This window comes from Salvia miltiorrhiza, chromosome 2, assembly GCF_028751815.1.
Source record: "Salvia miltiorrhiza cultivar Shanhuang (shh) chromosome 2, IMPLAD_Smil_shh, whole genome shotgun sequence".
Lineage (NCBI taxonomy): Eukaryota > Viridiplantae > Streptophyta > Magnoliopsida > Lamiales > Lamiaceae > Salvia > Salvia miltiorrhiza.
In genome coordinates this window covers 43,378,695-43,481,397 of record NC_080388.1, presented here as the reverse complement: position 1 = coordinate 43,481,397, position 102,703 = coordinate 43,378,695, and the positions used below count along the sequence as shown (strand labels likewise).

At 38.3% G+C, this 102,703-nt stretch overlaps 5 protein-coding genes, 2 long non-coding RNA genes and 1 pseudogene across 8 annotated transcripts; 6 read left to right on the top strand and 2 right to left on the bottom strand.

Annotated features, from left to right (window-relative positions):
- Positions 1–2,123: 2,123 nt before the first annotated feature.
- Positions 2,124–11,014, top strand: LOC131013594 (tobamovirus multiplication protein 1-like; annotated as a pseudogene).
- An 8,268-nt stretch (positions 11,015–19,282) lies between these two features.
- LOC131008507 (uncharacterized) lies at positions 19,283–20,926 on the top strand. The gene has a single exon (XM_057935377.1). The coding sequence runs from the start codon at positions 19,283–19,285 to the stop codon at positions 20,924–20,926; it is 1,644 nt and encodes a 547-aa protein (XP_057791360.1).
- A 9,797-nt stretch (positions 20,927–30,723) lies between these two features.
- Positions 30,724–31,780, top strand: LOC131013593 (disease resistance protein Pik-1-like). Its single transcript, XM_057941719.1, has one exon. The coding sequence runs from the start codon at positions 31,197–31,199 to the stop codon at positions 31,536–31,538; it is 342 nt and encodes a 113-aa protein (XP_057797702.1). The 5' UTR covers positions 30,724–31,196; the 3' UTR covers positions 31,539–31,780.
- Positions 31,781–53,413: 21,633 nt separating this feature from the next.
- Positions 53,414–54,217, top strand: LOC131013592 (uncharacterized). The gene is made up of 2 exons (XR_009097739.1): positions 53,414–53,476; positions 53,981–54,217. It is a non-coding gene; the product is annotated as an uncharacterized LOC131013592 (long non-coding RNA).
- A 9,899-nt stretch (positions 54,218–64,116) lies between these two features.
- LOC131013591 (uncharacterized) lies at positions 64,117–64,920 on the top strand. Its single transcript, XR_009097738.1, has 2 exons — positions 64,117–64,179; positions 64,684–64,920. It is a non-coding gene; the product is annotated as an uncharacterized LOC131013591 (long non-coding RNA).
- Positions 64,921–69,582: 4,662 nt separating this feature from the next.
- On the top strand, positions 69,583–73,612 carry LOC131013590 (transcription factor bHLH144). 2 transcript variants are annotated; one of them, XM_057941718.1, is made up of 4 exons: positions 69,583–69,969; positions 70,699–70,843; positions 71,455–71,637; positions 72,301–73,612. In XM_057941718.1, the coding sequence occupies exon 4, from the start codon at positions 72,591–72,593 to the stop codon at positions 73,296–73,298; it is 708 nt and encodes a 235-aa protein (XP_057797701.1). In that variant the 5' UTR covers positions 69,583–69,969; positions 70,699–70,843; positions 71,455–71,637; positions 72,301–72,590; the 3' UTR covers positions 73,299–73,612. The 2 variants fall into 2 exon arrangements, with proteins under 2 accessions (XP_057797701.1, XP_057797700.1); XM_057941717.1 differs by having other exon boundaries at positions 69,626–69,938.
- A 15,003-nt stretch (positions 73,613–88,615) lies between these two features.
- On the bottom strand, positions 88,616–89,434 carry LOC131008506 (uncharacterized). Its single transcript, XM_057935376.1, has one exon. It carries the CDS (start codon positions 89,432–89,434, stop codon positions 88,616–88,618), a length of 819 nt encoding a protein of 272 aa, XP_057791359.1.
- Positions 89,435–89,643: 209 nt separating this feature from the next.
- LOC131008504 (uncharacterized) lies at positions 89,644–91,081 on the bottom strand. Its single transcript, XM_057935375.1, has 3 exons — positions 90,728–91,081; positions 90,389–90,626; positions 89,644–90,203 (listed from the first exon to the last, which is right to left on the bottom strand). Exons 1-3 carry the CDS (start codon positions 91,079–91,081, stop codon positions 89,644–89,646), a joined length of 1,152 nt encoding a protein of 383 aa, XP_057791358.1.
- Between the last annotated feature and the right edge of the window lie 11,622 nt (positions 91,082–102,703).

The window sequence follows — 102,703 nt, the reverse complement described above, 5'->3', positions numbered from 1 at the left end:
ATAATTTACTTGTTTTAATTATATTCATAATTATTTTAACATCGATTAAATATTTTATCATGATCTTTAATTTAATATGCATATTGAATAGTTTTTCATTAGTAAAAAATATACAATATCTATTTCATATATGGGCCAAATAATATTATCAATGTTGCTTCACCATTTATTTTCTAAAAAGAGTCAAATTTATTTTATATTAATTTAATTTAATTTTTTTATATTTTTATTGGATATCAACTTTTGTGTTTTTATTCATGTATTTTTGTGATTTTGCAATATAAATAAGAAAAAAAAAGACAAAAAAATATTTTTTGAGAGATTGTTTTTTTTTTTTATCAATATAATAAACTCATATTACATACTTTTTTGCAACATGTCATGTTATGTTTTTGTTATAATTATTTTTGTTATAAAGGGTATTTTATTTGTCATGCATTGTATGGCAAATTTGATGTATATAAATTTGTTTAAGTTTAATAAATTTAATTTCAGTAATATTATTGACTTCGGCTGATCATAAATGTAATATTATTCAAATTTAATCTCTTATGCAACAATGTCGAATAAAAGTCAAGGATAATTAATTTCGTATCTTGAATCTTTGGCTTCAAAATCAATTAACACATTACCAATTGCATGTTTTTATATTAAATTATATTAAATGACATCACAATTGACTAAAATTTTTAAATTTTTATGAATGATAGAAATGATAGTAATATTAAAAATTATTGGTATTGTATCAAATGAGATTGCCAAATGTCGTAAATAATAAAAAATATAGTATATAATATTATGTATTGTTTTTGTTTTTTGGTTCAGTTAGCAATTTTTACTTATAAATTATATTCCCTCCTTCCCACTAAAAGTTACTTGTATTCTATTTTGGATCGTCCCATTATAAGTGGTCTATTTTCCTAAATGAAAAAATTTAACCCTAAAAAAGGGGTAGGCCTCACAACTTTTAATCAATTTACACATTCTTCTTAATTCCCGTGCCAAAAGGTTTTGAGCCACTTATACTGAGACGGAGGGAGTAACATTTATATTTATTTATTAAAAATATTATTAAATTTTTTTATGGTTGTCGTGCATGTGCATCACACGAGAAGGCGTACTTGTTATATATTGCTCTCTCCATCCACGAAATGAGTACCCATATTTCATTTTTTGTCTAACCACCAAATGCGTACTCATTTCATTTTTTGGTAAGTGTATCCCACATAACTCACTCACAATAAAAGTGGGTCCCTTATTCCACTCACACACACTTAATCAATTTCTTAAAATCTGTGTCACCCCCAAATGGATACTCATTTCATGGACAGATGAAGTAATAATCAAATAACGAAAAAAAAAAAATCAAGGAGGATGGTGGCTACAATTAGGGATATCAATCGGACAATCCATCGGGTTTCGGACTAACCCTATCGGGTTATTCGGGTGCAGACTAATTGGATTTAAACAAATTTGGGTTAGTAAATTTCAACCCTATCCCCAAACATTCGTGTTTCGGGCTAGCCCATCGGATCTATCGGATCAAAGGCTTAAAATGTAAATTAACTATTGTATTTTATTTTATTTTTAATGATCTTATAATATAAGATCAAACATTTGGCGCAGGGTTGGAAGTTGGAAATTAGCTCTCAAAGCCATTTTACATAATCACTTGGAGTTGGAGATGCCCTTATAGTTTAGGATATTAATCAGTATGTTATTAGTAAAACTACACTTTTTACTATAAGTAAGAAAATATTGCAAATTTGAAAAATATTTCAACTCGTTCCACTCCAGTTTAGGAATAATGAAGTTATTTCAATTAGATAGTCCATAAGCCAACATGTAGCATGGATTGAACCGGGGTTTGGGGCTTGGGTTTCATAAATTTCCCCATTTGGATCAACAATAAATATTCTGATTTCATCATAAAAATAAAAACTAACAAAAATAACCTAATCAAGACACGTGTCACACCATAGAGCTTAAACGACTACTTCCATTTAACAACGACTCTTTTTTTAGCTAAGTCAAGCTATAGTCTAATTTAATGCCAACACTTGCCGAGCTTGATTTGATTATATATACTATATATACATGAATATCCAGATTCGTAGTAAATAGAGAGAGAGAGAGAGAGAGAGAGAGAGAGAGAGAGAGACATATAAAGGGATCAGGTGGGAGTTGAGGGATCTCAATCAGAGCTGTAGACCAGAGGAATTCAAAGATACCATCGAAAAAGTTGTGAAACAAAAGATACACTCCTCTATACTCGCCGTTGTATTATTCATTATACTATATGTACGTGTGTCGGCACGCTGCAAAATCTTGTCTTTTGCGGTGGCGAATTCTTAATAATAAGTGCTTGTATCACACACACTTGACGGTGAGGGTGCGTGTTTGTGCAGATTGTGAGAGAGGGGGGGAACAGGGTTGGATTGTTTGAGCGGAAAAGTAAAATGTTGGAGCTGAGAGATAGGAATTGCTATCCGGAGGCGGTGGTGGGAGTCAATGTGGGACTTGCTTGTGTTGATGGTGTTATTGCGTTTATTGCTTTTTATCAGGTAATTTCTTGTTTTGCTTTCTAGTTATTTTTTTGTAGTTGATGGTTTATGCATAGTGGAATATTACGTTTTTGGTGAGCTTATTTTTGGTTGAGAAAATTGATTCAATTTGAAGAGGGTATTAGAGAGAGTATGCTATATTACACTTTTTATATTTCCTAGGCAAGAATCTTGAAGTTGTCTGTGTCTTTTTTGTGTGATTTGTTTTGGATTCTTTGGGTTGAGGAGTGATGTTGAGTGTTGTATTGAGATTTAGATCATTGCAATTGGTTCTTTAGTGAGCTTTAGTTTGGTTGTAATGAATGTGGATTTGCACCAACAGATAAGGAAACATTGTATACTATGTGAGAATTGGTTTTGGCTATTTTTGGTTGAGAAATTTGATTCAATTGGAAAAAGGGTTAATAGAGAGTATGCTATGTTGCGTTCTTGAGATTTCCTATGCAACAATCTTGAAGTTTTCTTTGTATTTGTTGTTTTGTTTGTTTATTATTTGGGTATAGGAGTGATGTTGAATGTCATATTGAATTTTAGATCGCTGCATTGGTTCTTTGGTGAGTTTTAGTTTGGTTGTAATGGATGAGGATTTGCACCAAGAGATAAGCAGTGGTTAAGAAAATGGAGAGTGATTGAGGCATTTATTGGTTTGTATTGGGTGATTATTTTCTCTCTTTCTGGTTGCTGTATGTAGTGGTTGATGAATGCATTGAGGCGACATTACATTCTTGATGGGAATTGGTTGATTTATCTTGGTTTTGGTTGTTTTTCTGTGATAAATTTGGATCAATTGTAAGAGGGTTCGTAGAGAATGCTATGCCACATTCTTGAGGTTTCTTATGCAATGATCTTGAAGTTTTCTTTATGTTCGTCATTTTTTTGGGGGGGGTTATCCGGGTAGAGGATTGACGTTTTAGTGTTGTATTGAATTTTAGCTTTAGTTTGGTTGTAATTATTATAATAGAAGACAAGTAAACGAAGAACAAGATGAACACACAGAGGTTTATGTGGAAACCCAAGACGGGGAAAAACCACGGGCAAAGGAGATAATTTGACTATCAGTTGAAAAGGGGTGCAAATCATCTGCATAACCCTAAACCTAGATGGAATCCGTCTTTGTATACAGGTCCATACCACGGGGGCGGTAGTTGTGGCTACCAATCCCTCAAGCCCTAACCATGTAGTAAAAAAATCAAAGTCGCACCATGAGCCTCTCGGACTCGGCCCAAACAGTTTGGATCACTCTCATCAACAGTGATTTGCACCAAGAGATAAGCAATGGTTAAGAAATTTGAGAATGATTGAGGCATAAGTAGACAATATAAGTGAAAGAATGGAGATGGGGTTGTCGGCTGCTGCAAAAAGTGAACTTTGTTAAATGTGATTTTAAACATGGCTATGGAGTTTCTATCAATTGTAGTTTGAAATTTCAGTCTTAAGAATTGTTTGTACCTCATTGAAGTTCGACTTAGGAATGCAGTATTAAAAATTGGGCTGATATAGTGATACTGGTTTGGTTAGTTTAGACGACTGGATTATAATTTGGATGAAGAGTTTCCCTGAAACTTATCTGCTAGGTGGAACTGATGGCATAATATGTGATAGCTGTCGGAAATAGATGAGTGGAAGTAGCTGCCAAATTACTTGGGAATGCAATAATGGTTTTTCTTGTTAGAATGCAAACCAAACATTGTTGAATTTTGGCCAATTCTTTCAAATTGATAATGTAACCATATTTCTAACGATGGAGTAATTTTATGCCAATTTGTTGTCTTGGTAAAAAAATTATGTGACACAAGAATCAAATGGATCTACCTGAATTATGAATATTAAGTTTAATTTTGTCTTGCTCTGACTTAACTTGGAAGTTGGAACCAATTTGGATCATTGATTTTTGTATGATTTACAATTCATAAAAGGAAGCATTATTGTATATATAAAGAAGCATCATTCATAGTTTCTACGGCTGAAAAGTTTCTAGTATAACTCATCCATGTATGTATACATGCACTGATTTTCTTTTGCATCATATGTGTGCATTAATATTTCCTCAATTTTCCACACATTAATATGTGAAAAGCGAAAACCATTGCAAATTTCCATCTTTTCTCTTTAACTAATATGCCCATCAACCACTTCTCCCTCAAACACGCCCTAGAGACATCCTAATTACTTAATCCTTACCCATAAACCTATCACGTTTAAGATTCCATAAATTTGCATAAAGTATATTGGCTAAATATGTAGGCGATTAAATCAATGGTCTTTGTTTGCATTAAATAAATTCTGAAAAGCAACAAAAAACAATATATATACGCACATGTATATGCTGAAAAATAAATAAATTTAAAAAATACAGTTGAAGTAGATCCGAGTGTTTTTTTTTTGCTTTTGCTAGTAGCCCAAATAAAAATGGTTTTAGCTTAGAAATTTTGTAAACCTTGAGCATTTGACTCGTTTCTACTTTATTTCTTTTACCAGTCTTTAAGCAGTTTTTTGTACCTTATTTGATTTCTCTTCATGTATCAGTTAATGAGGATTCATTCAAGGAATCCACTACTTGGCTGGAACCGTCAAAAGGTAATTTTATGACTTATTGGCCCTAATGGAAAATAATGAGTGGTCAACAGTCTTGTTTCATTGTTGAGATTTTCGAAATTGGATCTTGAACGTGCTCTCATTTTTGTTTGAATTGTTCAGACCTTTCATCTGATGATCGGGTCTTCAAATTTGGGTGAGAATATTACGGCTTTTGAGTAATGTCATCAAACAAAGCCTGTGAGTCGATGCAAGTTGTGCTACGTACACGACAACATGCACACAGGCTTCTAGATTATCAAGAAGCTCACTCTTTATTCTCCGTTATTGATTCTTAGAATATAAAAATATCTGTGGCAGGTTATTTCCTATATTTTGTGTTGACTCTTGTTGCTGCCTGTAAGCGTTGGACTTGCTGGTCGCAATCCTGTGGATTCGTTGTCATGGGTATGCCGAGCTCAAGCATGTTGTGATTATTGAAATTGAATGTTGATAATCGTAGTACAACAGTTGCTCACCGCAGAGATATGATTTTTCCACAGCTTTCCCCAAAATTCTGTTTGTTGCAGCATTTCTTCTACTTTTGTCGTTTTGGTAAGTCTTCTTTTTAGCGAATTAAACTTTAAAATTTTATTTTTCCGTTTTTTTCCGGCCTGTAAGTTTCATGGTCCCACTCCAGAAACTACAGTAATAACATCAATAATATTTGCAATCTAATATTTCCCATCACATATTTGGTTTGAGCAGTGCAAAATAAATATAGAATTATACCTGTAAATTCTCTCGATGTTTATCTCTATTTGCTGTGTATTAGAATATTATTCATACGATTTGCTAAGCATTGTTTGTTTGAAATGGTTCCTTGTACAGTAATTTACTGGCATAGTCTTTTTGTGCTACGCAAAAACAGAATTTGGGCAAAGTTCAATAGTTTACCTGCTGTTATTATCCCAAATATAAAACCCCTTTCTCGGATTTTAGGATAGTACACTTTTTTTATTAGTTTGTGCCTTTGTGGACCCTATTTTCTTAAGTTATATCTGTAATATTCACTGGTAATATGTTTTTGAGTTTCTAATTTGTGTTGGAATTGGATGCTACCTCAAAATAATACTATCATGATTTAAAGCTTAAAGGACCGATATGATGGCTTGCAGGGTTGACCTTTGCCATAACTCAAACGATGACGATGAAGACGAAGAAGGATGGAGCCCCCAAGATGCCCTACTGGAGAAAACAAACACTACTGACTCTAACACCAGTAGTCGACGTAGATGTTTCTCCTTCATGTCAATTCATATAGGAAGTTGTCAGAAAGTCGTGGTTTTGGTATAAAATCAACTTCTAATCCTTCTGCAACAGTCATTGTCTTAAAAATGTTATCTTCTGTTTTTTTTTTTTCTCTTATCTAATAACAATCATTTGGGCAGGTCTCTATCTTAATCTTTGTAATAATGGTAGCAGCTTCTGTGCTTATATGGATAGGAATGGGGAAGAATCCTATTGACTCAGCAGTCGTCGCTCAGGCACGAATACTTGCCTCTTTGGTTGAACCGATTCTAGTGTGTTTCGTGTAGACTCCAATGATTTACTTCTCAATTACAGATCTAATTACTTCTCGAGTCTCCTCTACTTTTCTTCTTCACCGTTTTACCAACGTAAATGACACATAGAGTGAGAGGCTCCGCTCTTAGCCTTTAATATTTTGAAATTTTTAAAATTATGGTTATTTTGAATACAAGAATTTTGCAAATGGAAATTCTACGCTGTTGAGAGTTGAAAAATGCATATATTTTAGACTATGCTAATCCCTATGTACTGATTAGCAAGCAAAAAAATCTTGTTACCTTTTTGCAGGTATACGTAGATCTGATGGCCGTAGCAGTTCTTTTGCTCGGAGGAGCCTTGGCTTGCTACGGTGAGTACCCGTATCCCTTCAGTATTTGTTTGCATCTTCCTTCAGTAATTTTAGTACCATGATAAGATTGTTGAATTTCATGTGGTATTATGCTTGTATGAGTTACCTTCTTAGGGTCCTAGTTATTAAAGCAAGGCTCACTGTGCTCATGTGTCCAGCGCCTTGAGCCTTGGAGTCACACGACTTCGACAAGGGAACTATTTAGACGTGTGCCTAGTCTCGTAGGCTCTAGGATAATTTGTTCCATAAGCATTCCTTCATTTTAAAATAGCGTTAATAGTAGTTTATGACCTCAACTTTGGTGTTTTTTTTATGACCTCAACTATAATTTGTTTTTTAAATATCTTGAACGCTGCAAATTTGTTTTATTTTGTCTCACATAAAAAAATTCAATATTGGGTGTCTTACTAGGCTCACTTGTAGAACATGTTTTTCGATCTGAGATGTCGCATGATAAACATTTTTTTTAGGTGAGCCTATTTGACACGACTTTTATACGAGACAAAAGTACGTGTGAGCCTAGTCAAATTTGCAAGTTCTGTAAAATAGATTAAAGGGAAAAGGTGCAGATCCACTCCTATAGTAGAGGCCCCTGTGCGTATTGCTCCCCATAGTCGACATGGAATCAAATAGGCCCCCGAAGTCTGAAAAATCGATCAATTAAGCCCGTTTGACTAACCGCTGTTAGTCAAACGTTAGTCAATTTTTTTTTACCCCCAATTTCTTTCTTCTTCCAATTTCTACCCCAAATTTCTACCCCCAATTCCAATTGAGCCACCGCCGACATCTCCCTCGGCCTCTTCCGGCCGCGACGAGGCCGCCGGTCACCTCTCCCTCAATCCAACGCCGACATCTCCCTAAGCCTCTCTCTTCTTTTCCGGCGGCGACGAGACCGCCGGTCACCTCTCTTTCTCGTCTCATTCTCTCTCGCTTGTTTCTTTCTGTCGCGCAAAAGTAGTTCAGATTCCAGACAAAGGGAGACACAACGGCGATCGGTGTGTGTCTAGGGTTGTTCAGGCCCGATTCAGGGGGCTGTTGGGCGACTGGTGGTCGGAGGCGGCGCCCCTTGCCGGATGATCGAAGGGGAAGAAGTTGGGTCGGATTTGTGTTTGTTCAAGAGAGATCTGAGCGAGAGAGAAGAGGAGAGCTTCGTGCCGGACTCGGGAAGGAAGAGAGACAGAGGGAGGTGGCGGTTCCTCGAATCAGAGAAGATGGTGTCGTTCAGTTCTTCACCGGAAGAAGGGCCGTAGCCGTGGCGCACGTGGTCGTGGGGTCGAAGAGGGAAGAGCGGGTGGAGGAGCCGCTGCGGTGAGATCTTAGACCAGAAAATTGGCTCGCGAGATCTTAGACCAGAAAATTGAGCTTTAGAAATAGAGAGAGGGGGATATCTCTCACTCCCGTCTCACTCCTTCAGTCGAAAATTACAGCAGCCACTGTAGTCCGCCGGCACCGTTCTAGCTTCACTGGAAAATGGAAGCTTCTGCTTTGAAGAAGGAAGGTCGGCGTTGATTTGGACGGCTCATTTCAGACTTTCAGCCGAGAGAGAGAGTGAGAGTTGGATTGAAGGAGAGGCCGAGGGAGATGGCGGTGGCTGAATTGGAATTGGGGGTAGAAATTGGAAGAAAAAAGAAATTGGGGGTAAAAAAAAATTGACTAACGTTTGACTAACAACGGTTAGTCAAACGGGCTTATTGATCAATTTTTCGGACTTCGGGGGCCTATTTGATCCAATGTCGACTATGGGGAGCAATACGATATAGGGGCCTCTAATATAGGGGTGGATCTGCACCTTTTCCCTAGATTAAAAATAAAGTTGAGGTCATAAATAAAAAAACACCAAAATTATTCTTTATACTACCAACACTTCAAAATACCATGAGCATGAATTATTCTTTAGACCACTTCGATTATTAAATATACGACCATGGAAGAACAACTTATAGTTAGTACTTGGGTTACTCCGTATATCTTAATGTTTCTTTTCCAATCATCTTTGTTTCAGGACTTATATTGTTCTTGAAAATGAGAAAAGTTAGATCCGAGCAAGCTTCAACTGAAATGTGGAAGGTAACTACTGAGTACTATTATGTGTCATCATTTAATGCTGGCCCAAATACTCAAATATGTCCCAAATCATCACCATTTTTTTCAATTCTATCCCGAAATATGAAGTTTGGCCAATTAATATCCAAACTAATGGAACTTATCAAATCTAGCGTTGGACAAATTTTTGGATGCCTAAAAGCTTAGTAGGATTGTAACGATTTGATGTGGAAATACATGCGCAAAAATGACTTTTGTAATGCCATGTAAGCTCAATATTTCATTTTTTTTATATTCCTCCTTAAAATGACATCGTTTTGAACTTACATGGCATTAATAAAAGTTCATCTTTAGATATGTATTTCCACATAAAATTTGCAGCTATTCTACTCAGGTTCTAAGTACTGAATTTTTTTGTATAGGATAGATTTGCATAGTTCGGGACTGAAATGAAAATTGGTGATAGTTTAGGATATATTAGAGTATTTAGCCTTTATTTTTATTTTTATTTATCCTATGTTTTTTGAGTTGAGTTGCAAAAGTTTCTCTAACTCCTACATTTGAAAACTTGAACTATTCCCTCTTCGTGCTACCAATTTTTCTTCTTCATTCATTTCTTGATAAAGATAAAGTAAACGGCTAATTCTTGATTTTTGTCGTTTAACCTATGTCTATCGTGCTTTGCATCTATGTACAGGTTGCTGGCTTGGCCATTGTGTCTGTTATATGTTTCACATCAAGTGCCGTTGTCGCTATGGCTACAAATATACCTGTAAGTTCCCATTGTTCTTCATTACACATTCTCTCCTATTCTGATTCCAGCAGAGAAAGCATATCAAAGCGAATTAAATCTTGCTGCAGCTATTTTATCACTGGCACTGAGCAACAGATAGACGATGTTTATACATCTCTTCTACTGGTTTTATATTATTTTATAGGTACCCTTTCCAACTTCCCTGTTCCGTTATAAGTCCATACGCTATGATCTTATATCGAAACTTCTCGATTCAAAAGTGTCGTCGAATTTTCTTGATGCGCTATTTGTCTTACATCCAGGTTCGTCAATCCCTTCGGCCTTTGTCTTATTCGTGATGAGAGAATTACCCCCTCTAGCCATGATCAATACGCAACGAGAATCAACCACAATAGCCTTTATTAGTGACAGATCTGTGGCTGTCCATCCACAGCGCCGGACAAATGAAACCAGTGCGTGGAGTCAGGTTCGACTCTCCCCTCTCAAAACTTTATGTTCCTTAAGCTTCAGATGCTTCATATGATAGCTTCGAAAGCATCATTCCTCATAAGATTTGGCAATATATTGATAATTTTTGTCGTGTTAGGTATGTCGATTTTAGGGGTTAGCCACGTATTTGTAATTTTGATAGCAACTTTTTCTGTTGTGTTCACTTGTTTGATTATTCTTTTTCAACCTCCCGAATGAACTAAATTTGTAGCCCCATTTCTGCCCTCAGCCGGTTTGAGGTTTCGCGATTGCAGGTCTCTCGAGTAAGCCCCATATGAATCGCGCAGTGCGCGTTCACCGCCCTCCCAATCATGCCTGAAGAGCCCTCAGTTGTGGAATTATGGAAAGACGATGCTGTAAATTAAGGGGGCTGGTAGACATAGAACGTTGACTGTGTGTGATGAAGCTCGATTTTAAGCTCTAGAAGGCGATTGGGGCTACGATGCTCGCCCGTCTTCCGTGCCCTAAATTTGAAACCAGCTTTGGATGTTGTACATAGTAGCAACTACACATGGAAGAGGTTGATGAAAAAAGTTCCTTATATATTAAAGACCATTCAGGTGTTTGATCTGGCAGTTATTTTCTTCTTTTTTCCTTCTTTAGGTCAGTTTATATTTCCTGCCTGTGTTTGATGGATTAGGGTTTCTTATTTATGCAATAGATGTTCCACAATCAAACCATGATGCATAATAGAGCTTGGTTTTTTCTATACATCTGTGGACTTCTTTTTTTCTTTCTTTGAAGAGAAGAAATGTATAGTTTCCAATATTTAAGATTTAAAGTATTCAGAGCTTAAGATGTACACTAGTTCGGTAGGAATTTAAATTGACGACTATTAATTGTATATTTATTAACATTTATTTGTATTTTATTTTATCAGTAATATCAGGTAGAAGAAATTGTTGGTTCGTTATTATCTTGTAAATTTAAATTAAGAAAAATATTAATTTATACTTTAATGTTTGATCATTTTCACAAATATACTCCAAATATATTGAAAATTCAATTAAATACATAGTTTTTTTAATATAGTGAATTGAATGTCAGTATAAGTTATACTCCATTTCATCCTTCAGGTTCTTCGATACTATGAACTTGAATTTCAATTAAATACATATCTTTCGATATTATGAACTGGAATTTCATCCTTCAGGTTCTTCATGCCAACTGATTTCATGAAACTTTCATTCACTGGATATTATTTTCAGTTCGGCTCGAATATCCATTCTTTATAGTGGTCGTCTCAGTGGATATTTTGCCTGCTCTAGAGGAGTTCGGCAAGGTAATCATCTTTCACCGATTCTTTTTGGTATTGCTGAATACGTGTTGAGCCATCTTATTGCGAATTGCATTTTTAGTTGTGCTCATTACTTCCCACCTCATCTACTCTATGCAGACGTATCATCATATTTTGCAAAGCCTCTGTTAGAAACGCACGCAAAATCAAGGAGATGCTCAGCTATTATGGCTCGATTTCTAGACAATTTTGCAGCCAAGAGAAATCTAGTGTTTTCTTTGCCTATGGTGTCACCACTTCGATGAGTCGTGCTATTCATCGTGTCTTGGATTTTTCCTCAGGAGCTTTCATGTCACTTATTTGGGACTGAGTCCCTCTCTTCGTGGGCCATCCCAGGGCGAGTTATTTCTTGGCAACCAAGGACCGCATTATTAAAAAATTTGCCATATAGAAAGGCCTCCAATTTTCTATGGCAGGCAAGGTATGCTTGGAAGGGCCTCCAGCTTTTTATCTGGACAGGTAGCATCTACAAACGACCGGCTTGTTACTTGTGCCATTAAAGAGGAAAGGGCTTGGGCATAATAAGATTTTTATTTTCTTGATGAACAAGTGTTACCTTATGAAGATGCTTGGAAGATAGTGAAAGGGCAAGACTTTGCATTTCGGATCCTTCGTTCGATTTGGTTGAGTTTGGCTACTCTAAGCACTTTGTGGCTAATTCCTCGGTTTGGCTCGACATCAAGCATGAGATTGATGGGCTAGTGGATGACTCTTACTCATACGTGGGTACTGGCCACTGCACTTATTTCTGGAAAGACGACTGGCGTGGCTACAAACTAATTGATAGACTGACTATTCTGCACTATATTCATGGCTATCTTAATCAATTGGTTGATGATTATTTCTTTGATGAGCTATGGCATTTCTTGGAGGACTTTATCGCTCTTCACTCGAGCATTGTTTGCGACATATTGCTCCTGCCTATGGGTAGAGACCAAAACACGCGTTTTTGGAAGCCGACTGTTCGAGGGGACGTCACTGCTGTCTTGGCTTTTTCAAATAATTGTCATCGTTTCCCGAAAGTCACTTGGGGCCTCTGGATTTTGGAGGCGTTTATCCCTGTGAGACAATCTTTGATTTGTTGGCCCATTCTTCATAACAAGCTCCCTACATTGGATAGCATGAGACATCGTGGTTTGATTATGCCGAATTATTGTTATCTTTGCTCTAATTCTGAGGAATAGATCGACCACATATTCTGGCATTGTTCTGGCATTGTGCGTCCGTGCAAGCTATATGGTTTGTGTTTCTAGCTTGGTTTGACCGCCTAAATCTTTTGGATTGTGCAGATATCCATAGCTTCTAGGTTATGTCTTGGAATGTTAATTTCAGCTCGCAGATCATGAGCTTTTGGAAGGCTGGCATCATTAACTTACTTTGGGGGATTTGGCATGCAACCAAGCGGCTCTTGATAATGTTCACTTCCGACAAAAAGGCGTGCTACAGTTTATAAAGGTGGCTTTTAAAGATATGGACTCTCAATTCTCGAAGCTTGGCATGTCTAATTCTTGGAACGATTATGTCATTATTCACAATATTGGCGTCTCTTCGCGAGCCACGTCTCCACTGGCTTTCATCAATGTCCACTGGTAGCCCCCTATAAATCAATGGATCAAAGTCAACACCGATGGCTCAACCTCTGGCGCCCTGGGGAAAATCGCAGCTGGCGCAGTTTTCAGAGATAAATAGTGTTGCATTGGAGGTTGTTTCCATATTAAGGGTGGTACTGGCTTTTACTTTCGAGGCTGAGCTTCTTGTGTTGATCACGGCTTCCATTGCTCATTCAAGAGGATGGTTGCATCTTTGGATTGGAGCGGATTCAAGCTATGTTGTCTGGTTGGTGGACACGCGCTCATGCGACGTCCCCTGGCATTTCATGGCTCTTTGGAAACACACCATTGCTCTCCTTCGTGATTTTCATACTCAAGTTTCGCACATCTATACAGAGGGAAACAAGACTGCGAACATTATGTCCACACACAGCTATATCCGTATGGTGCGATGATTTGGGCTTGGTCTTCCTCTCAAGTAGTTGGCTCGTGTCTTCATCACAGGACTGGGGTCTCGACCTTCCTTGTTGCCGCAACTAGCGCTTGGGGATACGACATCATTTATTCAGTTCTTGTTCTTGTTCCGTTGCCAGGGGGATGCTTTTACTATGCGGCATTATGCTGAATAGGTGGAGCACATGCCGTTTTGCTTGGGTTTTTGGCACCTCAGGCGGTATTCCCAGTATGGTTCTTTTGCTTTTGATATTTATTTTGGTTACATCAGGTTTCGTCATGGATTTTGCAAGGATCGTGAGTTTGGTGGCTGCAGTTTGTGGTCTAGTCTGGAGCTCGCTTTTCTCTCCATGAATGGTTCGTTCGGTTGGGATCACGGTGGTTGGTGTTGGGGTGTCTCCCGAATTTTTTTTCAGCTCTCTGGTGCGTTAGAAGCTTAGATCTGGGAGGTCGGGCTCTGTTGGTGGCTCCACGGTTGGAGAGGGTACACCGCCCTCGCCAGTTGGCGTCGGGATTCTATTGATGTGGCCATCAGCTCGTTATGGGCAACTGTGGTCTTCTCTCTTGCTCAACCTTTTCATCAAACATTTGGTGTGCCAGATTTCTATGCTTGGATTTTGCTCCAGTACTGATTTAGTTACTCTCCTCGTGCAGATAGCGTGCAACCCACCAGATTTTGCGATTCGGGCCCTGGAAGATACATTGTGGTTCTCAGGCTTTTGAGAATTCTTCACAGTACGAACTCGGTTCTGGGTTCCTTTTATTTTGGCGCAATTCGCTGGTAGGCCCTGATAGCGCTAGCGCCGCTGCCAGTTGGTTCTTCTAGCTCGCGTGCATGGGAAAGACTTGGGTCACTTTAGAGAGATGGTCAGGCTAGAGCTCTACAAGTGATCCTGTTTTTCTTGTGGTAGATTCTTTTTTCGTTCAAGGCGACATAGCGTGGGTGATGATTAGTCTGAAGCTCACGTCTATGTTGTCTCCTTTTATGTCCTGTTGTGACTTCTCCTGTTAGATGAGCACTATTTTTCCTCTTTAAGGGTTTTCCCACTGAGTTTTTTTCTTAAAGAGGTTTTAATGAGGCTCGACCCTTAGTCTGCTTCTTTGTGCTTTCAAGAGTGTGTCCTAAGGTTTTTTTTTTATCTCTCTCTTTTTATATATAATTTCATTTTAATAATAAGTTATACTATTTGTCTCCGAAAGATAGCCCTAAAAATGGATGGTATGAATTTAACAAAAGTGATTGACTGTGAGTGGAAAAATGATATTTCATCCGTCCATCAAAGATGGGGCATATTCTTTGGGCACGAGTTTTAATAAAATGAGTGGCTAATGGAGAAAGAGTCCTACCATTGTATGAAATGAGTAGTTGATATTTAATTAAGGGTTAAGTATCAAATTCTCCCCTAACGTGGAGGCCCTTGGAACGTTTAGCACCCTATGGGCAGGGGTGTGTCAACTAAGCCCATGAAGTACTTAATTTCCGCCAATTAACCCCTCCGACTTAACGGACGGTTAACACCGTTAACTTTTTTAATTTTTAATTTTTATTTTATTTTATTAGTGGTGGGACCCACACCATCTTCTTCACCAAGCTCGCTAGAAACACGTCGGAAACCTAATCCACCCCTTCCCCGAAACTCCGGTGTCGCAGCGGCGACAAGCCGCCGTCGCCTCCAACTGTGAGCCCATTTCTCGACTCAGAGTAGGCGCGGACACGAAGACATATTTGAATTCTTGTTAATATCTGTATCTTTTCTCAAAATCTAGGAGGCAACATTGTTGGAGCGATTATACTAAATTTTGTATTTGGGTATTTCATTCATTCATTAATTGTTCAATTCTTAAATGTAAATGAGATTCCTCAAGGAGGGGCTGAAGTCCCACGCGCACGCCGTCAAATTCGGTTTTCTCCCAAGAATCGTCACCGCCAATCAACTCATCGATTTCTACTTCAAACACGGTCTTACCAGAGACTCCCACAAACTGTTTGATGAAATGCCTGACCGAAACGTGTTCTCTTGGAACACCATAATAAGCGCTTATATCAGAAGCAGAAATCTCATCAAAGCAAAGCAAAGTAGTGATGGTTGTGAAAGTAACGCGATCACTCTTGTTCATTCAGATGTAACTAGATGGAGACGGAGCTCGGATTGATGAGTTCACATATACTACAATGCTTAATTTAGTGGCCAAGTTACGGGTTCTGCGGTATGGCGTGCAGGTGCATGCATTCATGGTGAAGAGCGGGAATGATCCGAGTGCTTGTCACCGCTACGACGTCGGAGTTTCGGGGAAGGGGTGGATTATGTTTCCGGCAAGCTTGGTGAAGAAGATGGTATGGGTCCCACCACCAATAAGATAAAAAAAATTAAAATTAAAAAAGTTAACTGTGTTAACCATCCATTAAGTCGGAGGGGTTAATTAGCGAAAATTAGGTACTTTAGGGGCTTAGTTGACACACCCCTGCCCATAGAGTGCTAAACGTTCCGAAGGTCTCCATGTTAGGGGCGGATTTGATACTTAACCCTTTAATTAAATGTAATTTTTTTTGTAAAGATAAAATATAAGGAAAAGAGGTGGGCCCATGTACTAAAAGGGAAAGTGCCCTATTTTTTGTAGACGTCAAATATAGTAATTGTGCCCCATTTTTGGTGGACGGATGGAGTATTATCTAAAGGTTAGTGTTAATAATAATGATTAATTATATTATAAATAGAAAATGAGGTTTACCATGTTATGGGGTATGAACTATTTTTTGTGGACGTACCAAATAATAAAAATTAACTATTTTTTTAGGGATGGAGAAAGTATTTGTTAATATTTATAATTCGATCTAAAAGATTTTCATGAAGCCTAAGTTTTAATTTAAACTTAGGAATAATCCTAAAAGTTGGCCAAAAAAAAAAAAGAAATATCTCATTGATGGCCTCAATTGTGTGAGTATGTGACACGCACCCATCGCGCGGTGCGATCAAAATACTTGTGTATGCTCCAGACGGACAGTACACGCTTCTATGCTTACAACCGGACTGATTAGTCTTAGTGGTAAGCTAGGGTCGATCCCACGGAGAGTGAGGAACTACTTTACTCTTCGGGTGCACAGATTGAGTTATCAAGGTCTCAACCTGTTTATCTGCATAAGTAAACTTAAACGGAGATCAAATATAAAAGGGGATAAGATTTGAGGTAGATCTTGACTATTGTCGATATTGGTTTAGGTCATGGGCATACTAAAGATTCGTCCATGCTCCGTATAATCTCAAGGAGTAGCCCAAAGACTTTGGGACTTTTCAAGATATTACACTTCACACTTGGGATGGTTGAGTCCCTTGTAGTCACTTGATCTGAAGGTCACACATTCCCCGGTCACAAGGCAGTGTGCTTCACTTCTCCTTAGCTAGTAGTCATACATGTTATCCACCAAGTATGATCCTCACCAACCTTCTCTCCTAAGGTCCCCGGCTCTGTATGTTTAGCAAAAACATCTCCCGGGATATACATTTTCGGCTGAGAACCGACCGGTCATTGATATGCTTACGGCACAGTAGGCGCTTTCCTTGTTTGATAATCATGGCTTTATGTCTCGACACAGTTGATGGGTAGTTTCTAGAGAAGCCCAAAACCGAGGAAGAACAATGTATCCTATAAATTCTTTCCTCACATTTCGGATCTTTTTTTTTTATCAGAAAAAAGGTTTCATTAAACATGCAAGGCATCAGGGATGCCCCAAGTTACATACACAGAGTGCTCGAAAGATTTCCGGAGCACCAAGAAGAGAAGGAATCATTCCAATCAAGTAACTCAAAGATAGACATCTAACTCCACATTCTAGTTTTAATTTCAAGGCTTAAACCGTTGATATCCCAAGCCCTTCCTTCGAACCGACCTTCATTCCTTCGTCTCCACAAAACCCAGATCGTACAACTCCAAAGAGCCTTCAAGAAATGTCTGCTTTTCTTACCTTTTCCCAGATAGGTGAAGGCTGTGAAGTGATCTTCAATAGTTGCCGGTCGGGCCGAATAAAAGCCAATCCACCGCTGTAGAGAGTCCCAAACTGCTTCCGACTTCGGGCAACGGAGGAAAAGGTGATTCACCGTCTCGGTAGCATGGAAGCAAGCAGCGCAGCTTCTCTCAATGAAATCCAGATCGACGTTCCTCTTGACCAGGTTATCGCAGGTTGGGAGTCTATTTTTAAGAGCTCTCCAAGCCGTCATCCTAGCTTTCTGCGTAGCAGGAGCTTTCCAAACATTTTGGAAAACACTGGGATCTTTTGTTGTCGTCGGGTGCCTCTGGTTTTGAAGCTTGATTGCAAGATAAGCTGATTTTGTAGAGTACGTTCCATTCTTATCTGCAATCCACTCCCACTCTCACATTTCGGATCTACAATGCATTTTATTGACGCTGCTCAGCTACTCGGTCGTGGGTATACCAGTTGTCACGCCCTGGTATACCCTGGCCTTTACTTGACATGGACGGCCTTTTATCGAACGGAGATCACTCGTTAGGCCCCTACTATCCATGATTTGGCACAAATCCTTTCGGAACCACTGGACTCAACCGAAGGCACACATATCGACAATAATCATTTCCACTCCTCAAATCTCACCAAGAGGACTACTCACACATAATGGAAAACATAAATACGAAATAGAATGAACACATAAATGAAATGAAATACGAAATACTTGATATCAAAAGTACCTAAGGCAACAACCTTGGATTTGTTCTTCACAACGGAATTGAAATACGAAAAGCAAATAAATTGTTTGGTGCGGAAAATGTAAAAGAACTGAAAGTAAATTGTTTTCTTGGTGAACTAGCTAAAGTCTAAGTCTAGAGGAACACTAAAAACTAATGTGTAAGTGTAAAATTTTGTAGGTCTCTCAATGTGTTCTCATGTGAAAACTTATCTCTGCCAGCCACAAATGCTGGACTTTAAATAGCAGTTCGGTAGCAGTCAAAGTCTAGCTGGCAGATGATTTCTTTCCATATTTAGCTTGATCCTTGATTGATCCGATTGATAATGGATCTGCAACTGATTTGGGGTTGATTCCATCTTCTTCTACATCCTTCCCTTGTTAGAATTCGCCATAATCTTACGGGTAATCTCCTCCACGCTCTATATATAGAAAATCGGCGGTTCACGGGCTTGTCCTTTTTAATTTTTTTTTTTGTATTCTTTTTTATGAAATTAAATGATTTGTGATGAAATTTCAAAAATTTTTACTTTACAAGTGTTGAAAATTTTCAAAATTATTAAAGTTAAGTATTATATTATTAAAATTACTAAAATTATTCAAAAATTTCAAAAATTATTAAAATTTCAAAATTTGTAGGTTATTATATTATTTAAGATTTTTAAGTTGAGTAATTTCAAAATTATTAAAGTTAAGTATATATATACGCAAAATTTAAAAAATACAACATATATTTATAAGTTATTATATAAGTTATATATTTATAAGTTTTTTTTTGAGAGATGCGAAACCCTAACCCTACCCCCGCAAAACTTTTCATCGTCTTCTTTTGATCGTCCGTCCGATGATCGCCGCAGGAAGTCCTCTCCGCGTTCCTGGTGGTGGTCTCAACCTTCCGCAAGTCTCTTCGAACTTCACCTTGCCCGCACAGTTGTCAAAACATGGACATGAAAGTATGAAACTTAAATCATCAAGCGCAGTGATGGAGGCTGCGCTGGTTCTTTCTGTGGCTGCTACTGAAGCAGAATCGGATTCTGCAACTCTTCCTGGTGGAGGAGCGACTACAATTGATCGCGACTCGCCGCGTGGGAAGGCTAATATTGTTCCGGCTGGGGACAATCATGTTCGATCATATGCCGACATGGCGACCAACCGCGCACCTAAACGACCTGATATCCCGGCTCACCGGTTCCAAGCTTTGCGACCCACGAAGGAAGGCCAGTCTTTCACCTTTAAACCCCCTAAGGAACTGCTTCTTAAGGAAAGGGCTGACTTTGCTAATGCCCTTACGGGACGCATTCTTCTCAAACAAGGGGAAAAGCCTAGGACGGCCCTGGCGGTAAAGAATGAACTGCAGAGTATTGGGGCCCCATGGAAGTTAATTCCGATTGGCAAAGGATATTACACTATGGTTTTCTCTTCGGCTGACGACAAAGCTCGTGCTAAACATAAACTTGTCTGGGAAGTTTTTGGTGGATTGCTTCGTCTGAGAGAATGGAGCAAAAACTTTGACCCGTTTAAGGAACACTCATCGCTTGCTAACGTGTGGGTTAGGATTCATTATCTTCCGATAGAATATTGGCATGCAGAAATTCTGACGGGCATTGCCAGATTTGTGGGACACCCCTTGAAAATTGATGGGGCAACTGCGCAAAGGGATTTTGGCCAATACGCAAGATTATTGGTGGAACTAGATATGTCAAAAACTCTTCCCAATTCGCTTCTCATTGATGGGGGAGAAGTGTCTTTTCATGTGGAGTTTTCTTATGAATACTTGCCTTTTTATTGCTCCAGGTGTAAACAAACGGGGCATGCTCTGGAGAAGTGTCGTAAGGGAAAGCAGAGGGAAGAAGCTGTGATAGATAAAGACAAGCAACCTGTCGCTGCCAAGGCCTGGCAGCCAATTGTCGCGACTGAGCAGATGGACGAGGAATTGGATCAGAGTCATCAAAATAAGGATGAAGCTGAGAATGGAGATAAGGCGAGTCCTACAGCTGGGAAGATATTGCCACCTGCCCCCGATAACGCTAAGCAAAACACTGGAAACAGATTTGAGGTTTTACAGAGCAGGGATGAGCAGATGGAAACGGAAGCTTCTAAGCAGCATGTTAATTTATCTGACCAAGAGAATGGTTCTTCAGAGAACGAGGAAGAAGTTGATGCTGAAATAATTATGGAATCAGATGGGAAATTCCTCGATGAGGATACTGAGGTCCCTGGCTTGAGAACTGAGAGCAAGTTTATGGAAGCGACAGGTCCCGAGGCTGTGGCCATTGAGAATGCGATGAAAGCTAAGCGTCTGGAGCAAATATTAGCTATCGCCAAAGCCCCTATGAAAATGGAGTCACCGCCGAAGAAAAGGGGTAGACCCTCGAAGCAAGCGTTAGCAGCCAAGGCTGCCAAGAATAACGTTAATAAGGATGCTGAACTCAACACAGCGACTCGTGACAGTATCAAGAGCCGTCTGCGACACTCAACGGATACGGGGTATAAAGCGCGAGATTTCATTATTGAGAATAGTTCGAGAGCTAGCATTGTGGCTATGGATAATGTTGCTACTGAAAGTTGGGCCTCCGAAGTGGAAAGAAGCGATGCTTCTTCCACTCACTCACAACACTCTACATGAATGTTATTGCATGGAACATCCGCGGGGTGACGGATGAATCCAAGCGACTGCTTAAAGAACATTGCAGTTCTTTCTCCCCCATTATTTTAGGCTTACTCGAGCCTAAAACTGCTTTTCATAGAGTTCGGCACTCTTTCTGGAATTCTTTAAACCTCATTCCGGTGCATCAAAACTGCCGGACTCCGAGATGCTCATAAATTTGGGTTCTTTCTCACCCGTCTGTGATTTCCACGGTGATTTTTTCTTCTGATCAGATTGTGGTGGTGGACTGTAGTTGGCAATCTTTTCACTTTAGAATTGGGATTGTTCACGGCTCCAATGATCAGGTTACTCGCCGTGAACTCTGGTCTGATATTCTTCGCCTCATCACTACTAACACTATTATCATTGGAGATTTCAATGCCATCAAAGGGGCTCACGAACGCATCAGCAATGTTATGCCTCACCGCGGTTCGTGCTGGGATTTCTGTAATTTTATCAATGACTCTCAACTTATTGAATCTCCCACGGAGGGCCTACGTTATACTTGGTCGGGGCGCAGATTCTTGCCACGCCATGTTGAATCGGTGCTTGATAGAGCTTTATTTTCCCAAGGGTTTGCTTCCTTATGGGACTCTATCGTCACCTCCATTCTCCCGCGTCTTACGTCGGATCATTCTCCCTTAGTGTTGCAATGTAAAAACTTTCTTCCCCCGGCGAGAAGACAGTTTCGGTTTCTTAATATGTGGATTCTTCATCCTTCCTTCATGAGCATGGTGCAGACTTCGTGGACGGTACCAATTGATTCTTTCTGCCCCATCGTTTGTATTATGAAAAAGCTTAAAAGGCTTCGCGCTGATCTTCGGGTCTGGAATAAGGATGTTTTTGGTCTCGTTGATAGAGCTTTGGCGGAGTGGCAACAGCATCTGTTAGAAGTGCAAACTAGAATCTCGGAGTTGGGTTACAATGACGAGTTATTTGAGGAAGAAGTTCAGATTCAAGCGGAAATCAACGTTGCTCTTTCCAGGAAAAATAAACTCCTTCAGCAGAAAAGTAGAGCTTCCTGGCTCGTGGATGGGGACAGAAATACGACGTTTTTTCATAGACTTGCTAAGTTTAGAAAACGGAATGCCTCGATCTCTAGACTGAATATTAACGGGGAAGATGAGTACAGCCAGAATGTGATTGAGCAGCATATCGTCAATCATTTTTCGACCCTTTTCTCTGATGATGGCAGCCCGGCAGCTGATCAGATAGAGATTGACGCCTTGATTCAACCGAGAGTCTCTGAGGATCAAAATAGGCTTCTTACTACGATTCCGGATGAGGGGGAAGTTGCTGCGGCGGTCTTTGACATGGATGCCAATAGCGCCCCGGGGCCCGATGGGTTTTCTGGCATGTTTTTCCAAAAATGTTGGCAGATTATTAAAGTTGATGTTATTCATGCTGTTCAACGTTTTTTCAGTCATGCTTATCTGCCTAGTGGATGCAATGCAAGCACTATGATTCTTATCCCGAAAAAGGAGACTGTTTCTGTGGTGGGGGATCTTCGGCCAATTGTCCTTTCGAATTTTTTCTTCAAAATCATCTCAAAGATTTTGGCTTCCCGTCTTAGCTCTGTTGCTGCTTCGCATGTCTCGCCTAATCAATTTGGCTTCATAAAAGGCAGAAATATCCATGATTGTATTATGCTCAGCTCTGAGGGATTTAACTGTATGGAGCGTACGAACAATGGCATCAACATGGCTTGTAAAGTTGACATTACGAAAGCCTTTGATACTATTCGCTGGGAGTTCATTTTTCAAGTGCTTAGAGCTAATGGCTATCACAAGAGTTTTATTAAATGGGTGGCGATTATTTTCAGTTCAGCGAGACTCTCTATCCTGTACAACGGCCATCTCACGGGCTATTTCCCTTGCTCTAGGGGTGTTAGACAAGGGGATCCTCTATCCCCTATTTTATTTGGGATTGCTGAAGATGTTTTGAGTTTCTTAATTTGCAGCTGTGTGGAGTCGGGACATTTGAAGCCTATGAGTTTTAGTCGGTCGACTCTCTTTCCGACTCATCTCTTTTACGCGGACGATGTCATCTTATTCTGTCGTGCGACTGTTCGTAATGCAAGGAAGATTCAGGAAATCTTTGATTACTATGGGAGCCTCTCGGGACAGAGCTGCAATCAAGAAAAGTCGAATCTCTTCTTTTCCCGTCGTGTATCCACTGATAGGCGTCGTCAGATACATCGCGCCCTTGGTTTTTCGGTTGGTAATCTCCCGATGACTTACTTGGGAGTTCCTATCTTTGTTGGTCGTCCTTGAGCATCTTATTTTATGACCATCTTCGATAGGATTGTCCAGAAGTTTGCTCGCTGGAAAGGAATTCAGCTTTCCATTGCTGGCCGTCTTTGTCTTATTAAATCGGTGATTCAAAGTTCGATCGTCCACTCTATGATGACTTACAAGTGGCCCAAATCTCTTCTTCATTCTTTGGACAGGAAGTGCAGGAATTTTATGTGGACTGGTAATACTGAGCAACGTCTGAGCTGCCCGGTCAGCTGGGGAAGAACGTGTTCTCCTTGGGAAGAGGGAGGATTGGGAGTTCGTTCTTTCACGTTGATGAACCAATCTTATCTCATGAAACTTGCCTGGAAGATGATTAAGGGGGTGGATTGGGCTCATCAGGTTATGCGAACTCGATATCTCACGAGCTTTGGGTACGCAAAAAATAATATTGCCAATTCCTCCGTTTGGCTTGGCATAAAGGATGAAGTTAATCAGCTGGTGGATGAATCTTATTCTTGTGCTGAGTGATTGCACTTATTTCTGGAAAGATGACTGGCTGGGTTACACGTTGATCGACAAATTGCATATCCCGCACTACATGCATGGTTTTCTGAACTTCTCCATTAAAGATTACTTCTTTGACGGTGTCTGGCACTTTTCTGCTGCTTTTGTGAATCGCTTCCCTGAGGTTGTTGCTGATATTTTGTGCCTTCCTATGAATGGGGACGCGGATGTCAGGTTTTGGAAGCATTCCATTTCAGGTGAGGTTTCCGCTAAATTAGCTTTTTCTAGTCGCTGCCATCGTTTCCCTGAGGTTAACTGGGGAAAGTGGATTTGGGAGTCTTACATTCCGATGCGACGTTCTATTCTTTGCTGGAGGGTGATACATGGTAGGCTCCCCACGATGGATATTCTTATCAGACAAGGGTTGGTTGCACCTAATGGTTGCTATCTTTGCTTGGGCAGTGCTGAATCTATCTCGCATATTTTCTGGAGCTGTCCAAAGGTGACTTTGATTTGGAGGGAATTTCTTGGTTGGTTTGATAAAGAGGATCTTATTGATTGCTTGGACATTCATTCCTTTCTGGTGTTGGCTTGGTCGACTAATTTCAGTTCCCAACTTCGTACTTTCTGGAAAGCTGGCGTTATCTCTTTGATTTGGAAGATTTGGGACACTCAGAATTCTAAAATTTTCGAGAATATCAACTTTGATGCTCAACGTGTGCTGATTTTTGTTAAATCGTTCTTCAAGGAGATCGAGATCAACTTCCACAACTTTGGCTCCTCTGACGGTACCTGGTCGGACTATCTGATTACTAGGAAGCTTGGGATTAAGCAGAGAGCCAGACTGCCGCCTCGCATGATTGAGGTGCATTGGTGGCCTCCGACTAATCATTGGATGAAAGTTAACACGGATGGTTCTGCTTTGGGCGCGCCGGGTTTGATTGCTGCTGGAGGTGTTTTTCGGGATAAATGGGCAGTGGTTCGTGGCTGTTTTCACATCAAAGGTGGTGTTGGGTTCGCCTTCGAAGCTGAGCTTCTGGCCGTCATTACTGCAATCAATCTGGCCCATGATCGAAATTGGATGAACTTATGGATTGAGTCTGATTCTATGTATGTGGTGAGACTCCTGGAATCTCGCTCTTCTGATGTTCCCTGGCGTTTTATGAATTTTTGGAAGAACATGTTGAGGCTTTTACAGGATTTTCAGCTTATTATTACTCATATATACCGGGAAGGAAATCAACCTGCTGACATCATGGCTCACAACGATCGTACGGAAGGATGGTGGCCGTTCGCTATCAATGACATTAAATTGGCTGTGGCCAAAGACATGTCCACGCATAGTCATGTGCGTACTGTTCTGGGATAGTAGGAGGGGTTCGGTTTTATCGGACTGGCTGTTCCATGCAGACTGCCAGCTTACGCTGCCCCGGCGCAGTTCGAGCCTGGTTGAAAGGAGCTGTTCGGGCCGCCGCGCTGGTTTGTCTCGATAGCCTGTTCTTCTGACGCCAAGTTCGGACAATTCTTTGCTGCTCGGAGCTGCTTTTTCTCGGATGAATAGGGCAGCTAACATGGACATTTGCTCGACGTGGTTCTACTCTGGTGTGAATTGCATGTTGGAGGCTCACCAGAGGAATGGGCTCTCTTTTTTAGCTGTGGGCGAAAGCTTTATGGGCCTTGAGCTAACGATCTCTAGGCTGTTCTGTCTCTGGCGATGGAGTCTAGCCGGCCCGAATCTCCAGCCTAGGCTCGTTTGTGGGGAACTAACGGCAACGGCGTATAACCGGCCGGGTAGTTCCAACCGTGGAATTCTTGGGTTTGGGTGCTTTAGAAAGCTACCGGCGACGGCGTATAATCGGCCGTGTAGCTTTGCTTTCATTAATTGGCACTGTGGCGACGGCATCTTACCGGCCCTTTGCCTTTGTTCTGCTTGGGTTTTGCGAGAACCACCGGCGACGGAGTCTAACCGGCCGTGTAGTTCGACTTTTGTTGTTTGGCAATTTGGCGACGGCGTCTCACCGGCCTTTTGTCTTTGCTTTGATGGTTTTCTTTGGAGGAGAGCCGGGATTGTTTGGGGACGATGGTTAGGCCGGAGTTCCGGAAACTTTCCCTTCCGCTCTTCTCCTCTTTTGCTTTCGTCTTTTAGACGGGTACTCTTTTTCCTTTTCTCGGTTTTTCCCACTGGGTTTTCCGTGAAAAGGTTTTAATGAGGCTCGGCCCTTAGTCTGCTCTCTTGTGCTTTCAAGGGTTTTTAGGGTTTTTTTTTCTTTTCTTTTTTTAATAAAATCGCATTTTAATAATATTTATAAGTTTTTTTTTGACATTTGGGTGAGGGGAGCAATGAGGTTTGATCCCTAGATAAGTTATATGTTTATAAGTTAAGTTGAATCCCGCATTGAAAAATGTAGGATATTAATTTGATTTAAAAAAAAATTAAAAATTCGGCTGGAACCGGCGGTTCAGGGTCGAACCGCCAGTTCGGACCGTCGGTTCAGGGTCGAAATATATGTGAACCTAAACCGACCCTTAACGTTTGGCGGTTCGGCCCTGAACCGGCCCGGTGGTCAACGATCTGGGCCAGAACCGTTGACCACCGAGCCGATTCAGGGTCGAACCGCCGGTTCTGGTTGGCCCTTGGCACCACTAGTTTTCTCCCCTAGACAACTCATACAAACATAAGAGAAAAGAAAAATAAGGTCAAATGGCTCAAAATTCGAAGACATATCAGTATGTTTGCACTAGAGGTGATAAAACGACATCGAGTATTCAATTAATTCATAGATACATAGGAATGAAATTAGATGGAAATGGAATGGATTTAGAAATGAAATAGAATAAAATATATGATTTTTATGGTTGGTATCTGCAAAGAATGAATGGATAATAATAATAATAATAATAATAATAATAATAATAATAATAATAATAAATATTATTATTATATTTAATCAAATTAAATTGAAGAAATAATTTATTTAATCAAATTAAATTGCCAGTATAATTCAAATGATTTTAATTTCAATCACTCCATCAGTTTAAAATAAATTTTTATTTAGGACTTGAAGAATATGAATATCCTTTTATATAAGTTCTTGGGTCGATGATTATCACTAATTTTTTTTTTAAGTGAGATTCAAATTTTTTAAAAAATATATCCATTGTCTCACGTCTATTAGGATATAACAATAACTATTATTAAAAATAAAATATAAAATTAAAAGATATAAATGAAGAATTTAGATAAATAAAAATGAATGATTGTAAAATGCCATGTATTACCTAGAATTAAGGGGAAAGTTTCAATCATTAATAGTTTTTTATAGGGTAAATATCATATTAAACCTTGAACTATTCCCGCTTTATCAAAAATATCTTGGAAGTATCGAAATGCTCTCTAAACCCTCAAAGTATCATAGTTTTATCAAATATATCCCACATCTATTTTCCAGTCACCAGAAATGTGACGTGACTCGTCGGATGCCACAGTGCAATTTATATTTTATTTTTTTTAATCCATGTCATTTTATATTCTATTTTTTTTAATCCATATTATTTTAAAAATAAAAATCCACCATTAAATCTATTCCATAGGTGGTTCCAATTAGGAACCCATCTCTGCTTATCTCCGCCTCACAACAGAGGCATGCTCTGCCTCACCAATGGCCATCAACCCCTCAAGCAGCCGCAGCCTCACCCTTAGATACAGTATAAACCCTCTCTCACTCATCGCCACCACAAACCGCTTCTCATCCAAGCACCCCTCCAGCGCCGCCTCATACGCCTCAAACCCCACCCCAACCCCCTCCGCCTCCAGATTCTCCACCACCTCCATCGCCCGCCGCGCCCCCTATTTGCACTATCTCCGCTATCACCTCCGCCGCCGCATCCACCATCCTCGCCTCGCTCAGTTCAGATCAAACGGCTGAAGCTGTCGGAATCGGAAGCGCAGCCAGCTCTCCCTATCCCTCGCAAAACCTCAATCGCTTCCGCGAATTGATCGATTTTGCAGAGCGAGAGAATGAGATAGTTGCAGGCGGGGGGAATAGCTATCAATTTCATCTCCGATAAAAAAAATTCGCACCGCCAGCAGCTAGCGGCGCCGATCGAGCTTATTACTGGGAAGGGTGGATTTTTAATGGGAAGGGTGAGATTTTTATTTTTTAAATGACATGGATTAGAAAGTAGAATATAAAATGACATGGATTATAAAAATATATATATAAATTACACTGTGGCATCCGACGAGCCACGTCACATTTCTGGTGACCGGATAATAAATGTGGGATATATTTGATAAAATCTTGATACTTTGAGGGTTTAGAAAGCATTTCGATACTTCCAGAGTATTTTTGATAAAGCGGGAATAGTTCAAGGTTTAATATGATATTTACCCTTTTTTATATATATATAAGATGATATGATGCCAATTTGATGTTTTAAGAATTTACAGCATTTTATTAAACTAAAAGCAACTATCAGATTAAAGTTAAGAGGAAGTAATTATTCCTGCAAAAAGTGAAATTAATTTTTAATCTTGCTTACACGTGAAAGAATAAAAAGAAGAAAAAGAAAAGTAACATAAATGTTTAAAAATAAAATAAAATGATCCTTAAAAGAGGAGAAGGTCATTTCACTTTGGGTTGGCGCTGCCGCTGTCACCACAGACGCGTGCATTTAGCATGCGCGTCAACTCATATCACTCCAAATTTCCCCATTTTTCAACAAAAACTACTTTTTAGGGCTATTAAGGTTCGTTAATTAAATTAAATTAGCACAAAATTCAGATGGACTGTCTCATTATAAGCCAAATTAAGATTTAAATTGGTTAAATTTATTTGTTATTCAAAATTATTTCAAATCTTGATTTTGAATTATTTTATAGTGAGACAAGTTTACATATGATTTCTTATTAATACAAAAATTTGCACGAGAGATTGGAATTTAAATTTATATTTAAATAATATATTTATAATTTTATTAATAATGCAAATATAAATATAAATTATGACATGTGAATTTGAATTCTAATCCTTGAGTTGTATGATGGTGAAAGAATATCACATGCACATATTTATTTGTGTTTTAAGTCCTAAACTTAATTAAGCATAATGGGACCAATATATCATTGTTTTTTTTTTTTTTTATCTGGATAAGTATATAAATGGTCGTTATTAGACAGTGATGTCTCAAAATTCTAGAAAAATGTGAATGTGAAATATTTGTTTATTTATTTATTTTGCTTTAGGTATGAAATATCACTATGTCTCAATATTGATTGCAGTAGATTAACTATATATATATATATATATATATATTCTATCTCAAGATATGTATGCTAACTTCTTTTTTTTTTTTATCGGGCAAAGTCATGTTAGATGTTAGTAGTTAGTTCTCATCCACTCCAAGAACCACCTTATCTCTCCATTCACCAAAATCCACCTTATATCTCCAATCTCCAATTCGCTCCCAAGATATGTATGCTAACTTAATTAATAGTTATGGACAATTCTCGATATGAGTATATATTAATAATTTTTTGTTCAGTCTTAAGCACTATCTCGAGCTAATATATTTATATATATATTAATTTATTTAAGCATCGGATAATTATAATTGTAGACAATAACCTCGTTTTGACTCATCTCGTTTGGAAATTTTTAGATATTTTAATGTGATTTTATTCGATTTTCATTTTAAAATTGTCGAGTATACAATTCGAAATCTTGTATTTAGAAGAACTATAGTCCAACTTTATCACAGCAAATACGAGTCGAACTTATAGAATATGTTCCGTTTGACTTATCTAATTAGTCGAGTTTGAGATATATAGGCATAATATTAATTGAAAGCTCGTGTTAACGTCACTATTTTCTAGGTCAAAATCATTATGTATGTATAAGTACAATTTACTTGAAGCATGTATATAGATATATATGATTGTGAATATGTTTTCACCACAATTAAAAACGAAAAAAGACAAAGACAAAGTTATAAACTATTACTCTATGCTTTAGAAAGGATTAGATTTAATTTCCACCAAGTTTGGTTGAAATTCGTGGATGACTAGGTATAGATGAATGAAATAGTAGTAGTATATATTTATTTTTCCAATACAAAAAATAGGGGTTTCTTTAACTGGATTTGACAGTGACGAGTTTGATTGGTGATTGACTTTTTTAGCAACCATAAATAATGAAGTGGTAGAATGTTGGAACCGCGTGATTCATTGGTTTTGCAATTTTCAACATTTCACCAGTCGCCAAATCATTCACACTTCATATCAAAGCATGCTTCTCTTCTTTTTTTTGCTTATTCAAATATTATGATATAATTATTTCATGGACTTTCTTACCAAACATAACAAATATTTACCTGAATTTATAATTTTCACACTACTTTTGATAAGGGTGAATTGCAAATAATGAACTTTTAAATGATAAGATCTTCCTAAATTCAACACTAATCGCCTATAATATTATGGAGAGCATCAACTTTTGTTAGTGAAAATGGTTAAAGTCACACTATTCATCATTTTCTTGTGTTTTTTTTTTTATGAGTTCACATCCCCTCGTTTGTATGCATGTAAATCTTTAATTTTTTTATCAAATTCTGATTTTGCATACAAACCTTAAAAATGGCATGATAATTGTTGAACTTTCACCACATTCTGATTTTGCATACAAAACTTAAAATATAGCGTGATAATTATTGAATTATTGATCTACCAATCGGGATTTTGGTCAAATTTAATACTAACATGGCTAGCTGAATAATTGACGTGGCATAATCGACGAGGTAATAAAATAAGAGTTAATATATAAAACTATCCACTTTCGTATTGTAAAGATAAAAATTGTCCACTAAGATAAAAATAATAAAAACTGTCCACTTTTTGATTGAAAAGACCGAAATACCCCTTACTTTAAAATTTGAAAAAATGGCCACTCATTTCTATCTTTCTCTCCCCTCTCTCTCTCTCTCTCTCTCTCTCCCTCCCTCTTCCTCTCCTTCTCGTCCTCGCCGCCGCTCCACCACCGCTACACTGCTGTTCTGAGACGGAGGGAGCCGCGCACGCAGCAGCGTTGCTCCGCCACTGCTGACTCGCCCCACCCCTGAATTCCAATTCGCCTCGCCGGAGTCGTTGCAGCGGCTGGGCAGATCTGGCGTGGGCAATAGAGGATGGGGTCGGACGGCGGTGGGTGGCGCGGAGGCTGGTGAGGATCTGGTGGTTCTGGCGGTGGAGCTAGGGGGTTTTGCTGCGGAAACCCTAGATCTGAAGCGGTGTTCTCGGATTCGACGGAAACCCTTGCAAGGGACGAATCAACTCACACTACTCACAGAATCTTCATCTCCTCGCAAAATATTTCACTCCTTTCGTCGGCATCACATTCATCAATTGACAAAATGAAGGTAATTTACTACAAAAGCTGGAGAATTCCCTTTTCCTTACTCCTATTTTGGTTTAATTGATTAAATCGCTTCAATTCAGCTTAATTAATTTCGATTTGATGCAAATTAAGATTGTGGTGAGGGTGTCGATGAACGACGAGAAATCCCGATCCAAAGCCCTAAAAATTTCGGTGGGGATATCGGGCGTGGAATCGGCGGTGCTGGCGGGGGCGTCGAAGGATCAGGTGGTGGTGGCGGGAGAGAGCATCGACGCCGTGGAGCTCACGCGGCAGCTGAGGAAGGGCGTGGGTCACGCGGAGCTTGTGAGCGTGGGCGAGGACAAGAAGAAAGAGAAGCCCGCCGCTAAGATGGAGGCACCGGCGCCGTCGGTGCCCCTCTGGTCCAACAGCTACCACCCGATTTACGAAACGAGGCCCAACGACACCTGCACGATTATGTGAATTGAGGGGTGGATGATGATGATGAATATCTGGGGAATTTGAGTTCCATTTTTTTAAGAGGAAGAAGAAGAAGTGGTAATATGTTGTGGTAAAGGGAGCTCATAATTTTGGGTTTGTAAATTAGGTGTTTAATTAGCCTCTAAAATATAATATTTGGGTTTGTAAGTAGGTGTTGAAATCTCTAAATATAATATATGATGAATCAATAATCATGAACGAATGAATCTAGAAACAATAATCATGTTTCTAATCATATATGAATGGTGTATATGTAGATGATGGTCAATGCTCAAGACCTAAGTTTGAGTTCATTTCTTGGAGGCTCGAGGGGTTTCTCAATGCCCATTTGTGCAAGCCTCTTATCTTCTCTTGCTGCTTCCTGAATCTTCTTTAAAGGAATGGGAAAGGGCTTCTTTTTCTTCTTTGGCAATACTGGTGGTAGATCCACATTTTGGGGTAATATCTCATGCTTCCTCACGCCACGACGATAGTTAGTCCTTCTATATCAGCAACAAAATATTTCTGGTCTCAATCTGGAATTAGTATTGGTATACACAAGGCGAACCTGAAACTACAAAAGCAACTGTCAACCTTTCATTTGCTATTCACGAATTAATTCTTATCAATATTAAAGCTAAAAGATCTCAACAGGTCACTGGGAGTGGCAAACTAACAAAGTGTGCTTGTGAAATAAACTAAACGGGGCACAGAGCAGAAGGCAGGGGCACACAGTTTACATCATCAAAGGGCTAATCTTCTTTGATATTAATGAGATGCAAAATAAATTATCAAATCAAGATGTAGGTGATGAATCTTTAATACAGGCAACTTCTATGTGATCTACTTTGATGAGACCGAACATGTTTAAAGTCACAGCCATAAACAAGACAAGAAATGACAAACATGCTTAACAGAAACAAGAGAAATATGCAATTGCAGAAGGAGAACCTTTTGTCCATGGAAAATTGATCTTGGAACTGGAGTATCATACGTCTTAATTTCCACCCGACCTAGTGAAGCTTTTAGTTTTATTTTTTTGTGAATAATAATTCACATTTGTTTATGTTTTAAATATCTGATTTCTCTCTCTTTAAGTTTTGAAATAGATTTCAATTGCTCTCTCTCATCTAGTGATTCTTTTAGGATTAGAAGTTCATTTTCAATACTTCGAGAAATAAAAAATTGATTAATGTTCTTGAATTCACAGCCACATATATGAATTCACAACTTAATATTCTTGAATTCACGACCACATCTATGAATTCACAACTTCATATTCTTGATTTCACAACTAAAACTCGAATTCACAACTTCATATTCTTGAATTCACAACTAAAACTCAAATTCACAACTACTTGAATTCACAACTAAAATAAATTGTGGTTGTGAATTACATTTTAGTTGTGAATTCACAACCAAAAAATTCTTGCTATGTATTAAATTTTGGTTGTAAATACACAACCAAAAAATTCTGATTGTGAATTAAATTTTGGTTGTGAATTTGACTAGTTGTGAATTCACAATCAAAAAATTCTTATTGTGAATTAAATTTAGGTTGTGAATTCACAACCAAAAAAATCTGGCTGTGAATTAAATTTTCGTTGTGAATTCGACTAGTTTTGAATTCACAACCAAAAAATTCTTATTGTGAATTAAATTTAGGTTGTGAATTCACAACCAAAAAAATCTGGTTGTGAATTAAATTTTGATTGTGAATTCGACTGGTTGTGAATTCACAAACAAAAAATTCTGGTTGTGAACAATTCACAACCAGTGTGAACTGGTTGTGAATTGCGGGATTTTTTAAAGGGGTGATGTAAAGTGGACATTTTTTAAATTTTTAATGTGAAGGGTATTTTGGTAACAGTGGACATTTTTTAAGTTTTTTATTTTAGTGGACATTTTTTATCTTTACAATATGAAAGTGGCCATTTTAAAAATCCACTCATAAAATAATGTATGCAATGAAACATCGCAACCACTATTTAAAATTATGCAAAATCAGATTATTCAGCTAGTCATGTTAGTAGTAAATTTGGTTGGAATCTCGATTGGTAGCTAAATCAGATTAAATCAATAGTTCGATAATTACGACGGTACTTTTTAAAATTTGTATGTAAAATTAAAATTTGTTGAAATTTCAGTAATTACCACGCAACCTTTTAAAATTTGAATACAAAATCAAAATTTGGTGAAAGTTCAATATTTTAGTGACAACTAATCCTTTCTGTAAGTATAACGTCATTTTCGACTAGTAATATGCAACGTTTTAGTAGTATATAGCATATAAATTTGAGAAAAATTGTTGTTTGTTGTAACTATAAAATATTTAAAATATAATTTTATAATTATAATATTTTAACAATTACGTGAAATTACAAATTCAAATATATTTATAATTTTTCTGCATTTTATTATATTTATATTCTTAAGAGTGGTGCATGCTAAATGAATTGGGTTGATACGGATAAAAAACACTACCTCATAAAAATCCAAACTAAAATGATAATTTTGTCATTCACCATTGCTAAACTATTTTTTCATTTTTCACTTCCAACTCTTAATCTTAATATAATAAATACATATACATAAGGAGTAAGAATGTATAAATGCATTATGAAAAAAAAAAAAAAAAAAGTTCGATGTTTTGTTCCAAAACACAATATTTAAATGAAGAAGTCAGAGCCGATTGGCCAGTGTGACAGTGTCCCCCGACGAAAATAAAACCCCTATATATATGTTTATATATCTTACGTATAAATATTACTCCTATTTAGTTATTTATTCGAATAACAAATTGAAGTAGCATAGTGTAAGGTGCATTTTTTTATATTTGAGAGGTCAGCAGTTTGAATCCTCTCAAGCACTAATTGAATTTTTTTTTATTTTTTTAAATCTGCTTTACAAATTACGCGACTCCAAAAATTGTCCACACTCACACTGCTCGAAAATTGCTTCAGATTAATTCCACATTAACATTAAAAAAACCAGTATATAATATTAACAGAAAATAAAATTAGTATATAACAAACAATAAAACCAGTATATAACGTTAAAAAATAATAACATATCAATAAAAGATCATTAAAATTAATACTCCATTAGATTGAATGGATTACCAGATACGCCATTAGAGTGAATGGATTAAGCACATTATCTATTGAAAGTGATTTGTTGTAACATCTTGATTCTAAAAATTTAATAAGTATCTTTTTTTCCTTTGCCATGTCTCGGCTGAGATATGGTATGACATTCTTCTTTGGATTGGGAAGCAATCGACCCTTCACCATTCGGCGTCTGATCACTTTCGTGCGTTCAGAAACCTTGGAGAAAGGAAGGATATCCCATTACTTTCTGGTATTTGGCTTTGTGTTATCTGGTCGATGTGCAAGGGGAGGAATGAATGCAAATTCAGCCAGGCCAAGTGGAACAAAGATAAACTGATGTTGGACATTAAAGCGAGAGTGTGGAGTTGGAAGACGGTTTACAAGGTGGCAACTCTTTCTGAGGACTACAGGAGCTGGTTCTCGAACGTAGGTCTCCACCCCTAGAGCCTACGCTCATGAGGTTCTCTGCCTCTTGCTTCCTTTGGTCTGAAGCCTTGCTGTTGAACGAATGCATACCTTTCCTGGAAGCAGCAGCTTGTTGATCTTTTGACCGTGAGTTTGGTTTGCTGCTGGGGCGGAAGTCTGTTTTCAGATGTTACCCATCTCTCCTGAACCTGATCTGTGGCTCTTTGGGGAAGTGGCTTTCGCCTGCTGTCATTTTTTGCTGCAAGCTTTTCTCTTCCTTTGGTGACTTTTTTTCGTTTGCTGTTATGCCCTTCTTGGCCTTGTTTCTTTCTTGGTTCCTAAAGGCACTTCTGGTGCCGTCTTTCTCAATAAAATGATACCTTTCCTTATAAAAAAAAATAAGTATTTTTACAATAAATAAAGCAAGAAAGATGAAATGAATGATTTTTCCTTCGCCTAATGTCCCCCAATTCTCTTTATCCGGCCCTGAATATAATATATACTCCCTCCGGCCACCAAAAATATGTCACTTTACTTTCGGCATGGGTTTTAATAAAATGTGAGTGAAGTTGGTAGTGGAGTAAGGGTCCCACTTTAAATGTGAGTGGAATGGTGTGGACCCTACTACTAAAAATGGATGTGGCATATTTTTTGTGGACGGACGAAAAAGGAAATTGTGGCATATTTTTGGTGGACGGAGGGAGTAGTTTATAATTTGATATGTTCAGTTTGATCCGCTCATTTTTCTTTTTTTTGATTTGGGGAAGTTGGGAAGGGGGAGCAGTGGGGTTTGAACCCGGGACCTCACTGTTCACACACAGGAGGTTGCACCCATTTGTGTCCTCATGGGGACGTCCGCTCATTTTTCTTGTATTTTAAAAGTAAGTTGTTTCTGAATTAATGAAATAAACATAGTACATCAATAAAGCCCTATCACGATGAATACTAAATTAATCAAATAAAATAAAACTTGATTTATTTAAAAAAATGATTTCAAAATAAAAAATAATTTAGTTAATTTTACCATTTTATCTACATTGTAGCTACTATTATTTTTCTATTTTTTGTAAATCTTCTATTAAAATAGTTTCTGAGAGTTCAAATTTTAAGTTATCTAGAAGCTCGGATTTTAAAATAATCACGCATGGTCATATTGGCATTGGACGGGGCACAATTTTGAGGGATAATGTGTGTTGACATTTTGGATTATTTAATTTTTGGTATCTTAATTGATTATACAAGGAAGAATTTTGAGGGATAATGTGTGTTGACATTTTGGATTATTTAATTTTTGGTATCTTAATTGATTATACAAGGAATTAATCATCCTCAAATGCATATGTTCCCCCCTAGTTTTTTTTTTTTTTTTGAAAAAACACTCGAACACTTATATTAAATCACGGCGAACAATATTTGTAAGCCAAGGAGAAAAACCTTGCTTCCAGATTATTACATCATCAAACCAAACAGCTACATTAGCTAAATAATGGGCAGCCCTATTCGCCTCATGGCGAACATGCCGAAAATCAATAACAATACGTTCCTTAGCAAGCACGAAAGCCTTGAATAGATCATCACTAAGCGAATTCATTTTTTTATAATCTTCATGAACAACGTGCACAACCAGGATGGAATAAGAGTAAACCACGATCGGACCAAGATCATTCTCCATACAAAACTCAATGCCTAAGAGCATCACATGCAACTCATCCATCAAAATAGTTTCCGTTCGTCCCAGGCGGTGAGCCGCCGCAAGCCACTATCCAGCCCTTCCAGTCCTTGATCAAGTAACTGACTCCTGCTGCACCACTAATATCGTGAACCGATACGTCTACATCCAAATGAAAAACCCCCTGCCGTGGAGGGATCCAACGTTGATCACCCTCCTTGGCCAGCAGCCTGTAATGTGACACCACTCAAGCTCGCGCTTCCTGGAAGGCAGCAAGTTAGATTTCGCCACCCAACACCACTTCTTCACGTTGAGGAAATATAGTACTAATAATTTTAAGTATTAATTGCATGTAAATACATAAAACTTTTATTATTTTCATAAATTTAGCATTTTTTTTTATGTTCACGAATACATAAATGTAGCGTTTTTTTCTTATTTTTGACACTGGCGAATTAATCTCCATCTACTCACCTGCAGTGACATATAAATTATTGCTTACATGTCAATTTATTTTGCTGAGATTAGAGATGTCCAAAAAATCAGAATCGGGAATCGAACCGGCGTCAACGATTCCGAACCGGAATCGTATTTGTGGCTCCACGATTTGATTTCGGTTCCAATTATTCCAAACCGACGGTTCATGGTTCCGAACCGTGGAACCTTCCATTTTTTATTATTAATTTCTTTTTACTATATTTTTAAGTATTGTATAAAATGTAAACAATGTTAAATCATTTATTTATGTTATAACTGGTTGAAATTTAGTACTCCCTCCGTCCCATATATATAGGCTGATTGAGATTTTCACAAGGATTAAGAAAAATCATTAAAAATAAAAATATATAAGTAAATTTCTTAATAAACCGATATTTATTATTTAATGATGTATTAAAGTTGAAGTAAATTAGAGAATTAAATAGGGATATAATGGTAAATGAGTGAAAAGACATTACTTTTATGGAAATAAGCTTATATAAATGAGACATCTGAAAAATGAAAACAAGCCGAAGGGAGTATGAATTAGATGTGAGAATGAGGAATGAGGATTGATCATTTTATTTAGGTTGTAAATGGTTGAAGTTTAGTATAGATTCAACGTGAGAAGCATGTGCATTTTTTTATATCATTTACTTTATCTATCTCAAATTCTTATTCCCACATCAAATTATAGTAAACTTCAACCCTTTACAATCTGAATAAAATGGTCAACTCTCATTCTAACATTGATGAGGAGTAAAGTACGTATTAGCTAGGATCGTTACACGTGTGTATCTACGATCGGGAAGAACCTCGGGGTGAAGCAACATTACTAGGGTTGTAACTATAAATAAGTAGATGGATACAAATTTCAGGGTTGTAGTAATAAAACTCTTAGAATATCACTTACAGGGCTGTTAAGTACTTGAAAAGAGGTACTTTTCCAGAGGTGTACGGGTTTCATTGTATCAAGGGAATGTCTAGTGTGTCAACAGAGCATCCTTGTAACTTATCGCCCGTGTCAGAAAAATACAAATTCCCCAACAAAGTCTGACAAGCTGTCGTTCTCTGGTGCAATATCTGTTATTTATGCATGGGGGTACGCGATGTATCTAGGAAAAGATTGAAATACCCCTCTCCCCCTTTGTATCCTATAAATAGCACCTCTTTGTAACTTGTAAAGGGTCGCTTCTGAGAAATAGAAACCATACTTATTACTCTCAAGTTTCCTTCTCTCTGGTAAACTCTTACATGTAATTAATCAAATGGTAAAATATTTCAACCATTTACAACCTAAAGAAATAGTTCAAAATTGTGTACATTTTATAAATTTCAAACCAACACTTTAGAACATAATAATTAAAAAAATGATTACATGGTTCAGAATCGGAACCGCCGATTCACGGTTCGAATCGGAACCGTGAAAGATCGTGAGGGAGCTTTCACGATTCGGTTCTGGTTCCGAATTCCAAAACCGATGACTACCAGTTCGATTTCGGTTGGAACCGGAACTGAAACCATGGCACCTCTAGTTGAGTTGACTTTTTTTAGACTATATTATCGTACATTATACATGTTACACACCATTTATAACCAGGGGGCTTAGCCCACTGGCCACCGGGTCCTCACTTAAGTGAAGTGACCCGGGTTCGATCCCTCTTGGGAGCGAATTGGAGATTGGAGATATAAGGTGGATTTTGGTGAATGGAGAGATAAGGTGGTTCTTGGAGTGGATGAGGAACTAACTACTAACATCTAACATGACTTTGTCCGATCAAAAAAAAAAAAAAAAAAAAAAAAAAAAAAAAAAAAAAAACACACCATTTATGACTATATTATCGTACATTATGCATTTGACTTTTTTGTTGTTATACCTTTGCCATTTTTTCATTACCCTCAACCTTTATAATTTTCGAGATACTGGCAGACTATATATACGTATGTGTTCACAAATTATGGGTGTTATGTCGGTTTGCTCTACCTTTCTGCATCCAATATGTACTGAAATTATACGCAACTGCTACCATATGTATACTTTCGAGAGCTTGATTTACAAAATGTTAACTAAATAAGACCGCCTACTCTCCTAACTAAACTATCATTAGAAATTTAATGTTCAATTTAATGTCCCGGACATGTCCTCTATGAGCAATGGTAAATCTATAAATTATGTTCCATCCGTCCACAATATCGTTTCCACTTTCATTTATAGCAGTAGGGTCCACAAATTTCTACTCACAATAATAGTGGGACTCATACTCTACTCACAACGATATCACTATTATCAACTACCATCCACAATTTTCTTAAAACTCATGCCATCCACAAAGTGGAAATGATATCACGAACGGAGGGAGTATGAAATAAGAGTTTTAATGGTAATATTTTACCGCCATTTTCTTCTGCATAATTTAAATAAAAGTGATTAACTTAGATATAATCATGGCCAAAATCAGTTTTTATTTCTAACAAAGTCTGACTAATTAATAATGTTATCAAATAATCCATTCTCTCACAAGTTTTGGGTAACTGCCGCTTCTTACCCATTATCTCTTTTCTCAAAATGCAACCGCTTCTCATTCAGCGAGCAGAACCACTGTCATCTTTCACTAGCCACTCTCCCGTTGTCCGTCATCTACAGAAGAAACGTCGCCTCCGTTAGAGCCACTTTTCCATTTGATTTCATCTCCCACAATGTCGAGTCGTGCAACTAGCCAACGACCACCGCCTTGCAACGCTTTATAGAACAACCACCAATTTTCCCCCTTTCTTAGCCAATCGGTACAGAAACCGCCATCTCCATCTCATATTTATTTTATATTCAAGAATTTTCCTTCCAATCCAATCCATCTATTTTTTTCGATCAATCTCTTGAAGGCAAGTAATATAATCCAATGCCGATAAAATACACTACTTAAATAATTTCTATGCATTTTTTTGTAGTAGATCTCAAATGTCTCATTTCCTAAAGTAAAGCTCTTGGAGAAAAAAATTGGAAGAGCTAGATGAGGATGGAAATTGGAAGAACACAAGTTCAACTTTATTTATCGAAGATATTCACTTCTCTCATTATGCCTACTTCACTCTTTTCATCATTGAATGCCATAGATATGTAATTTGATTTCTTAAATTCTTTAACTTGGTTTCTGAATCTTAATATTGACGTGTTCATTCTAACTGAAATATGTTAGGTAGGTGTGGGCACTAGGGTTGTATACGAATCAAATAATTTTGTTCGATTCGGTATTCGTGTTCGAATTTTGATATTCGTATTCGAAAATTTACGAATCGAATCCAAATACAAATAATATTTTTGATTCGATTAGTTACCAAATACAAATTGAAAATTTTGATATTCGATTCGATATTTGTAAGTATTCGATTCGATTAAATATTTATAATATATATATATATATATATAATATGTTATTTATAATTATCTAATCTAATTATAATTGAATAGAGATAACTAATGAAAGAAACGTATAACATCAACCAACCTAAACCTTATGTATAAGTAAATAGATAAGCTAATAAATTATACTCCATCCGTCCCACTAAACGTGACTTGTATTCCATTTTGGGCCGTCCCACTATAAGTGGCTTGTTTCCATAAATGGAAAATTTTAACTATTTAAAAAGTGTAGATCCACCACTTTTAACCAATTTACACATTTTCCTTAATTCTCATGACGAAAAGTTTTGAGTCACTTATTATTATTAAACTGCGATTTATTAAACAGAAGAAAAAACCTAAAGAATTGAAAGCACAAGAAAAGCAGACTAAGGGTCGAGCCTCATTAAAACCTTTTTACGGAAAACCCAAAGGGAAAAACCGTAAAAAGGAAAAAGAGTACTCGTCTACAAGATGAAAAGCAAGAGGGAAAGAGCGAAAGAGAGAGTTTCCGGAACTCTGGCCTAACCATCGTCCCCAAACAATCTCGGCTCTAACCCAACGAAGAACAAAACCCAAAAAAACACGAAAGGCAGAAGGCCGGTTAGACGCCGTTGCCTAACTGCCAACCTCAAACGAACTCAGAACCAAAAAAGGAACGCTCCACGGCCGGTTATACGCCGTCGCCGTAAGCATCCCACAACCAACAACCCCATAGTCCCCAAAAAGAACGCAGAAACGATAGCTACCCGGCCGGTGATACGCCATAGCCGGAAGCACCGTACTGCCGGGATTACCCCGAAGGGAAAAACAAAAGACAAAGTTTCGGCCGGAGAGACGCCGTCGCCAGAAACTAACAACCTCAAAAACACACACTGAAGAAAGAAAAGCCAAAGGAAGAAGCAAAGGTATTTAACGGCCGATAATACGCCGTCGCCGCAAACACCTTACCATCTTCGCTGTGGCGAAAGAAGCCTGCACTAAGACAAGGAAACAACTTTGCTCTGGGGCCAGCTCTACTCTGGACGTTGCTAAAAGTCAGCTCTGCTCTGGTCAACAGAGCTCACTCCCGCTCTGCTCAGGCAAACTCCCAGCTCTAGATCCAGGTCAGTTCTGGTAGCTGAAAGAGGTGACATACTCTGAAGCCCTGAAAGCAAGTCAGCTCTGAGGACAACACTACTCTGTAACTAGCTCTGCTCTGCCGCATGAAGACTGCTCTGCTCTGGTCTCTGCTTGAAGACAACTCTGCTCTAGTCTCCAGAGCACCAACCCTGCTCTGCTCTGCAAACCACTCTGCTTTGGTCGCCGCATGAAGAGTGTTCTGCTCTGGTGTCTGCTAGTGTATAGCTCTGCTCTGGCCTCTAAATCACGAACCTGCTCTGCTCTGCCAACCACTCTGCTCAGGCACCAGCTCTGCTCTAGTCGCCGCATGAAGACTGCTCTGCTCTGGTTCTGCTTATGGATAGCTCTGCTCTGGCCTCCAGAACACGAACCCGGCTCTGCTCTGCAAATGTAATGACCCGCATTTTTATTTTTATTTAATATGGTATCGCGATAGTTAATATCGCATCTTTCAGTAAATGAAACCCAGCTGCCAGTTATATATATGAATCCAGTTTATGGTCCTGATTTTTTTTATCAGAAACGAAGTTATTATTTTAGCCTTATACTTTTATAACGTATGAGAAAAACGCGATGAGGATTATTGAGCAATCAATAATTATTATTTCAGATTATAACTGACTTAGCAAAGTCATGTTATTTATTAAGTGCAATAGAAATATTATTTCTATTATTTACTTGAAGTCGTGATTAATTTTCGACTTATAAAACGAGTTATATAATATGTAATTCGTAGAGAGTTATAACGAAGCTTCGTTATATGGGAACCCGAAATTAGTATTACAAATACAGAATGAGGATTTTATAATAATTACATCACAACTTTACAACTTATTATTCCCTACATCCCTATTTCATACCTACTTCATCAAGAAGGCAAACCAAACGTGTACTAGGTGTGTGCAGAATAGCTTTACAGCAATTTTACCACCTAGAGAGTTTTTTTTTTAAGCCACCCTACGACAGCACCATCCACTCCACCAAACTTCCCACCACTCTTTGCTCCCCACCATCTTCAATTCTTTAAGACTACTAGTTCCTTCAACCACCAAAGGGAGGAGAATTCAATTACTGCTGCCAAACTTCGAACAGGTAAGGTTTGGTTTAAGTTTTTCCACCAGTCCATTCTTGATTCCTCTGCATATGTCAATAAGCATCTGAAAATTTCAGCTATCTCCTCATTAAATTCAATAGCAACAAACAGCCACCAACAACAAGCAATTACAGGTATATACTAAGCTCCCTTCATTCGAATTCCATTTGCAATTCATCCACCAAGCATGATTAAGTAGAAATATTGAATGTATAAATGAGTATAGGTTATGGACTTAGCAAAGTCACAAGCACAGAAATCAGTTCATATGTAATTACATTTCTTCACATGAGTCAGACGATGAGAATTCTTATAACATTAGCAAACCACAGTTCCTAGTTAATCTCTAACTTTATCAAAATAGGAACACAGAACAGACCCCTTTAACTTCAAACCACAAACCATTGTTTATATAAAGATTTATACAAAGAAGAAGAGGAAGATAGAACAAAGACTTAGCTTTAAGATGTAGTGCCGGCTGCCGGTTCGGACGAACCAAGGAAACGGCGAACCCCTGCTGCCGTGACGAACACCGATAACAAAAACGGCGAACTCTCGATTATCTCGTCTGCATCAGAGCAACGGCAGCAGGTGAGACCGGTGGCCGACGGCGTCTGACTCGCCGGAGATGGAGGAAGGCAGAGGCGGGCTGAAGTTTCAGAACAGGAAGCTTGAGAATCTTTCCCCTTAACAACTAGAAACTAGAGAAGAAGAGGAAAGTGGAACTTAGCTTTTAAAAGGAGGAGGGCCGATTGCCTCGTTCGGTAGAGACTTAGACGGCGATAACTGTGACAGGGACGAACACACACGACCTCTTTGAGACCCAGGAATGACAGCTACGGCGTTACCGAACCGGAGGGGACGAAGTCCGACCGGTACCAGGGCCGGAGCGGCGGTCGCTTCACCGTGGCGATTTTCCCTTCTCTGAAATCTAGGGCTCGACGTCAGAGAGGGATTTATGAGGATGGGAGACGAACGGCGCTGCTTCCAGGAGGCGACCGCTCGCCGGATTCCGATGAAGATGCAGCGGCGACCTGGTAATTAAAGACTTGGGCTCGCCTATTTTTTTCCCCTTGGGCGTATTCAGCAGAAGTACAGGGAAGAAGGCCGACGCCGGGGTAAGACTCGTCGCCGGTCGAAGCTGACTGGAGCAGTGATGGCTGAACGGCTGAGGAAGAAGAAGCCGGCCGATTTTTGGGAGGGCCGATCGAACGCAGAGTTCGAAAAGGGGCGAGCAGCTCCTTGAGAGAGAGAAAAGAGAGAGAAAGGCGTGAATTGTTTTGAGAGAGAGAGAGTCCGATAGTTTGTGAGAGAAAGAGAGAGAGTTGGGCTTTAAAATTTTAATTGTTTGGGCTTTCCTCTACTTTTATGTGGGCCGAATTTTGGGCTTGTTTTTTTTTAATTGGGCTTCCAATTTTAATTATTTTGGGCCTCACAATTTTAAGTATTGCAAGCCAAGATTTGGGCTTCCCTATGTTAAATTCGAACTGGGCCAGTCTTTTTATTTATTTGGGCCTTTTTCCTTTAATTACTGATTGGGCTCGAATTATTTTAAAGTTTTGGGCCGATTTATTTAACTATTGGGCTGAGATATAGTTGTTGATGGACTTCTATTTCCAAATCCTATACATATATTGTTGGGCCGAGTTCATTTCAGGAATTGGGCTTTGTCTTTTAATCCTTTGGGCTGCTGTACCATATCAGCTGGGCCGAGTTTTATTTAATTTTAAGCTCAGAATAATTCATTCTATTCTTGGGCTAATTTTAAATTATGGACTGAAATTTTATTTAGTTGGGCCTTACATGATTTATTTATTTGAGCCCAATTATTTATTAGTGGGTGAGCCGATTCTTATTCAACAAATGAGCCGCCTAGTTTATTAAATATTGTTTTTGGACTTCAGAATTTAAAGCAAGCCATTACTGTTTATTTCATTAGCCACTGTTTTATTTAATTAATTGGCTACTCTCTTTTGAGCCTATTAATTATTTGAGGCTACATTAGTAATGATATTTCTATCGAAAAGCCCGATAATTTCTACAAGGTCACACCTCGATTGAAGCCGAGTTAGTTCTTTTATTTTGATCAAATACAAGGCGGGATTTATTTTACAATGAGAATTTTCCGATGGGAAAAGAAGGATCACAACTTTATTCGAACACGCTAGACGAGAATTAGCTAAATCTATTAACGAGGATTAATAGTAGAATTTCCGACTATCGCTCAGAAGATTAGTTCATGCATACAAGATTCATGCATAGTTACAATTACGCTTTCCCATTAATTAAGAATTTTCCTCGAGGCAATGTCTTATTTTATATTCTCGTGATTAAGGTCAAGCACGAGAGTAAGAACTATTCAAGGAGTCACAGTACCTTAGCAAAACTTTGCTATCAGGTGGGCAATTTCTTACGCGTAAATAAAATGCTATGCATGTGTTATGCTTTATAATGCAAATTGGATCTTCAAGTATGGTATGCTTTATTATGCTTTACGCTAAATGATTTACGCTTGATTACGCTTATTTACGCTTGAATGCTTTACGCTGATAAGTTTATGCCTGTGATTGATGCTTGCGTCTGTTGGGGGAGGCCTCCCTCAACAGTACGATGCCGTGTCCACTGAGGAGGGCCTTCCTCACGGCGCGATGCCCGTGTCCGCTGAGAGAGGCCTCTCTCGCGGCGCGATGCCAATATGCCAGTATGCCAGTGTTACAGCGTCTATTGGGGGAGGCCTCCCTCAATAGTACGATGCCGTGACCGCTGAGGGAGGCCCCCTCTCACGGCGCGATGCCCGTGTTCGTTGGGGAAGGCCTTCTCCACGACACGATGCGTGTTTATGATTGTTAATGATGAAGAATGCGCTCATGCTGTTTATGAATATGGAAATGTTTAATGAGCAAAGGATTTGAAAGAAACTTATGCCTCTTATGCGAAGTTGTGTTTTGTTGTTGATGTTATGTTATATGCTTGGCAACTGCCCACTAAGTACTTTTGTACTTAGCCCTTCGATGTTTATGATTGTGCAGGTTGAGCTGTGATGGGCGATGAAGTGTTGCTGAGTGGAGTTTTTGTCGAACTTAAAGTAGGCTCAGAAAGGATACATGTCTTCATACATGTATCACAGTTATGCTTTCCGCTGTAAACACTGATTATTTCAGTTACGCCTTCCGTTGCAAACTCTGATAATGTTTTAGCCAAGCCCCTAATGATGCCTTTTTCCTTTTAAGGAATATAACGCGTATACAAGTTCTTTGAGTACCCTTTTTATGCGAACTATGCCTTTTTCCTTTTTAAGGAATATTTCACGCGTATTCAAGCTCTTTGAGTATTCTTTTATGCACCCCTTTCTAAACCCGCTTCTTAATTTCCCTTCCCCAGTCATGGTTTTCCCGGATTAATTATCCTTAATTAAGGCCGGTCGTGACAGCAAACCTCTCTGCTCAGGAACCAGCTCTGCTCTGGTCGCCTCATGAAGACTGCTCTGCTCTGACTCTGCTTGCGAACAGCTCTGCTCTGGCCTCCAGAGCACGAACCCACTCCGCTCTGCAAACCCCAACTCTGCTCTGATCGCCGCATGAAGATTGCTCTACTCTGTTCTCCAGCGCAAGAACCCGTGCAACTCTGGGAACTCCGCGAATAACTCCGCCCAGACCAAGCTCAGTTCAGGTCTCATAACTTAATTCGAAGTGAGCTATGCGTTGCCATATCAAGTGACACCGCAAGTTTAATCTTATCCAGAGCGTAAGGCCACCAACCTTCGTTACGCTCCAAGTTGGCCATCAAATCCGCCGGCTTGTTTCCTTCCCGATAAATATGAGAGACTTGAAAACGGAAGTCATCAAGAAGCCTTAAAGAATTTTTCCAAGCCGCCAGAAAGCGCCAAGGCACTTCCACCGACCGAGTCTGAAGAAGACGAACAACATAAGTCGAGTCAGCTTCAAGCCAAAGTTGCCGCCAGCCACGAAGGTGCGCTATGTCAATAGCATGAATAACAGCAAGGAGTTCAGCTTCAAAAGCAAATCCTTTGCCCCTTTTAAAGTGGAAACAACCTCTCACCCAACCCCAATTATCTCTAAACACCCCGCCCGCAGCGATAATGCCCGGGGCACCCGTCGCCGAGCCATCCGTGTTAACTTTAATCCAGCTGCTCACCGGTGGCCACCAATGAACTTCAATCATCGTCGGAGGAGGCCGAGCCCGAGTCGCCACACCAATGCGACGAAGAATAATGTAGTCATTCCAAGAGTTATTGGAATGACCGAGTTTAGTGAACTGAGTATCCATTTCCTTGAAGGCAACTTTAAGGAAACTCAAAATCATCTTCGGATGAAAATAATTTTTTTAGTGGGACGAAGGGAGTAATTAAATAAATTAAACAAAAAACAAAAATGATTAGAATATTATTTTAAATATATTTTTTAAAATTTTGAATTGAATCGAATATTCGAATCAAATGCGAATAATTCGAATACGAATCAAATTTATTATTCGAAAAGTATTCGAATCGTGAATAATTTCATGAATACAAATCGAATATAATGATATTCGCTTCTATTCGATTCGTTTACAACCCTATGCCGAAGGCAGAGGATTGTCGTCATCAGCGGTGCCGGTTTAGTCGGGAGTCATTTGGTGGATAGGGATGTCAATCTAGCAAAAAATTCGTGGGTTGGCCCGATTAAGCCGCCAATCCGAGAGGGTTAGAGGTGAAAATTTTCAACCTGATAAAAATTACAACCCGATTAGCCCGACACCCGATAGGGTCGGCCCGAAATTAACTCGAAACTCTATAGGGCTGACCCGAAAATAATGTGTTCGCTTGATTTTATGAAAATTTATCTCGTTATTTGATTTTCAACTTCATTTTCTTATGAAAATTAGTATAATAAGATATTTTTCCAAAAATTTGTGAAATGTATTTTGATTCAATATTAGAAGTTATGAATTGCTCCTTTGGATCGGCAAGCAGTCGGCACTTCCATCCAATGCGAAAGACCATCTTTTAATCTTCACAAATCTCGGATGCAAGAAGGAGGTTAAATTCCTCTCCGGTGTATTTGGAAAGGAATGAATGTAAGCATATTTAACCAAGATAGCTGGGTAAAAGAAAAGTTAGTTGCAGAGATTAAATCAAGGCTTTGGGGATGACAACAGGCTTACAATCCGATCTCATTCTCTCCTGACTTTCGATCCTGGCTTGTAGTTGTTTTTCATCGTTTCTTTTTCTTTCTCTGCTGGTGTTTTCTTTCCCCTTTTTGTTGACTTGCCTTGTTTTTTGGCACCTCTGGTGCCTTCGGTTATTTATATGATTTCTCCATTTCCTGATAAAAAAGAAAAGAAAAAGTTATACTTATCATTTCACTTCTCTGTACTTTTAATTAATCTAATGCTTAATATAAAATATTAGATGTAAAAATTAAAAAATGATACTTATTTAATCATCAGAGTCGATATTGATAGACTTGCCACGGTTACCACAAAATCCATACATGATAACAAATAAACAAGTAGAGAGTATAGCGATAATAGAGAGTTAGAATCGAGCAATAAAGTAAATCAATCAGATACCTCTTATAATTTCAAAAAAGAAAAAAGAAAAAAGTAAAGTAAGAGTGTGTGTAGTGCTATTGTAATTTAAATATGATGATAATAAGGCTTGTATTAAAGGAAAAGAAAAAGAGTACAAAACATCCAAGAAAGCGCAAAAGAGAGCAAACAAAAAACCGAGCCTCATTAAAACCTTCTAAGAGGAAGAGACCTTAGAAGGAAAAAGAGTACTCGTGAAAGACTCACATCCGGTTCAGGAGCGGGAAGAGACAACTTCAGGAGTTCCGGCCTAACCATCACCCCTAAGAAGCTCGGCTCAAGAAAACCGGAAGAAGAAGAACCAAGAAAGAAAACAGGAGACCAACAACAAAAGAAAACAACCCAACCAAAGCCCAAGGGAACCAACGAACCTGCTTATATAACCATACGGATATGACTATGCGTCGACATATCCCTTGCAACCGCAATCCGAATCTCCTCAATCGCAAAAGGCCACCAGCCTTCCTGCCGATCATCATTGGCCATAATATCTGCCGGTTGATTACCCTCACGGTAAATATGCGAGACCATCAAAGAAAAATCCCGAAGCAGGCGAAGAGTATGATGCCAAAACGCCCTAAATCTCCAAGGAACATCACTCGAGCGAGAGTACAAAAGGTGAACCACATACATAGAGTCAGCCTCAACCCACAAATGCCGCCAGCCTCGGGTATGAGCAATGTGAATAGCATAGATCACAGCCAACAATTCCGCCTCGAAAGCAAATCCTTTGCCGCCTTTAAAATGAAAACAACCTCGGACATGAGACCACTTGTCTCGAAAAACCCCACCCGCAGCAATAACTCCAGGAGCTCCCGCCGCCGAGCCATCTGTATTAACTTTAATCCATTGACCAACGGGAGGCCACCAGTGAACCTCCACCATAGAGGGGGGAGGAGCAGCACGGCTCCTCACCCCAATCGCACGAGTGATCGAATAGTCAGCCCAAGAATTAGAAATATTACCCAACTTCCGGAAAACCCCATCAATCTCCATAAAGTAAGCCTTGACAAAGGCCAAAACCGCACGTCTATCAAAGCACAAATCCTCAAAAATAAGCGCATTGCGTCCCGACCAGATACGCCACATCAGAGTGATAATTCCCGCCTTCCAAAAAGAACCAATTTGGGAACTCCAAGAGAGATTCCAAGCCAGAACTAAGAAGGAATGAATATCCATGCACCCCAAGAGATTCTCTTTACCAAACCAACCTAAAAAATCAGTCCAAAGAGGGCGAACACACGAGCACTCCCAAAGCACATGCGAAATCGTCTCACTATCTCGGAGACACAAAGAACAAGCATTGGGCGCAATTAAACCTTGCCGGATCAGAACATCAATAGTAGGCAAGCGCCCATGGAGGACACGCCAACAGAGTATAGATCTTCTCATCGGAATAAAGTCCTCCCAGATCCATTTGCCCCAGCTAACAGCAGGAAAACGATGGCAAATATTAGAAAAGGCCAAAGAGGCCGAAACCTCACCCTTAACCGACTGTTTCCAATATCTCGTATCCCTCTGGCCGCCCATCGGAATACGCAGAATATCATCCACAATATCAGGATAACGAGAAACAAAGGATGTAGTGAAATGCCAAACACCATCATAAAAATAATCACTAACCGAGAAGCTCAGAAAATCATGCATATATATCGGAATTTTAAGTTTATCCACAAGCTTGTACCCAAGCCAATCATCCCGCCAAAAGTAAGTATGCTCACCACGGTCAATACAAACATAAGAATCATCTACCAACTGATTGACTTCTTCTTTCATCCCGCTATTGTAATTTAAATATATACTAATAGATAGTAATAATATATAAAGAAATGGAGTAACAATAGAGCAATAAAGTAAAGCAAAAGTGTGTGTAGTGCTAGTGTAATTTAATTATATACTACTCCATCCGTTCACCAATTCGTGTCATAGGGGATGGGGCACAGATTTAAAAAAAATGTATTATTTATTTCTTGAGTAGAGAATGAGGCCCACAATTAGTAAGTTGTAGTGACCCGCTCTTTTATAAATATTAAATCCAGTAATGAGTGTTTATTTATGTTCATCAGTAAATGAAACCAGATATTATTCTGATATGAATTCAGCTTATGATCCTGAATTTATATTGTTTAAGCAGTCAATGATATTATTTCAGAGTTATAACTGACTTAGCAAAGTCACGTTATTATTTTTAAGCGAGATGGAATTAGATTTTATTTTTATTCAAGTCGTGGATTATTTCTGACTCGTGAGTTAATTAAATCTGCGGATTTAATTTAAATATTAGAAAAACAAACGAATTAAATCTACGGATTTAATTTAGATTCATTTTATAACTTATCGATTTTAGCGAGATATCACATGTCGAAATCGAGAATTATTTAAATAAATAGTACAAGTAGATACGAGCACGTGATCCATCTTACAGTTACCGAATCACCGAGACAGAGAAAATACATCAATAATTCTCCTCTACATTTTTTTTATCCTTTCTTTTTCTTCTCTTTTTCTTTCCATTAATTTTGTTTCCCACCACTTTCACCACTTTTCTACACCACTATGCTTTGTTTTCCATTACCATCATTGCCACAATAATTCTTCCACTTACTCCCTCCATGTCCTTTAACATTTCAGTCAGTAAACTCCCTTCACCCATTTCCTTTGACACCAGAAACCAGAAAATTTGAAGGAAAGAAATAGAATTGTAAAACTGCTGCCAACTTCAAAGGAGGTAAGTTTTGGCTAAATTTTTCCCCATTCCTCCTTTATTCACCTGCATTTATTAAAACAACAGCACCTTCAAATTCATTTCAGTTATTTCACACTTCATTCGATTCAACAACAAGCAATCAATTCGATCACATTCGAGGTATTTACTGAGCTCAATATGCTATGTCCTATAATGCATATTATCCATCCAAGTATGATCAATATACACATGAAAATAGGCTCCACAGTTTAATAAGAAAGGATACACCCTAGCTCGTGATCGGACAATTTTAGCTATGACATCCTCACACTGTTAAATGTTAGCACTAACTTTTCTCACTCAACTGAATCAATATGCATACTCCTCGACACCAATCGCGTAAACGAAAACAAACGAGACTAGAGAACTTAGCTTTAGATTGAGTGGTAGTGGACTGTCGGAGCTCTGCGACTCACGGCGACGGCGGCTCCGGGAAAGGAGGCTGCCGGACTCTTGCTGCTAACAGCAGCGGCTGGCGGCGGCACTCCCAAGCGGCGACGTCCGGCGATAGAACTCCAGGCCGCGACCCGGTGAAACAGCAGCTGTAGTTGGTGGCGTGGCTCGAACCTTCGACTCCGGAGATAGTAGCAACAGCGGACCCCTGCTCGGCGGAAATTGAGTACAGCGGCGGGTGCTCGCGGATCTCCAGAGATGTCGCGACGGCGGCAAGTTTGCTTCGCCGGAGAAGAAGTGATAGCTGCAGCGGCGTCGGGGCTCAGAAAATCAACGGAGGCGGCGTAAATCTAGAAGGTAGCCGACGACGCAGCAATAGGCAACCGTGAGCAGGCCTCTGCTTTGCCACAGATGAAAGGACGACTGAATCGGGACCGGAACGACTCGGAGAAGGCGGCCGAGACCAGAACGCGGCGACGATTTCCAGAAGTCTAGGGCACGATTGTGGGCTCTGTCGGAGGAGAGAAGGAGACGACGCTGCCAGCCATTCGCCGGTTGCTCAGTGACGGTCGCCGGATTCCAGAGCGGCCGACGACGGCGCTCCCCAGCAGGCCGCGACTCCGGCATATCAGCAGCAGTCGGCGGCGACACCAGGAGACGCAGCAGCCCCTCCAAACGGCAGCGCCTGGTTCGAGTTTTGAGAGAGGAAAAGGATCGTGAAGCTGAGAACGGCGGCCGATCGTCGGATTCACAGCAGGAGCGGCGGTGGAGCTCACGAGGCAGCCATGAATTGAGAGAGAGAGAGAGCTCGATTGGATCTTGAGCAAGAGAGAGAGAGATGTGCGTCTATATGTGTGTGTGCGTGAATTGTGAGGAAATAGGGAGAGAGAACCGAGAGTTGTTGGGAGAGAAAGAGAGTTGGGCTCTCAAATTTTACATGGTTGGGCCTTGTTTTTTTTTTTTTTTCAGTTGGGCCGGAAATATTTAGTTTTGGACCTCTTCATTTATTTTACATGGGCTTTTAATTATTTTGGGCACATATTTTGGGCCGAATTAAATCATCTGGGCCGTGTTATTTCTTTATTTTGGGCCGAGTCTTGGGCCGATTTTAATTATTGTAATTGGGCCTCTGATTTATTTATATGGGCCGATTTTAATTATTTTAATTGGGCCTCTGAGTTTATTTATATGGGCTGATTTTAATTGATTTGGGCTAAATTATTTTTGGGTCCTTATTTATTTGTTGGGCCTTATTTATTTTACTTAGATGGGCCTTTATTAAATTATTTCATTGGGCCGAATTTATTTAAATTGAAGCCCATCTATTTTATTGGGCTGTTATATTATCTTCGTTGGGCCTCGTTTGATTTATTTACTTGAGCCCAGCTAATCAAATTATTTATTGGGCCAAGATTTATTTAATTAATTGAGCCGATAAGTTATTTCAATTAGGCCTCTCATGTTAATTATTCAAGCCCATATTTGTTTAATTAATTATTAGGCTGCCTTATGTTGAGCCTTTTAATTATTTAATCTTATAACATTTCTATTCCTATTTATTAAGCCGAGAGATTTTATGAGATTATTCAGCGAATAAGCCGAATTAGTTATATCTTAGTAACGACCACGAAGGATGGATTTATTTAATTGGCGAATTAGAACACCCTAAGAGAACGGATTAATTTTTATTAATTATCCGGCTTCATGAGACGAGACTTAGCTTTTGTTTAAATCCAATAGCTTGGATTAACACTAGAAATTCCCTGATTATTATTTCAGAATAATAATTCATGCATAAAGATCATGCATAATTAATTCTGTATTCTCATTATTTGAGGATTTTACTCGAGCAATATCTTATTTATATTCTCGTAATAAAGGTCAAGCACGAGATTAATAATCAGTCAAGGAGCTACTGTACTACAAAAAGTTTCTAACAGGTGGGCATTACTTTCATATATATCAAATGAGTTTAAATATTACGTTCAAGCAAGTTATTTCATGACTAAATTAATTGAAGTTATTTCAAATATTGTCTTGCCATAAAATATTTAAATTTCAGTATGATATCTATCTGATGTGACTTTTATCATGCAATCGAATTCGGGTCCTGAGCAGTTGATAGCTATCCTGCCAGGGCTAGTGTACACCAGTGACCGTGAGTCATCTAGCGGGTTGGCCGGTCAAGTGACCGTGAGAGGTGGCCACCTCTCCGGCACAAAGTTCCAGATATGATAGATTACAAGAGAACTTAGACTGCAGTCGAACTTTAAGAATCACAAATGAATTTAGTAAGCTTGGGCCTTTTAGCGAAAAACTCCCTTGCTGTACTGTTTATTATGGCATGACAATTTACAGTTTTGAAGCATGTATTTTATACTTAGGCATACGTGCCCACTGAGTACTTTTGTACTCAAGCCCTGCATATATTTCTAAATGTGCAGGTTGAGCAGCTGCCGATGGTGATGAAGTGACGAGCGGGATTCTTTTGTCTTATTATGTAGTAATGAACTCTAGGGTTACATGTCATCATACATGTAATCAGAACCTTATTCCGCTGCGTACTCAGAAGTTTTATGTTTATTTGGCTAAGTCAGAGATATCTGAACTTACTAGTTATTTGAGTCTATACGACTAAACTTCTGTTATATTATAAATATTCCTTTTGTTAAATTATGAAATGTGATTCTTCTTTGTTTAATTATCCCCTTTCTACCCCGTTTCTAATCTCCCTCCATTAGTCACGGTTTCCCCGGCTTAATTATCCTTAATTAGGACCGGTCGTGACAGAGTGGTATCAGAGCAGTTCATTTGCTCTGAACCCTAGAGTTAATAATTTTTTCTAGTATGATCACTAGTATGAAAGAGTCAGTCGGCAAAAGCTCAGCACTTCATCACATCGCTATGCTCAACAGAAAGGAATGCAACAGAAAGTTTTGAATGTTGAAGTTTATATTTCGCTTTGATGCAAATGTTGATTTTACTTATGCCTTTTTATGGGGATGTTACTCAATGAACTTAGATGCGCTAAGGATGCATGATCACTGTTATGAACACAACAATAGAAGGAATTTAGCAAGAACATTTTTGCTTTTCTCTGTAAATTGAGGCGATGAGTAAGTTACAAAGTTAGTGAACCAGACGAGAAATCAACAAACAAAATACAATGGGGAGTAAAGAAAAGTGTTACACACGAGATAGTGACACGGGCATAGATCTTCGTTCGGATTATTCACGCGAGGCGGATACCGAATCAACTATCGCTTTAATCAGAGTATAGTGGGAACACTTTTCATAGTAATAAGAATACCCTACATAGTTTGGAAACTGCAACATAGCGGAGTTATCTCTTTTCAAAAACCTAGTTAGTACTAGTTGCAGCATATTTAAGACTTCACGAATTATATTCGAGTCTAGTGTTAAGCTATTATGATTATAATACCGTGGTTTGAATTTCGAGACCTCAAGTAGAATTATTACCTTACTATTATAGATATGTTTGAACCCTATTGTTTTTGCCACCTATTTTGATATTCGTGAGTTTGATTATGCGACCTTCATGTATAGATGGCAAGGATGCGCTTTACCAGACGACGGCCGTTGCGTCGAGATGCTAGTCCGGATACTATCAGGAACTCATATTTTACTTATCGCCGATGCCACGGTGATGACTTAGGCCAATTCTTGGCCGGCTTCCATCGACACTGGGTCGCTGCAAGAGACCATGGGATATCGGACTATGACGGAATGGAGCGGCTAATGGATTTGCTGCCATCAGAATGGCAGGGATGGGCGAGGATGATTTCCGCTCACTACATCACTCGTTCTGGCAGGTCCTATGATTTGCATTATGACTTCTCTGGATTTACTGCTGAGATCCAGGCACAATTCACTCGTTGGGGAAATGCTCCTCGAGGACCGTATACACGTCCGGGAGACCTTGCTCGAGTCGGAGTACCTTCGCCCGACGAACTACTGGACCCACTTCCGGAGCCGACTCCACCAGCAGCCCCTATCTTAGGGCAACCCAGGAGGCACGACGCTGAGGCAGGCCCCTCTAGGCCTCAAGCCTACAGAGATTTTCCACCTGGCACGGGTTCAATGCCATTAGTCTGTGAGCCACCATTGTCATCGAGGCAGTTGAGCAAGGCAGAGATAGCAGCCGCTATGGTCGACGTTGACAGAGTCTTAGCCGATACCATGGATTTCCTCAATAGGGGAAAAGCCCCGGCCATGGACGACCGCCCAACTCTTCGAGTCACCTTGAAGATGATTCGCTCAGCCATCATTGGCCAGGCAGCAGGTGAAGGAAGGGGTGAGTCGCACCCATCTGGCGGAGAAACAGATGAGGACCCAGAGGAAGATCCGGAAGAGGATCCAGAGGAAGATCCGGAAGAGGATCCAGAGGAAGACAGCCATGCCCCGACCCAGGGATCTTGTACCCGATCTTCTTAGACCGGTTTATATATATATATATATATATCTAATAGGATGATATTTAAATATTCCAGAAACATAGGTTGTTTTAATGCTCTTTGTATGCCATATGCCGGCATAGTCTTTTGACTAGTATTAGTACGGATACGCGAAACCTTGGGGCGTTCTGTGATTGAGTACTTTTTGTAATGGCTTCGCTGGATAGCCAGTTCATCATGTGTGATACTTACATAGATCTTTGAACCTAGATTTTTATGATGATGTAAAGTCCTCATTGAGGCAATTTTCCCTATGTTATATATGGTGACCTTATTGGTCTTTCGTGGCAAGTCATTCCGCTATGTTTTATTTATATGTTCGCTTAAGTTTTAACAGGAGCAAAACTCGATGAGTTAAAGAGTAACTATAGAAATGATAGTATGTCCTTATTACATTTTAATGCGTTGACAACTTATGTTTTGACCTAATAGAATGCCGCCAAAACGAGGACGACCAAGAGGAGGGGGCAGGATTCCCCGAAATGAAAGAAGAGACCCAGAAACAGTGCCAGAACCAGAACCCGAAATAGTTCAACCACCTGTTCAGCCAGAACGACGGATTGAAGATTTATTTTTGCGACAGAACCCACCTACTTTCAACGGGACAGGAGACCCGGCAGAAGCTGAAACTTGGGTTCGCGCTATTGAACGCATTTTCAACTTCCTGCGTTGCACCGACCAAGAACGCCTGACTTGTATGTCCTTTCAGTTGACTGGGTCAGCTGATTTCTGGTGGGAAGCAAGGATGAAAACAATGACAGCAGAGCAGTTAGAAAATCTGACCTGGGAACAATTCAAAGCCGGTATATATGACAAGTATATACCCAAGAGCTACCGCAAGAAAAAGGAAGCTGAATTTTACAATCTGAAACAAGGGAAGATGTCGGTAACTCAATACGACAGGATGTTCTGCGATATGTCTAGATATGCACCGGAACAAGTTGACACAGATGAGAAGATGGCTGAAAAGTTTTGTGCCGGTCTGAGGCACGAAATTAGGATGGCTTTGGCAAGCCACGGAGGATTGTCTTACACTGAGTCGCTCAGCCGAGCATTAGACATTGAAGCAGCCATGCCAGGAGAAAGACCTGCAACTGTACCTACGCCAGCACCTTCACATGATCAGAATCATAATCAAAATTTTAGAGGAAAGAGGAGATGGGACAACAGTAACCCGAACCAAAGCGAGAAGAGGCCATGGCAGGGACGGGTCTTCCAGTCACAGGGCTATGGAGGTCAGAGTGCACCGAAACAGATGGAAAATAACCAACAGAGGGCCCCACATTGCCCCAAATGTAACAAAAATCATGTGGGAATCTGTAAGGCCGGCAGTGATAGTTGCTATATCTGTAACCAGAAGGGGCACTATGCAAACCGGTGCCCGAATAAGCAACATGGAACGAGTTCAAGGCCAAACCCACCTATCCAGGCTCCGCATCTTCGAGCAATTCAAGCTTTGCCCCAACCATACCCAAGGCAACAACCACAGTATCAGCAGCCACAGCAGCACCAACAGCTACAGTACCAACCACAACCTCAACAACAGTATCAGCAACAGGCCCGCCAACAACAGCAGCGACAACAGAAACAACATGAAAAACCTCGTCATGCTAGAGCCTATGCTATGAGGCAGAAGCAGCCCGAGAACAACCAGGGAAACCTGGCAGGTATGGGCATGCTACTCGATACTCCTGTTGTACTTCTATTTGATACGGGCGCATCGCATACTTTCATTTCAAGTACATGTGTTGATACATTAAAACTTAAAATGGAAAGAGCTGACCAGGAGTTGAGTATATCATCACCTATAGGAGGAATGACGACAGTAGATCATGTGTGCTTGAACCTAGAACTGAACATAGGGTCACACAAGATTGTAGTAAACAACTCCTATGTTATACCGATGGGAGATGTGGACATAATCCTAGGAATGGACTGGCTAGCTGAGAACTATGCCACCATCCTTTGTAACGAAAGACGGATATCGTTTCGACCCCCAGGAAGGGAGCCGTCACATTTCCACGGAATTAGTATGGGAAGAAGAAAGATGATCATCTCTGCCCTACAAGCAACGAAAATGATGAAGAAGGGATACCCAGCTTACCTCGTATACTTGCACGGAGAACTGGGTACTGAAAAGAGTATAGAAGATGTAGCAATTGTACGGGACTTTTCAGATGTATTTCCAGAGATTCTGCCAGGGCCACCACCGGACAGACCAATTGAGTTTACCATTGATTTGGAGCCCGGGGCAGCTCCCATTTCGAAGGCACCATACCGGATGGCTCCTAAAGAGTTGGAAGAACTCAAGATACAACTGCAAGAACTTTTGGAACTTGGATTCATTAGGCCAAGTGTATCACCTTGGGGTGCACCTGTACTTTTTGTGAAGAAAAAGGATGGCACATTGAGAATGTGCATAGACTATAGGGAACTGAACAAAGTGACACTGAAGAACAAATATCCTTTACCAAGGATAGATGACCTCTTCGACCAGCTCAAGGGAGCAAGCGTGTTCTCGAAGATTGATTTGCGGTCTGGTTATCACCAGCTGAAGATTCGACCAGAAGACGTACCTAAGACGGCATTTCGAACTAGGTATGGCCACTACGAATTTGTAGTTGTGCCATTCGGGCTAACTAATGCGCCAGCCGTGTTCATGGACCTCATGAATCGAGTGTTCCATCCGTATTTAGACAAATTTGTCTTGGTATTCATAGATGACATCCTGATTTACTCGAAGAACGATAAAGACCATGAGGAACATCTGAGAATTGTTCTAGAAACGTTGAGGACAGAGCGCCTTTATGCCAAATTCAGCAAGTGCGAGTTTTGGCTCAGCGAAGTCACATTTTTAGGACATATTGTGTCATCAGAAGGGATTAAAGTGGACCCTGAAAAAGTGCAAGCGGTGCGCGAATGGAAATCGCCTACTAACCCTAATGAAATAAGAAGTTTCTTAGGATTGGCAGGTTACTATCGGAGGTTTATGGAAGGATTTTCCAAAATTGCAAGGCCAATGACGCAACTACTCAGGAAGGGAATAAAATTTTCTTGGACAGAGGAGTGCGAGAAGAGCTTCCAAGAACTTAAGAAGAAGTTAACTACAGCACCAGTGTTAGCCGTCCCAACAGCTGATAAGGAATACATGATCTACACAGACGCGTCCAAAAATGGACTTGGTTGCGTGCTGATGCAAGAAGGAAGAGTGATAGCATATGCGTCACGACAGCTTAGGCCACATGAACTGAATTACCCGACTCATGATCTGGAGTTAGCTGCAGTAGTGCATGCGCTGAAGATTTGGAGGCACCACCTATATGGAGTTAGGTGTGAAATATTCACAGATCATAAAAGCCTGAAATACTTTTTCGAGCAAAAGGACCTCAACATGAGACAGAGGAGATGGCTCGAACTAGTGAAAGACTATGACTGCGGTATTAACTACCACCCAGGCAAGGCCAACGTAGTGGCTGATGCATTGAGTCGTAAGACCCAAACTAAATTGGGAGCTCTCATCACTCGAGAGACGGTGCTCATAAGGGAATTTAGCAAAATGAGCATAGAAGTGGTTAAACCACCAGGGACGATAGCAAGCGTTGTGGCAACAGTACCTAACTTGAGGAAGATGATCGTAGAAGCACAAAGAAAAGACGGGAAGATGGAAAAACTACGGGAAGCAGTAAGGAAAGGAGGCGTCAAGAATTATCAAGAAGCATCAGATAATGTTATTCTCTTTGAAGGAAGAATATGCATCCCCCACGATGATGAGCTTAAGGATAAAATCATGAGTGAGGCTCACGATACCCCTTATACTGCCCACCCAGGCAGTACTAAGATGTATCAGGACCTAAAGAAACACTTTTGGTGGGAAGGAATGAAGAGAGACATAGCGTCATTTGTGGAAAAATGCCTAGCATGCCAACAGGTGAAGGCCTTACATCAAAGGCCATATGGAAAATTACAACCGTTGGAAATTCCAGAATGGAAGTGGGAGCACATAGCAATGGATTTTGTGACCAGTTTGCCCAAAACAAAGAAAGGAAACACTGCCATTTGGGTAATAGTGGATCGACTCACAAAATGTGCTCATTTTATACCAATACCGATCACACATGGATCAGACAAGCTAGCTCAGTTGTATGTTCGAGAGATTGTACGCTTACACGGTGTACCAGTGTCGATCACTTCAGACCGAGACTCAAAATTTACTTCTAGATTTTGGATGAGCTTACAAAAGGAGTTAGGCACGAGGTTAAATTTCAGCACCGCCTTCCACCCGCAGACAGATGGGCAGTCTGAAAGGACAATTCAGACCCTCGAAGATATGTTGAGAACAGTGGTGTTAGATAGAGATGGAAGTTGGGAAGTAGTGCTGCCGTTGATTGAATTTGCCTATAATAACAGTTACCAGGCGACTATCGATATGGCACCATATGAGGCATTGTATGGAAGAAAATGTAGATCACCACTTTATTGGGATGAAGTGGGTGAGAGAAAAGTTTTAGGACCAGACATGGTAAATGAGATGGTTGAGATAGTCCGCCAAATCAGAGGGCGAATAAAGGAGGCGCAAGATAGACAGAAATCTTACGCTGATGCACGCCGAACCGAATTACAGTTTGAAATAGGAGACAAGGTCTTCCTAAAGGTATCTCCTACCAAGGGGATAACTAGGTTTGGTGTCAAGGGAAAACTTAGGCCCCGATTCGTAGGACCTTATGAGATTTTGGAAAGAATAGGCCCAGTAGCCTATAGGTTGGCATTACCGCCAAGTTTTGGGAACGTTCACAATGTTTTCCACGTATCACAACTCAGAAAATACGTTTTCGATCCAAAGCACATAATCCACCAAGAAGAGATGATCCTTTGCCCAGACTTGAGCTATGAAGAGAGACCAGAGGCTATTCTAGATCGAAAAGTACAACAACTCAGGAATAAAGCAATCACATCAGTGAAAGTCTTATGGAGACACCACGGACAAGAAGAAGCCACGTGGGAACTTGAAGACAAAATGAAGGAGAAATATCCCGAACTGTTTTAGAAGAAATATGCAAATTTCGGGACGAAATTTTTGTTAAGAGGGGTAGTATGTAGTGACCCGCTCTTTTATAAATATTAAATCCAGTAATGAGTGTTTATTTATGTTCATCAGTAAATGAAACCAGATATTATTCTGATATGAATTCAGCTTATGATCCTGAATTTATATTGTTTAAGCAGTCAATGATATTATTTCAGAGTTATAACTGACTTAGCAAAGTCACGTTATTATTTTTAAGCGAGATGGAATTAGATTTTATTTTTATTCAAGTCGTGGATTATTTCTGACTCGTGAGTTAATTAAATCTGCGGATTTAATTTAAATATTAGAAAAACAAACGAATTAAATCTACGGATTTAATTTAGATTCATTTTATAACTTATCGATTTTAGCGAGATATCACATGTCGAAATCGAGAATTATTTAAATAAATAGTACAAGTAGATACGAGCACGTGATCCATCTTACAGTTACCGAATCACCGAGACAGAGAAAATACATCAATAATTCTCCTCTACATTTTTTTTATCCTTTCTTTTTCTTCTCTTTTTCTTTCCATTAATTTTGTTTCCCACCACTTTCACCACTTTTCTACACCACTATGCTTTGTTTTCCATTACCATCATTGCCACAATAATTCTTCCACTTACTCCCTCCATGTCCTTTAACATTTCAGTCAGTAAACTCCCTTCACCCATTTCCTTTGACACCAGAAACCAGAAAATTTGAAGGAAAGAAATAGAATTGTAAAACTGCTGCCAACTTCAAAGGAGGTAAGTTTTGGCTAAATTTTTCCCCATTCCTCCTTTATTCACCTGCATTTATTAAAACAACAGCACCTTCAAATTCATTTCAGTTATTTCACACTTCATTCGATTCAACAACAAGCAATCAATTCGATCACATTCGAGGTATTTACTGAGCTCAATATGCTATGTCCTATAATGCATATTATCCATCCAAGTATGATCAATATACACATGAAAATAGGCTCCACAGTTTAATAAGAAAGGATACACCCTAGCTCGTGATCGGACAATTTTAGCTATGACATCCTCACACTGTTAAATGTTAGCACTAACTTTTCTCACTCAACTGAATCAATATGCATACTCCTCGACACCAATCGCGTAAACGAAAACAAACGAGACTAGAGAACTTAGCTTTAGATTGAGTGGTAGTGGACTGTCGGAGCTCTGCGACTCACGGCGACGGCGGCTCCGGGAAAGGAGGCTGCCGGACTCTTGCTGCTAACAGCAGCGGCTGGCGGCGGCACTCCCAAGCGGCGACGTCCGGCGATAGAACTCCAGGCCGCGACCCGGTGAAACAGCAGCTGTAGTTGGTGGCGTGGCTCGAACCTTCGACTCCGGAGATAGTAGCAACAGCGGACCCCTGCTCGGCGGAAATTGAGTACAGCGGCGGGTGCTCGCGGATCTCCAGAGATGTCGCGACGGCGGCAAGTTTGCTTCGCCGGAGAAGAAGTGATAGCTGCAGCGGCGTCGGGGCTCAGAAAATCAACGGAGGCGGCGTAAATCTAGAAGGTAGCCGACGACGCAGCAATAGGCAACCGTGAGCAGGCCTCTGCTTTGCCACAGATGAAAGGACGACTGAATCGGGACCGGAACGACTCGGAGAAGGCGGCCGAGACCAGAACGCGGCGACGATTTCCAGAAGTCTAGGGCACGATTGTGGGCTCTGTCGGAGGAGAGAAGGAGACGACGCTGCCAGCCATTCGCCGGTTGCTCAGTGACGGTCGCCGGATTCCAGAGCGGCCGACGACGGCGCTCCCCAGCAGGCCGCGACTCCGGCATATCAGCAGCAGTCGGCGGCGACACCAGGAGACGCAGCAGCCCCTCCAAACGGCAGCGCCTGGTTCGAGTTTTGAGAGAGGAAAAGGATCGTGAAGCTGAGAACGGCGGCCGATCGTCGGATTCACAGCAGGAGCGGCGGTGGAGCTCACGAGGCAGCCATGAATTGAGAGAGGGAGAGAGCTCGATTGGATCTTGAGCAAGAGAGAGAGAGATGTGCGTCTATATGTGTGTGTGCGTGAATTGTGAGGAAATAGGGAGAGAGAAACCGAGAGTTGTTGGGAGAGAAAGAGAGTTGGGCTCTCAAATTTTACATGGTTGGGCCTTGTTTTTTTTTTTTTTCAGTTGGGCCGGAAATATTTAGTTTTGGACCTCTTCATTTATTTTACATGGGCTTTTAATTATTTTGGGCACATATTTTGGGCCGAATTAAATCATCTGGGCCGTGTTATTTCTTTATTTTGGGCCGAGTCTTGGGCCGATTTTAATTATTGTAATTGGGCCTCTGATTTATTTATATGGGCCGATTTTAATTATTTTAATTGGGCCTCTGAGTTTATTTATATGGGCTGATTTTAATTGATTTGGGCTAAATTATTTTTGGGTCCTTATTTATTTGTTGGGCCTTATTTATTTTACTTAGATGGGCCTTTATTAAATTATTTCATTGGGCCGAATTTATTTAAATTGAAGCCCATCTATTTTATTGGGCTGTTATATTATCTTCGTTGGGCCTCGTTTGATTTATTTACTTGAGCCCAGCTAATCAAATTATTTATTGGGCCAAGATTTATTTAATTAATTGAGCCGATAAGTTATTTCAATTAGGCCTCTCATGTTAATTATTCAAGCCCATATTTGTTTAATTAATTATTAGGCTGCCTTATGTTGAGCCTTTTAATTATTTAATCTTATAACATTTCTATTCCTATTTATTAAGCCGAGAGATTTTATGAGATTATTCAGCGAATAAGCCGAATTAGTTATATCTTAGTAACGACCACGAAGGATGGATTTATTTAATTGGCGAATTAGAACACCCTAAGAGAACGGATTAATTTTTATTAATTATCCGGCTTCATGAGACGAGACTTAGCTTTTGTTTAAATCCAATAGCTTGGATTAACACTAGAAATTCCCTGATTATTATTTCAGAATAATAATTCATGCATAAAGATCATGCATAATTAATTCTGTATTCTCATTATTTGAGGATTTTACTCGAGCAATATCTTATTTATATTCTCGTAATAAAGGTCAAGCACGAGATTAATAATCAGTCAAGGAGCTACTGTACTACAAAAAGTTTCTAACAGGTGGGCATTACTTTCATATATATCAAATGAGTTTAAATATTACGTTCAAGCAAGTTATTTCATGACTAAATTAATTGAAGTTATTTCAAATATTGTCTTGCCATAAAATATTTAAATTTCAGTATGATATCTATCTGATGTGACTTTTATCATGCAATCGAATTCGGGTCCTGAGCAGTTGATAGCTATCCTGCCAGGGCTAGTGTACACCAGTGACCGTGAGTCATCTAGCGGGTTGGCCGGTCAAGTGACCGTGAGAGGTGGCCACCTCTCCGGCACAAAGTTCCAGATATGATAGATTACAAGAGAACTTAGACTGCAGTCGAACTTTAAGAATCACAAATGAATTTAGTAAGCTTGGGCCTTTTAGCGAAAAACTCCCTTGCTGTACTGTTTATTATGGCATGACAATTTACAGTTTTGAAGCATGTATTTTATACTTAGGCATACGTGCCCACTGAGTACTTTTGTACTCAAGCCCTGCATATATTTCTAAATGTGCAGGTTGAGCAGCTGCCGATGGTGATGAAGTGACGAGCGGGATTCTTTTGTCTTATTATGTAGTAATGAACTCTAGGGTTACATGTCATCATACATGTAATCAGAACCTTATTCCGCTGCGTACTCAGAAGTTTTATGTTTATTTGGCTAAGTCAGAGATATCTGAACTTACTAGTTATTTGAGTCTATACGACTAAACTTCTGTTATATTATAAATATTCCTTTTGTTAAATTATGAAATGTGATTCTTCTTTGTTTAATTATCCCCTTTCTACCCCGTTTCTAATCTCCCTCCATTAGTCACGGTTTCCCCGGCTTAATTATCCTTAATTAGGACCGGTCGTGACATAAGTATAGTTGACTAATGACATTTTTAAGATTAAAAGTGGTGGGTCCCTAAATGACATATGTGTAAATAAGTGTAAAATGTAAAGGTAGTAATAATTAAGGAAATAGTTACAAAAGATAAGTAGGACACAAATTGGTAGACAGACTAAAATGACAAATTAGGACACGAATTCGTGGACGAAGAAAGTAATAGATAGTAATAAATAATTAGTAGATAGTATTTAGTAGTAATATAATGTAAAGCAAGAGAGTAACAATAGAAGAATAAAGTAAAGCAATAGTGTATGTAGTGCTAGTATAATTTAAATATATATTAATAAATAGCAATAGATAATTAGTAGATAATACTTAGTAGTAATATAATGTAAACAAAAGAGTAACAATAGAGCAATAAAGTAAAGCAAGAGAGAACAATAGAACAATAAAACAATTTAGCACATAAGAATGAAGGAGAATTATAAATAAAAAAGAAAGTAGAATCTATATATTATATAAAAGAGCAATTTAACGGCTACATTTTACCGCCAAAATTTAAAAACAAACCGCCAAAATTAAAAACAAAAAATTCAGTTTTTTTCAAATTCATGATTCCTATATTTTCGGCTAACTCAATGCCTACAAATTCTTCGTATTCCACCCCCCCCCAAAAAAAAAATCTAATTTGCATTAACAATATGCGGTTTTCACTATTGAAAAAGTTACCTTTTTTCCATTTTTTTTTTGTTATTTTCATTTCTTCTTTTTCTAAAATTTGTATACTTTAATTAATAATAAAATATTCAATATACACATCAAATTAAATATCATGACAAGAACTTTAATTTAATACTAGTATTATATTCAAAATGGAGTTAAAACAAAAATGTTATAGGAATTAGAAATATCAAATTTATTATTTTTCTTTCTCTTATTACTTTTGCATATATATTAGTATCTTTTATCCTTTGGTTTTATTTTATTTTTATATTTATTTTCATATTTTTGTTTACTTAATTTTCTTTATTTTCATTTATTTTCTCAATTTTGTTTTCTTTTCTTTATAGAAAAAATATGGCAACAATTATTTATATTTATATAATATATAAATTCATAATGTTAATATGATATATTTTCACCAATTTTTCTCTCCATTCTCTTATATTTCTTGTGTTTTGATTCTTTTTTAAGAATTGTCAAAGATAAAAATTATCGAAAATAATTAACGAATAAATTATGGTAAACTAAAATTTTAATGATTTTTTCCTCTTTCCTCATAAAAATAGAAGTAATTTTTTTCCCTCTCCTCTCTCCTAAATTTAACATACATTTTTTTCTCTCTTTGTTTTCCTTTTTTATATTAAACTAGTATGACCATTCGTGCGATGCACGAAGAACATCGAAATCAACCACATATTTTTAAATAAAAATATATAAATATTAGATAAATTATAATTAAATACAAAATATATTTTAAAAATAAATTAAAGATAAACCTCATCAATTACAAATTTTAACTTTGTATAATGTCTAATGATAATCATAGTTATTAAATAATCTCAAATTTTTTGATAATAAAAATTAACATTACACATTATTATTATAAAGTATTACACGACATATTAAATGAATAAATATTCTCATGGACTAACATAAATAAATAAAAAATTATAAAATTTTAGCGATGAGAGAGAAAATAAAATATCTTAAAATTTTCATAACTTATTCGTTTTAAATTCATTTTTGATGATTTGTTTGTTTTTACCATATTAAAAAACTTGTCACAAAATTAAATTTAAGATGCATATTGAATATTTTTTTTCATAAATAAAATTTTGTGATGTTTAGAAAATAATTAAAATTATAAAAAAGAAGAGAAAATATTGAAAATTTTGGTGGAAGAAGAGAGAGAAAAAATAGAGGGAAAGAATGGAGGAAAAAAACTCCTCTTTTATATATTGTATAGATTAATTTATTTTTCTATATTTTTGTTAGATGTCAATCTTTGTATTTCTTTATGGAACACTTTTTAATTATAATACTCCCTCCGCAGACGATAAGTGTGGGCTGGATGAGAGGACACACGTTTTAAGAAGATATTAGGAGATATATGTGTATAAAGTAGAGTAAGAGTTCGATGGAGTTTATCTGTTAAGTAATAAATAAATGGTTTGTGAGATGAGTTTTTTTGTAAATATTGTGAGTGAATGTGGTAAAATATAATGGTATATATATCATAAAATGAAAAGATGACATTTATTGTGGACAGACGAAGATGACAAAAATACCACACTTATTGGGTAGTTTTTAATTAAGGAAAAGAAGATTTCATTGATTTAGTTTTAAGAATAAAATTTTAAAAAGAAGAATTTATATTGAGTTAGTACAAATGTGTAGATGAATAATTAGTTAGATATTCGTAACGGTCATGTCAAAGCATTCCAACAAATAGAATTTGATTTATATATCTAAAAAATAAAATTTTAAATACGATTTAAACTTATTTAATTTTTAGTTATGTGTGTAAGAATTATTTATTTATGCAAACTTATGTGTTTATCTTTTCTTAATTAAATTTAATATTGTTTGATATATATATATATATATATGTGTGTGTGTGTGTGTGTGTGTATGTGTGTGTGTAATATTATATTTTTTAATTATAAAATATATCATGCTTCGTGCATTGTACGAGAGTGCGTACTAGTTGTTAACACAATAAGATGGTTTTGAAGGTGAAAGAAAGGGATATTTATAGATAAAATTTGGGGGAGGATGAATTTGAATTTGAAAATTAAAAAAATAAAATGAAATAAAATTTGGCGGAAACTGCCAGTTAACCATCCAAAATCGACGGCTTTCGCCTGGGAGACTGCGCACCTAGCCTGCCGTCTGCTGCCTCGTGTGTCGTGCTGAACCGACGATTAACCACCGGCTAACTGAGGGCCGGGCCCGACTATTAACCGTCGGTTTTCAGTTCCAATTTTTCCAGCCCTTAACCAGCCTGCCCCTATTTCCCGTTCCGATTTAGGTCCGCGGTCAACGGTTCGGATCAATACTATTGACTAGGGGTGTCGATCGGTTCGGGTTCGGTTACCCGTACCCGAAATTTCGATTACCCGAACCCGAAATTGTCAAATTTCAATAACCGTTCCCGAACCGTTTTAGGAGTTCGGTTACCCAATACCCGCTTCAGTTAACCAATTAGGTTATTTGGGTATCCGAAATACCCATTTAAAAAATAAAATTTAATTAAGTTGCTAGTTAGAGGATTTGAACTCTGTTCTCCAAAAAATACATAGAGCAATTTATCCGCTAAACTAAAACTTATTCTTGTACATTAAATATATCATAATTTTATTTTAGCTAAGAATCGATTTAAGAAAGAAAAAAAAACAAAATAACGACACGACAACGATGCATAATAACTCAAATTAACTAGCCAACTAAATTCAACCTGTCAACATACCAAGTTCACCAACATGAATAAAAACACAAGTTCAACAATATGAATAAAAATATAAGTTCAACACGAGCAAACATCTAGTAATTCATAAGCAATTCAGTCAAATTAAAGATCTATGGAAAATGTTCCATCTGAAAAGCAATTCAATCAAATCTAAAGTGTTCAGCAAAGGGAAGCATTAATCTGATTCTGAAGTGTTCAGCAATTTAGTCAAAAGCAATTCAGCAATTTAGCTCCATCTGAAAAATGTTCACAAGAATCCCAACATAACTACATATTTACAGACTACATACAAAGGGAAGCATTAATCTGAACAGGAAGCATTACAGGAAGCGTGGCAAAGCGGCGTGGACTTACCGGGGCGGTGGACGAACAGCGAAGTGGCCGGCGGCGTGGCGGAGCTGCGTCGCGGAGCAGCCTGGAGTCCTGGACTGATTCAGAATCGAAGGGCAGGGCGGCGTCGACTGATGCAGCGTGGCGAAGCGGTGTCGACTGATGCAGCGTGGCGAAGGGCAGGGCGGCGTCTCACGGAGGCGGCGGACGGCGTTGGACGGTCGGACGGAGAGGGGAGGGCGACGGGATTTGGGAAGAGGAAGAGGGGCAGAAGTCCGAACAGAACTGACGGGAGGAGGGAGGCGCTGCTGGACTAGGGTTCATTCAATTTCCTCCCAATTTTGTAATTTCTATTTTTCTACTAATTAATAATTAAAATATTATATATATATATATATATTAAATAATTAATTAAAAAAATTCGGTTATTCGGTTAACCCGAATCGGTTATCGGGTTAACCGAAAATTTCGTAAAATCAATAACCGAAACCGATCCAATACCCGAAAATTTCGATTATTGGATACCCAAACCCGAGAATTTCGGTTCGGTTAATTGGATACCTAAAACCCGATACCCAATTAGACAGCCCTACTATTGATCACGTGTTGGTTCGGACCGAAATCGACGGGCCCGGTTCGAAGTGGGCACCACTACATGAATTCAGGAGCTAAATCACACAATTAAATAAACAAAACTCGATGAGGTGTGCATTAAGCGGCATGGGCGAGGACAGTAGACCTGGTAAAAAGTAAAACCAAGTGAAAATAAAAAATAAAAAATGTCAAAAGGTTGGAATTAAATATTTTTACGAATTCCAATATTAGATACGCAATTTGTCAAACACCTCGTGGACGCCTACCTTTTTCTCATCACGCGTGCTCGCCCATCCGACGGCCACCACCGCTTCCGCATCGCACGGAAACCCCCCATCCCACGGCCCTCCTTCGCCTACTTTGACCCCCCACTCTCACTCATCCCCATACTTACTGCATTTAATAATCTTCACACGCCACTCCACCACTACTTTTTTTCTCTCTCTCAAAAAAAATATCATCTCTTTCGTGTTTGGGTGCTCATTATTCTCTCTTAACCACTGATACTGCTGTGGGTTTTTTGTTTTCTTTTTCTTCTTGGGTAATCTTCGCAGCTCACCTCAGCTCGTGTGGTATCTCCTTGCTTTTGTGTTTCTTTTTGAAGAATTCTTGATTGTTGGTGTGGAAGAATTGATGATCTTGATATTTTCAAAGTTCTTTTTTTTTTTTTTTTTGGGAGGAAAATTTATGCTTTGGGGTTTTTTTGTTCATAATCTGTCTGTGAGCTTTTTGGGTTCTTGTTTGGATGTGGTTTTTATGGGGTTTCTAGGATTGTGCTTGGTGAAATCGATCTGGTGTTTTGTGTGTTTTAAGTGGTTCTTGTGTAGCTTATTAATCTCTAGTTCTTGCTAATTGCAGCCTTTTCATGTTTTATTTTGTTCCTGCACATGGAAATATTGCATCTCTTCGAACAGATTTATGTCCCTTTATTGAAGAAACTAGGTTTAGGCTTTTTTGATTTATGCACTGTATGGAAATATAGTAAAGAATTTGGCTTTTTTATGGATGTGATTTTGCAGATTTGATAGTTAATTTTATAGTTTCTTGTTTCTGAGTTCAGTGAGTTCTGGATTCTGAGATCTGAAGTGTTGTGGTGAATTCTCTCTCTCAAATACACACACATTTTAAATACAATGCTCTCTAGCTCACCTATAATACATTGTTCCTCGTACTTAACTGTTAGCTGTCTTGAATTTTGTTAAATACTTGATTTTATATCTTATTGTTATGCTGTTTATATTATATCTATTCTTCGCAACCGGTATTGATTCGTCTTCGATGATGTGTTTTTCTTGTAACAGAGAAAGGGTAGGTGTCATACTTATTAAACCTTTTGAGCTGAAGCAGTAGATCAACATGCCGTGGGGATCACCGAATTATTTTGGGAAGTGTGTGCGATTGGTGGTGTTCTTTCTCGTTATCCTATAAATAAATCGATTTCATTTGGTGAGTTTCTCCCTTATGCCCTCTTCATATTGGCATTTTGTATTTGTGCAAACTTCAATGCTTAATTATTGCAGCCTTGCATATTGAAAGGGATTAACATTGATGGATGTGTATATGATGCATAAATGTGTCTTCACTATGGTCTCGTGTGGCATCAAACTGTATTTGTTGATTTTTGGACCAATGTGTATGGTTTTAGGATTTCCGAAGAATAGTTTCCATGTCCATGGTTGAAGCTCAATGCAATTTGTGCTAATTCATGATGTCTTCTCTGCCTTTGAAGTAAACATGGAAGGTTAAATCTTAATTATGATTAATAAACTCTAATTATGGATTGATAAGCCCTAATTGGGAATTACCTTACTTGGGGATTGATGAACCCTAAATTGAGGTGGCTGCACCATGCACCTCGATTTATACAATTCTTTGCCAAAGTTATAATGTGAATGAAATAAAGGTTTGCTAGTATATGCTTGTTAGTATATGCTTATTTCCTTTCTGTAGCTGTTTTTGAGTTTTTGCAGACAAACTACTGATTTACTTTGATATCCTATTTTAAGTGCTATGATTTATTTAATGTGAATAAACTCTTTTGAGTTTTTTTCATCCAGATAAGTCTTGTTAGGCTGCCTTATTTTGGTCGACTCGTCTACTAGCTATATTTTGTTGTGGTGGGTGAAGTGAGAATGCGCATTGCTGTTGCTCGAAAGAAAAATCAGAAAGCAAAACAACTGGGACAGATTAATATGAGTATTGGAAGCATTGCTTTTTACCAATTGATGCAAGTTCGACAGGTAAGTGCTTCTCATTTTCCATGAATTCATGTAAATTTCCCTTTTCAGTTCTCATGCTATGATCGTTTTATTTGATAACGTTACAATTGATATTTTAGATTGATTTTACTATCAAGGGCCTTTAAACCACTTGATACTTGTTTTAGCATTTCTTAATTGAGATCAATGTTATTTCATGAGAGCTCGGAGTAAAAAAATTATTCATATGATTATTATATCTTCATTTGCGACTAATTAACTGACAAAAATCGCATCATTTTAATTATTTGGTACTTTGTAAATAAATTTTCATAGTTGCATACGGCTTGCATCCAATTATATAGATAAAAGCAAACCTTTTCTTGAAATGGCTTCGAAGTCCAACATTAATTGAGACCTTCTGTCTAGGCTCTGTGTTTTCTATATCATATTACCTACTTAGAATTCAATCCTTGCAAAGTTGCTTATCTTTAATGTCTCAGCATCGAGTTTATTGTTTATCTTTAATGTCTCAGGATTGAGTTTTAGTAATATATTTTATTTATGCACATGCTCTTTGTAGTGCACTTGTTCCTTGCTTTTGCTTGACAACAAAAGATGAATACATGGACCTGCACTATTGAATCTGCTACAGTGTTGCTGAATTGGCTTCTAAACTGTTTCTTGCATTTCTATTGCTTGCAGGCCGAGTATTTCCGTCAGTTGCTTAAGCCTGTTACGTAGTCTGGATATCGGGGTCGACATTTGTTATCATTTGGTTGGGTGAAATCAATTGAGAACTGATGAAACACTGATCAAAACAAACTAACACAGCCTGCCCCAATTAGCCATGATGGATTCACCTTAGCTCTGCCATTAGCCTTTTCTCAAAAATTTCTTTCTTTCCCTAAACACTGTCTGAATTCGAAACCAAACTGTTACCGTTAGAGGCCACTTTGTACTTGTTTCCCAACGAACTTTTTAGACTAGCTTTCATGCATAGCAACCAGCCAAACTTCCCTGCAAAGCCAATGCCGCCACTTGGTGATCAAGTGGGCTATTACACGCAAAATGCTCGTATGGCTTCTCTCTTTGATGGGCTCGTTGCCCCCGGTATTATTAAACCCCGTACGCCTTTTGGTAACGTTGATATCCAACCTACTGAGGCCTGTCCAAGAAACTTCATAATCTTCGACCAAACCAAGAACCGAAGCCAGATCATGCTGCACCCGGAGATAAGCTCCAAAATGTTCTACCCTGGTTTTGGTGTCGAGACGACTCTCTTCCAAGAGAACCTCGACCAAAAGGAAGCAAATGATGAGGGAGAAGCTACGGCATCTCAACTGAAAGAAGATTCGGACGACATTGATGCTCTCCTTGGTACAGAATATGATGAAGATGAATCTGGTGATGAAGTGAGCACAGCGCGAACAAATGCCATCTACGAGTGCAGCTCCCCAGATTCGTGCTCGAACTATGAGTCTGTGTCCAAAAGGAGCCGGTCGCACTTCAAGAAGTCGACTGAGAGCTGTGGAAACGACAAGAAACGCCAGAGAGTGAGGAAGATGGTGAGAGCGTTGAGAGGGATTGTTCCCGGTGCTAACCGGATGAGCTCTGTGGCCGTGCTCGATGAAGCTGTTCGTTATCTGAAGTCTCTCCGGGTGGAAGTGAAGAAGCTCGGAGTTGGAAGCTCGAATGAGTAAAGCTCGCTCGAGGTGTCCCACTGCCAGGTCAGCTTAGCCTTACAATAATATTGTTTTCTTGGTAGAATGTCTCAATGCTATGCTGCATCTTTTGCCTATAAATTTACTGCCAAGATTTCAAATTCTTGGCGTGCAAAGTTTTGCCATATTTGTATTTTAATAATTATTGTGTAATAGCTTTGATGATTGTCTAGTCTTAGTGTTTGATGGTACTATATTTAAGTTTGAATTTAGTAATTTATTTTTGCAGCACTGTAACTTAAAAACAGTAACTATGTAATCTTGAATTTGCAGTTTGTTTATCTGATTTTGTATTTTCTTCCCGAGTATTTTAATGCACGTCGTGTGTATATTTGTGAATTGTGATGATGGTATTTTTTTTTTTTGACTCGGGGGAGTTGGGGAGGGGGAGCAGTGGGGTTTGAATCTGGGACCTCATTGTTCACACACAGAAAGTTGCACCCCTTGGTGTTTTATGCACATGGTATATTGCATCGGTACACTTTGATTGTAAAAAAGATAATTTTTATAATTTTCTACAACTCTTTCTGAGAGGGAATTTTCTACAACTCTTAAATCCAAATATCATTGTCTTTGTGTTTTTTCATACGAATTGCTTGTATTTAGTCTTTGATTCAAGCTACCCGGTCGTATGTATGTATGTATGTATAAATGTTCGAATTAATTTAGGAGTTAATTTGTATACTTAATTTGAAGAAAAAAGAAGTTTACTTAGAATCCTATACTTTAATTTTAAGTTTTAACTATATTCTTATTTTTAAATTAAGTTCCTTTACTTTCATTTATGTTAAAAAAAATTGTTATCTTGTAGTAGAAAACATGAATCGCTGTATTTTTATTTGGTAATGACAAAGTTTGGTTCCTTTACTTTCTTTTGAAGTAGTCTTTTTGTGCTATATAAAAACGGTAACATAAATTAATAGTACCAAAAAAATAAAAGGATTAATAATCGAAGTTTAGAGGCTTAATTTTAAAAAGTGAAATAACATTTGTAATGAGCAAAAATTAAATACCTAAATGTCACTGTCTGTGTTTTTTCATACGAATGAAGTTATTTATCATTTTACTTGTTTTACCTTTCAATCATTTGCTTGATTTCTTCTATGCTCTCGTCTAGAACAGTTTCTGTAGCATTATATGCACTTGAAATTCTCAAATCTCCTGCAAAATAAAACATATTATTGTGAATAAACCATAACACAACACAAATGCTATTTATTTTCACCTTTGTATTGATTTGCACGACAGAATTTAATCATTATGCAAATTGATTCTTTTGGCTCAAGACTAAGGAAATCATTTAATTCATCAGCTGATCAGCATATTTTCCCCACAAAGTGCATGATAAAGTTTTTTGCCTGCATATATAAAAAACACATATTAAGATTTGAAATTACAAATAAATAAAATGTTGATGTTCTTCAATTTACGTACTCAAGATCTTCTTTGACAATTTCCATTTGCTTTGTTTGTCTTCCATTAATCTCTTTAATTTGTGGCTTGTAACTTGATACAATGATTCCCATGACATCTATAACAAAAATATATATAAATATATATCAAAAACGAAATTTATGTAAAGTTTGAACACTAAAATATTTGTAGATTTCTTACGAATCAAATTAACATTCTGACAATCTTCGATTGAAGCCACATCTTTGAAACTTTTCAAATTGGATAGTTGACATGGAAATGTATCATCCTCCAAATTTGTGATACGTGTATGCTTGAAGTTTCATCTGTCGTCTTGAATTTGAGGTTGTTTTCTTTAACAATGAAATTCATCATTGCATAGACATTTCCTTGTTCAAGTATTGACTTTATCATGGATATTGCAGTGTTTTGAATGCTTGCATGTACTCGAATGCCCTATACACATATATCAGTAATAATTCATATTAAAACTGGAATAATGAAAAAACATTAAAATACACCCCTTTGTCGTGAAAAACGCATTTGTGTGTCAATAATTCGGTGGTATTTTGATGTTGTGGTACGTCATAATTCCGAATCAAGCGAAGTTGTAGAGCAATTCTATTTTTTCCCAGTTGCAAATCCTTTATCGCACCAAATAATGCTTGTTTGAAGTGAGAGTAATGATGAATAGAATGAATAGAATCCGAATGATGTTGAAATGTAAAGTTGTATCTGCACGAAATACGTATGTATATATAGTAAAATTGGCAAAGTGAATGTTATGCTGTAAAGAGGAAGTAACCGCATGCAGAAGTGTAGTAGTGGTTGTGTTGTTATCATGAGACACGTCCCAACTGCAATATTTGTCAAACCGGTAGATTTATTACATGAATGACACATAATTTAAGTGGATTAGTGGTTTATGTTAATGTGACATATGTTTTAATTATTTTAACTATCATAAATTTAAATTATATTTAAAGTGATATACATATAAGTGGGTCGGTCAATGGCTGACGTTTTTGGGTTAGTAAGGTTAGACACATATATAAGTGGGTCAGTCAATGCCTGGCGGTTTTTGGTTGGGGTAGTGGGGTGCAGATTTTTTTTTTCTTTTTCATAGTGAGTTTAAATAGTTTTAAACATGTAACGTATACGTGTGGAAAATTAGATAATATGACCGTCGCATTAAAAATGGCGCCAATTTTAAATATGAAAAACTGGTCTTTCATATATAGATAGATTGCTTGTATTTAGTCTTTGATTCAGGCTACCCGGACATATGTATGTATGTATGTATGTATGAATGTTCGAATTAATTTACGAGTTAATTTGATGAATTTTTTTTTAACTTAGAATCCTATACTTTCATTTTAAGTTTTAACTATATTCTTATTTTCAAATTAGGTTCCTTTACTTTCATTTAAGTTAAAAAAAATTGGTATTCTTGTAGAAAACATGAATTTCCTTTACTTTCTTTTGAAGTAGTCTTTTGTGCTATATCAAAACGGTACCATAAATTAATAGTACCAAAAAATACAAGGATTAATAATTGAAGTTTAGAGGCTTAATTGAAAAAAGTGAAATAAACATTTGTAATGAGCAAAAATTAAATACCAAAATGTGGGCAACAGGGCGGGGCTATGTATCGATAATTGGTTGTGTGGTGAATAAATCAAAGCCCAATTGTTCTATGCAACTAGCAAGTTGACGTGTGCGATGCACAATACAATATTAATATATCTATTGACATTATAATATTAAGTTTTATAGGTTTTGAAATGCTTCTCTATATCCAATATTAGTGGTCTTTGTATATTGCCATTTTGATCTCCTTCTGAAATTAAAATCTTAAGGCCAACTCGACTACGTACTCTTGAAATAGCTACATGCAGTTAGTCATGTATGAATATTGAATACCAATCTTGATAAAAACAATCCAACATGAGATAACGATTGCCCTTGAAATTTATTGATTGTCATAGTATAAGAGATAATTAATGAAAATTGGGGTACGCTAGAACTTGAATGACAAAGTTCATGACATTCTTGGAATTAAGACTTTATTATTTACATTTACATCTGCAAGAACCCGTGCTTCCAATATACATTTTCCAAAGCTTTTTTTGAAAAAACATACGCTTACCTTTTGAATTATTTTTTTTGTACGTCCTCTCTTTTTTCTTTAGATTGCTTTTGTTCCTTCCAAATTGCCTACATATAAAAATGAAGAAATAATCACGAATCAACATCCAATTATCTTGAAAATTTACATTAAAAATCATGACAACAAAAAATAATAAAAAATTACTGATTAAGTAATAAGATAATATCCAAATTACAAAAGAGTGAAATGCAAATTTCAAATCAATTGCAGCACCAATTAGGGAAATAATGTGTATCTGTAAAAAGAAAAAATTTGCAATCTTGTAAGTTACTGTAAGAATTTTCATTAAAAAATTAAAAAAAATTAATCCAAAACCAATGCAATCCACATTATTTTACAAAAAAAAAAAAACTTCCGCCACAGAAACAAATGTGAATGGCAGAGTCATTGTGGTACAAATTTCGACTATGAAGTTCTCTATAAAAAAGATACAAACTGTTGTCCACGAAGTCAAAATCTCGGACAAGACCATCAACGAAAAAACTATCGCGTTTCGGCATTTCCTTAGGGAGGCGGAGGATAGGAAGAGGGGTGGACAAGACTATCAACCAAAAAAACTGTAAGTAACTGATGGTGCAGTTTATTTTAAGAGTGATGCTAAACAGTCGCATTGTGGCCACCTACAATTTACCTAAATAGAAAATAATTTAATTTATTAAATTTATTTTTAAAAATAAAAATAAGATTTAGTTATTTTATCGTATTCTCTCTACATTTTAGTTATTTTTTGGGGTTATTGCCCCTAAATACATGAACTATGACCAAATTCTAGATTATAACACCACCTTTAGATTTTGCCCCATAATACATCACCTTTCAATTTTTTCTAGAATCTCCCATGTCCAAAGTTTGGAATATTCAAAAATAACCCCATTATAAAATTCTTTGTACTTTGACCCCTAAAACTTTTGGTTTTTGACTAAAAGACAATTTATACCTAAAACATGTATAAGATTGGGCTTAAATGATATATCGGCTGGAAACTTTCCTCGTGCCCGATAGATTACTTTGTAATCTGGGTCTGGACTGTGAGACAATGCCACGTACTATTAAGCAAAAAACAGTTTAAAAGATCCTTGTTCAAAATGGTATCAGAGCGGGTTTTTATAGAGGAATTATATTATATTTAATTTATTTTATGATTTACCTATGTGGGAGGAGACTCCACTTTAAATTATGGATCCGGACGAGTGTCCGAGATGTGTACGATACAGGAATTCTCTCCAACATCTGGAGGAAGAAACCAGTCGTCTATTAGGCGACCTCAACTGGAACAATCGAGCCCTCGTTACCAACTTACGACGAGGAGGAGATATCGAGCTTATTCGCGATATTATTGCGAGTATTCAATTCTACCATGAGAACCTCATGAGATTCGCCGCAACCAGAACGGCGATAGAACGAACCAGAGACGAAGCCCATCAGTCACACGATTGATGGAACCAAAAGACAAGGTGGGAGTAGCTTATCCAAGCTACCACAAGATCGAACCAAATTATTCCGACAACGTTAACTTACGGGAGATTCAGAAGACGGTGGAGTATTTCGGCAACAAACTCTACCATTTATCGGCGGAGATAGCCCGGATATCAGTCCAGCAAGAGAAAATCATAATGCTCTTGCAGGACCTTAAAGAAAAGGTGGAGAAGATCGAGAAGAGGAAACCATGCTCCGGAAAAATTCGGAATACATGGTCCAAAGATCCGACATATCCACTCCCATTGACTGCAGTACCCAAGAAGCTGCAGCCAGAAGATATAATCCGACTCATGAAAGGGAAAAGTCATGAATAACCTTGATCGAGTGGGATTAGAAGATCTACAAGAGTTAGCAGAATCCTTTGCTAACCTCAATATGGTGGATCTAAAGATGAACGAAGACGGAGGAATCAAGACTGAAGAAACCTCCAGAAAAGGTGAGGCCCGTGCCCAAGCGGAAATATCCAGAAGGGATAGAAGAAGGCGCAGACCCAACCTACAGGATACTCCAGTAGGAAAAGTCTCTTTGGAACCAATCCACCCATATGGATTGATTCTAAATCTTGACGAAGCCAGATTCAGAGATTGGGAGTCACTAATCGATGAATGGGTGTCAGCATTGAAAGTGGTAATCGCAACACTAGATTACAACCAAGACAAATTCAGCAAAGTCTTCGAGGCAAGCTTGGCTGGAATGGCAAAACAATATTGGGATTGTTGGGATCCCGAAGACAAGAACGAATTGTTCTCCATGGATTCAGCAACCAAGATTCTTGAGAGTGCAACAAACAGGATAAAAGTTCATTTCCTTGGGGCTGGATTCTTCGAGGGAGCAAATGAGGAAAAAGTGGAAAAATATCGTCACGCACTTTACAATCTAAGATTGGTAGTGCTAGAGCCTAAAGCTCTTGATAAATTTCTACGCCTATATGCCATATATTGTCATATGGGAATGGTGGAAGAGAAGGTCTCTATGGACCTCTTTTTTACAAAATTTCCAAGTCCATGGAGGGAGATGCTCTTCAAGGAATACAAGTCACCAGGGGCATATCCGCTTGACAGTACTTCAAGAAGGATGTCCTATGTCCACAAGAAGCTATTGGAATGGTGCCAACAGGCAACAGATCAAAGAAACCTCAAAAAATTGAGGAAAATCAACAAGAATGCTCCTCTGATATGCGACAATCTCGACCTTCCAACAGAGATTGGAGAAGAATTACTCTATTCCGAGAGGAAGAAAAGAAAGAAGCATAGGTACCAACCCTATGAAAGAAAGTCCAGAAGAAGTTCTTGGAAGCCAAGAACTATGTGGACCAGACAGAAGGCGCGTTCCTACAAATCAGGCCAGCGGAGCGGACCATCAAGAAACCGATTCTCAAAACAAAAGAGAATCCCGACGAGAAAAACTTTCAGGCGTACTCAGGCCAAAACAAATGAAAGTTTTAAAGATTGTAACTGCTGGACGTGCGGTGCAAAGGGGCATATTTCCACCAATTGCCCAGACAACGAGATAAGAAGATTCGAATCCACACCGGATATCGAAGAGGCCATCTTCTACCAGGAATTGATACCCGTGTATCAGTTCAAAGATATATCCTCTGATGAGAGTATATACGAGCAGGAAGAAGTCTTTAGCTCTAAAGATTCGGAAATGACCGATGGATCAACCGGAGACGAGTCAGACTAAAGAAGAAAATGAGGTTTTTCACACCCAGACAGAGGATCAGAAAGGATTTACCAGCCATTTTCTGATTCCACAAGAAGAGGTGGTGAAGAAACTTGTGAAAAAACTCAAGAAGGAAACCGAGGAGGTACAAACATACCAAGGGTTTTCTAATGGGAGATTAAATCAAGTTTTACATAGCTTGATTCCATTCAAAAGGAAGCATCATGTCTATTTTGGCGTTACAAGTCAAGAAGTGGCGCTTCCAATTGAGATTACAAGCAATCAGGTGGAAATCCAGTTGGTTCCAGCCGAAGACATACGGCGGGATCTTAAAAGAATGAAGCCAGAAGTCGCAAATACGATGAAATGGATTCATATTGGAGCAATTCAGTTGGTGATTAAATCTTCCCTTCTCCCAGGGACAGACCAACCAATTGATGTTGCACTCTGCGACAAGAGAATCAGAGATGCCAGAGAATCAGTTCTTGGAGCCTTTTCAGGCAATCTCTATGCCAAAAAGATTATAACCGAGTTCTACCCACAAATCGCTTATAATCTACAAGATTCATCCTTCAGTCGAGCCCTGACACTTTATCAGGACTACAAAAAGAAGGAGTTCATGACGGAAGGAAATAGGCCATACTCACTAACTTATCAAGTCTCGTATGCCTTATCAAATTCCCACCACACGGAGTTATTTCTGGGAAAGGAATTTATCGAGATTCCAGAAATATTCAAAGAAGTAGCCAAAGCAGTCAAACCAAACCGAGTAGAGATTCTCAGACGAGAGAAATCGACATCGACGTTGGAGACAAGCAGGTGCTCAGTCATACCCAGAGTCTCAGACTGGGAGCACCAAGGCTATCATTCCAGGGAAATAGGCTGACCTCAGGGTCTATAACAAGAAGTTTCTCTCAGTCTTATGAGAGAAGGGCGATTCAGGAAACACTAGTCTCGGACATAAGGATCAAACTCAAATGTCCTGAAGGATGGAGACAGATTTCCACAAGATTTGATACAACTAACAAGGAGAACAAATTCCCTTGTAGTTCGTTGTATTACTTGGCGAATCCAGGAGACAACCGATACATCGGAACTCTAGTGGTTGGAGGTTTTGAAATCCAGACCGAAGGCCAAGCCGGACAAGAAGCGGACGTCCTGATCTTAGGACGAGATTTCCTTGACAAATATAAACCATGGTCATCGAAATCAGGAGGAATGGAGATCACAATTGGACGCCAAAGATTGATGATCCAATGACAAGTCCATTCTCGATATACATCTCTGTAGGGATGTTGTATGACAAGTTCAAAGCAGAATATTTTGCTGCTTACGTTGATTCGGGAGCAGGAATCTGTACAGCAAAACGAGGAGTCTTTCCAGCAGAAGTGGAAGAAGATCTACCTCGAATTGCAGGAAGGGATTTCTCCAAAAAGATTTTGCTTCTATCAAAAGGAGTAAAACAAACGGAAATATTGATCGGCGGAGCAGGACAGACACCTTGGTACAAGGTCAAGACTCCACCAATTTATTTCCATGATACCGGAGCAGACATATTATTTGGAAATAATTTTCTGCAAAGTTTTAAGCGGTACATACAAGACAATGAAGCCAGGAGGCTAGTGTTCACAACCAATTGTGATCACAAGATCATTGTGCAAAGGCTCAATGGAGCTTTTCATCGCTCAATGCCAATCAAATTCCGCAGCAAGCGTGGTGATGATGGCAGACTCCGGAGACCCCAAATGAAGGATCAAAGGAGATTCGGAGAAGTTTTGCTCAAATGCAGAACTGAGGGATTCCCAGATCTCTCCAAGGAAGAAATTCAAATCCTCAAAGTCTCTCTGATATCACACAAAGATATCAAGGAAGAAGAACAGGTGTCCATAGTCGACGTCAAAAGAAGAATCCAGAAGTGTTACCACGAGGATCCTTTGGCATGGTGGGACAAGAACCAGCTCAGAGCAACCTTGAAAGTTAAAACTGGAAATGAGCATGAGTTCGTTAGGTTTAGACCTATCCTGATGAACCCTCGAGATCAACAGGATATGATGAGTATAATCAAGGAACATCTTGATTTGAAATTGATCGAAGAAGGAAGATCACCCTACAGCAGTCCTGGATTTCTGGTAAGAAATCATGGGGAGATCAAGCGAGGAAAGCCAAGATTGGTCATTAATTATAAAGGGATTAATGACATTCTTGAGTTTGACGGATACTTCATCCCAAGTAGAGAACACCTCATCAACTGCATCAGAAGTGCAAGGGTATTCTCAAAGTTCGATTGCAAATCAGGATTCTACCAGATTCGCATGGAAGAAGGGAGTAAGAAGTATACAGCCTTCTCAACTCCACAAGGACATTATGTCTGGAATGTCATGCCAATGGGGCTAGCCAACGCGCCTCAGATATTCCAAAGAAAGATGGATAATCTCTTCATGGATTATTCTTCGTTTATGTTTGTTTATATTGATGATATTCTCATCGCATCAAAAAACATTCATGAACATGTCAGACATCTGGAGATCTTTGCGGATGTTTGCCAACAAGAAGGACTAGTGCTGTCTGAAAAGAAGGCAGTCATAGCCACCCAGAAGATGGAGTTTCTGGGAATCGAGATCGATGAATCTGGAATCATTTTACAAGATCATATTGTGGAAAAGGTCCAGAATTTCCCAGAGGATCTCAAAGAAAAGAAGCAGCTCCAAAGTTTTCTTGGAGTTGTTAACTTTGCAGGAATATTTATCAAAAATCTTGCAGAACACCGGAAAGTCTTCAGCTCGTTACTGAAGAAAGATGTTCCATTCATTTGGAAAGAGGAGCATCGGGTGGGTATGAAGAAGTTAAAAGAGATTTGTAAAAATCTCCCAAAACTTTCAATACCACAAGATGAGGATGACCTGGTCCTCTATACAGACGCGAGTGATTTCTGGTGGGCAGCGGTGCTCACAAAGATCACCCCCTATGGAGAAGAACCTTGCAGATATTGTAGCGGTCTCTTTTCCGACGACGAAGCTGTGCGATGGCACATCAACGAAAAGGAATTCTTTGCAGTGCGAAAGGCGTTTAAAAAATGGCCGCTTTTCTTACTTGCTAAGAAATTCGTTTTGAAAGTAGATAACACTAATGTTAAAGCTTTCTTAACAAAAAAGATAGAATCTAAACCTGAAAAGGCTAGATTGCTTAGATGGCAAGCATAATGCCAATATTATGATTATGATATTGTCATATTGAAATCTGATCAAAATGTTATTGCAGATTTCCTTACAAGAGATGGAGCTCCCTGAGGTGGAGGCCATCAAAGCAAAACAGGCGCAGCTCTTTGAAAGTTTAGAGTTGCTACAACAGGAATGGCAAAAGTGTGTTCTACACACCAAACAAGCAGAGAAGATACAAGCGGCTGACGAAGCTCAAGTATCTAACCAAATTGATGCATGCTTCATGAAGATGTTCAATCTTCAAGAAGTAATCAACAAGCCGCTCTTACGCGTTATTCGAGATAATCGGATTAAAGCAATGCTTTCCGTACAGGGCGGATTACCTGTAGCAGGGGATTCAAGTACCCCTAGCCCAAGTCCTAAGGTGATGGTTTCACAGCCGGACCCTCAAGGAGAAGATGTTGTTAAGGGGTCACACCCTGAATCAACATGTCAACCCTCCACCTCTGGGGTTAAAGAGGAAGAGATCAATCTTAGGCCCATGACAGGCCAAGTTAAGATTGATATTGATTTTATTGAAATTTCTCCTTCTTGGCAGATGTATCAAGACAGGTGGGAGAAACTTCTCACAAGAAAGGGCATTAATCCGGAAAATTGCCGGGTTGATGTTGCAAGAAAATATCCCAGAGTTTGGACGACTCCAGGAGCCAATCCAAACGACGTCAAGGAATGGTATGAATTCGGGGCGTTGGCCTCAGTTTATACTACCTCTCTAGCCTTCACCGAGATCAAGGGTCTACCCAAATGGATCCAAAAAACGGTGTTTGATGCATGGGAGAACAACGAGTCCCTCAAACGGGGAGATGTTCTGGAATTGTACTTTTTCAGTGCAGCGCCAGAGCCAGTTGGAAAAGGAATCCGTGAAGCTTTCCACGTCATCAAGCTTCGGAGACCTGACACGGGAGCCCTGAACCGGATCAAAGTTCCCGATTTCCAGGCCGCAATCGTCTCAACATTCAAGGAGGATCAAATCTCCACTAGACGAGCATGGGGTCTATGGGTCTGTCTCACAGAGATGGATAAAATGAAGTCCAGATTCAAGTTCTACCAAAGCTCAGATCTGGGAACGTTCCTGGTGAACACAATGACAGGAACTACGACCCCTTTTGCCGAAAAATCTTTCGAGAATAAACGGCAAATGTTGTGGGAAAACAAGATAGCGGGGAGCAAGGAGACTCGTCGAAAATTTTGCAACATGGCTCATCTGGGCCATTGGATTGAGAAAGTCTGCGATCAATGTTCAACGCAGAAGGAGCCGGAATTCGGCAAAGGATTCTTCCCAAAGCCTGACAGAAGGAGGTTCCGGTCTGATGAACATGATGAGCATCAGACTCCAAAGGGAAGAAACCCTCGGGCACCAAAAAAGTAAGGTGGCCGACAAAGCAAAGTGAATCATGTGATTCACAGCAAGGATCGCACCCACAAAGAAAGCGAAAATGGGTGGAATGACAGGAGGACCCCTCACCAAAAGTTCCAGGACAAAAGTGAGTGGAAGAAAAAAGCAGCCGGCCCCTACCAATATTATCACAAAACGATAAAGCAAGAGTCCAGCACCATGTGATGACATTAACAACTGGCGGCAATCATGGCCGACAAAAGAAGGTGGATATCACATTCAAGAGAGCTGGCCACGAAGAGAGAATCCGAGGCCAACAACCGAGTAATTATAGAGGGGATCAAACCTCTATATAAACCCAAGTGCTGGAGAGAAGAAGGCATCCGAAAATCACAACACATTTTCACAAGCACTTCCTCTCTCTAGAAAAATTATTCTTGTATTTCTTTTTAATTCTAGTTTTTAAAGCTTTTCGTTTTAGTTTTTGTTTCCTTTTATTTTATGTACACAAGTATTGGCTACTATGAGTAGCTAAACAAGTTGTCTCCTCCCTTGGGGAGAATTTTATGAAATAAATTAATTATTATATAATTCCTCTATAAACGCTTAGTTTTTGTCCAACTATTCCGGTTGAGTAAAAATTTATCTTTTATTTTTCCAACAAAGTATTGAGTCGACACTTAGTGAAGGAAAAAGGTTGCAACCATCTCTTGCGAGTGCGTGGTTGGAGCGTGCCAGGTGGGCAGACGAGCCGTAAAACGCAACGGACTGACTCCTGAAGAAGACCAGTCGATAAAGGTATAATGTTGGTTTAATTTTAAGTTATATTTTGAAGTGTTACGGAAGCATGTTGGGCCTGATTACTTGTTAAACTGTTTAGAAATCATAATTAGGGTATTTTGTCTTGGTTTTGTAATTTGATGGGGTTATTCTGCACTTTTGATTATTTTGTGGTAGTTTTAGAATTTTCAGAAAATAGTCATGGGAGAAACTAGAAGAATCATAAAGGTGATGTATTATGGAGCAAAAACTAAAGATGATGTTATATTCTAGAAAATTGGGAAAGTTAATGTATTTATTGGCCAATACCCCTTATTTTTTTGTAATTTTTTACTAACTTTTTATTTTTATTAAAAAATAAATTAAAAATAAAATTGTAAAAAAATAAGTACAATGTAGAAAATATTATAAAATAACTAAATCCTATTTTTATTAAAAAAAAAATAAATTAAACAATTCAAGATTTTTCTTATTATACTAGTTTGTGGGTGGCCACAATATGACTGCATAGATTTATTGTTATTTTAATATAGTAGATAGATTAATTAAAATTAGATTCCAGTTCTCATTTTCAATTCCTTCTTCCCTTCCAAAACTACGCAAATAAGGAGTATTTTTTTCTCTAAGCTTTTCTATATCTCATCTTTCTTTCCCCACAGTACAACCACCAAATTATGTCACCTTATTATAGTGGCGGATTCAGAATTTTCAAATTGGGGGTGTGAAAAATAATTACATTATTATAAATATAAAAAATATTTAATAATAATAATAACCATACCATAATATTGTTTAACTTTGAAGTTTATGGTTTATTTTTAAGTTGAGTTTATATTTTTCTTTGAAGTTATACTTTTAATTGGGGGTACATAAACTAAATCTAAAATGATTTACATATAAATATTATTACTATTATTTTTATTTTTATTTTTTGGGATGCAGCTACACCCCCATGTTCTTAACTGGATCTGCCACTGTCTTATCAACGATAGATTGTTGTTGTGCGTTTCAATTCATTCATCTTTTGCAGGACTATAAAGCAAAAATAGGATGATAAATTATTTATTATGTATTATTTAATTTAGGAACTATGGATTATACTACTCCCTCCGTCCCACTGTAAGTGAGACTCTTTCTATTTTGGGTGTCCCACCATAAGTGAGACTCTTTCCCTTTTTGGTAAAAGTTTTACTCTTTAAACACCTTTTCACTTTTTCACCTACACACAAAATACACTTTTCTTAATTTCCGTGCCCAAAAAAAAGGTCTCACTTACCTTGGGACGGAGGGAGTATAAAATAGTAAATTTATAATTTTATTTTAATTTTTGCCAAAGGAATGTGAATAAAACCACCGGTAACTTATAAGTAATAAATCCCCTGAGACAAACTTATTACGGTGTGTTTACTTTGATGGAAAGAAGAGAAAAAATATATTTTCACTCATTCTTTATCATTTTCTCATGTTTATTATTATGGAAAATTTTCTCCGGAGAGAGTGGAATATTTTATCGGGCAGCTAATTTTCACTCCTTTTCTTTCCAATGTTTGATAATATTATCTAGGGTAGGGGTGTGAAAATATTTTCCAACATTTTCTTATCTTTTCATCTATAGTAAAGATATGATAAAAAAAATGAAAAAAAAATATACTTCCCTCGTCCCATGAATCTTGACACGTTTGGTTTCGGCACGAGAATTAAGGAGTTGTAGATTAGTGTTTTAAGTGTGTAGTTAATAAAATTATTAATTAGTGTCCTATTTTACTCTAAAAAAAATTATTGTCCTATTTTTACAAGTCCAAAAGTTTTTGTCCTAATTTTCAAATCAATCTAAGTTAATATCCTAAAAAACCCTCGAACTCGATTCTCGAGGGCAGCTCATTGGTGGTCATCATGGTTTCGTTCCTAATGTTTTCTCAATTGAAGAAGGAGAAGCTTTGGTTGTCAAAAAAGGGGTGGAGCTATGCCGAGGGATATTATATATCATTGAAATGGACTGTCAATCCTTGTATTGGCGTCTTAGGAATCGAGCTGCTCATCCATCTTTCCTTGGAGATTTTCTTTCGGCAATTCACCATACCTGTGCTTCTTTTAGCTGCTGCGTGTTTAGCTAAATTAGCTTTGCTTGAGCATGTCTCTCCTTTTGTTGCTGAGGTGTTTCCTCATGTTCTTGTTTCTTACATTCCTGATTAATATATAAAAGCTTTTCCCTTCTCTCTCATAAAAAAAATTACCAAAACAAAGTCACAAGTAAGTGAAATCAGTTTTAGGGTTTTCTCATTTATTAGTTCTAAATTGTAGATTGTTGATCTTCGGAACGGATGGCTAAATTCTTGAGACATGAGAATCAAAGTCTATGGCGTTTAATTTACTACATAAAATATTAAAATATATTTTCTAATGTCTAAAATCATTTAATTAAGATATCGTGATATTAGTGGTTAGTGGTACATATTGCATCATATATATTTATTTGGATATGTATAATGGCCCTTCCATTAAAATGTGGCTTTTCACTTTAAAATTCATAGTGCGATTAGTATTAAATTTGGCCATTGAAAACGCCAATTATGAGGAAACAAGCACGAAAAAGTTTATTTATTTTCAATAAGAGTAGTTGGCGTGAGCACGTGGGAGAACTATTTTATTTAAATAAACATCACTACATACTTATAGATTTCCAAGTGTTTATTTATGTCAATATGGATTAAAGCGTGTGTTCAATAAAAGAAAAAACTTGCTGGGTTTCTAATACATGTGAATATATAAGTAGCACCGTTTGGTGTCTCTTTGGGGACATCATAATAATTTTTTAATATACTTAAATAGTACTACTAGAGTTAAGAGAACTCATTTATACGTAATTTAAATCAAACATATCGCTTTGCAAGCTAGGGATGGATTCTAGTAGAAATCATTTATATTTTATAGAAATTAGGAATCATCCTTGTCATGTCAACAGATCTCAAATGGATTTCTAGATTTATACGAGGAATAATATTTATTTTATGAAAAAAATGCACGATAATCATAAATTTACAAAGACGAATCATCCTGTTTTGACTCGATTATCGATTGTTGACTTCAGTGGCGGATCCAGAATTTTTAAATTGGGAGTACGAAAATATAATCTCATAAACATAAATATAAAAGATACTTTAATGTTAAAAACACTATATCTTAAAACATTGTTCAAAGATAGTAAGATGCACAAGAAAATTAAATAACTATATATCTAGTTTATCTTCCGACGAGTCTTTATTTCTTCAAAGCGTTTGACGACCTCATCATCGGAAACTTGTAGAAACATATCTTTCTCAATTAAAGTGTCCAAACAATCATTTAATACTTGATCCGCTATGCTATTTCGCAACTTATTCTTGACATAAGTCATTCCAGAAAACACTCTCTCCACACGTGTAGTGGCAACCAGAAGAATCAACACCAACCTAATTAGCAAAAACACTAGAGGATAAGTCATATGTCTCTTTGTTTCAACAAGCTTCATAGAAAGAGAACTAATATCCTCCAAATTTTTAAACTCACCATCTCTCCTCATATCTTCCATGAATATATCAAGTTGACATTCAACAGTTGACAAATCAATGCTTGAAAATTCAGAGGGATAAAAAGTTGCAAGTTTGAGTACCTTTTCCTTGTCATAAGAAGAGAAGCCATCTTTAGGATTTAATGAAGTCATGCATATGAGCAACTCCATATTGACCTCATCAAATCGGTTGTCAAGTTCTTGAAGTAGTAAATCAATTACCTCTATAAACACATCAACCCGAAAATGATGAAGATATGAAACTTGTTGAGCAAACCGCTTTGATCTTCCTTGAGGGATATAACAAGCCTCCATATTCGGAACAACAATCTCATTATTATTGCAAAATGAGATTACCTTATTCAAGTGAGTCTCCCATCCATTGTCTCTCATTTTCTGTAATGTCACTTTGGTCAAAGTGACAAGTCTCATAGCACTAACAATATCTTGATCTCTTCTTCGCAAAGCAAGACACAAATCATTAGTGTACCCAAATATAGTAGTCATTAGATGTGCCAAAAACACAAAATTAATTAAATGACTCTAGTGAGTACAAAATGCCTTGAGCTTTTACCTTATCATCCGAGTTAGAGCCATTCTTCCCAATCATCACAAGAACTTTAACAATTATAGAAAACAAGTTCATGACATTCAAAAGACTTTTGTAGTGAGAACTCCAACGAGTTTCTCCGGGCCACTTCAAACCAAGTTCTTGATTAATCTCGATCCTGTTTCAAGTTCACCAATTTCCAAGCTACTTTTTGTGCTTGAAATTCTCGAATCATTTCTCTTCTCTTACAAGAAACACCAATCACATTCAACAAGATTGCAAACGTATCAAAAAGCCAAACACACTCATTGTTCTTTTTGGCAATGGCTACAAGAGTTAGTTGAAGTTGATGAGCAAAGCAATGGACATAGTAAGCACTTGGAGTATCTCCCCTAATCAAAGTCTTGAGGCCATTTATCTCACCTTTCATGTTACTAGCTCCATCATATCCTTGCCCTCGAATCTTGGATGGACTCAATGAATGTTCAACAAGTAAGGACATAATTGCACTTCTAAGAGACAAAGCCGTAGTATCACCAACATGAACAAGTCCAAGAAATCGTTCCACCACCTTTCCCATTTTTCCTTCAACATAAAACAAACAAAGAGCTAGTTGTTCCTTTTGGGATACATCACTAGACTCATAGGCCAATATAGCAAAGTAGCCATCACCTAGCTCCTCCACAATTCGCTTGGTTGTTTCTTTAGCACAACAATTGATAATATCTTTTTGAATAATTGGAGATATCAATTGACAATTGCCAGGAGCATTTTAAAAAGTGACCTTTGAGATGACTTCATTATGTGTGTTCAACCATTTCAAAAGTTCAAGAAAATTTCCCCTATTAAGGGATTCTTCATTTTCTCTATGCCCACGAAATGCCATCCCTTGTCCTAATAGAAACGCAAACAAGAAATTGAAGCTTTCAAGCGAATTTCATACTCTCTTTGAATCACATCAGTGTCATTTTCAAAAGAAATAAGAATTGATTTTTTCTTCCCATCTCTTAAGTTTGCATATTTCTCATAAGCAAGATTGTGAGCACTTTTAACAACACCAACATGTTTCAGAAATCTTTCCGGTTTATTCCATGACTTAAATCCTCTATTAACAAATGCATCTCCCCCAGCATTAAGCCCAACTTCATTCTTGAACAAATAGCAAACAAAACAAAATGCAGCATCTTTCTCAATACTATATTCAAGCCAATCCCATTTTTCAAACCAAGAAGCACTAAATCGACGCAAACCTCTAAGGTCTTTGCGAGGAAAATCATGAGTTTTTGGTTGACAAGGTTTTTCAGAATATATGCTCTCCTAACCACATCTCGTTCATTTGGAGGATAATCCATTATACTAATTCTTTTTCCCGGGTCATGAGGAAGAAGCTCAACATCATAAATCAATTCTTTATCCTCTAATGGCAAACAAGTACTACTTGAACCACCCAAATTTATAACATTTTCTTGAGCTTGAGGTAACTTATCTGTTGGAGAAGAAGACTCACTCTCTTGAGATTTCATTTTCTTGAACATAAATTGCCGAAGATCGGGTTGTTTTGTCATTCCTTTTGATTTTTTTGATTTAGGAGTTTCACTTGCCATTCCTACATGCAATACACAAATGTAAGAGTTCTATAAAAAATTAAAGTCTAAAGTTATTCACAAACATAAACAAGTTTGCGTATCAAATAAGTAGAAATATAATTTATAAATAAATTGGTTATTTTATGAAATAGATTATGTGCATTATCTAATATCTCTAATTTAAACAAAAAAATATATAATAATACTTTAGAATTGAATGAATGAATCGAATTGTAAACGAAAAATTAAAGAACGCGATAAATTTAAAATCAATAAAATATTTTTCTTACCTCCAAAATTCTCCAAAACTCCTAATATTTCTTTTAGAACAGTTTGTTGTGTAGTCAATAATGCGTGGAATATGCCAATATTTCGTCGCTATCTGATTTTAACTCTTTTTTATTCTTTTGGAATCGTGTTTCTGACTTTGTGGCTTTCAAAAAAAAATTGAAAAAAATTGTATTTGTGTGAATGTGTTTCACACATACAGCCGTCGCTTCTTCTAATTTTTTTTAATGTGTAGCTCTCAATTTCTCAAAATTTGTACACACTAACACACAGCCGCCCTTTTTGACTTTTCAATGGGCCCAAGCCCATTAATATTTACATGAAACAAAACACAAATCGATTGGGTTGTTTGGGGGACAAAAATACGTAAAACAATTCTAAACACATAATACTATCAGTAAAAAAAATAAAAATTTTGGGGTACAGCTATACCCTCATCGCCCCTTATAAATCAGTCATTGGTTGGCTTATTGTAGGGGTGATAACGTATTCGATTTTTTAATTATAATTATAATATAATCGAAATTTTGATTAACTTGTTAATTGATAATCAAAATTTATAAGTTCGATTTGATTATCAATTTTAGCTTTGGATGGAATCCGAGTTCTCGGTTTAACCAATAATCGATCGGTTAAAACCGATTGATTGCTAATTAAATAAAAAAACCAGTTAATCAATTATATTTTATTTTAAAATTAAAACACACCTATATTTAATATTTTAAAACATACCTATATTATTACTAATTTCCCTATTCCTATTCAGTAGTAATTCCTATTCAATTCGGTGAATTTCAGAGAATGAGTGCGTGCTGCGTGCCCTAACCATTTCAGTGAATTCGAGTGCTATATCTTGGTGCTCGTTGATCGAATGCAAACAAGGCAAAGATTATAAGTATTGGTTAAAGAATCATCAAAGATTTAGCAAGTGGAAGTCCGAAAAGATGGTTGTTTTTTTAGTCAAAATCGGTTAACCAATTCGATTAACCGAACTGTTAATCGATTTTGATTGCAGTTATTGAATTCAACAGGGGCGGTTCTGGGCCCTGCGCGGGGTGGTCGACCGCACAGGGCCCCGGAAAAATAGGGGCCCCAAAAATATATATATATCTATATATTGTATATATATTTATTAAAACCCCTCAAAATTGATATATTTGCAAACATAGTGCAATGGATAAGTGTGCTCCGCCTCAGTTTTTTTCCACAGGATTCGATTCCTCCTAGCAACAGATGCTGCTAAATTTTTTGTTAAAATTCCAGCGCCTTTTCATAAAATTCCAGCGCCTTTTTTATCTAGGCTTAGAGCCCATATTCCGGCTGCCAACTCAGATTTAATTTGGCCGGAAAATTTCTCCGGACGAACATTGCAACAAATTGAAAGCTCGTTAATTTTTTTGCAACAATTAAAAAGATTGTCAAAAAATCAAAATTTGATTAAAGTGGGGTATTTCCATGCAATTTGCCCTAAAATCTATATCTATGATTCTATAATATACTGTATTAAAATTAATGCAGAGGCCCAGCGATTATTTTATAATATCTATGTAATCTATAATATACTGTATTATATTGTATTTGAGAATTAATATATTTGACTCTTTTTTATTCTTATTTTTATGTATATATTTGATTTAAATTGTGAAAAGATATATTTATTTAAAGATTACTTTTTTTTATTGTGGATTCTTCTTTATTTTTATTTTTTTATTTTTTCAATATTTAGCTTAAATATATTCAGCTATTTTTTTACTATAGTTACAAATATGATAATTGAATTGGTACCGGTTTTATATAAATATAAAAATATAAAAACATTTCTTGTACATTTGCGGAGGTTTATATGTAAGCAACAGAAATAGCTCTGATTCGGCCCAAATGACATAGTTTATATTTATTAAGTAATTTAACAAAAACATATAGTATTATATAGTTAAATATTTTTATGATATAATTTTCTCAACTATAAATAAAGGGCCCAAATTTAAGAATTCGCACGGGGCCCACATATTCTTAGCCCCGCCCCCGGAATTCAAACAATTTTGGTTACGATTAACTGAAATTTCGATTGGATTAACTCGTAATCGAACAGTTTACCATAGTTGTTATCGGTGTGATGCGTCCATTTTCAACACCATAAAATATGTTTCAGGATATTTTTGTGACAATGTTTATGCATTAAATACCAAAATATTACATTTTGAACTTTGAGACATTTTTGAGAAAATATTTAAACTAACGTATATAATATCATACTAGTAGTACATGTACCTATGCGACGCACGGCGAGCATCGGAATAAACAATATGTTAAATAAATATAAGTATGAAACAAAAACGATATGTTAAATAAATATAAATATTAAACATAATTAAAATATAAGCAAATGGAATTATTTAATAATAATAATAATAATAATAATAATAATAATAATAATAATCCACATCAATAACCGAAAAAAGAACCTAAATCTGAAAATACTTAAATTTTCAATTTTGTATAAAGTGTAATGACAATTATAATATTAATAAATATTTTATATATAATTAAGATTATATAAAGTAGAAAAATAGATGTGTGTTGGTTTAATAATAAAGTGGTTAATGACCGACACTAAATATCTCAAACTCAAGTTCAGTCATGTAATCTATAAAAATTACTTTTTTAAATTTTAATTTTTAAGTAAAATTAATAGTATAATAATTGAAATAAATTATTAGAACAATCCAAACACATAACAAAATACATGAAAACAATCAAGTACTCTATGATTCTTACATCTCTACTAAATAATTATAAATGCTATAAAACGGGAGGAAAACTATTAATATTAAAGTGGAAAAAATAAACAAAATTTATAAAAAAAATAGTACAGATACTTTAATAATTAAAATTACATAATTATATTTCCATAATAATCATACACACACAAAAAAAGTTATGCGCAAATAAAGAATCAAAAAGCAAAATGAAATGAAGCAAAAAAAAAAAAAGAATAAACAAATTATTTAAAAAAGTAAAATAAAGTCAAACAAAAATAGATAATTGAAGAAAATTAAATAAAATAAGAAATGAGAGAGAAAAATTTTTGTTTAAAACTTTTAACTTGTGATAACTTTATTATCTTATATCGATTTTTTATATATTATATATCAAATTAAAGTTTTTAAATTATCTTTAAATTGATATGCATATTGAATATTTTTAATTAGTCAAATTGTACAATTTTTATGAAGAAAGAAAGAAAAATAAATGAAAAGATATAAGGAGTGAAAAAAACAAATTGGAAGGAAACCGTGAATTAGTGGAAATGTGGGAAAACTGAGTTGCATAAGCGGAAGTAATAACTAAATAATGACTTAATCTTTAATACTCCGGAAGTAATAATCTGAGTCGCATAACCGTGAATTAGCGGAAATATCGGAGTAGTTGATATTTTTAAATTATGGCGATAATTTTTTACCGTTAAAAACTGCATTTTCATATATATATATATATATATATATATAGATTTTATTAATAGTTTCACAGTTTGGCTCGGTGGTCTAAGGTGCTAAATTTAGGCTCTTCCCGCATCCTCAAAAAATTGTACATTTGCTCACTCTACATCCTCTTGTCCCAATATTTAAGATGTTTAAATATAGTTACAAAGGGATTAGATAAAAAAAAAAGTATTTTAAAATATAAATTAAGAATCATTTCAATCCTTAAATCGCAAAAGTTTACTGATGATTCATTACATTTGTAGAATGAATTTATGGTTTTAGATTTGAATTCATCATGTTGCAAAAAGAATTCATTATATTTTTGTAGGTCGTAATTCCTATTTTAGAATGAATCTATAGTCTAACCCATCCTAATTAGAAAAATGACCTAAAGCATTCTTTAATACTCATTCCATCCACTAAATGAGTATCAATATTTTCTTTTTAATCCATCTATCAAATGAGTTAATCATTTCCTTTTTTTGGCAAGTGTGCTTCACACAATCTACTCATAATAAAAGTGAAATTATTATTTCACTCGCACACACTTAATTAATTTCTTAAAACTCGCATCATCTCTAAATGAATGCTCATTTGGTAGACTGAGAAACTACAAAAGAATAGATCTATTATAATTCTTTCTTTTTATACCAAGCCTTATACTTAGTTTGCTTCGACTACTTGTCATAATCGACATGACAAATCAATTTTTTTGGGACTAGAAAATATGCCTAAATGTTGGGTACCAAAAATTTATATTTCAAAAGTTGGAACATGTTTAGATATAACTTAAAAGTTGGGTCGATAAATATTTTCCTTTTTCTATTATATGTTCATGCAATAGTTAAAGTTGTTTGGTTATTTTTTTTTTTTTTTTGAGGGAGTAGCTAAAAGGTTAATTGCCAAATAATGCAAAAACTTTCACCTAAATTTGTAATTTCCTCAAGACTTTTGAATCACTACAATTTAAAACCTCACCTTTGCACATTAAGAGTTTTTCCTCTGGAACCCTTCCCCTGGCGGCTAGGGCTTTTCGAGAGTGCAGCGTTTCTTTTCTTTGGGAAAAAGAGTCTTCCCCTTGATCGAGGGTGCAGTGTGTTTGTTTTTCCTGGGCTGTGTTTGAGCAATGATGGATCCTGACGAAATTGTGCGAAGAGTAGCGGCGCTGAAATTGGCTTCTGAGACCCATTCAAGACCCGTTACTCTATCAGAGAGGGAGAAAGCTTCGGGCACGAACCAAGCAACTAAGATGTTGATCGGTAAGATTTTTGCTGACCGGCAGCATCCTCGTGATGTCCTGCGCGATAAACTTCCGGATATACTCCAAATCAGGGGACACTTTGACTTTGAACTGATTGGGTTTAACATTTTCGCCCTATATCTCGATCTGGATGCAGATATAGAGCGGATCCTCATAGAGGGGCCATGACACTTTTTTAATGACTTGATCCTCTTTCGTAAGCCAGATTCTATGCAATCCGCGGCCACGATCGTTTTTAATACCATCACGATGTGGATCCAATTGCATAACTTACCGATTGCGTGTATGAATAAGGATATTGTTAAGAGAATTGGGGAACGGGTTGGAATGGTGGAGACAGTTGAGGCTGGTGAAGGAGAAAGATGTTTGGGGAAATTTGCTAGAGTCCGGATCTCACGACCTCTTGCGGAACCTCTGATCCAAGGGGTTCCTATCGAAGCAGAGGGTGACAAGGAGCCACCGATGGTACTAATCTTATACGAGAAGCTCCCTGACCTGTTCTGCTTCGCTTGTGGCAGAATAGGGCATCATCTAAAATGATGTGAGGCTCCAGCCGCCCAGAAGGCGAACCTTTCATACGGACTTTGGCTGCGAACAGGCAAGAGCATTGAATATAGACGACCAGGGGGCCCCATGGAGAACCATTTTTTGCCACGTGCTAATCCCAATGGCCCCAGACCACCCCCAGGGAGAAGCCAAGTAATGAGATTCTCGAAATTACTAAAGAGAGGAATAAGGGGGACCATGTTGGGGACCACATGACTATTGATTCGATGACCAATGGGGCGAACACCAACATGACTCTAGTTGTTACTTCTACAAACTCGCCCCCTTTTGCCGAGGGAACAAGGGGGAATGGAATTGTGGTTGTCACTACTGAGAATAATGAGGGGAAGGGTGCGAATGAGGGTGCAGGGGAGGATGAGGAGATGGGGCAGGAGCTGGTGACAAGAGAGGAAGGGGTGGGGAAGGAGATGAAGGGTATGACTATTGAGGGAAGTGTTATTGATTCAAAAGGTGGGTTGCCCCCAATCACTATTAGGGGTGTAAGTGAGTCGAGCTAGCTCGCGAGCTATTCGGGATCGACTCGAAAATTACTCGAAATTGACTCGGTATAAGTCGAGTCGAGCTCGAGCTCGAGCTACTCGACTAGGTATCGAGCCCGAGTTCGAGTTTCATCATACTCGACTCGTTAGGCTCGCGAGCCTAATCAAGCTTTCAAACAAATTACGATTTTATCCCTATATTATAGCTTAATTACTAATATAGCTCATAATATATACAATTTGTTGAAGCATGTATGAGACGAGCTTAAACGAGCTCGAGCTCACCGAGCCTAAACGAGCTCGAGTTCGATTAAGATTCAATAATCGAGCCGGACCGAGTTGAGCTCGAGCTCATCGAATATGCAATCGAGTCGAGCTCGAGCTCAAAAATCTCAAACTCGAGCGAGTCGAGCTCGAGCTCGAGCTTGATACATATAGACCGAGCTTGAGCTCGAGTATGTCAATACTCAACTCGACTCGGCTCATTTACACCCCTAATCACTATCAATATAACCTCGCCGAAAAAGAAGAATTCAACCCCTAAGATCAAGGGATGAAAAAGGAGAGCTCGAGATACTCGCAGTGATAATGAAGGGAATGGGGACCCGATTGACATGGGCCCTATGCCTGGACAGAAACGGATGATGGAGGAATCAGTGGTTCTTGATGGCCAAATACATATGAAAAAAACCATGCGCACTACTAAAGAAGAGACCCACTCACACCTATCAATGGCGGCGGCTGCTGAGCAGCCCCGCCGAGTGCAATGATAGGCCTTTGTTGGAATGCACGGGGGCTGGGAAATACCCGTGCGTTCCATGAATTTCGAAGCCTGCTCACGGGCTCTTCCCCGGACCTTGTCTTTGTGTGCGAGACAAGGCTCGTTACAAACAAGTGCGCGAGATGGAGAAGCATTTTGGGATATGATGGAGTTTTTGTGGTGGATGCCATTGGAAAGAGTGGTGGCCTTGCTCTTTTGTGGAGAGATCCATGTGAAGCTAGAAACATGTCCTATTCTAAAGGACATATCGACTGCATTGTTACTAAAGCTGACAAACGTTTTCGCTTTACGGGGTTCTATGGTCACCCGGAGATCGACAAGCGAAAATTCTCGTGAGAATTACTTAGGAGACTGAGCGATATTGTGTATGAAGAAGGGCTGCCATGGATTGTTGGTGGAGACTTCAACGAGATTCTTAACGTGGCTGAGAAGAAGGAGGGCAGGTTACGGCCAGCTGGACAGATGGAAGCATTTGGAAATGCTCTCATGTACAACCGGCTATTTGATATGAAGGTAGAAAATGGTGATTTTACTTGGTTTAGTAATAAGAATGGTGCCCCGATTTTTTAGCGCCTTGACCGGTTCGTGGGAAATCAAGCATGGCAACTGACTTATCCTAGTTCTGAACTCATTACTTTTGACTTCCACAGCTCTGACCATAGGCCGATTGTGTTTAAAATTCAAGAAGAACAACAGCCTCCTCCGAGTTTCGGGAAAGAGAGATTTCATTTTGAAGATAAATGGTTCATGGACAAGAGTTTTGTCCTCGACTTTCTCTGTAAGTGAGCAGCGTTAAGGCATGTCACGGGCCTACCTGCTAAGATTGCTTCTTGTGAAGGTTTCTTCAAGAAATGGGCTAACAAGAAGTTTGATCGAGCAGGGAAGGAAGTCGCTAGACTTCGGAAGGAGAGAAACATGCTTATGAGTGGTGTTGGGAGTAAATCCTCTCATGCGGCGATTGTTGAGATCACTAAGAGGATTGAGAGAGCTGTCGAGGCTGATGCCTGTCACTGGAAGCAGCGTGCTCGAGTCAACTGGTTGGCTAACGGCGACCGAAACACTGATGCCTTCCACGCCCAAGCATCGAAGAGAAGAAAGAGAGACACTATTAAATCCCTTCGTGCTAAAGATGGACAGCTGAAAGAAAAGGAAAGGGAGAAGGCGCAAATTATTGATGAATATTTCAGGGAACTTTTTGAATCGGGCAGGCCTTCCCGAGTGGATATTGAGAAAACGGTGGGGTTGATTGGGGAAGGGTGAGCAGCGATGATGCTAACAGCCTGTTGCAGGCCTACACGGCGGAGGAAGTGAGGCGTGCTATCTTCGATATGCACCCAACCAAGGCCCCGGGTCCCGATGGGTTTAATGCTCGCTTCTACCAACGGTTTTGGCCGGCAGTGGGTGAGTTTATCACAAGCGAAGTGCTGAATGTCTTTAACAAAGTTGTTGCTTTTGATGAGTGGAACCGCACCATTACCACTCTAATTCCAAAGGTCGATAAGCCGGTGTGTGTTAGTGATTTTCGCCCTATTAGTAAGTGTAATACCACATACAAGATCGTCTCCAAGGTCATTGTGAATCGGCTACGCCTTATTTTGGATAGAGTTATTGACCAAGCCCAAAGTGCTTTCATCAAAGGGAGATCAATCACGGATAATGTCCTCATCAGCTTCGAGTGCCAACATTGGCTGAGATCTAGGAAGAAGGGAGAGAAAGGCTTTGCTGCTCTAAAACTTTATATGCGAAAGGCCTACGACAGGGTTGAATGGAGCTACCTTGAGGCTTTCATGAAGAGGATGGGGTTTCCTGAGGCCTTCTCCAAGCTGATAATGAGATGTGTGAACTCGGTCTCGTATTTTTTTCTGCTGAATCGATGCGTTTTTGGTGATATTAAGCCGGGCCGAGGATTACGGCAGGGCGACCCTCTCTCCCCCTTTTTGTTTGTGTTGTGTGCACAAGTGTTTTCCTCTCTATTCCACCACTATGAGAATGAATCGCTCATCCATGGAGTTCCCATTATTCCACAACAGCTCAACATTACCCACTTATTTTTTGCTGACGACAACTTGATTTTCTTTCAAGCAACGGTGTGACAACCCGCTCTTTTAAGCAGTATGCATGTCTAATTACCTTCGCGTGTTTAAGACCGCGATGAGAATCTTTGAGTCGATGAACTATTAGTACTCAGTTATAACCAACTTAGCAAAGTTGTGTTATTTATCAAGATGGAGTTTATTTCATGATGTTACTAAGTCGTGAATTATTTCCGACTTTGAAGCTAATTAAATCTACGAATTTAATTTGAGTATTAGGATGACGAACGAATTAAATCTACGGATTTAATTTAGCAAGTATCGATTTTATCAGAAACGCGAAACCAGTATTTCTAATACCGAGAGAGAGCAACACTGAAGGATTTTACTTATATCTTCTTAGATCACACCACCGCCCACGCCACCCTATCTGCTAACACCACACGTATGGAAAAGAAGGAAAAGGTGGATAAAGCTGCAGCAGCAACAGCCATTGGCTGGGCAGCCGAAGGGACTCCCACGCAAAGCTGCAGCAGCAACGGCCATTGGCTGGGCAGCCAAAGAAACTCCCACGCAAAGCTGCAGCAGCAGCAGCTCTCTTTCCATTGGCCGGGCAGCTGAAAAGCCGCACGCCAAGACTGCAGCAGCAGCTCCTTCCATTGGCAGGGAAATCGAAAGGCCTCACGCTATCTCTCCTGTTGCACCCTATCTCAGCCTATGCTCTCCCTTCGGCACTCAAGTGCGCACAGCCGAGCTCTTCCTATAAATTCACTCTTCAATCCTTGAGCCACCCCTTCTCCATTTCAAAACACTTAGAAATTTCAGCAGCCATTTCATTTCCAGTTTGCACCTCGACGCTCGAAGAAGCGAGGAACCATCGTTCTTTACCCGACCAAAGCACGCTATATCAAGGTAATCTTCGACCCTTGTTGCTACTCCAATCAGCATGCATCACACTCACAGAGATCATGTGTTATGGGCTGTAAACGAATGAACAAAAAGCATGTTAAGTCACAATTTAGTGGAACCTACGACTTGAACCTTGATGAACGATGAGAACTTTAGCTTTAAAACGTAGGCGAACATAGATAATCACAGCATGCTCACATAGGTAGAGATTAAGGTCTGTACGAGTGAGAATCGAGATGAGATAAGGACGGAGATGTCTGGTTTTGAAAACTGGAGTCCCCGTCGCTCTTCCCAGTCCAGCGAGGACAAGTCCAGAGGGGACGAGTCCAGAGGGGACAAGTCCAGAGGGGACGAGTCCAGCGAGGACAAGTCCAGAGGGGACGAGTCCAGTGAGGACAAGTCCAGAGGGGACAAGTCCAGAGGGGACAAGTCCAGCGGGGACGAGTCCAGCGAGGACAAGTCCAGAGGGGACGAGTCCAGCGAGGACAAGTCCAGCGGGGACGAGGCCAGCAGAACAGAGGAATGGCCAGACCAAGGGAGTCGAGGCGCCAGAGGAGACGAGGCGCCAGAGGAATCACCTCGCCAGAGGAATCGCTTCGCCAGAGGAATCGCGTCGCCAGAGGAATCGCATCGCCAGAGGAATCACCTCGCCAGAGGAATCACCTCGCCAGAGGAATGGCCAGAGGAATCACCTCGCCAGAGGAATGGCCAGATGAATCACCTCGCCAGAGGAATCACCTCGCCAAAGGAATGGCCAGAGGAATCATTCCTCGCCAGAGGAATCACTTCGCCACAAAGCTAACTCAGCCAGAGCTGACCTCCAGAGCAGAAAGCGAAGCAGAGAGAGAGAGAGAGAGAGAAGAGAACCCCTATGAGAACGAATCAATGTAGCTAATTACTTGACTTCATGGGATGGAACCTAGTTGGGTTAACTGGTTAATAAAAAGGAATATGAGTCATGCATATTCATTATACGCATTCTCATTTATTTGAGAATTTTCATCGAGCTAAGGTTTGACCTTATGTTCTCGCATTAGGTTAAGCGCAAGAGTAAGAGCTAGTCAAGGAGTTATTGAACTGAAGCAAAGCTTTGCTATCAGGTGGGCATTACTTTCATATATATCAAATTAGTTTAAATATTACGTTCAAGCAAGTTATTTCATGACAAAATCTTTGAATGAAAGTTATTTCAAGTATTGTCTTGCCATAAAATGTTTCAGTTTTAGTATGATATCTATCTGCTTTGGCTTTGCCAATGATGTAATCGAATTCGGGTCTTGAGCAGTTGATAGCTATCCTGCCTTGACTAGTGTACACGAGGGACCGTGAGTCATCTAGCGGGTTGGCCGGTCCGGTGTCCGTTGAGAGGTGGCCACCTCTCCGGCACGAAGTTCCAGATATGATAAGTTAAAAGAGAACTTAGTCTGATCAGACGAACTTTAAGAATCACAAATGAACTTAGTAAGCTTGGGCCTTTTTAGCGAAAAACTCCCTTGCTGTACTGTTTATGATGGCATGACAATTTACAGTTTCATGAAGCATGTTTATATTTTATACTTAGGCATACGTGCCCACTGAGTACTCTCGTACTCAGCCCTGCATATATTTCTAAATGTGCAGGTTGAGCAGTGGCTGATGAAGATGAAGTGACGAGTGGAGCTTTTGTCATAAAGTTTATTAAACGAACTCTTGGATACATGTCTCCATACATGTAGTTCAGATTTTGTTAATCCGCTGCGTACTCTCGAGTATTATGTTCTTTAAGTCAAGTCGGATTCATCCGAGTGTACAAGTTATTCGAGTCCTTATGATTAAACAACAATTATTTATAAATTTT

Coding starts and splice junctions, on each gene's coding strand:
- LOC131008507 (XM_057935377.1), top strand. CDS start 19,283: ATGGAGGCTGCGCTGGTTCTTTCTGTGGCTGCTACTGAAGCAGAATCG.
- LOC131013593 (XM_057941719.1), top strand. CDS start 31,197: ATGCAAATTAAGATTGTGGTGAGGGTGTCGATGAACGACGAGAAATCC.
- LOC131013590 (XM_057941718.1), top strand. CDS start 72,591: ATGCATAGCAACCAGCCAAACTTCCCTGCAAAGCCAATGCCGCCACTT.
- LOC131008506 (XM_057935376.1), bottom strand. CDS start 89,434: ATGACTACTATATTTGGGTACACTAATGATTTGTGTCTTGCTTTGCGA.
- LOC131008504 (XM_057935375.1), bottom strand. CDS start 91,081: ATGGCAAGTGAAACTCCTAAATCAAAAAAATCAAAAGGAATGACAAAA. Junction 90,627..90,727: donor TCCTCGCAAAGACCTTAGAG/GTTTGCGTCGAT, acceptor TATTTGTTCAAG/AATGAAGTTGGGCTTAATGC. Junction 90,204..90,388: donor CTTGAAAGCTTCAATTTCTT/GTTTGCGTTTCT, acceptor TTATTCAAAAAG/ATATTATCAATTGTTGTGCT.